The sequence below is a fragment of the Cupressus sempervirens genome, chromosome 5 (genome assembly GCF_028749045.1).
Source record: "Cupressus sempervirens isolate cs-2001-9-10 chromosome 5, ASM2874904v1, whole genome shotgun sequence".
Taxonomy (NCBI): domain Eukaryota; kingdom Viridiplantae; phylum Streptophyta; class Pinopsida; order Cupressales; family Cupressaceae; genus Cupressus; species Cupressus sempervirens.
In genome coordinates, this window is record NC_143122.1 from 698,351,592 (window position 1) to 698,495,770 (window position 144,179).

The window sequence follows — 144,179 nt, forward strand, 5'->3', positions numbered from 1 at the left end:
ATACAATGAGTTTCTACTGATATAGCTCCATCCCCAAAGTACTTTAGGATTGTAGTTCTTAAATCATTTGATATAGGATTTAGAAATCCATATATATCATAAAAATCCAATTCTCTATACCTCTCTAATGGAACAAGAGCCCTAAGATTTTGATTGAACCTATTATTGTGTTGTCTATTACTTCTTTGCATATTCTAATTATTGTTCATATTCCTTCCTCTAGGCTATCTATTATTTTGTGCATTATTTTTATTACCCACAAATGTATTGTTATTTCTAGAATTATTGTGATTATATGCATTATTATTATAATATGCATTGTTGTTATTTTGATTATTGGTAGGCTGCCTTACATTTCTATCAATATCTCTTCTTCTTTCAACCATATGTGGATATTGTGTATGTTTATCTACTCTATTATCCACATCATTTTCTATTCTTTGTTGAGGTTGATTGTTAGGAAATCTATGAATGCCATTCCTACCTATTCTAAGTCTTTCTTCTTCTCTCTTTGGTCTAGTTCTCACTGGTGATGGTGTAACACATTGATCCCTAGTTATTCCAATCAACTCTAGGATGTCACCAAGCTACCTTCTCAAAGCTCTTGTAGCTCTCTTAGTCCTCATAAAATTTGCAATTTCTTTAATCATTTCACCTACTCTAGCATAATCTTCTTCATCATCTTCAAATTCATCATTGATAGATAGATTAGCTTGGGGGTTTTAATGATTTCACTGAAAGAAATTATTCCCTCTCTAAAAAGGGATGTGCTCTTGAAATTGAGTTCCATTCTCAACATTGTTGTCTTCTTGGATATGAGTACCATTAACTCTATCATTAGGAGAAAGGTCTCTTAGTGTCTCAACCACCTTCTCATAGCTTCCCAATATCATATCAGACATGTTCACTACTCTTCTATTATAATATACTCTTGGTGTTCACTAGTATGTGTAGATCTCCTTCCCAACATAAACTTCAATGACACCCTTCTTTCTTACTAATAACAATTAATTTTTCATATACCCTTTAACTGTAGAGTTGCCACTTCTATTATAGAGGAAAAATTAAAATTTGATCTTTTGGGTTCTGCCTCTAGCAGTGCACAAAATCCTCGCTCTATATTTATGATCTTGTAAATCTAATAACTTCAAGGTTACTTCACAATCCATGATTGTCCAAAAAACACCCCAGTAGAGTCACCAATTTTTTGGTGCCCAAATTAATAGATTAGGTTTTCTATGGAATTATGATCCAATTATAGGAAATCCTAATACCAATTTTCCAATTGACAAGTTCCACTCCAAATGAATGCGAACCTCTACAATTTCAGCTTTGCAAGACCAAGGCAAGTAGGCCTATACCTCACACCCTAGAGGCTTTTTAGAGTAGATGACTTGGGGGACTTGGCTTTTTAGGAATTTAATTAAGAAGTTGATAAATATTTTTTGGTATGATATGTAAATGTATGATGGATTGATAAACTTTGTTACTTGGATATGTGTCCTTTCTACAATCAACATGAAAACTCAAAACAATAATAAAAAGATCAGTGCCTTAACCGATGGAGTCTTTACCATTATTTTATAAATCATTCAAAATGTTTAAAGTCATCCTCAAAGATAGATAATAAATCCCTTCAAAAAAAAATTCTATCACTTTAATGATGTATGAATTGTTTAGTACTTAAGTAAATTTCAATACTAAGTCTTATTGAATTTAACTCTCCTCAAGAGCTCAACAAGATATGAACATTCAATTAAAGAAGAATTAAATTTTTATTTGATGAAACAAAATGTATGAGACATAAATGATATAGCCAAAAGATCAATCAAGCACATGGAACCCTTGTATTGAACTTGAAATCTTTCACCATAAATACATGTGTTTCTAGTGCATACAAATAACACAATCAAAGTAAAAGAATTGGCGTTCTCTATATAATATATTTATAAAAATATGATGATTATGATTAATATATATCTCAAAATTTAGTCCTTATAAGTATAAACAATGAATTTGTTACAAAATGAAAAGGTGTGTCCCTTTGTTTGCAAAATTGATCATAATTGGCCAAGTAATAACTAATGTTATGTGTCAATTAATCAAAACAATCCTATATGAGAAAATGATTCATTAAGATGAATCTAATGTCAATTCCTCAATAAAATCATTAAATCTTCTTATATTCTTATGGTATTTATCATCCTCAAGTAGGCCTACATTGTTGATCACTTCACGAGCCTTAATCTCAATCTTGATCATCCACTTAATCTTCTCACTAGTTCTAGTAATTTCTAGATAGTCATTCCTCGATGCTCCTATGGCTTGTTCCTGCATCACATGGATAATCCCCATCCATGTTTCCCAATTGACAGTCTTTCCACTTGTATCATGCTAGGATAAAACTCCATTCTCTTTGACCAAATCTTCAAATATCTTGAAAGTAGTCTTTATTTCCTGTGTGTATACATTATGATCATGGATTAATTTATTGGCCTCTCGAATATCTTCCTCTTCTACAAGATAATCCTTTTCTTTGATGAGATTTTTGTACATCTCATTATACCAAAGTGCTAAGGGTTTCTATGCATTGTATAAATCCCAAAATTTCCTAGCTTGATCAACATCATCCTAAAATGATTTTTTAATACAGAGTCATATATTTCCCTTCTAATCAAGGATACATCCCATAGTCTTTTATTTTCTTCCCATAGTATCTTAAATTCATTCTTCAAAGCATCATCAAGTGATTGAATCATAGGCTAGGTCATTGGCCTTCCTATTTTCAAAAAGCTCTCATACATTTCTTTCCAATCGTCTCTCTCAAATGCCACTTGTTTCATTTATGACTAGTTAAATAGGGCCATGTCTACTTGCATAATTTTTGATTTATTAGGATTTTTTACCCCTACTTTTAATGTCATTAGGTGTCCAAAATTTTGATCAATATCAATAATCTATGGCATCTTATGTAGAGGATAGAGGGCCCATAATAGCACATACCTTTCATCTTCCACAAATATGGAACCAATGATCACATCCTTCACACCTTGGACATCCAATTTCAAATCCTTCTTTCCATATTTGATTAGGCTATCAAAGATATAGGATGGACTCAATTCCCATCTCGGTAAAACTATTACTCCTTCATTAAGAAATTGTCTCCCTCTAGCTGGAGTCATGTTCTTTACTTCTTTCTTGATATTCTCCTTCAAACTAGCCATCAACTCCTTTTCATTTTTTTGGGTGATGTGCTGAACACTCTACCTCAATATCTTAACTATGTAGTCGTATAACACATAAATAAATTCCTTTTCTTTCACAAAGTCATCATCACTCACAAAATTTCTATTCAAGGATTCTCTCATCCTTTTTACCATCTACCCTATTAAGAATTCGAACATCATATTCCAATGCTTGAAGTGTTGGCTTGTCTAAACTTATGGTCACTGGAACATGGGAATCTAGCAAATTTTGTATGTCATTTTTTAATTTCTCTAAATTCTTGCTATCTTTTATCTTCAAGCTCTTTGTTATGCTCCTCAAACTTCTAGTGAACTTCCAACCACTCCATATTCTTGAAATTCTCTTCATCTTCAATGCTCTAATGGACATAATCCCCTAATTTTTGTGACTTTTGATAGGTATGGATATATCCTTTAGGAACATAATGGGTCCATGGATCCATGGTGTACATATGATATTCATTTTATAATTTTCCCCCAATTTTATCATATGATGTGGTGGCACAAATTGTAAAATCCCCAAAGGACAAAGTGGCAGGGAGAAAGGTTTGTTTCCTTTGCTTTCCTCCAAAATATTGTTTTCTTGATTATTAAATTTGCCTTACAATATCCAAATAAGAAATTATGTTAGGTACTAAGATTGATAGTTTGTATGGTTTACCCTCAAATCCAAAAACTCTAAAACATGTTAAATAATCATATGCATACCAATCACCTGAATTGTGCTTAATCTTTTCTCCCAATTCATTATCCTTAGGTCTAAAAAACATTTTTATGTCAGGCTAATGGAAGGGAAAGCTTAAAACCCAAATAGAGTATACACGGGCTAGATAAAATGATCTTCAAAAGTAAGATAGCAAGAAATACTATATCTATAATTCCATATCGATGTCAACATTTGAATTGGTCTTTCATCACCATTTGTTTCCTGCACATTTAATTCAAACTTTCATGCCATAAACCTCTCAATTGACCATAATACAAAACCATATGTATGAGCAAAGAATAATGTCTAAAAGTAGGGCATTCAACATCATTAAAATTAAAAAAAGAGGAATGGATAATGTTAGAAACATACTCAAAAAAATCATAGGGCCTAAGCTTCAACATTTGAATATCAGATGCTAGCACCTTTGGGCAATCTTGATTAAGTCTAGAACTCACATTCCTCCTACCTACCCACATGACTGATATGTCATGTCAAGGTATGTCTTGAACATGTTAATATTAAATGGAGGCCCATCAACTACAATAAATGGCTCCCTAACAACCTTATGAAACATTAGCTTCCACTACATGTAGGATATATCTAACCTCTTGTATTCATTTTTCAACTCAGTAAATGACAATTTCTTTGTGACCATCTGTTAATTTAAAAAACTCATTTAAGGAGTTAATTAAAATCCCTATAAATTTCTCACCTATATTTTCATAGATACACTTATCATTAGCATTATAGTTACTGATAATAACCTTCAACAATTCAACATTCATGAATACATTGGAGACAGTCAATTTCCCTAAATTCATCTCCCATGGATGACAAATAGGTGCTTTGTGATTTCTCCTGACATAGTGGTACAGGAAGAGTTCATAACCCCTTGTTCTAGTCTAGAAATCTCCTACCCATTGTATTTGTCTTCTAATTCGTCTAGAGAATAAAAATTATTCCTTCTAGATTTAGGCCTAGAAAAATCCATCTATTCAATTAAGTCCTCACTTAGCTTTCTAGGCTGAATTTCTTCTTTCATTCTCTCTTTCTTCTCAGTGTTACCCTTCTTCACTTTCTCAACCCTTCTTTTCTTTGTTGTACTAGAACTCTCCATATTTTTCTGAAAATTCTTTCTGAATAAGATCATTGCAAACTCAGTCCACTAATAGAAAACCTTATAAATCTATGAAATTCTCTAAATTTGGAAGGTAGAATGATTATTATTTTTGTATTGTTGGGACTCAAAATTGAAGCCCCAATTTTGATTACCATTCTAAAAATTAAGCCCTATAAGCACATTGTAATGCAGAGTGTACTTGATTGTTCATTTGAGGCCTAAGAGGTGTTTAATGATTCTAACACCTTGCATTCAACACCATGCATCCCATGAAGATAAATTACCATTCTAAGTCATTCTGTGAAGTTTTGTTTTGAGCAATCTTCAAATCTACATTTTTGCCTAAGTGTCAAACAACAACAAGTAGCCTAGTTTGCATTTGAATATCTCACACTTAGTAATTTATTATGACTCATTGCTTTGGGAGTGTTTATTATGCCTATAAAAGAACCTATGTTTCATATTTCAAGTTGTTTTGAAATGTTTTGACTAGGTTTTGAATCCCTCAAAGTTGGTGGTTTACTGTTGTCATGTTGATGCTAATTGTTCAAAATTTTGGGAGGCCCTATTTGACCAATTATGATGTTTTACTTGTGTCAAGAAATGTATATTGATTAGTGCCCCTATTTGGGATGTCATAACTTTGAATCCATGATTGCCTAAATGAAATGGATTGTATCATTGTGTTCTACTCTAAAAATTCTTTAAGTGTGTTAGTTTGAGTGTCTTGAAGAATTCATCTTCACACTTTCCTAGGTCCATTCCATTTGTAAAAAATCATTTTTCTACTAGTGTTCCGTGTTCTACAAATCCAAGTAGCCCACTCCGACTGCTTGCTAAATTTGCCTATTTATTCATCATGAGCCAAATCATATATTTATACTCTCCTTGTGACAATGAACTAATGCCCTAGTTTTTGTTCCCCCAAGAGTCAGTTTGACCTATTTCCAAAGCCAAAAGAAAATATAATTTATAGTTTTCTGACATGTTTGCTTGTAGGCAGTTCTAAGACGAAAACTTTGATGGTCAATATATTTTGACCCTGAAGTTAAAATCTGATAGGGTAAGAGAATGTGGAGCAAAGAATCAATATGTTTCATTTTAAGTCTCAGATAGGTGTTTTGGTTAGTTTTTAAAGCTAGTTGGAAGACCCCTTGGAACAAAATTGATAAGTTGCAAAAAAGGTAGCAAAATGAGTTTTTAAAGGTGAAATGAGTTGTAAATGATGTTTTAGTGATCGAGTTCAATTTTGATCAATGTTGGATGTTCCTTAGATCATTTTGGAATGCCAATTGTTTGAAAATGAAATTCTTTTTATTCGGATCCACTTTGGGGCCTGACTACTCTCACCAGATTATTGAGGTATGGAGGGGGTTTTGAATAAGTTTTAGAGAAGAAGTCATGATGTTTCAAGTTATTATAAGGAAATCCCAGTATGCATAGGTTATTAGATTGTAATATCATCTAAAAATCTTGACCCATTTGTGGCTGGAAATAAATGACCTATAATTCCAAATCTCTAGGTTGAGTATTTTGATCTTTCCATTCATGAAGTTTTGTATCAAATAATCAAGTACTCTTGTGATGAGGTATGCACAATTATGAGGCAATGAGATAAGGTGATATAGGTTTGGAACACTTTTGTAGAACTTATGCTTGGTGTTCCTCCATGACCTCATGGGGCTCAAGATAGAGAGGGAGCAATCAAAATGAAAGACTTTGTTGCAAAGGGGAGGATAATCATGTGAAAGCTTACATAGAATGCATATGAAAGAAGGCTGTTATCTTTTATTACAAGAAAAATCATGATTTAGCTAAAACTGCATAGATACTCCTTGAGGGAGATCTTCTTGAAAGTGATGAAATGGTAATTTAGTATGGAGATGGAAGGAGGAGAGGGTAGGTTTTCCAGTCAAGTGATGATTAAATTTTTTTCCCAATGTGAGCCAATATGGGTTGAGAGCATCAAGTGAAAGACTTTCTCCCTTCTACAATTAGAAGATTTTTTGGGAGGAGTGTGTGCCATCAGAGTGTTAATTCATATTGCAAAGGCAAGGGGGCATATTGAAATTAAAAGAACAAAATTGTGAACATCCCTTTCAAATGCAAAGTGCATTAAATGGAAGCCATGTGACCATCTATTGAAGGGATTAGACACTTCAAGAAAGACAAAAAGTGTAGAGAGAAAGGCATTTTGTCCTTAACTAGGAACTGTTCGGAGTATTGGTAAGTTTGGTTAAGGAGGGATTTGCCTCATGAGAGATGTCAACTGCCAACTAGAGATTGAAGCCACCCATAGTCCAAGAATAAAAACACACAACATAATGGAAGACAATTTTGATGAGGGGAGTTAAGCATGTGGAAGACACTTTTCCTCCATAGAAAAAAGGCTAACTATTGAATAGTTTGAAGATGTTGTTGAGGGACTCACAAAGGGAGGATTGTGCTTGTTTTACAAGCCACTAGTAAAGTTACAAAACATGTTGACTCCTATTTTGCTTGCCATGAAATGTAGAGGATAAGAATTATTATTATTTAATTATCCCTTATCATACATTGCAAAATGAAGCCAATGTCTAGATTAAAAGAGGGAGTGATTAGGATGCTAATTGTCTTTCCACTAGAAAGGCTAGGCATGTGTCCATTAGTAGAGAGATGCTTAAAAATTTGCCAAACGTTAAGACAATAAGACAACAAATAACAAAGAGAAATGTCGGCACAAAGATGACTATAAATGAAGATATAATAGGAATTTTCTCCCACATTGATCCTATTTCAAGTTTTTTATCTTCTTAAGTATAGGATGATAGAATAAGACTAGTGTCTAATATACACTACCTTTTGAAAATACAAGGCTCGTGCTTGGGGTCCCAAATGGTTGGTTGGGGTAAATATGCTAAAATTTTGAATGTAGACACACAATGATATGGCATGATGACTGGACTTGTATGGATGAACTAGGAGGCAACAAGTGGTAGCTAGCTAGGCAAACCAAATGAGGACACCTGGCATAGATTTTGAGAAAGAAATGATATGGTAGGTGCAAGATGGACACTTCAAATTTTGTCACATGGTGAGATCTGATAGTTGGTGCTTCCCCACATTGTGAAGCTGCTCAACTATTAAGCAATGTGGGGAAGTTCCTAGTTGACACATGGTAGTAGGCCCCAGTCAATGATGACATTGAAGGTACAAATCCAAAAATTTAAATATACCATGTGGTGATCAGGTGGCAAGTACCCAACAGGAGCTAACATGGTGATGACTAAGTGGTAGAAGGTCCAGTGGGAGCTACTATGTGGTAACATGTCAGGTGACTAGTGGACCAATTAGACGGTTCCATGTGGCACTCAGGTGGTAGGTGATGTGGCAAACCCCGACCAATGGTGGGCTACCACATGGTAGAGGTAGTCAAACTTCAGTTGATTCAAAATGCAGGATTCAAATTTTATTATTATTTTTCTAGTTTCATGTACAAGTCTTTTAAATAAAGTTTGAATTACAACCTATAGTTTAAACCTTTAATAATATTTAAATGTTTTAAAAAAAGGGCGCAGACCTGTGAAGCTAGTCTAGGGGCATGATTTTCAAATAAGGATTTTGGGCATTTTCAATAAGAAAATATAGTACTATTATATACCATTAGAACTGAGAGAGAACGATTTTTCCTCTTTTGGATTTTTCTTTTACAGAGGAAGTTTTCTATTCAAGTTATGCAAGGTTTTGTCTTAGGTACTTAGTTTGCAACGACATTCAAGTACTGAAGTTCAGATTTGATTTCTAGCAAGATGATGGACTAAATGTGTGCTAGAGGTAGTAAGCGTAGACACCTAAATTTGATTACACTGCTTTGGTAATCTAATTTAGCCATCTCTAAAGGCATCATTAATTAAATTCTTATTTAATTAATCCTTTGCCATCCCTAGTTGATTAATTTAATTAATCATCTATAGTCCTAATTGATAAATCAAATAATCTATTATTTATCAATTAAATCCTTTTCTCCTATCTAATTCCAAAAATCCCCATTTATTAAATAAATCTATTTGATAAATGAAATCCTCAAATTCAAAAAACCCTAACCTATCTCTAATCCTCCATTTAGCCTAATCCACCCCATCCACCCATACTAACCAAGGTTAGCCACTAACTCACCCACCCTCATTAATGCCATCCACTTGCACATCTCTAACATCCCTAATCTAATCCTAAACCCAAGCCTAATCCACCCCCTAATGTTGTCACATTCCTTAAACAAGTTTAAGCCTTTCCTAATCCAAACCAAAGTCTCCACTCAAAAAACCCAACCACTAAGTCATGAGTGCTCTTACAAAACATTTTTACACGTAGAAAAAATAGCAAAAAAAAGTTAAAATTTTTTTTCCCATAGTTAAGCTCTCATTTTTGAAGATTTTGGCTAACTAACTAAATTGCTTTTTTTCTTGTCTCATTGCAGGTTGGAGCACATATGGAACCACTAACCATGTTTCTTGCAGGTTTTCATGTTGCTAAAAAATGAACTCGAATGTTTAACCATTTTTCTTTGAATGCATGTTGCTAAAAAAATGAACTTGAATGGTTAAACACATTTTCCATTGAATGAATGTTGCTCAAAACACACTCTTGAATGTCATGGATTAAAATCAACTTTCCTTGGAATGCATGCTTAAAACAACAAATCCAATCTTGAATGCCAAGGATCAATTAACCATTGCAATATCAAACACTTCATTTGGAGCTTCTAAAATTGAACAAAACAAATCTCTTTTTCACATGCAATCTAGGTAAAGTTTGATTTTTGGACATTTAAGAAACTTTGTTAAGTTAAAATACAAATTAAAAAAAATCAATTTGAGTAGTTCCTTGGACTCACCTCTTTTCTAATCACCCATAAAATATTAACCATTGGTTGCAATCTCAGCACCATTTATGGGGATGGGCCTACTTGAAAAAGGTGTTAAATGTTCCACAATCTAACTCACTCACTTGGTCTTTGAACGTTTGCTTTAACTTTATCAAAATTCTTAAATGGCCAAAAGTCTAGATTAAATCGATCACACTTCAAGTTTGGGCACTAAAATTGAACAAACAACTGACGTGGAGAGCCTCCGGGCGTGCGCTTGAAATCGAATCTCACACACTTTTGTTTTGGGCTTAAAAAAAACTCACACTCAATCTTGAATGCCTTAAAGAAAATTAATTGATACTTGATGTGGAGGGCCTCTGGGCACGCGAGTTTGCTTTTGTTGACCCTAACTCTTCTTATTGTTTGCATTCTTTGATCGATTTACTTTTTTTGGCGCTTCAAGTTGGAATTGAACATTGTCTCTTAAACATGAGTGCTTGCAAAGTCTAGATTAGCACACATAAGAGTCAGTTGGTAAAAGAACAAGCGTGTTTTTTAGCCCAAGGTCATCCAAGTCTTCTCTCCCCTTGTCATCTTTCGAGGCCATCTTGGGTGCATAAGATTAGGATCCAAAACCTTGTTTCTTTTTAGGAGGCCTGCTTGGGGATTTCATCACCCCTTGGACGACCTCAACTCCAGCGTTCTGGCAGAGTATAAGAATCGAGAGGTGAATCGAAAGACACCTCTCTTGGGATCAATATTTTGTCATTCGGGCTAAGCCTCAAGGAACTTTATACCCTTGAGAAGTGAAAGAGGAGAAGTGAGTTACCGCTCCTCTCGGCTGTGTGACATCCTTTTGGTCTCATCTACGGATTTGGGCCTCACGTACCTTGCATATATCGAGGACTCCCTAGCTAAACCAATTGTCAGCCTTGCAGAAAACCATCTAGGATGTTAATGTGTTCGGAGTGACTGATCGAAACATTTGTAGAACATACATACTCCTCGGCGCAAGTATCACATTCTGAGAACCACAAACTTCTATCTGGGTGTTCCTATCTATTGCTTGTTTTTATTTTACTTGTTGAATGAATGTTTGCCAAACTTGGTCAATCCTAGCTTAGGGCACACTTAGCGTAGTCACTGCCTATTTTGGAAGTTGAACAAGTTGAAGCAAAACAACTGAGATTTTTTCCCAAAGCCAAGCAAATTCAAGAATTTATGTCGGAACAACCCAAACCCAAACAGAAGTTTCACAAGGTCAAACTCAAGCCATCTCTAGCATACCAAGAACTTTTAGCCAAGAGAAAAGAAATAACACCAAGCCCACGAATTTCCAAACTCCACAAAGCAGAGGACAAAGCTACCGACGAAGCACTTCAAGAGGCCTGGTTAGAGCGCACCATCAAATTTAGCCAACATCCAGGAGTTAATCCTGCGTATGCCTTACCAACTAGGCATGATTTCTATGATTAGACACCCTTGTTTCTCCACATCTTCTTGGATAAGCTTCACTTTAGAGTAATCTTTGTAGAAAAGCCAGCCATCTTAGGTTATCCCCTTAAGCATTATTAGCTCATCCATCTCATTTAGAATCATACCATCTAGCCAGTAATAAAAAATTTGCACATCTAAGCTTTCAAAATTGTTGTCACCTTGCTAAAAGTTTGCCATTCGTAAAATCTTCCAAATCCACCAATCTCACCAAGGTTATCCCTTTGACAGAGATTTGTCTAGGGTAATCTAGCTTTGTCACTTGTTATCCCTCATCACCTTGAGCTAAAGGTTGGGATCCACAAGTGGTCAATCTCGTGTTCTTCCTAAAGGATCATCAGTCTATCCTTAAGTTGACACAATCACCACCAAGCTTGCACATAGGAAAGTAGACCTTTTGTGCTTTGACAACATATCTTTGAAGTTAGAATCCCCAACCCAATCCTCCTTAGGTTTTGTCATATAGCTTTGGCTCAACCTAGGAAATCATTTGCATAGAAAAGCCTTCCCCCTTTTGCATCCATCAGCATTATTGCATCTCATCCCTAGGAGCATTTTTCATGCCACCCGTCACTCACTTAGCCAAGAAGAAAGAAACAATGGAGCCCTATCATTTGGATTGAACAGCCTCACCCCCCTTGAGCACTCAGCCATCCTTCAGCCTAGAGCAAGCTATGCCATCGCCTATTGACATTGAAGCTTTCATGAACCAACCAGGAAATGCAGTATTGGTAAACACCATTATAGACAAAAACAAAGAGACAATCATGGCTAATTTTCGAAGGGACAATGTAGGAACCTTTGACTTTGGAAGACCCCCTCCATTATTAGATCCATCTCACCCATTGTTTGGGCAGCTGCCACTACCTATAGGCTCTTATGATCCAAATTATCCTCAATATATTCCAAAAGAAGAGCCTCCAGCCAATCCATATGACCCAACAGACCCAAACATACCATCATCCACCCAAGTTGAAATCTCCATGCCGCAAGCCAACCTAGCCACCACCACTCCATCCTTGGTTCATACCTCTCCGCTCCAAACCCCCTTTACCCAAAACACCTCACCGTTCACCCCCTTCACTATTGCTTCTGCTCCCCAACCCAGCCTTCCAAATCCACCCATCTCCCAAATCAGTGCTAGCATCTTTGGCCAACCTCAGCAATATACAACAAGGATGCCACCCATGGGGCCAAGTAATCAACCTTTCATCACCCCCAGCTTGTTCACCACAGCCCAAAGTACAATCCCATCATTTCCATTAAGTCTTGGGAGCTCAATACCACCAGCCACAAATCCACAAACTACTACCTTCACTCCACAAAGCTATCAAAACCCACAAGCTACTGCCAATCTTCTACCAAGCTCCCAAGTGACCCCAGCTCCCACCACCACTCTACCAAGCTTCCAAATCTAGCCACAAAGCTATCAAACCCCATTAGTTCCATTCCCAAGCTTTCAATTCCCACCACCTCCACCACCAACTAATCCATTACCTCCTATTACCAACTACTTTTCAATGCCACTTCTAGGAGGTAATCCACCACCCTAGCCAACCACCAATTATTTGTAGATACCATCCCAAATGGGGGCACAACCCACATATATTGGTCAAACCCCACAAGCCCCCCGATCCTTTCCTCAAGCCTCACAACTATCTTGTACCTTACCTCCACAAAGCAATCCATTTATCCCACAGCTAGCTTATGTTCCTCAATCCCAACCTCAAATCCCATATCAACAGCAAGCCTTGCAACACATGCAGCAATATGCGCCACCTCCCCCTCAACAACCTGTCATCCACCATGCAGCTGCCCAAACAATGTACAATCAATATCAGCAAATCCCTCATAACCATCCATATTCAATGGCCCCATCCAGCACATACCTACCTCAAGGCACTCCTACATTGGGGGCACCCCAACCATCACCTATCAATTCAGAATGGGAGCAAATGAAGATAGCTCTGAAAGCCATCCAAGAAGGGAATGATCCAAAGACATTCAAGTTTGAGAATGTGTGTCCTTACCAATTTGACAGAGCCATTACCACGACACCATTTCACAAACACTTTGAGGTACCTAAATTTGACAAATTCAGAGGAAAAGGAGACCCTGTCACACATATCAAAGAATTTTACATGCACTGCCAGGACGTGGCATACAATGATGTCTTCCTCTTGCACCTTTTTCCCAAAAGCTTGGCTGGACCAGCTCTTGAATGGTTTTATAGAATCCCCTATGGCACAATTAAAAACTTTGCTGAATTATCTGAGGCATTTGTAGCCCAATATGCCCATCTTGTTGAAACAGAGCTATCAATAGTTGATCTTGTCCACACCAAGCAAAAGATGGAGAAAGCCTTGCCAAATACCTACAAAGATGGAAAACCCTTACCACCCGCATATCCTGCACCTTGCCAGAATGCCATGTGGTGAAAATGTTTATTGATAATGCACATCCCAGCTTGGCTCACCACATGACCATGAACTGTTTGCAGACCTATAAGGATATCAAAGAGAAAGGAATGATCCTTGAGCAAGGACTCATCAAAGATGGTGTGGTAAAAATTTACAAAGAGGCCAACGAAAATCAATCACATTCCAATGAAAGGTCTAGGTATTGGAACAAAAACAAGCATGTTGCAACAGATGGGGTTACTGACACCAGACATGTGAATATTGTTGGTCCTTCTCAAAACCAGTCTAACCCACCATATCAAACAAACAACCAACAAGCTATCAATTACCAACAACAAAATAACCAAAGCTATCAAAACCACAATACAAGACCCAACTTTCAAGGGTCTAACAATCAAGCTAATGCCATCAATGTAGCTGCAGGGCAAAAGCCCAGATTCTGACCTGCACCTAGAAACTATACACCCCTTGGTGAGCCATTGGATGTTATTTTTGAGAAATTGGCTAAGGAAAACCTCATCAAATTTCCTCCTACCCAGCAAATTGATCCAAGCCAATCCAAAGCTGCATGGTACAAGGACAATGAGTATTGCAAGTTCCATAGGGTAAACGGTCACACCACCCTCAGATGCATGAAACTGAAAGACTATGTACAGGACCTTATTGATCGGAAGGAAATCACTATTGGTGCCCAAACCTCTCCCAATGCAAGCTTTCAGATTTATCAAAATGCCTTTCCTCCACACAACAACCAAAATCATGGAAAAGCACCTATCCAAAACAACACCAACAACCACCAGCCAAACCAACAGCATGGGAAGAACAATGACCACACTTCATCCTATATAGACTATGGTAGCCTTATATGTTGTATATCTGAGAAAGAGCCTTCTGTCAATGTTATCAATATCCGAGGACCAGACAATGAGTGTGTAATCACCACTCGAAGAGCGCAATTTAACATCGCAGGCCCACCAGTTTCATCAGCACCATTAGCTCCATCAAAAAGCCGGTACAATATCTTCAAACACCTTGGGAACATGCCAGCCCAAATCTCCATTTTAGACCTTCTCTGCACTAGTCCTGTGTACAAAGACATCCTTGACAGTGCTCTCATAGAATCCTATGTCCCTTCTGACATCAATACTACTGATTTTCATAATCTTGTTGGACACCTTTCATCCTCATGTGCCCTATCTTTCAAACCCACCGACATACCCGCGGTTGAGCCAGATCACACCCTTTCGCTTCGCATAGCCATCATGGTATCCAATTTTGCCATGAAAAGAGTAATGATAGATAATGGATCAGCCTTGAACATTTGCACCCTTAAATTCATAAAAAAAGCTGGGTATACTGAGGTAGATATGATCAGTGAAGTTATCACCATCAAAGCTTATGACAACTTGGAAAGAACCATAGAAGGGACTATTTTGCTACCAATCAAGGTTGGGCCAGTCATCCAAGAGACAGTTTTCAAGGTTGTTGATCTAAACCTACCATTTAACATCCTCCTCAGTTACCCATGGATTCATGCTATGAAGGCCGTTCCATCCACCTACCATCAGTGCATCAAATTTCTGCATCAGGGCAGTGAGGTAACCATCCATGCCGATCTAGAACCCTTTGCTTACTGCAATGCCGTTGAAGCTTCATTTACAAACCATTGCCCTGGAATAGACATCGGCACATCCATCGCCAGCTAATCCCACACTTGTAATGACGTAGAAACCATCCTCGCCTCCACCCTATCTACCATAAAGATCAACAACAAAGGTTGTGGAGAATATAGTCTGTCAGATGCATTTGCTGTCGGAGCAATCCCACTTGATCCACATACCCATGGACAACCGACATATCACAAAGCTAGGGAGATTCCACCTCCTCGATACAAATAGTTTGGCCCAACCACCTTTGTGTCCTCAAAAACCCCTCTTCATGAAGAGCTCACTCCAGATATCAACAATTGGTTACATAAGGATGCACCTCCAAAAAATCAAGCACGCCTTGATCACTTTAGCCAAAAGTATCCCCAGCAACATAAGCTCATCACTGAAAAATGGAACTATCAAGGAGGTGGACTAGGACCAGAAGAAAGGGGCATGCAATGTCCCATCAAAGCACATAATTGGGAAGCAAAGTCAGGACTTGGCTTTGGCATACCCACAACTGGGGGCACCAACGAGAACGGTCACGCTTTTTTGAACATCCACCGCAACCTTGTCGAAATCGAAGACATTCCTGAGGAAGTTGAAAAGAGAGCCTACGATGATATCCCAAACCAAATCTTCCTAGGAGACTCTATTCTCCGAGAACTATCCATCCATCTCATTGACCTACCACTTGCTCATCCACAACTCATAGATTGGGACCAACCAAGTGTCATACATATTGATGAGTTTGCATCAGAGGAAGCACTTCTAAGATTCATGGGAGCCAAAACTCCTCATAAGAAGACAAAGCCAGATTCTACCTACATCTACAAGATAGATCCCAAGGGGTATTTTGGAGAAAATCCCCAACCTAGTTTCGATACACCCAAAACTAGAACTAAGGTAAATCTGGGACTAGTTAAGGCAACAAAGAGAACCACTCATCAAGAAAATCTAGAGCCACAAGCAGAACATGAGGATTTAGTATTGCCTCCTCAAGATAATCGACCAGAGGTGTCTTCTATTCTAATAGAGGATACTAGAGAAGTCAACATTGGTTCTTCAGAGATCCCTAGAATTGTTCACATTGCTGCATCCCTATCATAAGACCAAGCTGACCTCCTCTTTGAGGTTTTATGAGAGAACATTGGCCGATTTGCATGGTCATATCAGGACATGCAAGGACTTGATCCAAAGCTTGTAGTTCATCATCTTGCAGTCGATCCAAAGATCAAGCCCGTAAGACAAAAGCTTAGAAAAATGCACCCCAAGGTGGCCTTACTAGTCAAAGCTGAACTAGAAAGAATGTTAGCTGCTAAGGTTATCCGACCTATCGACTACTCAGAATGGATCTCCAACATTGTCCCTATCACTAAGCCTTCCGGTGACATCAGAATCTGCACTGATTTTAGAGATCTTAACAAAGCTTGTCCAAAGGATGATTTTCCCTTGCCCAACATAGATATGATTGTAGATCTTACAGCTGGACATGAAATTCTATCCCTTATGGATGGATTTTCTGGGTATAATTAGATCAAGATTGCAGAAGAGGACCAGCATAAGACAACATTCACTACCCCTTGGGGAACCTTTTGCTACACCATCATGCCTTTTGGCCTAAAGAATGATGGGGCTACCTATCAAAGAGCTATGACAGCCATTTTCCATGATCTTATCCATAGCATTTTGGAAGATTATGTGGATGATATCCTAGTCAAATCTAACACCTTCATGGATCATCTTGCTGACCTGAAAAAAGTCTTTGATAGGTTGGCCCAATATCATCTCATGCTAAATCCCAAGAAGTGTGTCTTTGGGGTCACATCTGGCAAGCTTCTAGGCTTCATAGTTTCTAAACGAGGTATAGAGATTGACCCCAAAAAGGTCAAGGCTATCTTAGACATGCCTCCTCCCCAGAAACTGCGACAGCTTTGCTCTCTTCAGGGAAAACTTCAATCTGTCTAGCGCTTCATCTCCCAACTTGCAGATAAGTGTACACCATTTTCACACTTGCTAAAGAAGAATGAGAACTTCAAGTGGGATCTTTTATGTTAGCGCAGCTTCGATCAGCTCAAGCAGTATCTCACCAATCCCCCTATCTTGGTTCCACCAGTTCTTGGTCGTCCCTTGATCTTGTATATATCAGCAACACCTACTGCTCTAGGGGCACTTCTAGCACAACATGATGATTATAGCAGAGAGAGAGCCATCTACTATATCAATAGAACCCTAGTTGGTTATGAACTCAATTACACTCCTATGGAAAAAGCTTGTTTGGTAGTTGTTTTCTCAACTCAAAAGCTTCACCACTACATGCTAAGTCATACCATCCAACTAGTCTCTAAGGTTGATCCTCTCAAGTATATGCTCTCTAGAACAACACTCACAGGTTGGCTAGCAAAGTGGGTTATGCTACTAAGTGAGTTTGACATCCAGCATGTGGACAGAAAGGCAATCAAAGGGCAAGCTATAGCAGATCACCTAGCTGATACACCTCTAGTAGATGCATATCCTTTGCTCACAGAATTTCTAGATGAGCATATCTGCCTAATTGAAGAACAGGCCCCATGGAAGCTTTATTTTGATGGCTCATACACCTCTCATGGATTAGGGGCAGGAATATTATTAGTTACACCTCAAGGAGATTACATTCCAAAAGCCTTCAAGCTACAATTCCCTAGCACCAATAATATAGCAGAATATGAAGCTCTTGTAGCAGGATTAAAGATAGCTATAGAATGGAATATCACTGAGTTAGAAATGTTTTGCAATTCCCAGCTCATCATCAAACAAGTGTTAAATGAATATCAAACCAAAGATGAAAAGCTATTACCCTACAAAGAGCTAGTTGATTAGCTGACCCAGCATTTTACAAAGCTTCAGTTTACACAAGTGCCTCGAATGCAGAATAAGGCAGCAGATGCCATGGCCACTATCGGCTCGCTCTTGGAAATTCCCCAAGAAGCTATGCAGTATGAATTTTTAGTTGAGCAGCTCCTCACACCCGCTTATGCGAATGAGGATTCAAACCGTGTTTGTATCTTAGTTGGTCCCCAATCCCCTTGGTACCATGAAATTCATGCTTACCTTAACGATGGTATCATATCCCCTCACCTCACACGCACCCAACGCTAGAACCTTATTCAAAAATCATCCTGCTATGTTATCATAGCCAATACCCTATATCGTCAGGGTTATCATGATACCCTCTCTCGATGTTTAGATGAAAATAAGGCCGCGATGGCATTAAAAGAAGTACATTCCGGACTTTGCGGTGCCCACACGAGTGGTATTGTCCTAGCACGACAAATCCTTAGAGTAGGCTACTATTGGCCTACCATTGAAGAAGACTCTTGTGACTTTGTTAGAAAGTGTCTCCCATGTCAGCAGCATGCAAATCTTGTGCACGCTCCAACACAGGATCTACAACCTATTGCACCACCTTGGCCTTTTGCTTGTTGGGGCCTTGATCTAGTTGGAACTATCACACCTCTCTCATCTGATGGACATAAATGGATAATAACAGCTACAAACTATTTCACTAAGTGGGTGGAAGAAGTCCCCCTAGTCTCAGCTACATGAGTTCAAGTCTCCAAGTTCATCTTGTACCACATTGTTTGTCGCTTCGGCATCCCATCCACCATCTTCACTGACCACAGAGGTAACTTTGAAAATCTCAACATGGAAGAATTATGCACTTCCCTCCGCATCCATCACCGCTTTTCTATCCCATATTTCCCACAAGGTAATGGCCAAGCAGAGGCAACTAATAAAACCCTCCTCAAAATCCTAAAGAAAGTTGTCAATGATTTCGGCTGTGATTGGCACCTTCAAATAAATCCGGCTCTATGGGCCTATCGAACTTCCTTTCGTACATCCACAGGCACAACTCCATACTCCCTAGTCTATGGTGCCAAAGCGGTATTACCTATAGAAGTTGAACTTCCCTCACTACGCATATCTTTGCGAGGGCAAATCTCAGATGAAAAATACAGAGTAGCTCAACTCACCCAGCTAGATCTCTTAGATGAGAAGAGACAACAAGCCTATGACCATCTCATAGTCTATCAAACTCATCTCAAAAGGAATTTCAACAAGAAGGTGCTCCCACGACACATTCAGCCAGGTGACATGGTCCTCAAAGAAAATATGAAAGTCCAAGCAGATCGAGAAAAGAAAGGCAAGTTTGAACCTACATGGCTTGGTCCCTATGTGGTTACTGCCTCCTTTGGCTCCGGAGCCTATCAATTATCTACACCAGAAGGAGAAATCTTGAATGATCCCACTAACATCATTCATCTCAAGAAGTTCTATGCTTGAAGATCCTTGGTATACCCAGCTTTTGAAAAATACAAAAAAAAAATAGTAAAGAGAAATAAGCGTCCAATGGTGAAAACTTGGCAATTCAAGTGCCTTGGATAGGTACCTTGGTGGAAACCTGGTAATTCAAGTGCCTTGTGTGCTAAAGACTAATCCATTATCTATCACTATCCTATCCCTCATCCATCCACCCACCATCCCATAAAACACCTGCTTGTTCCCTTGGTGTTCCAATCAAATATCCAAAATCTGATGGAGCTTGTCAATACCTCCTGTACAGCTTGTAAATCTTGTACCAAAGCTTGTATTATACCTTGTAAATCTTGTACCATACCTTGTATATATCCGAATCTTGTCCAAAGCTTGTACCATATTCTAGCTTGTAAATAATCTTGTATCCTAGCTTGTATCCTATCACATGCACACACAGAATCCCATTTTCCTTAAGCTTTTCACAAACCATCTACCTATCCACCTATCAACTATTATAGACATCCCATCCTTCACAAACATTTCCATCTCACAAAAAATTAAAACATGAACAAACTTGTACATTTGTAACATATCTTGGTCTGTTAGCTTGTACATCCTCTTTAGCTTAGTATCATTGTATCTATCCAACTTTTGTGTTAGTTCATCCTTGGTCAACATCTTGCACACATCGCACACCTTGGTTAGATATTCCAATGCATCCTTTAGCTAGATCTCATGTCACCAAAGTGTTATCCTTCTTAGTTTAGCTTGCTAGATGCATCACTCATCCAGATCCATCAGCTTAGGTGCTCTCTGATAGATCCTTGCAGGATATAGCTTTCCTCATGTCTGATCTTGGTCTGTTAGTACCTCGTCCTACCCATCTCGTTGGCAAACAGTTCTCTTTTGGATTTTCTCTTTCTTTTGATTTGGGATCTTCCCTTTTGGGTCTTGAAATATCTTTTCCAAGCAATCTCCTTGTTCCCTCCTCAAGGTTGCCACAATCTTCCATATCATGGTATGCTGTGAATGGGGCAATTAGAGCATAAGGTCTTGATCAGGTCTTTTGCTTGTTTTCTTTTTTTGCTTGTGGGTTACCTAGTGTCGTTTCCACGCTGCTTCCTCTGGGATTCATGTGTGATACTGGGGCAATCCTTGTGTGTTTGTTTTGAGTCAGTTCGTCAGTCCTCTGGACAGTTGGTAAAAAGGCCTTGATGTTCTTGGTAACCCTGGCAATTAACCAATAGTCCTATAGCAAATCTAGTGCTCAACTACATGGTGGTACTTCTCTTTGAAGTATCCCCCCGCTCAAAAAGCTTCAATGGATTCCCTTCATCTCCATTATCCCCCATCCATATCCTACATCTATTGCTCCTACCCCAGCTTATGCATCAGTATCTCTTTGAATCACTCCTCACACTTAGCTTTAGGTATCCACAATCCTAGTCTTAAGGATCCACCAATCAAATCAATCCACCAAGCCTCATCTTTCGAGATCCACAATCCTAGTCCTAGGGATCTCTGAAACCCATCTTCTGCCAGTCTGACTCTTTGAAATCCTGTTGCATGAGCTTTATCATTCTATCATCCATCTCCCTACCATGGATTCCTTTTATAGCGCTCCGCTCCTCCATCTCCCCCCCCCAATCCTGGAAAGTCTTAAGCTTGCTTTACTATTGTGCCTCTGATTTCCCTTTATCATTCTCCCGTAGTGAGAGTTTGAGCTAATTCAGCCCCTTCTCTTTGCCAACCTGCGTCTCAACTCGTCTCAATTTCTTGTACTTTTCAAGAAGTCGTTGAGCCTCATTTCTCTCCCCATCGCCTTCTTGAGGGGGCATCATCTAAATCTAGTCTCTCCTCTTCTTATTTGAGACTGGGGCAACCTTGTTGCTAAAACATCTTCCTCGTGTCGTCTTCATTCGAACTTCTTTGAAATAGTGTTGTCTCAACACTATGTCAAAGAGGGGCAAAATGTAGACACCTAAATTTGATTACACTGCTTTGGTAATCTAATTTAGCCATCTCTAAAGGCATCATTAATTAAATTCTTATTTAATTAATCCTTTGCCATCCCTAGTTGATTAATTTAATTAATCATCTATAGTCCTAATTGATAAATCAAATAATCTATTATTTATCAATTAAATCCTTTTCTCCTATCTAATTCCAAAAATCCCCATTTATTAAATAAATATATTTGATAAATGAAATCCTCAAATTCAAAAACCCCTAACCTATCTCTAATCCTCCATTTAGCCTAATCCACCCCATCCACCCATACTAACCAAGGTTAGCCACTAACTCACCCACCCTCATTAATGCCATCAACTTGCACATCTCTAACATCCCTGATCTAATCCTAAACCCAAGCCTAATCCACCCCCTAATGTTGTCACATTCCTTAAACAAGTTTAAGACTTTCCTAATCCAAACCAAAGTCTCCCCTCAAAAAACCCAACCACTAAGTCATTAGTGCTCTTACAAAACATAAAAGATTCTTACAAGCCCACTCATGACTCTTACACCCATCTTCCACACTCTTCCCTCTTCCACACTCATTCCTCTTACATCCCTCTTACATACTCAACCCCACTCATCATGCCTTTAACCAACCCTTTACCCTACCCTCTCACACTCATCCTCCTTGTGACAAGTGTCACCTTCCCATTGGTGCTAAACAAGCACAATCCATGTGCTCTCCTTTGAGTGCATCCTAGCCCTCCTTAAGCCTTCATCCATCCTTGCATCTAAGCCCTCCATCCCTCTACCCCTTAGCCTATAAATTGAATCCCATCCCAAGCCATTTCATCAATAATCTTTGAGCTAAAGTTACCATGCTATTTTGAGAACCAAAGCCATCAATCTTACCCTTATAATGCCAAATTGAGAGCTCACAAAGCTACCAATTTGCCATTACCCATCTCCATTGAAGCAACTTTTGAGCATCTTGAGCATACATCCATAGCAAAAGGACACATCTACAGAATCAAGAAAGCATGGAGTGTTTTCTCTTGTGAGGTTTGCACTTTTTGTTTGCTTTCTTTGTCTAAGCATATATGTGAATTTATTTTTTGGTTTGTGAATGTTTACTTTATTTGTTAATGTTCTTTGCATACTAATTCTTGTTCTATAGTAAGAAAGTAGTAAGGAACAAATTTTATCAGCTCCAAGTCAGTTTGATGAAGGTATTATCATCATTTCAGATGCATTTCATATATTTTGGCAAGATAAGGGTTTTCATAATTAAGGAAGAGATATTTTATGTTTATTACACAACAATGATGAGAATCATATCAGATTTCAATTGTAGAAAGATGAGAGATGCATTTCAATAATAGGGAATGAAGATTCAAGTGGACACATGTCACATCTAGATAAAATCTAGGATCTCATTCCTTTCCTATACCTTTCTCTTTCTCATCCATTGTAATGGTTTTAGTTCTGGAGAAAAATTCTCATTGTTGTGATACCATGTTGGTAGTTTTCACTGTATGACCATAGGTTCCAGTATTGATATTTTTTCCCTACTGCAATACCATTTTTATTCAACATTTCTCTTGTAATGAGCATCAAGTAATAAGAATACAAATAGTTTTGATCTATTAAGCATTTTTATGTTTCAATTTCATGCATCTTATTGTATTTGTTTCAAAGAAATGAATAAAAATGTAGCAACTAGTTAATCTTCATTCTGATATCTTGTCTCCCATTCATGTTGTTTGTGATCTTTTTTTGTTTTGTAAATAAAGAGTATGGAACTCAGTTGAAATCTTTTCTATGTTGTATATGTTGATTTATTTTTCTTATGACCCAAGGAGTCATGTAAGTGCTTGGTTTATCATCATAGTATTGTAGATCTCATTAAGGGATAGGTTAAGTATGATATTTTAGAAAGATATAGATTTCTGATTCATAAGGTGAATGGATAGATTAGGAAGTCCTAATGTATGGGACATGTCAATGGCATTTAGGGATGCGTGTTAGGGGTTTGTGAGATTTCCTAATAGATAAGGAATTGATCAGCTATAGGATCAAAGTGTAATGTTGTTCATTTCTTGGTTTTATTGAAATCAACATCATTAATCAAATATCTTTTCTCTTTAATGTTGAAGGAACTAAAAAGCATGCCCTCACTTAGCTTATCAATTTCCTAGGTCATGTTATTAGCTATTTCATGTCTATGATCTTTGCATAAGTATAGAAGATATAAGGGTTATAATATGCTTTGTTTTAGATTTAGTTGTATGCTTTTTTTGAATACTAGTACCATATGAAGAATCTAATAGGTCCACCTACCTAGGTTTTGCAGAGCCTAAAGTAGAAGAAGGGTCTAGCCTTATAGTTGGCCCAATGTTTGAAAGGATATGTTGTAGATGGGAAGTAGCTTCCCCAGATGTATTTTTTTCTCATCGAGGTAATCTAAAATCGTAACATTTCAAAACACCAACAAAATGACAACTTGGCTAGGGAAATAAGATGGCAATAAGCCTTGTTATAAGGACAAGAATCTCTAGTGTGAATTGAATATCTTAGTCCTAGATTTTAGTATGGTTTTGCCCATCTGAGTCACCAACAAGATGTTCACTTTTTTGGGGATCCTATAAAGAAATTAATTGTTAAAAGTACTGGAATCTTTAGTATAAATTGTATTTTTAAAATGTGTATGATAGGCAAACCTTGAGAATTCAAAGAAAGATTCAATATAGGAGGAATAATTTTCTATAGCATCAAGGTTGTGAGGTGTTTTCCATTTCTTTGTTGAAGTTTCATGTCTCCCAATTATGCCTTATTCTTGATAGCAGTAGTTTTGAAAGAATTACAATAATTGTTACATTGATGTCATTTAAAAGTTTTGCAAAGTTGCTATCATAATTTAAAGTTGATGTTAAGTTTTCTTTCACTTTGTTAAGAGTGTAAAATTCCAAAGTTATTGTATAAAGTTTTTCAAATACATGTTGTAAATTTTGAAATAGCTTTTTATGTTTTGCAAGTTAGATTAATCTTTTCTCACTAAGTGAGTGACAACTCGAAGTTATATCTTTGTACTAGTTCATTGTGAATTTGAAGGTATTGTGAAGGATACAATAGTTGGGATTCAGATTTAAAAAAAGTGTTCTTAAGTTCTTGACAATGATTGGAAGGATTATGTGAGATGCAGTGCAAAAGTTACAAAATCAAGATAAGATCTGAATCTACTATTTTTTTTAGCGTTGAAGTGGTTTGCAAGCATCGACATTAAAAGGTATTTTTCACCTTCATGAGATTTCTTTTCCATGAAAGTAAGTTCTACAAATTTTTTTCTATCAAGTGGTATTTTAAGTATTAAGTAGATGGATTATTTAATGTGTCTTAACATACTTTATGAAAGATAGATTTAGTAGATGTGTTTACATTTTGAAGTATCCTTGGAGATTGAAATTGGTGGAAGAATTTTCAGATATTTTGCAAGTTACAAATTCTGAAAATGATATTGGTGAATGAGTTATAGGTTTGTAAGAAATGGCCAATTTCTTTTCACCTAGTATGTAGTTCATGAATAAAGATTGCACATCTATTTCTAGCAAGAGGTACATGCCATTAATTTTTGATGGTAGTCATGGTTTCTTGAACACTATGCCATATGACCATAGAAAACATTTGCCTAAGTTCAGTGGGAACCATTTAGATTTAGCCAGTCATCATGTTCAAATGTTAAGTGACTTGATTAGTGATTTTGAAATTTCTCATGAAGATGTGCATATGAAGTTGTTTGTTTAGAATTTAGAAGGTGATGCTAGAGATTGGTTTTCCTTTCTACTAACATGTTCTATTTCATCTTGGAATGAGTTACATTCAACCTTCATGAAGCAGTTTGAGGAAAGAATAAGCATCTCTGATTCTTTTAGAAATTTTTTGAAGATCCAAATTAGGAATGATGAATTAGTTCTTGAATTTAATATCAGATTTGCAAGATTTTTAAATGAGATTCCTAAAAATTGTAGGCTAGATGATCAAGTTTGTTTACTAGTTTATCTTGATGCATTTGGTAAAAAGATGAGTTATCTATTGAGAGTTAAAGAACTTGAGACTTTGCATCAAGCATACATGATAGTAATGGAGATTGAAAAAAATATAAAGTACATACTAACTAAGAGTCATTTATCTAGAGATGTTTGTCAACAAGGTGAAGTCAAAAGAAGAAATCAATGTCATGAAGAGTTTTCAATTTTAGATCAGAATGTAGGTACTAATGCTATTGTAAAAAATCTTTTTGAAAATTTAGAAGTAAAAACATGTGAAGATGAATTTCTTTTGTTGCAAAGAAGAGTTGATCCTTTTCTTGATGAACATAATGCACATGTTTGTAGTATTACAATAGTAGATAATAGAGTTAGTTCACTTGATCAATTATATGTGCAAGAAGAAATTTTAGTCATTCCTTCTCCTATTGATGGTTTGACTTACCTTGAGAGTGTTATTAATAATGAAGTTGAAGGACATGTATCATAGTATAAGGACAAAGAGGCTTAAAGTTATGTTTCAAGTGACGAAGGCAAAGTTTCTGATCCAATGTATTATGAAGAAGCACCATTCAAAGACAATGATGCGAATGGTTACTTGAGTCAAGAAGAGGATAGTGATAACACATGCTCATCTTCATATGAATCTAATGCAAATTAGGAAGAAGAAAGAAATGATATAAGTGAGTACTCTTATGTGAGTAAAGGTATGAGTTCTTATAAATCTAAAAACGAAGTTCCATCTTAGAATTTTATGAATTGACTTGAGTTTGAAACTTTTGAAGAAGAGTTGTCTACACAATATGAGGATAACGAGATTATCTAAAAGGACAAATTACTTAGTTGTGTAGATGAATGTCATAAGGTTGCATGTGGTAGTAATCAACAATATATAAGTAATTCTAATATTTGTGCATCAACACCTATTGATAAGTTAAGAGATGATTGGTTTTAAGGACATTTGAATCATCTTAGAGAAGATAATGCAAGTAACATTGATTTATATTCTACATGCTTTGTTGATGGAGTGGAGGGTGTGTCTTTGTGTAATGATTCTGATTTTTCTTCTTGATATGCTAAAAGTGTTCATAATAGTGACATTAGAAATGGTTTCAAGGTTTTCACTAATCACTTATATGGTGAAGAGTTTGATGTTGATTAGAACATCACTTGTTATAACATAGATACAAGGGAGCTTTTCATGGAGTTATCAACCTGCTTTTTCAAGAGCACATGGAATGTTCATATTTGGTTAGTATTGATCTTGATGATGATACACTATCCTACTATTGTAAGAGATCATATCATTCTTCTTCTTCTAGGTGTGAGAATGATTATGATGATGATGTTTCATCTCATGATGTTGATAACAAGATATTTGATGAAGTTCTTATTGAAGATCAACATGCACCTTGGAATTATAAGTTTTATGGTGAATAATCGACTATTATGGCTAATCTATTTTCTAATTGCAAAGAATCATTGGAGGACTCTGGATTACCTTTAGACATGGACATGGATGATATTTGTGAGTATAAATCTGATTGCTCATTCCAGTACCATCTGGTTATACATAAAGGTACATAATTTCAAGGAATGTGTAATATTCAAGATTGATAGCATGAATTATTCACTTGATTAAGAGGATTTTTGGTTTGAGTCTAATATGTTTGAGCATGCTGATCGGTACTTTTAGAATGAGAAAGTTGTAAAGAGTGATCATAGTTTTTATATGCATTATGAAAGTGAAGATGTATATTCCTTTTTGCCAAGTGAGTTGATTTAGAGTGCTAGCTAATCTGATTGGTGAAACTAATGGAAGTTATAATGTTAGCTTACCTCATGAAAATTCAGAGAAAATCAGATCTATGATAGAGGTAAAAGATTTTGTTGAAGTTTGGTGACATGGGGTCGTCGTTTGTACAGTTTAGGAGTAATTTTTTTTGCTTTCAATAAGTTGTTCGAGAGAAGTTTTTGATTTCAACTGTGTGGTCTACTTCTCCTAGTGATTCTGAATCCTTTCCATGCCTACAAGGGACATGCATCCCTAGAAAGAGCCACTCTTGGGACTCAAAATTGAAGCCCTGATTTTGAGTACCATTCTAAAAGTCAAGCCCTATACACGCATTTTAATGCAAAGTGTACTTGACTATCTTTTTGAGGCCTAAGAGGTGTTTAATGTTTCTAACACCTTGCATTTAGAATATCCATGTGTACCATAAAGATAAATTTCCATTCTAAGTCATTACATGAAGTTCCTTTTTGAGCAATCTTCAAATCTACATTTTTTTCCTAAGTGTTAAACAACAATAGGTAGCCTAGTTCGCATTTGAGTATCTCACACCCACTAATTTTTCATGACTCATCTCTTTTGGGAGTGTTTAGTATTCCTATCAAAGAACTTATGTTTCAGATTTCAAGTCATTTTGACATATTTTGACTTAGGTCTTGAATCCCTCAAAGTCGGTGGTTTACTGTTGTCATGCCGATGCTAATTGTTCAAAATTTTGGAAGGCCCTATTTGACTAGATATAACTTTGACCTAGTTGACCAAGATGAGTAAATTTCTTTTACATTACATTCTAAAGGTTAGATACTTGTTATGTTTCAATTTTAAACTTATGAAAAATCCATTTGATAAGTTTTTGAATGTGATTCCAAATGTAATTTATGATGTTTTACTCGTGTCAAGAAATGCCAAATGATCACTACCCCTGTTCAAGATGTCATAACTCTGAATCCATGATTTATTGAACCAAATGGATTTTACCATTATGTTCTAATATGAAAATTCTTTAAGTGTGATAGTTTTCAAGTCTTCATGAATTTGTTTGCATACTTTCCTAGGTCCATTCCATTTGAAAAAAACACTTTTCTACTAGTATTCCCAGTTCTGCAAATCCAATTAGTCCACTTTGACTGATTTCCAAATTTGCCCAGTTATTTTTCATGAGCCCAAATAAAAAATGCATACTTTCTTCATGATAGTGAACTAATGCCCCATTTTTGGTTCCCCCAAGTGTCAATTTGACCTATTTCCAAAGCCAAAATTGAATGTGATTTATAGTTTTCTGAGAAGGTAACTTTGATAGTCAATATCTTTTGACCTCGAAGTTGTCATGAGACAAAATATGATAGGGTAAGAGAATGTTGAGAAAATAATTATTATGTTTTATTTGAAGGCTTACTTAGGTGTTTTGGTCAGTTTTTAAAGCCAGTCAAAAGACTCCTTGGCACAAAATTGACAAGTTGCAAAAAAGGTGGCAAAATACGTTTTTAGAGGTGAAATGAGTTGTAAATGATGTTTTAGTGATTGAGTTCAATTTTGATCAATGTCAGATGTTCATTAAATCAGTTTGGAATATCATTTGTTTGAAAATGAATTTTTTTAGCCGAACCCACCTTGGGGCCCGATTAATCTCACTAGATTATTGAGGTATGGAGGGGGTTTTGAATAAGTTTTAGAGAAGAAGTCATGATGTTTCAAATCATTATAAGGAAATCCTAGTATTCATAGGTTATTAGATTGTAATATCATCTAAAACTCTCAACCCATTTGTGGCGAGAAATAAATGACCTATAATTCCAAATCTCTAGCTTGAGTATTTTGATCTTGCCATTCATAAAGTTTTGTATAAAATAATCAAGTACTCTTATGATTAGGTATGCATAGTTATGAGGAAATGGGATAAGATGATACAGATTTGGACTACTTTTTTAGAAATTATGCTTGGTGTTCCTCCACGACCTCATGGGGTGCAAGACAGAGAGGGAGTAGTCAAAATGAAAGACTTTGTTGTGAAGGTGAGGATAATCATGTGAAGGCTTACATACAAAGAATATAAAGAAGGTTGTTATCTTTTATAGAAAGGAAAATCATGATTTAACTAAAACTACATAGATACTCCTTGGGGGAGATCTTCTTTAAAATGATGAAATGGTGATTCGGTATGGAGATGGAAGGAGGAAAGGGCAGGTTTTCTAGTCAAGTCATGATTAAATTTTTTTTGCCAACATGAGCCAATATGGGTTAAGAGAATCAAGTGAAAGACTTCCTCCCTTCTATGGTTAGAATATTTTTTGGGAGGAGTATGTGCTATCAAAGGGTCAATTCATATTGCAAAGGCAAGGGGGGTGTATTGAAATGAAAAGAACAAAACCATGAAATGCCTTTCAAATGTGAAGTACATTAAATGGAAGCCATCTGACCATTGATTGAGGGGATTAGACACTCCAAGAAAGAAAAAAAACATAGAGAGAAAGGGGTTTTATCCTTAACCAGGTGCGGTAAAGGAGGGATCTTCCCCATGAGAGATGTTAATCATTGACTAGAGATTGAAGCCGCCCATAGTCCAGGAATAAAACCATGCAATAGAAGCAAAAACATTTTCAATGAGGGAATCTAAGAATGTGGGAGACACTTTTCCTCCATAGAAAAAAGGGGAACTATTGACCAGTTTGAAGACATTGTTGAGGGACTCACAAAGGGAGGATTGTGCCTATTTTACAAGTTGCCACTAAAGTTGCAAAATGTGTTGACTCTCAGTCTGCTTGCCATGAAATGTAGAGGATTAGAATTATTATTTTTTAACTATCCCTTATCATACATTGAAAAATGAAGCCAACATCTAGATTAAAAGAGGAAGCAATTAGGATGCTAATTGTCTTGCCACCAAAAAGGTTGGGCATGCATCCATTAGTAGAGAGATGCTTAGAAATTCAGTAGACATTAATACCATAAGAAAAAAAATAACATAGAGAAATGTTCGTGCAGAGATGATTGGAAATGAAGATGTAGTAGGACTTTTGTCCCACATTGATCTCGTTTCAAGTTTTCATGTTCTTATGTATGGGATGACACAATAAGACTAGTGTCTAATAGATACTACCTTTTGAAAACACAAGACTCATGCCTGGGGTCCCACATGGCTAGCAGGGGAAATATGTTGAAATTTTGAATGCACACATATAGTGACATGTCATGATGATTGGACTTCTATGGACTAGCCAGGAGGTGAGCATAATGATCAACCAATCTCATTGCTAATCACTAAAACCAAAACCTTATTTTATCAGTTCTGAATGATTGATAAAGGTCATAGCAATATATCTCTCTTTATCGCTCATCACTATGTTAATAATATGTCCTCTCTATACAACAATAAACTTGATCTCCATATGTTATAGCAATATATCACCCAAGTTTTCAAAATGACCCTATTTCCATCGCTACAACATACAATAATACATGATGTTTCATTGCTATTGTGTGCATAAAAGTGTCACACTTTTATAAACCATTATTCTTGAGAGAACCCATGGAAGAGGGAGTCTCAAGAGCCAGCTTATAGCTCTCTATTTATGACATGAAAAGGCTATAAGATGGTGGCTCTCAAATGAACCAAACTATGAAACCCTTGCAAGGTGCACCATAGAACAAGAGATTCAAAGAGTAGAGGCAAGAGAGCCAATATCCAAGAATCTTGAATAAAATGCAATGCAAATGTAAGCTATTCTAAATGAAATGCAAGATAACAAAGAGAACTAAGATAAAGCATAAATGAAAATAAGATAAAAAAGTATGCCGTAATGTAAGTAGAATGAGAGCTAAGGCAAAATGCAAAAATGAAAGAATGCTCCAAGTCTCCAAAATCACCAAGAAAACCTGCATCATAACAACAACACGAGAGACTAAGATCCATTGAATGAGGAGAGAGACCTCCCTTTTAAAGAAAAATAGATGGTAGAGATTAAGAGACAAGATGAATGTAATCAAGGGTGAAGATTGAAAGTGGGAGTGATCCATGTGTACAAGCATCTCAACCAATCACAATTAATGATTGAATTTTGAGAGGGTTTGAAATGTGTGGAGGAGAGTTAAAGTTATTTTAAAAATAGAAGATCTCTCTCACTAAGGAAATTGTACATTCATGTGTAGACAAAAATGCCTTTTCTTTTATTTCTAAAATAGGAATAATACTTTATGTGTGCACATTTAGGATAAGAGATGAGCGAGGAATTTTATTTATTAGAAGGGGGACATGTTCTTTTAATTAAATGTGAACTTAGGATAAAGTGGTCATACCATAGGTTATAGTCAAATAAATAGATTTTTGAGGATTTGATAAAAAAAATCATTAGATAAATTATGGAAAAATGTTAGAAAGGGGGCTCATAGTCTAGATGACCATTTTTGGGTGATTACAACTATAGCTATAGCTATATATGAAAAAATCACAAATCTCACAAAATTTCAAGAAAATCAAAATCAGGATCCATTAACAGGGATTACCATATGATTAGTAAGCCCTAGGAATACATTTTGGGACATGCACCTTTAGTTTAGATGGTATATTATGATTCCCTACAAACACAAAGAAATCCAGTAAGTGATTATTTTATTTGATCACAATCACCCAATCAACTTAGGCTATGAATATAATCCTTGAAATAATACATAATTTGCAACATGAAAATAAATCAATAAGATCAATTATAATCAAGGAAAATAAAAGGTGGAAAATATTTATAAAATATTGAGCTCCACCATGATGTTAGTTGTTGCATTGTTCAGATTGATCACATTTGCATCATGATGCTAGTGATGTGACATGATGAGCTATGATGATATTTGGTTATTTTGTATTTGGATATATATTTGTTTATGGATATATGATATACTTTCTTAGATTATGGTTGATGTGTTTGTGATATGGATATTTATAATTTTCTTGCAATAAAATTTTATTATGGTGAAAATGAATGATTTAAATTATATATTATTTTAATGAAATTAATGAAATGAATATTTACATGATTTCACTCACTGTTGTTTGAGCTATTAATGAAGTGTGCTGCTTTGAATACCATCAACACATAACACAAATAAAGAAATAAAAACAATTCGCAAGAACAAAATATGGGATTTTTATTGTCACCACAAATGTGGAATTACAAAATTCAAAATTACAAAATGCTAACCCACATGGGTGCCTTCATTATAATAATCTCCAAGACAAAGATACAAACTATCACCCAAAAGTGTCATAGGAAATGTACATACATTTCTTAAATAGGAAACTTTATACCACTCGAGAAGGTTCTATACACTCAAAATTAATACTTAGGGCTAATAGACCCTAACAATACATATAAAGTCAGTCAAATGTATTTTTGACATTTATTTTGGAATTTTTTGTCAGCCCAATTTCTGAAGGCCATAACTTTCAAACTGTTTCTCCAATTGGCTACTATAACCACTTTTAAGAATTCTTAGCTTCTAATATACAGGTTCAGATCCACTCAAGGACCCATATATTGAGTTTTTGGGCCTCATATAGGAATTTTTAGGCCTTTAAAAATGAGCCTAAAGTTTTTGTACCAAAATTACACACCAAAAATCCATAATAAATCCATGAATGCTCATGATTTGGCATTGAGCCTCAACTAGAATGTTGAAACATCCAAGATAAACATCCACCTCTTAAATTAGGACTTTCTAAGTTTGTATGATTGAATTACTAACTAGCAAGCCTCCAAAAACAAAAAATATGCATTAAGACAACCCTTATTTAAACAACTAAAATGAAATATTTTTGGGTGATGCAAGATTGCTCTTACACCCAGGATGCCCCTTCATTAGACGCGTAGGGTAATGTGAGAAGTGAACCCATCACATCTCAGTTATTCAGAGGAAAATCAAGATGATTAACCTTCTCCCTTGCTAGCCATAATGAATCTTCTACTAGCCTCTCTTTCCATTTGACCAAGTATTCATGATAAGTTCTATTCCTTGTAATTTTTTCAACATGACTATTCAGTATCTCCTCAATCTCCTTTTTAGCTAAACTAGCTACTGAAATACTCCACTGCACTTCTGCAACTTCATCTCCATCATCTTCTTTATAATACTCTGTCAAATTTGAAATGTTAAATTCTGGTGAAATATTCAATTCAATAGGAAACTCCACTTCATAGGAATTTTGAGGATCATGCATTTTCACTATCTTGCATGGTCCAAACTTCTTCATTTTCAACTTATTATATGTACCCATAGGAAAACACTCATTTCTCAAATGAACCATGACTTCATCTCCAATCTAAAATTACTTATACCTCATTTTCACATCTCCCTTAGCCTTGTAATATGTATTCATCTTTGTAATGTGCTTCCTAACCTCCTCATGGATGTTCTTCAAATGTTCAACAAATTATTTTACTTCAGCACTACTTATTTCTCCTTTATCTAGTTGCCTCAATTTAGAAGCTTTTTTAGGACTACTCCCATATACAATCTAGAATGGTGATTTACTAGTACTCCTATTGAAAGAATTATTGTATGTAAATTCTTCCTATGGTAAAATTAGATCCCATCTTTTTGGTTTATCTCCAACAAAACATCTCAACAAGTTTCCCAAATTGTGATTCACGACTTCTATCTATCCATTAGTCTATGGATGATGTGACGAATTGAACTTCAAATTTGTCTTCAATTTCTTCTACAATGTACACTAGAAATACCCAACATATTTGGTATCTTGATTTGATACTATACTCTTTCGTAGACCATGTAGTCTCACCACTTCTCTAAAAAATAACTTTGCTACATGAACAAGATTGCTAGTCTTCTTGTAGGGAATGAAATGTGTCATGTTTGAAAACCTATCAACCACCACAAAAATAGAATCATGCCCTTGTTGAGTCCTTGGTGATCCAAGAATGAAATCCATGATGAAATCCTCATATGTCTTCTCTAGTATAGGTAATGGCTGATACAACCCCGTATTCTGCTTCACTCCTTTCACCATTTGACATACTTTGCAACTCTTTACAAACTTCTTCACATCTTGCTGTAACTATGGCCATGGTTTTATCTCTACCAAAGTGTCCAACCAATTATCTAGTATGTTTCTCCTTAATGAAATTCTCTCTCATTGAAATTATTGGAATGCACACCTAGCTTTCTCTGAACAACATGCCATTTTGGATTACCAATTACAACCACTCTATCCTATCAAGTGTAATAGATTCTGTACAAGTCTTCCATGCTTCACAAAAATTAGGATCCTCTAGATACAAATTACTGAGTTACTTGAACCCAACAACCTCAATCTACATTTGAGCCAGCAAAATTTGTATTCTACTAAGAGAATCTACAACTCTATTGGATTTTCCACTCATGTGTTTCAGAACAAATGTATAACTCGTCAAAAACTCGACCCACTTCAAATGTCTTTGGTTTAATTTTTCTTAAGTATTCAAATATTGCAAGGCTTAATGCTTAGTATACAAAAATAAACTTCTTAGAAAGAAGATAGTGTATCCATTTCTTCAATGCCTAAACTATAGCATAAAATTCATGATCATAATTTTTTTTTTTCTTTTGGCATCAATTAACTTCTCACTAAAATAAGTAACATGTCTTCCTTCTTGGCTCAAAAATACTCCTATTGTAGTACCACTAGGATCTCAATATACTCTAAAAACCTTTTTAAAAATTGGAAGTGCTAAAGTAGGCTACTCTATAACTTTCTATTTCAACAGATTAAAACTCTTATCTTCTCCTACAACCCACTTAAATTTTTTCCTATCCCCTCTCATTGTTTCATTCAAGGGTCCACAAATACTGATAAAATCTCTTATGAACTTTTTGTAGTAGCTAGTCCATGTAAAGATCTTCCCTCTATAGCACTCTTTGGAGTAGGCCATTCAAGGATAGCCTTCACTTTCTCTAGGTCCATTTTCAGACCTTCTCTTGAAACTACAAATCCCAAGTACACCAAATCCTTTATAAAAAGTGCACTTCTTTGGTTTATTATCAAATTTTTTCCCCTCAAATTATCAAACACCTTTCAAATATGCATCAAATGCTCCTCTAAATTCTTACTAAAGATAAAAATATCATCTAGGTAAACAATGAAAAGCTTACCCAAAAAATCCTTTAGCACCTAATTCATGAGCCACATGAAATTGGTCAGTGCATTGACCCAAAAGGCATTACTAACCACTTGTACAATCCTTCCCTTGTCTTGAAATCATTCTTCCACTTATTTCCTTCTCTGATGCGAATCTAATGGTATCCACTCTCCAGTTCTGTTTTTGTGAAATACACAGCTCCACTCAAATAATCCATAAGATCATCCATCCTTGGTAATGGAAATCTATACTTGATTGTGATCTTGTTGATAGCATGAAAATATGTGCACATATTCCTTTCTCCATTCTTCTTAGGTTCTAATACTTCTAGTACAACACATGGACTCAGACTCTCTTGAATCAACCCCTTCTACAATAACTCATGAACTTGTCTATTCAACTCTTCACTTTCTACTAGTGTCATTCTGTGCACTGCCTTGTTTGAAAAACTTGCTCCTTCAATCAAACTCATTTGGTGACTAATCTTTCTTACTGGGGGTAATCCATTAGGGACATTATTTGACACAATACTAGAAAACTCTTCTAACAAATCTACAACTTCTGTAGGTACCTCCTCTACTTCTTCTTTAGCATCTTTTGGGATTAAAGAAAAAAACATATTTTCATGCTTCATACCTTGGAGGAACTCATTTCCATCAACAAAACATATTCTAACAATACTACATACCTTTTCTTCTTTCTCCTTCAATGACTTCAACTTATGTTTCATTCCATCCTTTGTCAAATTGTAAGTATTTGCATGCCCATCATGTACGTCATGCCTATCAAATTTCCATAACCTACCCAATAACATATGACATATGTCCATAGGTATGGTGTTGTTTAGTGTGGAGCTTGATTAGTCCCCAAGTGGGAGATTGTTAGTTTGTGGTGATTGATCATGAAAGTACTATACATCATAAATTCTTTGGGGCTCAGATTGCCCTAAAATTTTTTTTTGGGGCCCTATTTTATTGGGATTTTGGGCCAACATGTAATTATTAATTATAACCCTAAAGTAGAAAAAATACTTGTATAAAAAGGGCTTAGGGTTAGGGATTGTTTCATAAGGTGATGCAAAAATTGGTTCTTACGATGATATTGAGCTATAATGGATCACAGAATGTAATGAGGTTGTAATCACTGGATCCTAAAAATATTGAACTTGCTATTTGGCGGATGTAGCCTAGGGTTTGGGTGAACTACATTAAATCTTCATGTCTTGTGTTTTTTTTTTTTTTTTTTCTGTGATATATTATTTTCTAATATTGGTTATATTTCCATGTAATTGTTATTTCTATCTGTGGATTAATCCTAACAAGTGGTATTAGAGAAAGGTTGTTTTTTCAGTTATCCTTTGCAGGAAAGTTTCATGCTTGAGTGCGAGTCTCATAGTTGAGTGGGAGCAATGCCAGACAAGGGTAAGCTGAGGGTTGATAGGTTTAATGGGCAAAACTTTTAGCTATGGAAGATGCAAATGGAAGACTATCTGTATCAGAAGGTGTTGGTGTAAATAAGTATTTACTTATTACACTTACATAAGTTTACTTAGGTTAATGCATTATTTTATTTGTGAGACACTGAGGAGTTTGTGCACTCTTGTGAGTTGTCATGATGACATCACAAGGGGTCCATACCTCTTTTAAGCACATGTTGTCTACAACACAGGAATCTTCTTCACACACATGACACTTTTTTATTCTTATCCATTCATCTAGAATGTTGGATAAGGTGCTTAGTTGTCTTATCTTCTCATTGTTTCTAGAGACATTCTAGGTGCTTCCTGAGAGGCCTTTATAAATAGGCACTCCTAGTGTACTCTTAATTATGGCATATTGAATACATTGTCATTTTGATCATACTCTCTCTCTCTCTCTCTCTCTCTCTCTCCCTCTCTCTCTCTCTCTCTTTGGTCTACTGTATGCTTGTGTTTGAGTTCTTAGTTCTTGGGGAAATTTTTCCCTTAGCAAATTCTTACATCGTATTAGAGTGAGGAGATTTTCTCATCACATAGTTATTCGAGACTATGCTTGCTTCATCACCTCAGCCTGAATCTAGAGTGTTGCAAAAATTGGGAGCATCTAGAGCCAGATCTAACCTCATCGTCGCATCTGGAATGTTGAACCAGTAAAAATTGACTATAAACACGCCTACCTTGGCCCAAAGTCGACTGTGAGGCAATTTTTTTTTGAAAACCAGACCTGGGAGGCCCTAATTTACAGTATGGGTATGGTAATTTTTTGCAAATTTAATTAATTTATTTAAGATCTGCATTTATTTCTCTGTAATTTTTGTCAAAATTATTCAGATTTAATTTCCAACAGAGAATTTTTTTTTAGCAGACCCAGGTAGTGACACCTCGGATCTACCATTTGGAGGTATTTTATTGTCACAGGAGGTTTATTAAATCTGCGACCAAACAAGGGCCAAACCAGTAGGATTCCAGCAAGAACCTAATTTTTTTGGCAATAGGAGCCAAACCAGCGATCACATTTCTACCAACTGGTAGAACCGGCTCATTCACCGACCATACAAATTTGGTGAAATAGCGATACCCATGGCATCGTCCCCACTCATCGGTCGCTTGCCTCTACATTTTAAGTCGTGGCATCCCCTATTTGAAAATGGTGCAGGAGCACATTAAATATAAGAACATGAGAAAGTTAAGATTCATTATTTGTGATATTAAATATATTTGAGCCATTTATATTTTATTTGGGTCAAGTTGTAAAGGCTATGAAGCCATTTTTGTCAAAAATGTAAAAGTTGTAAAATGCAACATTGAGAAAGTTGCTAATAATAGAAAAATGATGTAAAAAGGTATATGGTTGGTCTTGGGGGTAGTTAGGAAGGTTTATAACTGTCAAATGGATATAAAAACCATTTTATGGTCGAAGCAAATCAAAAATTTGGAGAAGAGGAAATACTTTGATACATTTTTGGTGCATTTTATTGTTGTGGTTTTGATTGGTTTTTTTAATTTTAGAGTAGTTTCTAGGCCTTGTACGGCCATGTACAGCCTGGAAACCATGTAATATAGTAATGGATATATAGTATGATGAATCCTTATTCTCATGCTTTTGGTTTGGTTCAATTTTATGAAGAAATGAATAAGTTATGGGTATTTTGGTGAAAGTGGATGTTTGTAGATTTGAGATTCGCTGAATATAGTCATGTTGCAGCGTGTGGTGCGGACATATTTTGGAGACTCAGGATCTCTAATGATATTCATTGGAAATATATGTGAACTACCTTTCATTTTAAACTAGTTTGAATCATTTTCATTTAGATTTGGGAAAGTTATGAAGATTTGAGTGAAAACTGATTTTTAAACGCCTTCAATGGTGTTGCAGAAAAAGATTTGATATTATACAATGATTTATGAATGAGAAAAGAAAATAACTTATATATTTGGAAACTAGACTTAGAAATGGATACTGTAGAATTGGTTTGGTATTATTTAAATTTATTTTGAGAAAGTTATTTGATTCCCTAGGAAGGGTTAATGGTTTGGCTCCTGATTTATAATAGAAAATATGGGTCTTGGTTCAGAGTACATAATTTATAATCTACTTATTGGATTGGTCTCAAATTTGGGCATATTTTAGAATTACTAATTTGGAACAATTTTTCCACAGTATTTTTCAACAAGATATTTAGAACTAAAGTTATGAACAATGCAATCAGACATGGCAATCTGATTGTGTGAGTGAAGATGTTGTCTTTATTGGTGTATAATGTCAAGGTTCTTTGTTGTAATCTTTGAGATGTTCTTGGTTCCTTGAGGGTGTAACAGCCTATTGTGAATCCCTTGAGTTGAGCTAAGATTTATTGAAGATAAATATAGAGGACTCTGCATCAGATTGGTATTAGAGCTTGAAGATCTTGAGTGTGTGGATAGAGCGCCGAGGGAGGCAATCCACACCAGGACCTTGAAGAATTGGTATTTGTTTTATTGATGGGTTTTGGTTGCAGGTGCTTATCCATCTTGTTGCATATGAAGGTCAAGATGTATGGGTAGACAAGAGAAGGTCTATCATAACCATTATCCAATGTAGATAAAGCTGGGTAGAAGGTGCATGGCACAAAGAAGGTGAGGCATCTTCCAGGATCTACTATTGGGTAAGATGAATGGTCAAGAGCCAAGGATTGGTCTAGTTGATTGCCAAGAGACTAGCGAGAGAGGGAAAGAGGAGGACTCCTAGGTGAGGCATAGGGGAGAGTTTGAAGTAGCAATGGTAAAGATAGATTTCTTACTGATAAGGCACCGTGGAGTTGTAGCCATTGATGCTCCACTGATAGGAGTATTTTAGAATGTGATTTTGAGGACAGTCCTGTGTCCTTGAAGGGTAAGTTGATGAGAGAAAAAGGCTTGAAGAGGAAAAGGCAAATGAAGGTGAAGATGAAGATTTTTGTCATTATTGTTATTTTTTTTTGCAGGTTATGGCACACCATTCCAAGAGACTTGGAAACTTTTCAAGTTTGGGAGTATGGTGCAGGAGCACATTAAATACAAGAACATGAGAAAGTTAAGATTCATTATTGGTGATATTAAATAAATTTGAGTTATTTATATTGTATTTGGGTCAAGTTGTAAAGGCTATGAAGCCATTTTTGTCAAAAATGTAAAAGTTGCGTAAAAAGTTGTAAAATGCAACATTGAGAAAGTTGCTAATAATAGAAAAATGATGTAAAAAGGTATATGGATGGTCTTGAGGGTAGTTAGGAAGGTTTATAACTATCAAATGGATATAAAAACCATTTTATGGTCGAACCAAATCAAAAATTTAGAGAAGAGGAAATACTTTGATACATTTTTGGTGCATTTTATTGTTGTGGTTTTGATTGGTTTTTTTAGTTTTAGAGTAGTTTCCAGGCCTTGTACGGCCATTTACAGCCTAGAAACTATGTAATATAGCAATGGATATATAGTATGATGAATCCTTCTTCTCATTCTTTTGGTTTGGTTCAATTTTATGAAGAAATGAATAAGTTATGGGTATTTTGGTGAAAGTGGATGTTTGTAGATTTGAGATTTGCTGAATATAGTCATGTTGCAGCATGTGGTGCGGATATATTTTGGAGACTCAGGATCTATAATGATATTAATTGGAAAGATATGTGAACTAACTTTCATTTTCAACTAGTTTGAATCATTTTCATTTATATTAGGGAAAGTTATGAAGATTTGAGTGAAAATCGGTTTTTAAATGCCTTCAATGGTGTTGCAGAAAAAGATTTGATATTATACAATGATTTATGAATGAGAAAAGAAAATAAATTATATATTTGGAAACTAGACTTAGAAATGGATACTTTAGAATTGTTTTGGTATTATTTAAATTTATTTTGAGAAAATTATTTGATTCCCTAGGAAGGGTTAATGGTTTGGCTCCTAATTTATGATAGAAAATATGGGTCTTGGTTCAAAGTACATAATTTATAATCTACTAATTGGATTGGTCTTAGCTTTGGGTATGTTTTAGAATTAATAATTTGAAACAATTCCTCCAAAGGATTTTTCAACAAGATATTTAGAACTGAAGTTATGAACAATGCAATCAGACATAGCAATCTGATTGTGTGAGTGAAGATGTTGTCTTTATTTGTGTATAATGTCAGGGTTCTTTGTTGTAATCTTTGAGATGTTCTTGGTTCCTTGAGGGTGTACCAGCCTATTGTGAATCCATTAAGTTGAACTAAGATTCCTTGAAGATAAATACAGAGGGGTCTGCATAAAAAAAAAACAAATGCTCTCCCACACTACCAATGTGGGATTAATTCCCATACTTTTGACGAGGCTTTTATGTTTTTCGGCCTGAACAGAATGCGATCTGATCAACAATAGTCATAGTTAGAATTTTTGATGCAAACTCTGGCTCTCTTGGTTTTGTAACTGATAGTAGATGACTAAACTCTGGCTGAACAATGATCTTGGCGACCATGTTTCCAGCAATCAACAGTTAAAAAGTGTTTCCCGACCTCAACGATCGTGCCGTCTTTCTGGCACCCATCCACTCATTATCAACTCCCTCAATCCTATTATCTGGTGGTGCATTAGACATTTCTTGTAGACATTATACAACTAGTGGCAGTCTGCATCCTTTTTGTTGGTTTTCGACATCTACAATTTCAAAATTCCCACCTAGCGAATGAGAAACCCTCCACGTGAAGACCTATACACATCTGCCAAGATGACACGCCATTGCTTAGCTAGCCCATTTTCTTAGTCATTCGATACTACCACATAATCCTATGGAAACTGGTCCTGAGTAATTGCCACATCATCTATATGGATTTTTTCACGTGTACTTGTCTGTACGACCACATCATCAGACATGTCAGTAGGGCCTCAATATTTTGTTGATGTCATCAATTAACTATGATAAAATTGATGGCTATCTGACTGTCATAATAGGGAATTTTACAACTACAGAGACAGCCATTTGATTGTCAAATTTAGACTCACAGTTTTCCTTCTAGACCCCTCTCAATATTGTTTTTCAATTTGCTAGCCTGACTTTGTGAGCCCATAACTTGGACATTTGGACTTTGATTTAGGTGCAATTTTTTTTGAAATTGGGTAGAATTTCTTGAATTTTTTAGTGGTGGTGTTTTTTTCTAGTTTTCGTGCATAGATTTTGCAAAAAATGCATGTTTTGGTGACTATACCTGCATAATCTTACATTTTGCAACTTCAGAACCTCTGTACAGGCACATTTGGTCACTTTTTCAAGTTTTGTTTTTTTTGAAAGTGTATATTTTTTCATCTACTTTCTAGATCTGAAGTTAGATCTAGGGTTGTGTGGACCAATTTCTCACTTTTAGAATTAGGCCTTTTTTGACATAGTAAAGCTTTGATTCTTTTTCAAAATTATTGTAAAACTGAGCTACAGTGCTTAAGTGTCAGATTTGAGCCTCATAAGGCAATTGAAAAAGAAAAATAAGAAAGTCCACTTTGTTCATTTTGACAAGTGGCCCATTGTAAACGCACTACTTATAAATTGCCAACAACATCTTTTTTGGGGGGGGGTCTTTTGATTGAGTAAAAAGTGGGGGTGTGTACTGTGTTTTTGTGTCTCTCTTTTATGCTTTTTTCATTTATTTATCATGGGTTTTAAATGTCCTCCTTTAACTTCATGCAACTATTCTATATGGAAAGATATTGCATGGAGTAGATTAATGGAAAAAAGATATAGTCTGTATGTTGATGGTACAATTACCAAACCTACTAATGCTAAAGAGCTCATTGATTGGAAAATTCAAGACCAACAGGCTTTAGGAGTAATTATGAGTTGTGTACATGGGGATCTTCTCTTTCACATTAAAAATTGTTCAAACTCTAAAGAAGCTTGGGACAAACTTGAACAGTTGTACGGTAAAGTGGATGAAGAAAAGGGATTTAAAATTGAAGATGATCTACTTCTCTTAGATCCTAAGAATTATGACACAATTCAGGATTACATCATTAAAGTCAATGAGTATAGGGCACTTCTCAAAGATTTTGGAAATCCCATGAAGGATGACAAGTTGATTCATCATATCCTGAAAAGGCTACCTTCTAAGTATGCCAACTTTTTTTTGAGTTTTAATACTCATAGGTTGACCATGGGATCTGCTTATCAGAAGCCTTCCTTTGATGGATTTGCAGACATGTTGACTGTTGAACAATCTCACTTGGTGGATTTTGGACTTCTCAAGTCATCAAAGACCAAAGCCTTGGTGGCTAGTGATGATCACAAATCAAGTCAAGGGGGGAAAAGCAACAAGAAGAAGAAGTAGTGGAAGCAAATTACACAATCTAAGACACAATAATCCTCCTCTCAACAAGGCAATACTTCTTCAAACAAAAAGGGAAATAATAAAAAGAAGGACAAACTTTTTTGTGCATACTGTAAAAAGCCAAATCATGATGAGCATCATTACAAGAAAAAAAGAATTGATGAGCTAGAAAATCTACTCAAGAAGAATAAGATTCAAGTTCTAGGTACTACCAAGGATTCTACTCCAACCTCTTCAAAAGGTAAAGGTCAAGCACTTATGGAAAACACTAGTTCTTCTTTTGAATGGATACTTGACTCAGGTGCCTCTTACCACATGGGTTCTTCAAAGGACAACTTTTCTTCATTAAAGCAGTCAAAGGTGCTACACATCTTCGTGGGAGATGATACTAAGATGGAAGTTGAAGGGAAAGGACATGTGGAAATGGAAAATGGGGAATTCAAGGATGTTCTCTATGTTCCAAATGTAAGCTCCAATCTCCTACCAGTTTACCAAATCACTCACCTTGGAGATGGTCATAAGGTTGAGTACCTTCCAGATTCTGTGATGGTGCAAAGTCTCAAAGATGATTCATTGGTTGTAGTGGGGAAAGTCAATGATGGCAAGAGGTTATACTCCTCCCACTTTGTGCCTAAGAGTCCTTCCCAAGCCTTGTTAACGCACTTTACTTCACAAATCAACTTATGGCATGAGTAGTTTGGTCACCTTGACTTCCACTCTCTTCAACAACTTTTCTTCAAACACATGGTCAAAGGTCTACCTAATATTAGCTTTTCTAAGGGAGAGTGTTCATCTTCTTCAGTGGATATGAATCTCAAGGAGAATTATGATTAAAGGAAGTCTTCTCATGCTCCAGTTGTTCTTCAACTAGTTCACATGGTATTAGCAGGACCCCTTGCAGTGACTTTAGTCAGCAAAGGCCACTACATACTCACATTTGTTGATGACTTTTTGAGATTCACTTGGGTCTACTTCCTTCATCATAATAATGAATTGGTTCATAAGCTTCAAGACTTCAAGACTCATGTTGAACACTAGTTAAGGAAAGCCATCAAAGTACTAAGGTTGGACAATGACAACAGATATGTAGATAGATGACTTAAGAACTTTTACAAAATTGAGGGAATTGATCTTTAGAATTCACCAGCATTTAGTCCACACAACACAGATGTTGTAGCTATGAGGATTAGGACTCTCAAGACCATGGTAAGTTGCATGATAAAGGCCAAGTCTCTTGATCCTACACTTGAAGTTGAAGCTATTAGCAGTTCTACTCACATACTTAATAGGTCTCCTCATCCAGCCTTAGATGGCAAGACTCCTTTTGAGGCATGGTGTGGCAAAAAACTGGTTGTGAGTCACCTTAGAGTCTTTGGTTGTCCAGCATGGGCTAATCTATCTTCCCAGAGTTGCAAGACATCGGTACCTAGGCCTTGTACCTTCATCAAGTATGAAGATAATGCTAAAGCTTACAGACTGATGGATCTAGAGACTCATGAGATCTTTGTGGAGAAGGATGTTCATTTTGAGGAGAGTTCACCAATCTTATCCTCTAATCCTCTTCACACTTCATACACAGTGGAAACTGATAGTGACACTAGTGATAGTGCTTCAACAGGATCAAATACGTGGGGTTCTATCGACAATTGCAATGAGAGGTCACATCAATCTAGTCCACATGCTTACATTGCCATAGTGAAAGGTCCATCATAGCATGGTACATCTTGTCTTCCAGCTCTAGCTTTAGTTGACTTGGGAGATAGACTTCAGGACTTACATCTTCTCATTGATGAAGGTGATCCTTCTACAGTTGTTGCAAGGGCTCACTCTGACCCTCATGTCCATTCTCTACATGATCAATATCAATAGGTTGGCGTGATTGTGGATCCTTATGAAAAAAAATTAGTGGATGGCTCTTTGTCAGTTAAGCAGATAGATGGTTCAGTGGAACAGGTTCACTAGACATCCTTGACCAATCTACATTCGTTCTTTCCAGTATAGTTGGAAGGAGTGAACTTCAGCATTAGTAGATGGATACTTGAGCAGGTTTCAAGACCAGCATACATCTTTATGAGTGTACCTTTGCCATTGTTTCTTCCTAAGGGGAGGAACACCTTTTTGCATTCTTGGACTAGCTTCTTCATTGGAGCAGCTTTCACTTGTCGACATTTTTCTTTTGGGGGGGGAGCCTATTTTGTTTCTCTTCCTTCTCTCATTCTCTTATGTATATACTAGATGTATGTCATAATGGGGGAGTCTTGATTACTCCATCCATCAATGCATCCTTATTTATCTCTTTTTGGGGGAGGGTTTTTCCCATGAGGTTTTCCCTCTTTCTCCGCTTTATGGGAGATTTGCATTTTCATTATGTACATGGGTACCTAACATGGCCTAGTAGCCAAGACCTATTATGCATCTTCATCCTAGTTCGTAAGCTTAAGGACATTCCCCTAAGTTGCACTTAAGGCGGGGTGTTGGCATAAATAAGTATTTACTTATTACACTTACTTAAGTTTACTTAGGTTAATGCATTATTTTATTTATGAGACACTTAGGAGTTTGTGCACTCTTGTGAGTTGTCATGATGACATCACAAGGGGTCTATAGCTCTTTTAAGCACATGTTGTCTACAATATAAGAATCTTCTACACACATATGACACTTTGTCATTCTTATCCATTCATCTAGAATGTTGGATAATGTGGTTAGTTGTCTTATCTTCTAGTTATTTCTAGAGACATTCTAGGTGCTTCTTGAGAGGCCTTTATATACAGGCACTCCTAGTGTATTCTTAATTATGGCATATTGAATACATTGTCATTCTGATCATACTCTGTCTCTCTTTGGTCTACTATGTGCTTTTGTTTGAGTTCTTAGTTCATGGGTGAATTTTGCCCTTAGGCAAATTTTTACTGAAGGATTTATGGAAGCCATTGGAAGAAAAAATCAAGAATCAGGGATCCATGTCAAATGATCAATGGGATCTTTTAGACAAAAGTTCACTTGGAAGCATTTGATTATGCCTGGCACCATTAGTGGCATTTGATATTACAAAAGTGAAGACAACAGAAGAGTTGATGAAAACCCTAGTGACACTATATGAAAAGTCCTCCTATTCAAACAAGGTATTTCTAATGAAGCATTTATTTAATATAAAAATGGTAGGAGGTGGATCTATTGTGGATCATTTAAATGAGTTTAATACTATTACCAGTCAATTATCTTCTGTGGGAATTAATTTTGATGAAGAAATTAGGGCTCTCTTGATTTTGTGTTCTTTGCCTAAAAGCTGGAATGGCTTGGTAATGTCTGTGAGTAATTCTGTTCCTGGATCTAGTACCCTAAAATATGATGATGTGATCAGTGTTATTTTGAGTGAGGAAACTCATAGAAAAATTTTAGGTGGATCTACATTAGGAAGTGCTTTGAATGCACAAAGAAGAGGCATAGCGATTGAGAGAGGAAGTAATTACAAAAAATTGTGAGAAATCAAGAGGAAAGTTAAAAAGGGAGGAGTTCTCAATTGAGAGGACCAAATGACTACTAGTACTATGGGAAACCATGGCATAAAAAGAAAGATTGGTGGAATCAAAAGAAAAATGAAGGAGATAAACTAGATGGAGATAAGGCAAATGTGGTAACAAATTTGAAGAGGATGCTTTGCTTTCATCTTTAGAAAGTGTTGATGATTGATGGGTTTTAGATTATAGTGCTTCATTTCATGCTACACCTCATAGAGGTTATTTCATTGATTATGTCCAAGGGGATTTTGGACTTATTTATTTGGGGGATAATGAACCTTGTCAAATTGTTGGAAAGGAAAAAATTAAGATTAAGTTGCAGAATGGAAATCATTGGCTAGTACATGAGGTAAGACATGTTCCAAGGCTGAGTAGAAATTTAATTTCAGTAGGGCAACTCGGTGATGAGGGTTGTGTAGTTACTTTTAATGACAAAAATTGGAAGGTTTCAAAAAGTTACCTTGTAGTAGCAAAAAGTGTGAAAGTAGGCACCTTATATCTTTGTATAGGTCATATTATTTCTTCTATTTTAATTGTTTTAGAGAAAAATGAATGTTCATAAAGAATTGTTGCAGTTGAGAAGGGAGAACAAATAGCTGCTTTAGATTCTGATATAGCGCTATGGCAAAATAGACTTGGGCACATGAGTGAGAAAGGTATGAAAGTACTTCATTCAAAAAAAATTTTACTAGGTCTAAAATGTGTTAATATAGATTTATGTGAAAGTTTTGTGTATGAAAAACAAAAGAGAGTGAGCTTTTTGAGGACTAAGAAGGAAAATAAAAAGGAGAAATCAGAGCTTGTGCATATAGATGTATGGGGACCGACTCAAGTATCTTCCCTTGGTTGATCTCATTACTATGTTACATTCATTGATTGAAAATAGAAATAGAAATGTTTGGTTGAAAATGAGACTGGTAAAAAATTAAAATGTCTTACATCTGATAATGGTGATGAGTATTGCAGTCATGAATTTGAAGATTATTGCTCCACTAATGGTATTTGTAGAAAAATAACTGTTCAAAGGACTCCACAGGAAAATGGAGTGGTTGAACACATGAACAGGACTATAATGGAGCATGAGGTTGCATGTTGGGTTGGTCTTACACATGTGGGTGGAGGCTATTAATACTATTGTATATTTGATTATGTCATGTCCCCTTTTCAAATAATTAAAAAATAATAAACTTTGCTAAGGCAGGCAAGCTCTAAAAAGGTGAAGTTTCGGCAAAAGGGGCTAATCTTTGGAAACCAATGGACTAATAAATAAAAATTATTATTAAATTATATTTTCTTAACCCCTCTTGGACGTGAGTTAGGGTTATACCCTCTTTTAAGGGGGTTTGGAGGTATTTTGGGCTCATTCCAGAACTTGATTTTTGCTCATTTCTTTGTTGTTCTTCAGAGGCTGCCAAACCTGTGGAGAAGGAGACCCAAGAATGGGAGTTTGCAGGTTTCCAAGAAGGCTAAGGATGGGAGTTTGAAGCCATTTCATGTGCATGCTCATACAGAGTTTTCCTTTGTGCTGAACAGTGCAGATTTGTGGATTTTTGGGTGTGTTTTTTGTATGAGTTTGGTGTTTCCAGTTGAGTATTTCATATCAGTTTGGGTTGCTGCTATATTTCAGACTTTAAGATATTAAAATAGAGCTGAATATATGTATTGGGATGTGATTAAACTTTTGAGGTAGATTATTAGTGTTTTTGTAGTGTTTTTGGGCATTTTTGTGTTAATTTCAGGAGCCCGATGAGCATAGTTTTTGTCCTACATTTGTGAACTGTTGTGTAAAGGCTTTACAGATCTAGAAATTTCATTTTGTAGGCTGTTATGCTGCTGAAATTTCTGTAAAATTTTCCATTTTCAGATTTATTAATAATTTGTGAAGTTGTGAAGTTTTTGGCACTATTTTGGACATACCCGATTTGGGTTTTATTGAGAAATTGGTCGATCTTTGTAATATTGGATTGTTTGATTTTAAAGATCTGGTTTGAGGCTTGAAATATCGTACAAAATTAGTAAAGGGACATTTCAGTGTTATCAAAGCCATGATCTTGCCAGCCTGAGGGTTTGTAGAAGTTTGCATGTCAGTTTTAACAACTACCCAGATCTTGCATGTCAGTTTTGACAACTACCCAGATCTTGCATGTCAGTTTTGACAACTACCCAGATCTTGCATGTCATATTTTATGGTTGCATGTTGCTTCTAATCAGTTGCATGTCAAAATTTATGGTCGCATGCAACTAAGTGAAAGAGAAAAAAGATATTTGCAGCGAGAAAAGAATAAAGAATTTTTGATCAAACCTCCAGTTGAAGGTAAAAGTACAAAATCCAAGGAAGGAAAAAGTATGGCTGATCCAGATGAGATGGAAAAGAAATTCTTCCAAGAGATCCAAAATACTTAGAAGCAAACAACAGATAGTTTGGCAGAAACTAGAGAGGCTTTGCGAATATTGACAGAAAAACTACAAGGAGTTGCATCTATTAATGAGAAAGGGAGCACTTCAGAGGAGCCAAGAAATCTGAAATCCACACCATCTAAATCAACCAAAATTATTTTTTTGCCTGTAGATGAGCCACCAGTACCAAATCTAGCCATTAATCCCATGGAAGAGGTTACAGGTAACTTGATTGCATTAAGAGCTACTTATAATGGCTTAGATGATGACTTTCGTAGTTCGGTTCCTTTTAGAGAATATGTGGATATGATGAACACTTTGATGACAAAGAAAGAGAACAGGAGGGAGCATGACATAAGTGGAAGAGAGCTCAAAAATAAAATAAGCAAGTTTACAGCACCTACTTTTGATGGAACAAATAAAATTTCAGCTAGAGCATGGCTACAAAAATTACAAACTTTCTTCACACTTAACCTCATGAAGGAGAGTGATGCTGTTCAATTTGCAAGTCTACACTTGGAAGATGCAGCCTATGATTGGTGGTATCATGGAATGACTACTCAAGGTGATGATTAGGTAATTAAATTTGATGATTTCAGTCAAAGAGTGATAGATAGATTTGACCTCAAGGATGATGAAGAGTACTTTAAAGAATTGTCAAAGTTGAAGCAAACCAAATTAGTTAATGAGTATATAGAAGAGTTTCAAAAAGTGGCTATTATGGTACCTAATATGAGTGAAAAGAGGATTGTTTATCTTTTTCTTGATGGTTTAGAAGATTCTTTTAAGGGTTTGGTTAAGGCTTTCTCACCCTCAACCTTACAGGAAGCTATCAAAAGAAGCTTGCAACTTGAAACTTGCGTGCCTATGAAATCAATCACTAATCAAAAACCCCCAAATCTTTGGCAACATAAGGAAAATTTTTAGAAAAAGACTTTCCCAACACTACCACCAAAAGATGTGATAAATGTGGCAAAAAAGAAGGTAGATGAAGAGACTAGGAGTGAATTACGAAGAAAAAAGCTTTGTTTTACTTGTAGAGAACCATGGGTTCCAAGACACAGATGTTTAGGAAAAGGTCAAGTGCACTATATTGAAGTTGCTTCAGAATCTAATTCAGATGAGCATGAGAAATTTCATGATACTAAGGAGGACGTAGAAGAAGAGAAAGAAAAAGAAATAAGCAAGGATGACACTTTAGCAGCATTATCGGGAGTCCCAAGATACCATCCCTTTCGAATTCGAGGGGTACTAGCAGGGCAAAGGTTGATAGCTCTTCTTGATAGTGGGGCAACTCACAATTTTATTGATGAGGGATTTTTCATGAAAAAAAGGCTTAAAGCAGAAGATTTTGAGGGATTCAATGTTACAGTAGCTGATGGATTCACTATGCCTTGCACACGGGTGGTGAAACAACTCAAGATGACCTTAGGAGATTATGAGTTATGTGATGACTTCTATGTGGTTGGTATTGGGGAGATAGATCTTGTATTGGATGTTTAATGGTTGCACTCTATCAGAGGTTATTACATGAACCATCAAACTATGGAGTTTAAATTTCATTCCAATGGGAAAGAAGTCATATTGAGAGGTTTATCGAATGGAGCACCTAAGGCGGTCTCTGCAAAGAGGATGGAGAGGATTTTTCGAAGAGGACAAGTAACATGGGCAACAGGAGTCATAATCCATCCAACAAGCTCTCCAAAGAATCAAGGTAATTTCCATTTTGAAATTCAAAATATTCTTGATAAGCATAGTATAGTTTTCAATGATTTACCTCCAGGATTACCACCAGATAGAGGTTTTGAGCATGTTATAGAGTTAGAATAGGGTGCCAAACCAGTTATAACAACCCCATACCACCATACAAGAGGTTATAAGGAAGAAATTGAAAAAACTATTAAAGAACTCCTGGACATGGGATTCATAAGGCCTAGCTCTAGTCCATTTGCATCATCTGTGGTACTTGTCAAGAAAAAGGATGGTACAATGAGAATGTGTATAGACTATAGGGCTCTAAAGAAGAAGACCATAAAAAATAGGTATCCCATACCATGCATAGATGAACTCATTGATGAGTTACATGGTTTTGTATACTTCTTAAAAATTGACTTAAGATCAGGGTACCATTAAATTAGAATGAGGAGTGAAGATGTGGAAAAGACTGCTTTCAGATGTCACTATGGGCACTTTGAATTTCTTGTTATGCCATTTGGCCTCACTAATGCACCTAAAACATTCCAATCTTGTATGAATAAGGTATTCAGCTACCATCTTCAAAAAAATTTTTTTGGTATTTTTTGATGATATCTTGATTTATAGTAAAACATGGGAAGAGCATCTAAAGCACATAGACACTGTTTTGGGAATCTTGGAGCAGCAATCCTTCTATGCTAAGCTATCTAAATGTGAGTTTGGTTTGATAGAGATCTTATATTTGGGACATATTATAAGTTCTAAAGGAGTACAGGTTGATCAACAAAAAATCCAGGCAATTTTGGATTGGCCTCCACCCACTAATCTCACACAATTGAGAGGTTTTTTCGGGTTGTGTAGCTACTATAGGAGATTTTCTAAGGGATTTTCTCAGCTTGCTGCCCCCTTGACTAATTTGACAAAGAAAGGAGCTTTTTTTTGGATAGAAGAGGCACAAAAAACATTTCATAAGCTTAAGGAGGTAATGAGTTCATGCCTTGTGCTTGCAATTTCAGATTTCTCTTTACCTTTTGTTGTTGAATGTGATGCTTCTGGAGAAGGTATAGGGGCTGTCCTAACTCAAAGGGGACATCCAATAGCATTTGAGAGTAGAAAATTAAATCAATCAGAGAAAGGTTACTCCATCTATGATAAGGAAATGTTGGCAATCATGCATGCACTTCATAAGTTTAGACAATATTTGGTATGTGGGAGATTCATTGTTAAGACAGACCATAATAGCCTTAGGTTCTTCTTGAACCAAAGGGATTTGAATGACCATCAAAAATAATGGGTAAGCAAATTGCAAGCTTATGATTTTGATATTGAATAGATGAAAGGAAAGAATAATGTGGTTGCTGATGCTCTCTCAAGAAAGCCCACTTTGTGTTCCTTATCATCTATCTCTGCTGATTGGAAAGTCTCCATAATTTTAGAGTATGCTAAATATTCCTTTGCCACCAAAATTTTGGATAAGTTAGTGGATGATAACAGGTACAAGGTTGTTGATGAATTGATTTATTACAAGAACAGGATCTTCTTAGTGCCAGGGTCAAAAACTAAGGAGAGGATATTGAGGGCCTTTCATGACACACCTTTGGCTGGTCATCAGGGATACTTCAAGACATATAGGAAAATTTGAGAGTGGTTTTCATGGAAGGGTATGAAGGAGGATGTCCTTAAACACATTAAAGAATTTATGGTATGCCAACAAAGCAAGAGTGAGCAAAATTTTTCTGTAGGGTTGTTGCAGCCACTTCCTATTCCCGAACAAAAATGGGAAAGTATTTTCATGGACTTTATCACTGGGTTGCCCAATGTTCAAGGTAAGGATTGCATATATGTGGTGGTAGATAGACTAACTAAGTATGCACATTTCTTTCCTATCACATCTGATTTCAAGGCATCACAAGTGGCCGAATTGTTCTTCAAGGAAATTTTTAGATTACATGGTTTGCCTAGAAACATTGTTAGTGACTGAGACAGTAGATTCCTTAGCTCTTTTTGGAAGGAGCTCTTTCATTTGGCAGAAAGTGAACTCACTCCCAGTACTAGCTATCACCCTCAAACAGATGGACAAATAGAGATAGTTAATAAATGGATAGAGGGATATTTGAGGAACTATGTTTCAAATCAACAACATGCTTGGGTGAAATGGTTACACCTAAGGGAGTATTGTTACAATACATCTCATCACATGTCTATTGGTATGCCTCCTTTTTGTGCTCTTTATGGTTATGATGCCCTTTCCTTTATTGATCTAATACTTTTCGATAGCAGAGTACCCGCAGCAAGTGATTTCGTCAAGCAAAGCCAAGACATAATAAGGTCCCTCAAGGATAATCTACAACATGCACAGAATCAACAAAAGATATATGCTGACAGGAAAAGGATTGAAAGATCTTTTGAGGTGGGATATTTGGTATTTTTTAGGTTGCAGCCATATAAGACAAGCACCTTGAAGAGGAGTGGGGCAGAGAAACTCAAGCCAAGGTTCTATGCGCCTTATAAAATCATCAAGAAGGTACGAGAGGTAGCTTATGAATTGGAGCTCCCACCAAACAGTAAAATACATAATATTTTTCATGTATCTTTCCTAAAGAAGGTTCTAGGACAGAAAACCATAGTATCTACAGAATTACCACCTCTTGATGATGAAGAGAAATTAGTTTTGATACCAGAAGAGATTTTGGATACAAGAGAGAAAAGATTGAAAAACAGGAGCGTCATAGAGCATTTGGTCAAATGGAAAGGATTACCACTAGAGGATGCAACTTGGGAAGGAGAAAATATTCTTGAGAATTAAAACCTTAATTTCTTGAGGACAAGCAATATTTGGGAGGGGAGGACTTGTCATGTCCCCTTTTCAAATAATTAAAAAATAATAAACTTTGCTAAGGCAGGCAAGCTCCAAAAAGGTGAAGTTTTGGAAAAAGGGGCTAATCTTTGGAAACCAATGGACTAATAAATAAAAATTATTATTAATTTATATTTTATTAACCCCTCTTGGATGTGAGTTAGGGTTATGCCCTCTTTTAATGGGGTTTGGAGGCATTTTGGGCTCATTCCAGAACTTGATTTTTGCTCATTTCTTTGTTGTTCTTCAGAGGCTGCCAAACCTGTGGAGAAGGAGACCCAAGAATGGAAGTTTGAAAGTTTACAAGAAAGCTAAGGATGAGATTTTGAAGCCATTCCATGTGCATGCTCATACAGATTTTGCCTTTGTGCTGAACAATGCAGATTTGTGGGTTTTTGGGTGTGTTTTTTGTATGAGTTTGGTGTTTCTAGTTGAGTATTTCATATCAGTTTGGGTTGCTGCTATATTTTAGACTTTAAGATATTAAAATAGAGCTGAATATATGTATTGGGACGTGATTAAACTTCTGAGGTATATTATTAGTGTTTTTGTGGTGTTTTCGAGCATTTTTGTGTTAATTTCGGGAGCCCGATGAGCATAGTTTTTGTCCTACATTTGTGAACTGTTGTGTAAAGGCTTTAAAGATCTAGAAATGTCATTTTTTAGGCTATTATTCTGCTGACATTTTTTTAAAATTGTCCATTTTTAGATTTATTAATAATTTGTGAAGTTGTAAAGTTTTTGGCACTATTTTGGACATACCCGATTTGGGTTTTATTGAGAAATTGGTGGATCTTTGTAATATTGGATTGTTTGATTTTAAAGATCTGATTTGAGGCTTGAAATATCATACAAAATTAGTAAAGGGACATTTCAAATTAATAGAGGTCCCTCTACTCCTTTGGGTTGTGGTATTCTAGAGGAAGCATGGACTAGTAAGAAGGTGAACTATTCTTTTCTCAAAACCTTCGGTTGTGAAGCTTTTGCTCGCATAGATTTTGAAAATAGAACCAAGATAGAAGCTAAGTCAAAGAAATGTGTATTTTTTGGATATGGTATTAATGAATTTGGCTATAGGCTTTGGGATTTTGAAAATCATAAAAAATTTAGAAGCAGGGATGTCATATTCAATGAGAAAGTGTTGTACAAAGATCTATTGTAGGAACATGAGAAGAAAGAAGATGATTATGTAGTATTGGATGATACTCCAAAAGATGATGTTCCAACCATTCCTCATGATGTGCAACAACTACAACAACTAATACCACACACACCAATGGATGTTAGATGGTCAACAAGGAAAATTAGACCTCGAGAAAGATTTTCTCCCTCTTTGTATTCTATTTTACTAACAGATGCTAGTGAACTTGAATGTTATGATGAAGTAGTGTAGGTGGATACTAAGATTCAGTGGGAGTCTACAATGAAAGATGAAATGGACTCTTTGCTAAAGAATAAGACATGGGATTTATGCAAGTTGTTTGAAAGTAAAAGAGCTTTACAAAATAAGTGGGTTTTCAGGTTAAAAGAAGAGGAAAGAGGTAAGAAAAGATTTAAAGCCAGGTTAGTTGTAAAAGGATTTGCACAAAAAAAAAAAAATTGTTTTGATGAGATATTTTCTCCTATTATTAAAATGACTTCTATCCATACTTTTTTACATCTTGTGGCTACTAAAGATTTGCATTTGGAGTAGCTTGATGTTAAAACAACCTTCCTTCATGGTGATTTCGATGAAGAGATATAAATGGCTCAGCCATAGGGATTTTAGGTCAAAGGTAAGGAGAACTTAGTGTGCAAATTGAAGAAGTTTTTATATGGTTTGAAGCAAGCACCTCGGCAATGGTATCTAAAATTTGATAATTTTATGCATGAGCATGGATACAATAGGTTTCATTAAAATCATTGTATTTATTTTAAGAGGTTGGATGATGACAAAAAAATTATTTTATGTTTATATGTTGATGATATGCTTTTAGTTGGGTCTAACATGGATCATATTAAGGGGCTGAAATGCTAGTTAGCACTTGCATTTGCTATGAAGAATTTGTGGGCAGCAAAAAAAATCCTTGGTATGAAGATTTGTAGAGATAGGAAGAACAAAAAATTGACACTATCTCAGGCTAATTATGTTGAGAAGATGTTACAATGTTTCTCTATGGAGAATGCTAAAGCTGCCAGCACAACTTTACCTTGTCATTTGAAGTTGACTAAGGAGATGTGTCCCAAGACACAAGAAGAGGAGGATAAGATGTCCAAGGTACCTGTCATGTCCCCTTTTCAAATAATTAAAAAAGAAAATCTTTGCTAAGGCAGGCAGGCCCAAGAAAGTGAAGTTTCAGAAAAAGGGGGTTAATCTTTAGAAACCGTTGGACTAATAAATGAAAATTATTATTAAAATAAATTTCATTAACCTCTCTTAGACGTGAGTTACAGTTATGCCCTCTTTTAAGGGGTTTGGAGGCATTTTGGGGGGGATTCCAGACTTGATTTTCACTCATTCTTTGTTATTCTTCAGAGGCTGCCAAACCTGTGGAGAAGGAGACCCAAGAACGGGAGTTTGTAGGTTTCCAGGGAGATCCAAGAACGAGAGTTTGCAGGTTTCTAGGAAGGCTAAGGATGGGAGTTTGAAGCCATTCCATGTGCATGCTCATACAGAGTTTGCCTTTGTGCTAAATAGTGTAGATTTGTGAGTTTTTGGGTGTGTTTTTTGCATGAGTTTGGTGTTTTCAGTTGAGCATTTCATATCAGTTTTGGTTTCTGCTGTATTTTAGACTTTAAGCTATTAAAATAGAGCTGAATATATGTATTGGGATGTGATTAAACTTCTAAGATAGTTTATTAGTGTTTTTGTGGTGTTTCTAGGCAATTTTGTGTTAATTTCGGGAGCCCGATGAGCATAGTTTTTGTCCTACATTTGTGAGCTATTTTGTAAAGGCTATATAGATCTAGAAATGAAATTTTATAGGCTGTTATTCTGATCAAATTTCTGTAAAAATGTCTACTTTCAGATTTATTAATAACAGGTGAAGCTGTGAAGCTTTTTGGCACTATTTTTGACATACCCGATTTGGGGTTTCTTAAGAAATTTGGTGGATCTTTGTGATATCAGTTGTTTGATCTTAAAGATCTGATTAAAGGTTGGAAATATCATAAAAAATCAGAAAAGGAACATTTCAGTGGTATCAGAGCCATGATCTTGCCAGCTTGAGGGTTTGTAGAAGTTGCAGGTCAGTTTTGACAACTACCCAGATCTTGCATGTCAGTTTTGACAACTACCCAGATTTTGCATGTCATAATTTATGGTTGCATGTTTCTTCTAATCAGATGCATGTTAAAATTTATGGTTACATTCTACTTCTAATCATTTTCATGTTAGTTCTTGGTGAATTTGGTGGTTGTAGAAGTTTGCATTTCAGTTTTGACAAGTACCCAGATCTTGCATGTCAGTTTTGACAACTACCCAGATCTTGCATGTCATAATTTGGTGGTTGCATGTTGCTTCTAATCAGTTGCATGTCCAAATCTATGCTTTCATGCTACTTCTAATCATTTTCATGTTAGTTCTTGGTGAATTTGGTGGTTGTAGAAGTTTGCATGTCAGTCTTGACAACTACCCAGATCTTGCATGTCAGTTTTGACAACTACCCAGATCTTGCATGTCATAATTTGGTGGTTGCATGTTGCTTCTAATCAGTTGCATGTCCAAATCTATGGTTGCATGCTACTTCTAATCATTTTCATGTTAGTTCTTGGTGCTTGAATAAGTTATATCCTATTGGGGTTATACTCTACTTTATCCAGAATGGACAGGTATAGTACAGAGTCTCAGAGGGAATGATCTTGGACAATTGATAGCCAGAGTCAAAATAGTAGAAAGGATGGTTATTTAGACATTCAAGATAAACTTATGAAAATAAGCCATGACATGTCTAAACAGTTGGTTGAGCACCACCATATAAATGACATGTATTCTGACCCAGCTAAGGTGGATAAGTTGACTGGATTTCTATTTGGCAGATTTTCTCACAGGACAGATGACACAATTCCCAAGAACTTGCATGAGGAGTTTGAAAAACTAGCTGATAGCCAGGTAGAGGTCTCAGATTCTACTCTACCACAGGAGGTGGTGGGAAAGGATATCACACAGATTGATAGTAATAGTCAACTTGATACTCAAATTGAGACAATTGTTTACAGGTCGTCAAAGGGTGATGCCACAGGTATTCAAGATGGTATAGTTACAATAGGCAGTGACTACAGTGTAGTGGGTTCAGATGATGATTATGAGGATGTTGTTGTGTAGGATGGTGAGATACCTGGTAGAGATGAGTAGACATTGAGCATTCATGACTTTGCTGAGAAAGAGTACCAGGCACAGTTAGATGCTTCATCACATGAGGTTGAGGCTGGTAGTACTTCACATGATTTGTCTAGCCAGCTGAAGGTGAACCAAGATAGTATTGTGACTTCATTATCTCATCATGACAGGTATGTGGAGTTAGTTGGTATTGGTCATATTACTCAGGTGAGGAGTTTGCTTGAGTTACTAGTTGATTCTAGTTTACGGATAGGGACTCGAGATTGTTATATTGGCATTTGGGATTCAGTTGACTGGAGATCTTTAACACTTTTTGGTAGCAGTGTTTGTTTGGGTGCTATCATGGATTTGATTAGCAGATTACACGGTGTTCTGTTTTCTTGTGCCAGTATCTTGTTTGATGTTGGTATTAGTTTTTATACACCAATGTTGGGCTTTGTTCATATATCCAGTCGACCATACTTGCTGGAATGTGTTGATGATATTTCATATTTGGCAGTGTATATAGATGAGTCCCAAGATCATATTGGCATTGATGACATCCAGGAGGATGCAGTGGGCAGTTTTGAAGACTTAGTTTCCTTGGGTACAGAGGAGTTGGGCAGTAATGCTAATGTTTTTGATACTCCGTATGTTGATATGAGCTTTAGATTTGATTCACAGGATATGGATGGTAATACTCTAGAGACTAGTAACTTTGAGGACACTCCTTTAGACAGTGCATCAGAGGAGGTTTGTAGGAGACAGTCAAGCCAGTGCCATCATGTGTCTAATCAGTTGAGAGTTAGTGACCAAGACATTGCTATCACTTGCCAACATTTCGATGCTGCTCGTCAGTTGTTAGCAGTTTATGGATGGGGTTCTCCTACTAGTGATGAGCAGGGAGGAAGTTATCTTTCCTTGACAAAGATCCACTCTTTATGGGAGGCTATTCAGATTTTGAGACAAAATTATATGCAGTTGGTAGCCGACAGAGATTATCTTATGGAGTGGGGCAGTACAGCATATGATGCCTTGTTGGCCAAGGAAGATGAGGTGAGTGAGCTTACTGAGCAGCTTGAGGTGACTTCTGAGATTCTTGAGAGTACACAGTTGGCTCTCAAGGAGTCACAGTTTCATTTGGCTAAGGTGACCATGGAGTTAGAGCGACTATAGTCTTTACCTAATTCTATACAGTCACAAGCTGTGGTGTTTGGTGATCCGAGGATGTCCATGGCCGAGATTGTTAGAGACCGTGGAGATGGGGATGCATCCATCCTTGATACTAACATTGGCATATCAGGTTCATTCCCACTAGAGTCAGGTTCAATTGAGTTGGGTGCTGTAGCAAATTTTTGTGGTGTGCCTGACATGGTGGTGACCTCTAGTACTAATGGCATGAAGACTAGAGATGTTGTATCAAAGACCATGTGTGACGTTGGTGAGCTGATAGTTGGCATGGTTCCTACTAGTAATACTACTCCCTTCGCAATGTCTTCAGAGGTAGTAGTCAGTTCCAAATTGGTTAATGATCGATTGCAATTTGAGCCACTGACTGAGATTGGTGCATTCTATCGGCATTACACTTTGAGGTATGCTCATCTATCTACCTTTGATGACCATGTTGATGAGATGATGATACAGAGATGTACTTTGGTTCCTAGTGCTTATCATTAGTTATGGGATAGTTTGATGCCTCAGGATGAGAGTTGTGATGGGCATGACATGGTGATAGGTCCTGCAATTGACAGGTTGATAATACATGACTTAGAGTAGGAGTTTTGGAGTGATGCTTTAGCAGGTGTTGTTATTGATTCTACTCCTTTGGCTATGACATCTCTTGACTTAGCTGGTGATCAGTCACAGTGGGTTGTATCACTTCTTCATGGTGAGCTGTTGACTGAGGTTGGTTTTTTTTTATCAACATTATATTGTAGGGTATGTACATCAATTAGCATTTGATCCTTGTGTTGAGGAGTTGATGGCAGACAAATTTGGTTTGGATTCCATTTCTTACTCTTTATCTTGTAATGTCTTTTCACCATCAACAGTGTATGGGAGTTATGATTATGAGATAGTGGCCAATGATTTGCAGAGTTGTGTTGACTGCAGGAGTTGTACAGTGTGTGGATTCTCCATACTTGGTACAGTTTCATTCGAGAGGGTTCACCATTGTTGCAGAGTTGGATTGTACATTCCATATAGGCCAGTGGGATGCATTGATGGTATTTAATGTGTTGGTAGTTTGATTTGTCCACTTTACTTGGGTTCTGATGTTCTAAGAGTTTGTGCCTCATAGGTTTTTGATTGTGGTAGTGGTGATTTTGGAGTTTGGTTGAGCTATAATTGTCAATTTGAGTATGGATTCCTCTTGGTCATATTGCAGAGGATATTGCAGGAGCCTGTGTTAATTGGTAGTAGTATAGTTCACGACTACATTTGGGATCCAGGTGGATTGATTGGTTTATTGTTCAGCCATTTCTTGAGGACAAGCAATGATTGGGAGGGGAGGACTTGTCATGTCCCCTTTTCAAATAATTAAAAAAGAAAATCTTTGCTAAGGCAGGCAGGCCCAAGAAAGTGAAGTTTCGGAAAAAGGGGGTTAATCTTTGGAAACCGTTGGACTAATAAATGAAAATTATTATTAAAATAAGTTTCATTAACCTCTCTTGGACGTGAGTTACAGTTATGCCCTCTTTTAAGGGGTTTGGAGGCATTTTGGACTCATTCCAGAACTTGATTTTTGCTCATTCTTTGTTATTCTTCAGAGGCTGCCAAACCTGTGGTGAAGGAGACCCAAGAACGGGAGTTTGTAGGTTTCCAGGGAGACCCAAGAATGGGAGTTTGCAGGTTTCTAGGAAGGCTAAGGAAGGGAGTTTGAAGCCATTCCATGTGCATTCTCATACAGAGTTTGCCTTTGTGCTGAACAGTGTAGATTTGTGGGTTTTTGGGTGTGGTTTTTTGCATGAGTTTGGTGTTTTCAGTTGAGCATTTCATATCAGTTTTGGTTGCTGCTATATTTCAGACTTTAAGCTATTAAAATAGAGCTGAATATATGTATTGGGACATGATTAAACTTTTGAGATAGTTTATTAGTGTTTTTGTGGTGTTTCCGGGCATTTTTGTGTTAATTTCGGGAGCCCGATGAGCATAGTTTTTGTCCTACATTTGTGAGCTGTTTTGTAAAGGCTATATAGATCTGGAAATGAAATTTTATAGGCTGTTATTCTGCTCAAATTTTTGTAAAAATTTCTACTTTCAGATTTATTAATAACAGGTGAAGCTGTGAAGCTTTTTGGCACTATTTTCAACATACCCGATTTGGGGTTTCTTAAGAAATTTGGTGGATCTTTGTGATATCAGTTGTTTGATCTTAAAGATCTGATTAAAGGTTGAAAATATCATACAAAATCAGAAAAGGGACATTTTAGTACCCTATGCTTCAGCTATAGGAAGCTTGATGTATGCTATGGTATGTACCAAGCTAGATATTGCACATGCAATAGGAGTTGTTAGCAAGTATATGAGTCATCTAGGAATTGAGCATTGGAATGCAGTTAAATGGATTCTCAGATATTTGAGAGGAACATCCAATAAGTTTCTACACTTTGGGGGCTCTACTACTAATTTACAAGGATATGTTGACTTAGATTTGGCAAGGGATATTGATACTAGGTGGAGTACTATAGGTTATGTCTTTACTATTGGTGGGGCAGTTGTGAGCTAGGTTTCTAGATTACAGAAGGTTAATGCTTTATCCACTACAGAGACAGATTATGTAGCTACTACAAAGGCAACCAAGGAGATGATATGGCTTCAATTCTTCTTAGAAGAATTGGGACATCCTCAAAAGAATAATTATTTATTTACAGATAGTTAGAGTGCCATTTATCTTGCAAAGAATTCAACTCTGTATTCAAAGACCAAACACATACAGTTGCGGTACCATTTCATTTGATCAATTTTGGAGGATGGAAAATTAAAGTTGGAAAAGATACATACAAATGACAATCTAGCAGATATGTTTACAAAGGTAGTAATAAGGGAGAGGCTAAAATCCTCTTCAGCTTTGGTTTGTCTTCTAGACTGAACATGAATAGAAGAACAGTAGAGTCCAGGGTGGTTTGATCCACTGGGAGCCTCATGGAGTAGCAACATAGCTACAGGATCAGTCTCCAAGTGGGAGATTGATGTTTAATGTGGAGCCTGATCAGTCCCCAAGTGGGAGATTGTTAGTTTGTGGTGATTGATTAGGAAAGTACTGTACATACTTCATAAATTCTTTTGTCTTGGGGCATCACCTCAAAAATAATTTTGGGGCCCTATTTTATCAAGATTTTGGGCCAACATGTAATTATTAATTATAACCCTAAAGCAGTAAAATACTTGTATAAAAAGAGCTTAGCATTAGGGATTGTTTGATAAGGTGATGCAAAAATTGGTTCTTGCGACAGTATTGAGTTGTAAGGGATTACAGATTGTAATCAAGTTGTAATCACTGGATCATAAAAATATTGGACTTGCTATTTGGTGTACATAGCCCAAGGTTTGGGTGAACCACATTAAATCTTGGTGTCTTGTGTTCTTTTTTTCTATGTGATCTATTATTTTTTGATATTGGCTTTATTTGCATGTAATTGTTATTTCTGTCCATGGTTTAATCCTAATATATAATATCACACAACATGTCATTCTTGTAGCTTCCAATCTTTAATTCACTAAGCATTGCTCGCTCACCATGACCTTTTGGTCATCTTGCACCTAGGAAATACAGTACAGACATGGGTGCTTTAGCCTCTTTAGATTCAACTTTGTGACCATATTTTCTTAGAAAAAATTGTTCATACTTACACCATTAATGATCACATCACAACACTTATCTTCACATTTTCTCCTTGTACAAAAAGGCTCCTTATTTGATCAAGTTCATTTTTGCCACTCAACAGGACTCTTCTATTAACTAGGACTTCTCCTCTTTTAGCATCTTTAGAATATGATGATTTGACATCCTCATCAATATGCATGACTCTAGCTTAGCCTTCGATTCTTTGATCAATCCTTCCTTAGCACCGAGAACATTCAAATTCTATATGCCCTTCTTCTCTAGAGTGAAAATATTTTTCACGGAAACCTCCTCTTCTAGATCCTTGTCCTTTTCCTCTTCCTCTCCGATATCTATTGTTTTGATCATGAAAATTATTGGAATTAATTCTCCTATGGTTTTGAGAGCTACTTTTAGCCTCATCCTTGTTCTTCTAATCATCATTTCAGCCTTTGTAAGATCATCCACAAGATCTACCACCATGACCTCTTTCACTATTCTTATTATCAAACTTTTTTCTTAGCTTCTCCTCAACTATTAGGGAAAATTGATATGCCTACTCAATACTTTTCATTTGAACTAGACCCAACTCCTCCTAAATGCTTGGCCTTGAACTATTAAAATAATAAGAAAATTTCTCCTTATCAGCTTCTACATGGCTGGTTCTAATGAGAACTCGGTAGAACTCTTCGGTATACTCTTGAATAGATCTTCTTTCTTGCTTCAACCCTTTCATTTTCTTTAATAGATCAAGCTAATAATCCACAAGAATGAACTATCAATTCATTTTAGCCATCATTTGATCCCATCTAGTTCTTTTGTTCTTCCCTCTTCTATTTTGCTCCAACTATATCTTCTACCACTAGATCTTTGCATGACCTTTTAGTTTGGCCTTTGAAAACTTGACCCTATTTGGATCTTCAATATCTTTATATTTAAAGTACTATTCCAATTCATTGATCCAATCGATCAATTCCTCTAGGTTAAGGTTTCCCAACAAATGTGGAAACATCGAACTTAGGTCTATTTCTAATTTTGGAAATGGACTTAAAAAGATTTTCCTCCTCTAGGTTAAGAACTTCCTCTACTACCATTTGATCAACATTTCCTTCTTCTTCTATTTTGTCCTCACTTTCATCATCTCCTATGGAAATATTCATTCCTTTGTGCATTTTTTATTACAATGCTTGCATTTTCCTCTAGAGGAATCTAAGCCCCTTAGGTGTAAAACCTATGACTCATCCATCATGCTCTCTTCATGGAGGAATTTTTGTACTTTTTTTGAAACCCTAGTGCAAGCTTTCTCACAATTAGTGATCTATCTATATGTGTAGCCTAAACCATGGTCCTAGGGCAACTACCTCATAGTTGGCGATATGTTTACACACTCAACAACCCCAACTTTGATACCACTAGATGAAGGGTGTGGCTCTTAATACCATAAACACATAACAAAAACAAAGAAATAACAATAATTTGTGAGAACAAAGTATGGGCTTCTTATTATCACTACAAATGTAGAATTATAGAATTTAGAATCATAATACGACTACCCACATGGATGTATTTATTACAATAATCTACAAAACAAAGCTTCAAACTATCACCTAAAGCTATCCTAGGCAATGTACATGCATTTTGTAAATAGGTAACTTTATGCCACCCAGGAAGGTTCTAGACACTCAAACTTAATACCTAGGGCCGAAAGATCCTAATAATACATATAAAGTTGGCCAAATGCATTTTTGACATTTATTATGGAAGTTTTGGTCATCCCAAATTTGGAAGGCCATAACTTTCAAACTGTTACTTTGATTGGCTATTATAACCACTTTTAAGAATCCTTAGCTTCTGATCTATAGGCTTGGGTCCATGCAAATGCTAATATGTCAAGTTTTTGGGCCTCATTTGGGCATAGTTAGGCCTTCATAACTGAGCCCAAAGTTTTTGTACCAAAATTGCACACCAAAATTCCACAATAAATCCATTAATACTCATGATATTACATTGAACCTCAACTAGTAGGCTGATATATCCAAAATGAACATCCACCTTTGAAATTAGGACATTCTGAGCTTGTAGACTAACTTTCTATGAAGCAAGCCTCTAGAAACAACAACTTTACATTAAGACAACCCTTATTCAAACAACTAAAATGAAATATTTTTGGGTGATGCAAGATTTCTTTTACACCTAGGATGCTCCTACATTAGTTATATTATTATTGTGCATGTACACTTGATCAATTTTTTTCATTATGAAGCATTTATATCCCCAATAATGGAACATGGAGTTAATGATTCAACTATTCATACTAAGAAAATGCCATCCCTGTATGGGCAATATATTTTTGTTAGTTAAAATAATAAACCCTCTAGTTAATTGGTAAAATTTGAATTCAGTATACATTTGTGATTAGACCTATAAGCATGTATGTGTATTTAGGAATCCCTAATGATCGCATAATTTATTAAAATGTTGCAATTTAATTATTTAAGAGAATTTTATATTTGATTTAAACTAATTTCTAGTACTCACTAATTTTTTGTAGTTAAATCCTAAGAAATTAGGGCCACCAAATTTATTTGGGTTAAGGGAGCTAATTAGATTATTTAATTTAAATAATATAAGCTATATGTCCCTTTGTAAAAAGTGCATATATTAGCTAAACGTGAGTTTATTCTCACTTTTCACATTTTAAATTGTGGATTTCGGAGAAAATCCTCCAAAACCTCTTATGAGAATAGGCTCATTAGATTTGGAGCGAGAAAATCCTCCTTTGTTGAGCTTTTCATTAATGACACCTCTGTTATTTTTTGGCATCTATTTCTATTTCTTCCACTTTGGCTATGAGGTAGGTCTTTTCCATTTTCATAGTTTTGGACAATTTAAGCTGAGAACTAGTGTTCCCCTCCATTTTCACATGTTTATATGGCCCAATTGGGCATGTGTGAGCATTTGGGGGTTTACAACTTTGGAATTTGGAAGTTTTGAGCCGTTATGCTTGACTTTTTGTATACGAGCTTGGAACTCAATTTTTATTTGATTTTTGGGAGTTTGGTGCTTATTTGGATAATGGTTTTTAATTTTGTTGATTTTTGATAATCTTCATTTTTGAGTGATTTTTGCATCACCTCATTTTGCGTGCCATCCAAATTACTCAAGTATTTCTTGGCAGCAATCTTGGTCACAATTTGGAATGTATGCTAGGTTTCCAATTTGATCATGCTTTCACCTTATCTTTATTGTGATTCATGTTGAATCTATACTCCCAACCATATGCTTGGTTGAGTGTGTTTTTACACTAATTGTTTCTTGTTTACTCATCCAACCCTTGTTTAGCATTATTTTTGTGTGGATGGTTGTGCCCACAAATGAGCATGTGTGTGTGTGTATGATTGGTTCTTGCAAGATCCAAACTCTTATATTTAGGCTGGTTGGGATATTGTTCATTAGGGTTAGGTTGGGAAAATGCATTGCCTATAGACAATCATTATGTAATGAGCATGCTTATGCAAGGTAGACATGTGGAGTGGCTTATCTTGGTACCAAAAACTAGGGCCTCCAAGGTATCATGAAGTGGTTTAAATAAGCGATAACCAAATTTAATTAAGATAAGAGCACACCTGAAAGTTCTCTGATGCATCAATATGAGGGTGTGGTGTCTACAGTCTTCTGCAGAAGTTGTTGCGAGAGCACTTTCCCAAAGGATTCATTTCACACTAGATATAGCTTGGGCTTCTTGATGTCAAGCAACCTTAACTCCACTAGAGTTCCTACATAGTTATCTCATGGAGTGTTTGACTAGGACTTGTTGTATTGCATTGTCTCATGATCTTGATTTTGAGTCTCTTGTTTTGTTTTTTGTGAGTGTTAGCCTTAGATGACTATTCTTTGTATTTGGGATTGGACCACTATCTCCATTAGTATGCTAGGAGTGAGCCTATGGGTTGCACATGGTTGGGAGGCATAGCTACCTATACCACTATTAGGGACTGTTATATAGAATTGACCTTCTTCTTGTTTGATATGGAGCTTGATGCTTCACTGGGATTCTTTGTGGTTTCCATTGTATGTTTCCTTATGGTTTATGTTCTTTTGATATCATGTTTTTAGATAATATCTTATGGTTGCTCACTCCTTTTTACCATGATGTTACTTATGTTCATGTTTTTCTTATGATGATATGGTGTTAATGGATAGACAATATTGTTTCTACTTTCTAGTATGTTAGGGTTATTTGATCTTATTTTATGCATTTTGAATTATTAATCCTTGACTTTGGTGGTTCCACTACTCCCTGATGTGGAGGTTCTAACCCCACTTTTGTTCTAAGTTGGTTGAATTACCTTATGTTCTTAACCAAGGTGACAATGGGACAACATTATACAATACTAGGCAAGTATCATATTGCAGTGCTAGAGAGTATCATACAATACTATTCAAGTATCATTTCGATACTATATAGATTGCCATACGATATTGGATAATTAGTGTACCGCCCTTTTATAGTCTATCATACAACCTTGAAATCATCTATTGTCTAGCAGTATTGGGAAATATTGTCTAGTGTGTTTTGGAAGATCTATTTGGCCAAACAATGGGTACTTGTTGACTTGTCTAGTAGATTCTAGAAGGTGATTTGGATACCATTTTTGAAGTTCTTGCTCCCTATATCTTTACTATATGGTTACAAGATGTTTTAGGGTTTTTTTTTTGTTCTTGACCATTGTTGCACCATCTTAGAATGATATATTAACTTGTATGGATTGAGCACATAGGAATCTTGGATATTGGATATAAAATGAATATTGTAATTGAATATTAGTTATTTTTTGGGATGAACATTGTATGCTTAACTCATGTAGCTGGTTAAGGAATGTGTTGGTATGAAGTGACACTTCTTTGGTGGTTGGTTTCTATTAGTATTTCATTAAACTCTTGTGTAAGTTGTTTTTGTTGTTGCATATTACCTTTAAAAAGAAAAATTTTAGCCTTTATTTTTCCTTATTCTAAGGACCTCTGAGTAGGGCATTGCATTTGATATCAGAGCCGATGTTTCAACATTGGGATCTCTATGCTATGCTCCCACTATGATTGTGGATATTGAATTTCTTATGTATTGATATTATAATTAATGGTTTGTGGCTTGATATTCTTGTACACTTTCATAAGTATCTAACTCTTGTCTTTCTGGCCCTTTAAGGATGCTTTCTACATGTAGATCAGGTGGTCAAAGGAATAATTGATAGAATAGCCATAAAGAGGAATGAAATGAAGAACACCATAAGGAGGAACTCTAAGAAGAAGGGGAGAGACATAAAAATAATAAGGGTGGAATTGAGGCATTGTTGCCTTTTCTATAGGATCTCATCGCATGGTTGGGACCTTGAGTTGAGGGTTCTCAACAACATGGTGGAAAAGGATAGGGATTGCAGGGTGTAAACTTCCACTCATCTGAGCATGAGAGAATGAGAATGAGCATTCCTTCACACCACTTGGTGGAAGAGAATACAATAGGAGAATTTGAGACCGAGATGATGAGGATGCCACATGGGACATGATGAGAGACCTTCAATAGTCTAAACTAAAGGTTTTGAGCAATAATTCAACCCACAAAACCCAAAGAATATGTGCATGATGTAGGAGCATCTTGGGTTCACTTACAATCCTACATGTTTGAGAGGGATTTTGGTCAAAGGTTATGGAGCTTGGTGAATATTGGTGCTCAACATAGACTGGGAGCTCGCCATGGTCTTGGGAGCTTGGCATGGTCTAGGAGGTTGACATGGCCTTTGGTTTCTTGGCATCATCTTTGGAACTTGGCATGGTCTATGGAGCAAGACATGGTCTAGGGAGCTCGGCATGGTCTATGGAGCTTGGCATGCTCTAGGGAGCTCGACATGGTCTATGTAGCTTGACATGGTCTTGGAAGCTCGGCATGGTCTATGGAACTTGGCATTTTCTAGGGAACTCAGCATGGTCTATGGAGATTGGCATGGTTTGGAAGCTCAGTATGGTCTTTGGTTGCTCAACATGGTCTTCGGAACTCGGCATGGTCTATGGAGCTCAGCATGGTCTTTGGTTTCTCGGCATGGTCTGAGAATTTGGTGTCTATTTCGAGCTGTATAACTAATTTTCCACAATGAGTTAAAGGATGAACCTTTTAGAGATTGAAGAGGGCCTAGAATTATACCTATGGTTTGAAGCTCAAGTTCTAATACATTTTGAGCTAGGAGATATCACAATTTTACTAAGACATTAATTTTTAGAATTTAATTGTTGTAGGAGGCCAACTTGTGGCATTTAATTTATGTATTTTTATTTAATTTGTGTTATAGGATGACTTGTGGCTTAGATTGGTATAAGTAGGGGTTCGGGGGGGAGTCTTTAATCATTAATGATCCATTGGGGAGAAAAGGAGGAGCTTGGGAGAGTGAATTTTGAGAAGGGCTAGTAGCTGCAGCTTGGAAAACAAGGAGAATGCTTGGTGGGCTTGCAAGCTCAAGTTGAGATCTTCCTTGGAGGTTTCTACCAAAGTATGGATCTAGACTAGCTAGGGTTTGGATTAGATCTTGAGGGATCTGGTAGAACTATTACTTGCTTTGTATTTGGCCATAATCGGGAAGGCCTTACAGCCCGACACATTGCATGTAATAGTTATTTTAAAAATGAAGAGCTGTGATTTGGTATCAGATTTGGCATTGTTATTTCTTGTTGTTGTGTTTTTGCTACATGGTTATATCACACTGCACCATTGCATGCAAGAACCTATCATAGAGAAGAAAAAGAAAAGAAGAGGAAAGGATTTTTCTCTAAAAAATATGCAAATTATATTATCAAACTAAGAGAATGAGAGATATTTACAAAAGATCAATGCTTATAGAAGGAGATCAAAAACCTAAAAGGAAAACCCTAAGAGATAAATGACATTTAATAATTACTAATTAATTATTTTTTGGAAATGAAAGGCACAGAAAGGGAAATCTTTAGAAGGGATTAAAGGTAATTTAATAAATGAAATTGAATTAACCTTTGACTCTAATACCCTCTGCCCTTAAGATGAGAAAAAATGTAGCTAAAAACAATGCAAAAAAAACAAGGAAACTACAATGCATTGCTGAAAGCAAACTTGGGTCCTAGCAACAAGGACTAATGAGGTACCCAATCACAACCAAATCTCTATGAAATGGAGTAATAGGAAAAACCATGTGGGAAAAAACCTACTCCATAACTGGATAGCAAAGAAAAAAGCACAAATGATATGTCTCAAGAGACTCTGTCAAAATCATAAGTACAATGAAACCTCAAATGATAGAGGCTTGAGACTCCATAGCCCCCTGAGAATGGAAGAACTCATGTGTTGATGTACATACCAATGTGGCTCCAATATATAAGAAACAAAGGAAATGGACAAAGAGGGTGAAACCCCTAAATGTAAGGTGAAGTTGGAAGTCCTAGCTAATGCTTAAAAGAGAATGTATGAGAATCCTAAAATGAAATCTCCAATGGAGGTGGGATAATGGGTGTGTTGAATCTATCATTTGAGAGATGTGTGTCCTTTGATATATCTGCAACAACTATAGTAGGTGGCTCGATGACTGGACCTACAATGGTAGGAAATGCTGAAGAGTAATCCTATATAATAGATGGAATCTAAACATGAGGTGGAGGTGTAGAACTCACAATACTGGTCTCAGGAACAACACATAAGTTCAAGTGACTTGACTTCACCTCATTAATCTCTCATGAAGGGGAGTGATTCTTGATAGTGGATATGGTGGAGAAAAATTAGAGAAAGTGTATAGGTGGGAAGAGTGATCAGCAGTCCTTGTGCCGACAATATTGCCTATCTCACTATCTCTAATGTGCATTAAATCTCATGCAAACTCAACTGTCCTCCCTATCCAACTGTGTGTAATCTAATAGATAGAGAGAAGGTTAGAGGACAAAGATGGAACAAAAAGTACATCATGAAATTTATCATCTTCAATGGTAATAGAACCTTTCCTACATACACTCATAATAGTGTTGTTCTCCATCAAAATGTTCATAGTAGGAGAAGACTCAAAAGAGGAAAACAAATCCAGAGAAGATGCTATATGGTGTGAAGCACCTATATCTAATAACCATCTAGAATAGTGTGGAGTAGTAGTTTCACATAGTACATGACCCTTTCCTATATGTTTACCATCTGGCTGAAATGATGATGATGAAGATGATATGTGAGAAGTAGAAGGAATATCAATGTTGCTCTTCTAAAGGAGAGCTATCAAACCTGAAACCTATTTGGCATAGCAATCTAAGTTCTTCTCATGGAAATGTGACTCATCATGATTGGGCTTATTACAATAACAAAACTTCATTCTTTCCATATTTGGTTTATCTCCCTTAGGAGGAAGTGGCCGTGAAGAAATATGAGGGCTAGAATTAATCTACGACTCTATAGTATGTGACTTCTATTTCTTCTCCTTCATCCTAGAAGATGGTCAAGCTACCAATACACAAGTCTATGAGCATGTGAGAGAATCCAACTAGGAGAGCTTAGCTTGCTCTCAAGTCAAATGATCAAAAAAATTGTCAAAGGATGGCATGGTGAATCTATTACCCAAAGCATCTTTGGTGGAATAGAAGGTAGAACAAAAAATTTGAAAGTTTCCATGAAGCTTAGAAAGAATTAGGTAGATGAACTTAGTGTTAGTCTTAGTTTTACCACAACCCAACAATAAATATCTCTATTATTTGAACTTCATCAATAAGTCCTCAATGAAAAGAAAAGAATCTATTGCAAGAGAGGTAAGCTCTACCTCAATGTAAAGTGCTTTGAACTAGTTGATGGTACCAAACAAGTCATTGAACTTGTCCCACATTTCTTAAGGAGTGGAACAGTCATTAAGATGAATCTATAAGTTGTCTAAAATACTCAAAGAAATTAGAACCATGGCTTTATTAATCTTATTCTTGTGCTAGAAAGTCTGATATTGACTCTAAAATACTAGCTGCACTATATCTAAACAAGAACACAAACTCTTTGAATAAAGAAGTCATTGCATATGATATTTACATGTGTCATAGTTCTGTAGGATTAGAAGTACTAGATGAGAAGAGGACTTGACCATTTTTTTTAAGAAGGTGTTTTGAAGTTTTCTAATATACTGATATTGTAACAGAAAATAATAATAAAACACCCCCCATAATGCAAAAAATTGAACCCCAGCTTGCAAAAGGAATGCTTAAACAAGAAGAGAGAAAAAAAGATTCAGTTTGAGAATTACATGTATGTTTGAGAAATAATTATGAAAATAATAGAGAGTTTGGAAATTTCTCATTTTTCAGTGCTTCTTTGGGATCAAAAAATGGAGCTATAATGAGCAAATTACACTCCTGGAAGATAGAAGACATCATCTAACTTAGAGCCAAAAAACATGTACCAAATTGAAACCAAATCCAAGAAATACCTACACCATCATCTTTGTCTTTGAATCATCTTTTTGGTGTTTCTTTTGGATTGAAAAAATACCCCTGTATGCTCAAGTTAGAGAAAAATGATCACTAGGGCCTCCAGAAGGCAATAAAATAAAAATAAAAATAACACCATTGCTGGTGTTGTAGTGGAATGCTTAGGTGGTGTGTTGGCCGAGCATGGGTGGAGTGGAGGTGGGGTGGTAGGCTCTGGTGGCAGTGGCAGTGAGGCAACATGATAGTGGTGCAGTGGCAACATGATGGTAGCGGTGAGGGAGTTGCAGTAAAGCTTGACTGCAAGTGGTGACTGTGACTGCTAACTAGACCACAAGTGGTAACCATAGTGGTTAACTATGTTGTCCAAAAAATAGAGACCCCCCTATTTTCACAGAAAATACCCAAAAAATAGAGACCCCCCTATTTTCACAGAAAATACCCAAAAAATGCTAGATCTATCTTGTCAAACCCTCATTCTTCTTTTTCTTCAAATATTAAACAAGCTACAGTAGATATGACTCTAATACCATTAAGGATTTGAGCTATACAAATCCACAAAACTTGAAGAATACCTACATGCAAGATCCTGTCAAAGAGAAGAAAAAGAAAAGAAGAGGCAAGGCTTTTCCTCTAAAAATATTTAAATTATATTATAAGACTAAAAGAATGAGAGATATTTACAAAAGATCAATCCTTTTGAAGGAGATTAAAAAATCATAAAGGGAAACTCTAAGAGGTAAATGACATTTAATAATTACTATTTAATTATTAAATGGAAATGCAAGGTGCATAAAGGGAAATCTTGAGAAGGGAGTAAAGTTAACTTAATAAATTGAATTAAATTAACCTTTTACTCTAACAAGATTAAAATAGAGGTTAAATTGAAAGTCAATGGGCCCTTGGTCTACTTGTGAAGTTGAATGGCTTACAAAGAGCCCACAAGGGATCAAGCCTTGCCAAGTGCAAGGCTCCAAGACATCTTAAGGGATGAGGCTAGGATCGTGCCCTAGGTGATTTTGATAGTGTGGATGGCCCTTAGTCCTTGTTTGTTACGTTAGTTCTATTACTTTCTATGTTTGATGGAGTGAGTTATGTATTCAATATTTGATCCTATGCACTAAGCTATTATAGTAGCTAGATACCTATGCATTTTGGTTTCATGGATCATTTAGTATTTAGACATTCTTTCATTCCTATTTTTGGAGGCCATGAAGATACCTTCCATCTTAGATTGAACAACTCTTCATACTTAGTCTTTTGTATCTAGTCATGTTCTATACAATGTAGGTTCTTTAGATCAATAGTTTGGCACTATTTCTAGCTTTATGCTTCAGTGGTGTTCTTCATGATCATCTTTTGTTCCTATCTTCTAGGAAATTTCCTATTTCAGAGGCTTCTTCAGTCCTTCACTAGTTCTTTTCAACATTATTTATATCTCTTTTTGGAGTAGGGTTTTTTCAATGTGGTTTTCTCTCCCTAGTACATTTGGCCTCTATTTTCGATGAAAGTTTTCGATGAGAGGCCAAATTGGCTTGTGAACTCTTTTTTTTGTTTATGCTCCCAAAAATGTCAAAATAGTGATGAACAAGGGATGTAAAAATGATGCAGGAGCATCTAGAGGTATAAAGGCAATCTTGTGTCAACTAAAAAAATGTACTTAGACTTAGTTTCTATTTCATGTGTTTTCATTTTTGGATACCCATTTGGGTCAAATAAAGGTTCCAACTCTCACAGTTCCAATATCAGTGTTTTAGGATAGAGTATTTGAACACCTTGGGATACATGTAAATGCCAAAAAAATAGGAGTATGTCATTGAGCCATCATTTTGGTGAACTAGAAGGTGTAAATTGGTTAGATGATTTTAATTGTAATTTAGAGCATTCCAAAAAAAGAATTAGGTCAAAAGGCCCCACGATTTGAAAGTTATCATAGTTTTTCAATTTTTGGAGACCTCCTAAGAATGCTTCAAAGTCAAGTTAGGGGCATTAAATGACCTTGAACAAGGCTTAAAAATGGGGGACAAGAAAAGCTCCTCCATAGGGCTATAAAGCACTTTGAGAGCTTTCCAAAAATGTAAATAGTTTGTCAATCGGAGCTACAGTTCAAAGTTATGCCTCTCAAAAGTTTGATTACCATTTCTGGATTCTTCTAAATTTGTGCCAACTTCTAATGCGACTTCTAGAGCCTTCTATTTGGTCGGTGGATGCCAACTAGCACTTTCTAGAATGTATTCCTAATCCTTAACCCTCTGGGGTCTATTTAAGAACATTTTTGGCATTGTAAAAGGCAGTTCAAAGTGGAGTTTGAGAGAAGGTACTGGGAGAAGAATTTATCTCCAAATTTATGCTATTGTAAGCCCATGGGGCATGTTTTGGAGTTTCTTTCTCTGCACTAAGTGTACTAGCGTATTTTCACAGTTAATAAAATTTTCCCTTTCCTATTGTGTCCATTCTATGCTTGGGTCGTGTCCCCATCCAAAAATAGTGACGAAAGCCAAATTGGCTTGTGAACTTCTTTTTGTTTATGCTCCTGAAATCATCAAAATAGTGACGAACATGCGATGTCAAAATAGCGACAAACACAGGATTATATTAGAAAAAAAAATGAAAATAAAAATATAGTTTTCATTATTTCATTGTGCCAAAGTGCTTTTGGGTAGGAGGAGGTGGGTTCTCATATAGAACTTTTGGCATCACAAAGGTAGTAAGTTCTTTTCAAGTTAATGTGCTAATTGTGATGCATCAAATATGGGGCGCTCCTTGATTGTAGTGAATTTGGAAAGTGCACTAGAATAGTGATGCAAGATGAACAAATTAAGCTCCCATTTTCTCTTTTGTTTCAAATGCCCTTGAATACTACCTCCATCAGACTTACTTAGCCACTACTAAAACCATAGAGGCTTGTAAAATTATGGTAAATAGTTCAAATTCAAATCTCGACATTATCTTCACAATCCACATCCTGAGTTCAAATCTCAACATTATTTTCTGTAAAATATGGTTAAAAGTAGTAAATCCTTGCCAAAGCAGAATCCCCACAATACCTTACACCAGACTCAAAATTCCAAGGGGGTGAGAATGAGAAAATTGGGGAAATGGGTTTTGGAAGTGAGAATGCCCAATTCAAGAGTTACATAAACTAGGAGGAAAAACCAACCAAGCATGTTTCCCTATGATCATGTTTCCCTTATCATCACATGTTTCTTCCATTATTCATAGCCAATTCTTTTATTGTCACATAAGGATGGCATACCTCAATTTTCACTTTTGGCCATGGGAACCATCAAAGTTCTCTCTATGAATTTTGGATCTTAAACATATCTCCTAACTCTAGCATTTAACCAAAATTTAGAGCATTTTAATGTACAAACTCTAGCTTGTTAGGGTTTCAGACCTACATGCACTAATTTTCTTATAACTTCTACATATATGGAGAAAAAAAAATATTTCTTATTCATGTGCCAAATTTTAAAAAACTTGTGTGCCTCAATCAAAAAGAAACTTACATAACCTTCATACAATTGTTCTAACCAAAATCAATCACTTTTTGAACTTAGTGACCACTGGATCTCAAAATTGCAACTTTTTGCAACATTTGATAACTTTTGTCATTTATTAACAAGGTGACCTCCTAGATCCCTATAAATTTTCCAATATACCAAGCTAGGCTTACAAATATGGAAACCATATAAAACACTCCATTTCCACATTTTTGGAGCCTTTGGCCTTAGTTTGATCAACTATGTCCTAATTAGATATAAGAAGCAATTTGGATAGGAAGCCTTAAAAAGTGATTGAACAGTATTTGGAATGTTGGAATTACAAGAGGAAAGGTAAAATTTTGAGGGGGGGGGGGGGGGGGTGTGGGGGGGTGTGAATCAGTGGTTTAAGGTTGGACCCATAAAACTTTCACCATTCATTCATCATATGCATTAATAAGTAAGCTGAAATAATATGTAAATCATATGCATCTAAATCATATAACCATGTAAGCATTCACAGACATAACACCATATATTATTACCCAAAAACCCTCCAAGTGAGAAGGTAAATTGGGGTGGGGATGACACCGACAAATCTTCACTATTGTAGTAATAAAGTGTATCCAATGAAGGTTACAATGTTTTGACCATGAAACATGATCTACCCTATGAAAGGTTTGCCCCGTTAAAGTCTTACAAAGACTATTAGGTCTCACCTTGTTAGAGGATTTCAATACCCTATTAGAAGTCTGCCTTGTTAGAGGACTTCAACTTACAACTAAGTAAGCACCCTATTAAAAGATTTCATACAACATGTTAAGACTACTCTATTAAGAGATTTAACTGAAATCACCTGTTAAAATGTCTCAGCATAGATCTTGTGATTGGCACTTGCTTTCCTAAGAATAGATCACCTCTAAATAATGTCTTATTGATCCTTCATGATCAAGTGTCTCAATGTTGTATCCTTTTCTTTATCCTCTGTTCTTCTCTAACTGATTCTGCAATTCACTCTTTCTTTATAACTTCTAAGTCATCTTGAATGCTTTGCATGTGAATTATTTTCTTTTCTCCTTCAATTCTCATCCATCCATTATTCATAAAGAGTTTAGGGCTTCATTCTCCTTAAGAAGAATTAGGTGGCTTAGGGTTAGGTATGAATCTATGGCTAAGATTCATCCATTTTGCCACTTAATCCTTCCCATTTTCTAATTGGTTGCATGTAATTGCATAGGAAATCCAAATATATATTTTTCCTTAATTCAAAATATCACAATACAATCTTAAGTCAGCTCAAAAATGGTTTACATAGTTTTTTGTTCCATTACAAACAAATATGTCACAATTGTGTCACTCAGCATATGAAATCTTTGATGCTCAGCATGCACTCATCCTTATATTATGACTCAACACCTGCATTACTCAACATCCATTATTTACTTGGCTCCAGGATCACTCGACATGGTCTATCTAGTCAACACTTGAGGTACTCGGCACATGAGTGACTTGGCACTCATTGCAACTTAGCATGGTCTAATATTTACTTGTGCTTGGCATGTATTACTAGTTTAGTATGAACTAAGTAAATGGCTTAAGTGTGTTGACACTCACTTGTCAAAACCAATCTTAGATCAACATGGAAATGGTCCAAGGGACCTTATTACATCAAAAGACAAATCCTATGAATGCCTAAACCATTGTATTGAGTACTTTGTGGGTGCTCCTGCACCACCTTGAGACAATGTTTTATTTTCATTCTCAATGTTTTTTACCCAATTGTAAGCATTGGTGTACAAGGAGGAAGGTTCTACTTTCACCTTTCTACACAATGAGAGAATCAACCCTTGATCAACCAATGCTTCATTGGCTTAATGGATGGTTAGTTTTCAAACTTCATTGATATTTCTTTGAACCAATAATTTTGATATTATATGTTCTTGTGTTTTTCTTTATTAGTATTATTGATCTTTGGCACAATCTCATAGTCATCTCACAACAATTTGATTTCTACCTCATGCTTTCTTCAATGTGTCACAAGAGGTTGTTGTTTCTGCATTAAGTTTCATGAACTAGTGTACAGTTTAACCCTATGGCATTTCTAGAAATGCTCTTCTTGAAGCTCTAGGGACATCTTCTAGTCCCCAAGATATAACCTCTTGTAGTTGAGTTAATTTTTTGTTATGAATATTGTTAGAAAAGACTTTTTATTTTCTTAAAATGAAGTTTAGTTAAATAGATTTTTCTTGTAGTTGAATTGTTATGGTTTATCAGCATTAGGTAGTGATTTCATGTGCTCAATTGTTGATGGTTGTGTACACTATAACCAATAACCATAAGTTTTATCTTTGGGAAAGAAATTATGTGTTAGAGAATTTATGATGATATTAGCCTTCCTTGTATTGAAAAATTAAATAAATTATAATACCAACCTTTAAGAAAAGATACATTTATCAGTATTAACTATGTTCAGTTCCTATTATTATTTCTTTTTTTGTAATCTAGTAATGTAGAATCAAAAGAAAACTAATGCATACCTTGTTGTCTCATGATGTTTTTCAATGATAAGAATTATGTCACTTTGATATGGTTTATATATCAAAATGTTTCTGAACATATTTTAACATTTTAGTTGATTAGATAATAAAGTACATTGATCAACTGGATAGAATCTTCTCATTTAGTTTTGCACTTAAGTAACATTCCTAAGTTTCTCTTTAACCCAAAGAGTGCACAATTTTTTCTTCCATCATTCACAACCAATTCTATTATCTCAAAGCTGACATACTTATACGTAAGGTTCAATTGTTTCTATTATGGTTCTATTATACATATAAATTTTGCATGCTTCTTTAAACCTGCAACTTTTTTTTCTAATAGCTTAATCATTTTAACATGGCTTCTATGAATTTCCATAAGTTTATCTTAAAAAATGTTTGCCCTTCTTTTTGTCAAAATTCCCTCCATGATTCATAGTCTGGAAGGATTTGATCTTTGATACCATTTTAATAACATAGTTTGAATGTGGATAGACAACAACTTATAAATGTTCATGAACACTATATTTTGTATATTATGTATTGTTTTGATACATAACTCAAGAAAATTGAGATTCATTAAACTATTACAACTAATTAAAAAAAGGAATGAACATAATTATTATTCCAGATGTTAATCTAAATGGTGATCTTCTCTTAAGGGTGTGCCTTTTCAAAAAGTTTGATCTCTATGCAAAAAGGGATAATGTTCAACCCATGAATTTTTTCTTTTTTCTTTTCAGATTTCAAGTGAATTCCTTCTCTTCCTAGCATATTATATAAATCAAGCTCTCCTTTCTTGGAACATCTCAATCAAGGAAGACAACCCTCAAATGTTGATCATAACTAGGTAACTTAATTGACAAGTACAAGTGTAGCTTCTCAAATTGTGCTATGAAATGTAGCTTCTCAAATTGTGCTATGAACTAACAAATCAATACTTTAAAATTAAGGCCGATCCAAAATTCTTCTTATTCCAATTTAATTAACTATAAGCAATAGAGAAAATAAACTGCAAGCTTGATGGCCTCCTGCCATGCTCATAAAACATGTCAATATCCAAACTCAAACACTATACTCCTAAACATTTTGTATGAATTTTAAGGATTTTTAAATAATTTTTTTGTTGTTAAGAAGAAATTTATGGAACTCCACTTGTTTCTCGATTTCTCCATTTTGGCTAAGTGTAATGTCCCCCTATCCAATCTTTTGCATATATAAACTCCCATGCTTTCATTGCTACTATAATGAATGTGGAGAATGCTTCTTCAAGATTCTTAATATCCTTAACACAATACATATGCTTTCCTTCACCTATTTCTATGTTCTTTGACCTTTTGATATGGTGCTAGCATATGTCTGTTGTGATTTCTCAAATTATGATTTACAATTTTATTTTATAAGAATTTGATATATTGAGGATATCTAAAAGGGGCCTTGCAAAGTATATTAATATCTTTTGAGCTCAATATATAATATAGAGGTTATTATAACATAACTACCCCTTTGATTAACCTTTATGTCTATTTATGACATCACCAAAAATGATATGTGGCACTTTAGAATATACTAGTTTGAAGTCATGTGTTGTATCTATATATATGCAATTAAAGAGTGGGCTGACGTCACATCAAAATTACACTAGCTAGTGATTAATTCAATTTCATATTCGACATGTATTATTAATGAGAGTATTGGATTACATGTTGACCTAGATTATTCAATGAACATATTAATTGTATTTCTTCTACACCATAGAAATCCTATCATGTACTATGATAGCCATGTATAATGACTACTCCATTGTATAGCCACTCTTAGATTAAACTTGTATATGATAATTATTACTTTCGGTGTATGCTAGAAGTTATAGGATAATAATGGTCTCAGGAAGGGATATGCCATATAAGATATTTTGATGTTATATATATATGCAATCATTTATATTATAGGAATAATCTTTGATGTGTATCTGATATTATATGCTCTTCAATGGATGTTGTCTTTGATATACAATTGTATTGCTTGCACCAACAGTTGCTATTGCAACTTTCAATTCTCTATAATTGGGAGATTCCACAAAGGGAATATATAATTTATAAAATCAATTCTTCTTATCTACCTTTGAAGAGTCAATTAGCTTGTATAAATACGTGCTTTGGGATATGAAGAGATATGGTGGAAAGTCATCACCTTTCATAACCAGTTTATTTGTTCTTCATGATTACTATGAATAAATCATGGATAATTACCCAAACATTATGAGTCATTAAGGACAATCAATAATGTAAGCCCCATAATGTTGGATAGTATAACAACATAGTAATAATGTATAATCCAATACATGAATCAAAAGTGAGGCCTAGTCATGTTGATGCGTGGATATACTAGTAGTGATGGTATACATACTTATCAGCTTACTATCCGACAAAGGTGTTTATGAATGTGGTGCTCAATGCAATATGCCATGGGTGCCTCTAGTTAATTTATATACTAATCATCAATCTTCTTGATTTATAGATGTGTGCATGTCCTGCTCTTTCAGCAACCTCTATATAATCTTCCACTTTTTTTGGTAGAGATGATTATTATGTGAATTGAGATGCCTATACATTGGAGTATTTGTTGGCAAAGAAATTTATTTTTATCATCGATATTGCTATTTATTAATATTTTCCCTGTTCTCATTATAGATCTATTTGTTTCATGTATTGGTGATTGATACTAGTCTCTACCATAATCAATGATTATATTATTATTGGTGATGTAAAGATATTCCTAACTAGTCTTATAAAATAACCAAGGAAAAATAATGCAAGGCTAGATAATATATGATTAATTTATAATGTGAATATTAATGAGTGTTAAACACTAATATATTTATATATTATTTTCAATCCAACTATCATGCTACCAAAAGGCATCTTGATTATTAATGTTGGATATTCTTTTAATACACTTGATATAGAATCTGTAGTTTGCAAAAAAATCATCTTTCTTCCACCAATGAGTCATTCCTTTCAAGAAAGACCATGTCTGAGAATATCAATGCACAACAAAATAGGGCAACAATTGCTAGATTGTTGTCTAACTTAAAAAGAAAAGGTGATCGAAAATATTATTGTCCTTGCAAAATTTGTAAGGGCTTAAATACTCAAAGATATCTAATCAAAACAACTGAGGAACATTGGAGGCAACATGGTCACATTGAAGGGGGCAACAAATTTTGTCCATTGGTATGTATTTTAATAATTTATAAAATACATAAGACATGATTTGACAGAGACAATTTCAATTACATGCAATGCTTGTATGGATAATATATGATGCCCTAGGGATAACACATTTTTGTGGTATGTTATCTTCTTAACACCTCTTTTTTGGTATGTTATAGTGCTAACACAAAGTTAATGTATTTAATCCAATTATAAATGATCTTGTAGGTCTTCAAAAAAAGGGAAAATTTGCATGTCCTATTTGTGATCCAAAGATGAAATCTCATCATTAATTTTTTTTAGGAAAGTAGGTGTTCAATGAGAATGGACACTTTCTCCATAGAAATCATAAGTATCGAATTACTGAAAAACATCTTTTCAATGGGAAAGAAGATACTACATCAAAGCCATGGAGAATGACACCTCACCTATGGAAGTTGGAATACAATAAAATAAATCGTAGAGGTAATGTCATTCCATCTTATGGTTTTTTTTTTTGAAATTCATATTTTAATTTTGTGTACTAATGATGTTATTGATGCTCCTGAAGGTCATCTAGGCACTAATGACTAACTTCCAAAAGGAGTAAAAAGTTATCCTATGCAATTTAGTAGGTTGCCATACTACGAGAAACTCCCAATCATGCATTTGTTTGATCCTATGCATATTGGAAAGACTGTAATAGAGACATTATGGAAAATATTGGATGGAAGACATGAAAAAGACAAAATTGTCAAAATTTGTAGTGACATTGAAGAATCCAACCATGCAATGAAAAATTTCATTCAATCAAATGACAATCAAGACCAGATTGATACAAGTGCCCTTGGTTATTGTCAGAGCAGCAGAGAAATGCTATAAAAGAAGTCATAAAAAAAAAAAAAGATTTCTCACAGGATTTTTAATGAACATAAACAATCTCATATAAAAGAAAAGTGAATTTGGGTCAAGGATTAAAACACATGATTGGCATAAATTTATTAAGGTAATTCATGTGATTTTGTATTCACTATATATTTGTATACTGCATGTAGTTTTCATTGCATTATTTTATAAAATATTGATAATCTCATTTTACAAATATTGTAGTATGTTCCACCTCTATCTCTCCCACACTAGTTCAAGAATAGTGTCAAACAAGTTATATATGATCTTGAAAAATACATGAGGTGGTTGTCATCAAAAGAAATCAATAAAGAAGATATAAAATATTGGAAGAGAAAAATTCCTCATCTTATGCATGAAATGCAATAGTGTCTATCTCCAACTTTTTTCAATGCACAAGAGCACTACCTCATACATCAAGTTGAGGAGATTGAATTGTGTGGACCTGCACCAACTAGGTCAATGTAGATGGTTGAGAGGCACTTGAAATTTTTGAAAGGCTTGGTTCAACAAAGAGCATATCCTAAGGATTCTATGGTGGAGGGATATATGGTATACCAAACCATGGTGTACATTAGTGAATATCTTCCTAAGTTTGTAGCAAAGATCCATGTAGATCGTATTTGGGATCTAAACTCCATGTTCAAATTTGAAGGGGAGTACTTGATGGGCAAAGGTAGATTGAGGAAAATGAAAGGTAAATATAAGATGTTATTGTAGTTAATTATTTCTTATAAATCTTCAATATAAGTTATTTATAATTGGAGTATTTTTTTTAATACAATTGGCTGAGAGTGGGATGCAATACACTTGTATATTATGAATAATCTTGATTGGATGATGGTATAGACTGAATGATGTCAACAAAATGGTTGATCATTAACATGTGAAGGTTTGCTTCATTGGTTCTAAAAGCTCATCGTAATTGAGATTCGAATGTTACAATGATGGTAGTTGATCTAGTAAAGGGTTTAAGATGTGGACACGTATGTACAAATTTATTAATGATCATCACTCATATGTTTCATATCAACTCACAATGCGAATAATTGTCACATGCTTTAAAAATTGAAGGTCAAGCACTACAAATCTATGTACTATAATGGCCACAAATTTTGCATAAAAAAGCTGGATGACACTAAGAAAACTTGTGATTATGGGATAACTATTTTTTTTGAGGTCACTAATATATCATCTAGAAATGACATACATCCGCAAAATTCTCAAAATTGATACTATGGCATCTTGGATGATATAATTGAGTGCAACTTTAACTCCTTCAAACTAGTTCTACTCATCATCAAATGGTACAGGCTACAACTGAATCAAAATGATCCAAATAAAACTATTATTCCACATGATAATGGATTTAAAATGATTAATACAAGGTCATTTGAGCTAGTTGGAGATGAGCCCTATGTTCTTCCAAGCCAATGTGAGCAAGTGTTTTACCCAGAGGTTCCACAGAAATAGGGTTGGTCATTTGTTGTTAGCCATAAACCAAGAGGAAGGCTGATAAAGTATAATTTATGAAAGAAGAAGATGTTGAAGATGATGATGAAGAAGAAGATGATGGTGATGATGACAAAAATGTCGGTGATGATGATGATGATGATGGTGATGATGATGATGATGATGCTAATGGTGATGATGATGATGGTGTCGATGATGAAAATGATGATTGTGATGATGATGATGATGATAGTGGTGGTGATGATGATGATGATGATGATGATGATGTGGATGATGATGAGATAGATGATGAAGATGATCAATGACATGATTGAAATGTACAAGGTATGTGATCAATGAATCCTACTAAGCTTTGATCGCTAAGTACAACATAGAACAATTTTTTTTTCAAAACCATATGTGTAGATATAAACATTAAGTACAACATGTCCAAATTTTTAAAGATATACATGACTCTTAATAAGCTCTTATCATTAAGTACAACATGCACCAAATTTTTCTTTCAAAACCATATGTGTAGATATAAACATTAAGCATAACATGTAATTATTTTTAAAGATATACATCACTCCTAGTAAGCTCTAATAATTTCACATGCAGGTGTCCTAAAATAAATTAAATGAAATGTTCATGTTCTCTTCTAAGTTATTTGTAGCTAACTTAAGATAAATGATTATTATATGCAAGAAATTTAACCCATTTGGTGAGGATTGTGCACAATGACATGGATCAGCAGGTATAAGTCAATAAATAGACATAATTTTCTTATATTCTTTTTTTTAAATAGACACACTAATACATTTGGGGTGAAATTGCAACGAAGAATAAATGTTATGTGTTTTTGGCTGTTTTTTTTTCAATTATAACTCAACAACATCACAATTGTGATGCTAATAGGATATAAGAAAAAAAAAAAAGAACGTTGCTCATTTGGGTAATTTGTATGTTCAGAATCCATAGACATCTTTGCGGCGAAAGGGCCAAGGTAACATTTGGCAGAAACTCACGAGTTCAAGGCAGGAGAAAGAAAACCAGAAAAACCTTGCTCATAATATTGCCATTGTAGTTTTTATTTTTGTTTTTTTGTTCAAGAGGAGGCACATATAGACAAAGCATAGGCATCTGTAATTGTATTACACATTGAGATAGAGGGCAGGGGATCTTCATTTGCAGCGGCAAGGGAGGAATTCCTTAAAGTTGAGGCTACTAATCAAAAGTTTCCTTAAATCCTCCTCCTTTTCTTGCAAAAAGAAAACAATAGATAGCAATAAAAATGAAAATTTTCTTTTTTTCCATGCTCTCTCTCTTTCTCCTTGTTTTATTTTGTGGAACATACCTGTAGGTAATGCATATCTTAAGGTATCAGGGTTTTCATTTTATGTGAGGGAAACCATAGAGAAACACCCATAGGTTCTAAATAACTCCACCTTAGAGACCAATTTAGGGTTAAATTGATAGAGAATATCACCTATTATCCTCTCCATCCATAGAAATGTAGCATATTAACAATTCTAGAATTTCCTCTCATTATGCATTGTTCTTAATTCTTACTAAGTACACTGTAGTTTGTATGCCAAAATGCTATGTTTATGAATGAAAATAGACCAAAACTGATAGAAATTGAACTCTTGAAGCATATTCCCCCTAAAACTAAACTGAATGCTTTCTGGTAATGAAGTTATGGATGTATTGCTATGGCGCCTACGTTGGTGACAGCCTGCACTCTTGTTGGGTATACATATATTATATACTGTTGTCTAAATTTCGTAGAGTAGGAGACAGGGTCTATGTATAACGAAACCCCAAGAGTTGAGGACTCCATAGAAATTAAATCTGGCACAACTATTAACTATGGTTTGGGAAGATGGCACCTATTGTATACACCTAGATTGTAGTTACGTGTAGAGTGACTATATATATTTTTTTGCTGTGTTAAGGTCTGTTCAAAAGAGACTACTAGCTATATATAAACCATGCATGATGAACTAGGATTGTGATGAAATAAATTTCTACAAAAACTTGCTAGATTCTGTTGTTATAGTTCACTATGTTTTTAAGATCAAATCAAGCAAAATATCATCAAACTTGAATAGCAAGGAGAATTAGTGAAAATTACACAAATGTTAAGGATTTTACATGCTGGCTATAGGATGCTCAATACTAAGATTTATACAAATGATAATGAGTTGTATCATGTACTGCAGATCTTTTCTCTACTATGTTTGTACTCCTATACTTCTGTATGATGCTTAATTATATGTCTTTGTACATTTATTCCATGTTGTTGGTATGAAACTATGAAGTATTTCTTTTCATTTTTGGTTCCTTGTGTTGCTGACTTACTCTTACCTATGTTGTAAGTTCTAGTGTTATCACAATCAAATCTATATCTCGTTAGTTAACATTAAACTCAAGAAAGCATGCTAAGATTTAGTAGTAACATAGATTACATAGAAGACCCAACTAGAACTAGACAAGCATTACAAATGTTACAAATTAGTCCCTCAATTGACTGGAAATACCTGGCAAGACTTAGAGTAACGGAGACCTAAAATGTTGTTTGTATGCCAAACGCAAACAAATATAATCTGAATGACATAATAACTTATACTCATTTCATTTCATGTTGTGCTATCTATGAAAACATCTTAATGTTCTTTATGCTGCTTGTGATATGACTTGGGTGTGTATTACTCCTTACGACACAGGTGCAATGTGGCTTAAGGGAGGGTAGGGATAAAAATATTGTTATGAAATGGTGTTTCATGTGTTGGCCAAGGCTGGTTTGAAGGCCACCCACTTCAATGCCCTACTACCATTTATAGATACGGAGTTCTATAATATCATGAAAAAAATCAATATAAAAAAGCTCATTCTCTTTGTAACATTTTTGGCTTTCATTTTAATTTCATCTTTTCTTCTATTGTGAGAGGCAAGCTAGAGAGAAGTGCTATATTGAAGGCCATATGTGTAGGATTTAGAGAAACTATGGAACCTCTAATTTGTTTGATTGGAGGTAGATTCCTGACACCTTTTATATGTCTAGTCTCATAAGATATAGGTGTTTAGGATATATGTGTTTAGGCTTTCTTAATCCAATTCATGATAATTGAAAACCTCCAAATTGATTTCTTAAAAACTACTAATTTTTGTAAAAAGAATATAGTATATTGTTTTATTCCTTTTTTTGACTCAATTTATTTTATGCATTTATCTGGAATGCCATATTTTTACAAACTCTCAGCTGATGTAATCCATTTTTGCCATTTATAAATATAGATATAGAGACAAATGAATGCTTGATAAATAATGGTGGTTGCTAGCAACACACAAACACTACTATGAGTGCTTGCAAGGTATATACTTATGAATAAATATTACATCTTGATTTAAATGTATGAAAATTTTTTTCATTCCTATTAAGCTTCATTCATCTGGAGGTGCAATTCACAAACTCAAGAATAGTGGATTTTGTTCTTCAGGATACCTTTAGGGGAAGAGTATGTGAATGCCCCCTCATGTCTAGAGTCCAGTTTAAAGGAGATGGCTATTTACACTGTGAAGGTTTGTTGAATATAATTCTGAATAACATTGCTTGCTATTGTATCATGACAGAAATGAAAGCAAATGATTTAAGAGTTAAAAGAACAAAATGGGTTTTTTGAAAAGGCTTTAGAAACTTTCAAGCAAATACTATTGCTAATGATTTATTGCTGCTCTATTTTGGTATTTGATGATTGTCCATGCTTAAACATTTAATGTCATTATGGTCATATGAATGGATTCTTTGCCTTAGAACACTATCATCTTCAAAATCCTATATGAAATATATATGACCATTTCATTTCTTCAATATGCCCTATAGATGTCCCTATCTAACTATATATCTTTTAATTGCATATAATAACTAATTTATATGCTTTTTCATGACTATGTTTGACTCATATAATTGTGATCTCTCTAGCAGTATGATGTCGTTTAATATGTCTTGCTAAAGCTTGTAAATTTTGTTCCTTTTGCCATGTCATGTAATATGTCTTGCCTTGTAGCTTATATGTTTTGAAATTGCTGTTAGGCCTTGTAGCTTATATAATTTGATTACTGGAGAGCTTCTAGAGCTAAGCAAGAAGACCATTGCACGAGTTATAGCTGTGCACTCAGGTATGAAAATTGTATATTTTTAAATCTAATTTATATTTTAACTAGACTTTTAGCTTATATTTTTTGAAATTTCTTTTAGTGGCTTAATGTTGCAAGGTCTCTTGAAATAAGACCTTCATGTGGTTGGTCAAAGTTTTACAAATAATCTTATCCACAAATTTTCCTAGAGCAATTGATTGAATGTTATAAAAGGTGATTGGGTTAAATGTCTTAGGAATAAAGTCAAAGAAAGTATTTTTAAAATATTAAAGTATTTAACTAAGTCTAAGAAGATTTGTGTACTTTTGACAATTTTTTTAGTTTGTGAAAGCTGTAGACCAAAGTTTTCAGAGCCCAATTTTTGCTTCCTGCGAAGAACGATCATGTCAGATAATATAAGTGAAGAACAGAATAGAGAACAATCGCTAGATTGTGGTCTAACTTGAAAAGAAAAGGTGATGGAAAATATTATTGTCCTTGAAAATTTTTTAAAGGCTTAAACCGTAGAAGATTTCTAATCAAAATAGTTAAGAGACATTGTAGGGAGAATGGTCACATTGAAGGGGGGCATGACTATCATCCACTGGTAAGTTGTTCATTATATCATTTTAACAATTTACATACATATGAAATCACTTGATGATGAGTTGATGATCATGGTTTATTTATGTTAATCAATTTTATATAGGTTGATCTCACCAGGGAAGTACATGATATGAACCACAACAATATGAAGAATATGGTTTTTGAAGTGGAGGAACATGGAGGTGTGAATATCCAAGGTGAAGATAATGATCCCATGGAAGATGACTATCATGTGCTAGAAAAAAAAATTGAAGATGATGGTATAAATACATTGATCCATGGCACATTTATTCCGAGCATATCTAATCATGATGACTATGATAGCCTTGATGTACCTCTGCTTGAGAAGGCATACGAGCCACTATACAAAGACTCCCAAACAACTCTTCTCTCTGCTATATTTTTGTTGTTGAACTTGAAGGTTATGAATGGTTTATCCAAAATAACAATGTCACGTATGTTAAGGTATGTCATATATGTCTTTATAGTTAACAAAGGGTGAATAATGTACCATAATATTGTTTATGTTAACAACTTATATTTTTTTTCTGTAGATTGATAGGTGAGTTTTTGTTACCACCATCAAATATTCTACCTCGCTCATATCGAGAATTATCTACTATTATGAAAGATATTGGAATGGAGTATGAAGCAATACATGCTTATCCCAATGATCATATTATATATTATAAACAACATGAATTTGCAACACAATGCCCTGTATGTCATAGGAGTAGATATCGAAGAGATTGACTAACAAAAATGGTGCCTCAAAAGGTTCTTCATTACATCCCCATTATTCCATGGATGCGACAATTATTTATGTGTAGTAGCTTGGCTCAATTTATGGATTATCATGCACACAATAGAAGTTGAGATGACATTATTCGAATCCCTGTAGATGGTTTAGCATTTATGCACATAGAGGAAAAGTGGCAACATTTCAAAGAAGTACCTCATAATCTCAAGCTTTCATTGGCAGTGAATGGTGTCAATCCATTTGGAGAGATGAGATCTGTTTACTTGGTGTGGCCTATTATTGTTATCAATAATAACATTCCTCCGTGGATGTCAATAAAGAGGGAGCACATTATGTTGGCAATGATTGTTCCAGGTATCTTATCATTTGATAGTTATTAATTTACATGTACTTACAAATCTTGCAGTAAAATGGTCACAATAATTATGTAATGTTACTGTTCATTCAAGTAGGTAACTATCAAGTTAAAGATATGAATGTATATATTGATCCTCTTATCGATGAGTTGGTGGAGTTATGGAATGGTGTCACTATGTATGACGTGTCTAGATCAATAGGACAAAGACAATTTCAATTCCATGCAATATTTGCATGGACAATACATGATGCCCCAGGGCTAACACATTTTTGTGGTATGTTATAGTGAATTCAAGTTGCACATGATAATTCTAATTATAAAAATCAACATATTTAATAATCCAATTATATCATTATCTTGTAGATCTTCAAACAAAGGGAAAATTTGCATGTCTAGTTTGTGGTCCAAAGATGAAATCTCATCATTCAAAAAGTTTAGGAAAGTAGGTGTTTGATGAGTGTAGACACTTCCTCCACAGAAATCATAAGTATCGAAGTACGAAAAAACATCTTTTCAATGGGAAAGAAGAGACTACATCAAATCCATGAAGAATGACACATCGCCTATGGAAGTTGGAATATAATAGAATTAATCGTCGAGCTAATGTCATTCCACCTAATGGTTTATGTTTGTAATTTATATATTTCTATTGTAATTTTTGTTTACTAATTATGTAATTGATGATCATGAAGGTTGTCAAGGCAGTACTAACAAACATCCAAAGGGACTAAAAAGCTATCCTAGACAATTTAGTAGGTTGCCCTACTACAAGCACTTACAAATTGTGCATTTGTTTGATACTATGCATATTGGAAAGAATATAATAGAGACATTGTGGAAAATATTGGATGGAAGAAGTGAAAAAGAAAAAATTGTCAAAATTTGTAATGAAATTCATGAATCCAATCATGCATTGAAGAATTTCATTCACTCAAATAGCAATAGAGATTAGATTAATATAAGTGCCCTTCCTTGGGTATTAACGGAGCAGAAAAGTGATTCCATAAAAAAAGTCATACGAAAAATTTGATTTTCCATAGGATTTGTTGCGAACATAAACAATCTCATATAAAAAAAAGTGAATTTGGGCTAGGGCTCAAAACACGTGATTGGCATACTCTCATCAAGGTAAGTTATGTTCTTTTGTATTTACAATATATTGATAAACTACGTGTATTTTTTGTTATGGTATGTTAGAAAATAATGAAATGATTGGTTTATAGTTACAACAGTACATGCTTCCTCTATCTCTCCCAGAGCACTTCAACAATAACATCAAACAAGTGATATATGATATTGGAAAATACATGAGGTAAGCAGTAATATCTATTCAATTTTTTGTATATATTTATTATATTCACAATTTGTTTTTCTTTCTGTGTAATCTATTGTATATTATTTTGTAAAGTCTCGTATCTATATATTTTTTGTGACTTGAATCTCTTAATGTTGGTGGTTGTCATCTAAAGAAATCCATAAAGAAGATATAAACTATTGGAAGAGAAGAATACCTCATTTACTATGTGAAATGTAAAAGTGTCTACCTCCAACTTTTTTCAATGCACAGGAACACTACCTCATACACCTAGTTGAGAAGATTGAATTGTGTGGACCTATACACACTAGGTCAATGTGGATGGTTGAGAGGCACTTGAAATATTTGAAGGCTTTGGTTTGACAAAGAGCACATCCTAAGGGTTCTTTGGTAGAGGGATATATGGTATACCAGACTATGGTGTACATTACTGAATATCTTCCTAAGTTTGCATCAAATATCCATGTAGATCACATTTGGGATCTCAAGCCTTTTAAAAAATTAGAAGGGGAGTACTTGATGGGGAAAGGTACATTGAGGAAAGTGACAGGTAATAAATTATAAGATGTTATTGTAATAAATTATTTCTTAATCTTCAAAATAAATTGGTTGTAAGTTGTCTATTTTTTTTTGTACAGGTGCTCGAGAGTGGGATGCACTACATTTGTATATTGCAAACAATCTTGATTGGATGACGGTATGGATTGAATGATGTCAACATTCTAGTTGAAAATTAACATGGGAAGGTGTATCTTCATTGGTTAAAGAAGCTCATCGTAATGGAGATTCCAATGTTACGCAAAGGGAAATAGATTTAGCACATGGTTTAAGAGATTTTTAGGTATGTACAAATTTATTAATCACCCCTATGTTTATCAACTCATGATACAATAATTTTGACATGTTTCACATATTATTGCAGGTTAAACACCACAAGGCTATGTTCTATAATGGTCAAAAATTTTGCATCAAAGTGTTGGATGACACGAAGAAAACTTGTGATTCAGGAATAACTGCAATCTTTCAAGTGACTAATATTTCATCTAGAAATGACTTACATCCTCGAGAGTCTAAAAATTGATACTATGGCATTTTGGATGATATACTTGAGTGTGACTTTAGTTCCTTCAAATTAGTACTCTTCATTGTCAAATGGTACATGCTATGACTTAATCCAAATGATCCTAATAGAATTTTTATTGAAAATGATAATGGATTTTTACAATGGTTAATACAAGGTCTTTTGAGCTAGTTGGGGATGAGCCCTATGTTCTTCCAAGCTAGTGTGAGTAGGTATTTTACTTAGAGGTTCCACATAAACTAGGTTGGTCATTTGTTGTTAGACATGAACCAAGAGGAAGGCTGATAAAGTATAATGCGATGGTAGAAGAAGATATTGAAGAAGTAGAAGATGATGTAGATGGTGATCACGATCGATAGTTATTGGATGATGTTGCTGACACAAATTTTCATGAAGAAGAAGAAGATGATGATGACAATGATGCTACTACTAATGATGATGATGAAGATGATGTTGATGTTGATGATGATGATGTTGATGATGACAATGATAATGAAAATGATGATGATGATGATGATGATGATGATGATGATGATGATGATGATGATGATGATGATGATGATGGTGAGGATGATGATGATGATGACGATGATGATAATGATGATGATGATGATGATGATGATGATGACACAAACCAAGCATCTTCATAAGATCCCTCTCCTTGACCCAAGCCAACTCCATAACCTATTAGAGTGCACACCAAATCCTTATGACACCTTAGGTTCTACATCTTTGGAATAATCCCATGAATGTGCCTGAATCCATCCAATGGATTCATCCAAGCAATCTAATCAATAAACTATCAAATGCTCACAATGCCTCAATAGGCACCAAACTTGACTTCACCTTAACTAGGTGTTTCCTCCACCTCCACACACATCAAAAAAATTCAAATAGCATGTCCCCAAGGTGACTAAGTCCTCAACTCATCAGTTGATACAAAAACCCAATTTTAGCCCTTCACTAGGCCTACTTCCCTAGTAGGCTTATAATGTGAGCCTGATTTAAGTGTTATATTTTGTACCTTTTAATGTTTTTAATTTTTATGTGATGCTTATGATGGATGTGATTATGCTCACGATAATTGAATTACATTTGTAGGAAACTGAACCCCTTTCAGGACCATCCTACATAGTCTCATGGATCGACAGGTATAAGTCAATACTGCTTATAGACAATCTATTTAATACACTTATCAATAGTAAGATTAATGTCTTCTAATATCTCTCCTATTTTTAGGTACCAGCAAATAGGTATTTGTTAGAAGTGTCTTCCTTGAGTGAGGGAAATATAGGAATAGAAGAGGAAAGTGAGACATGCAGTTTATCTAGAACAGGGAGATTAACTAGAGGTCAAAGGACTAGAAGGAAATTCAATAAATGCATGAAATTTTTCCTTGCTCAAGGGGGGTAACGTTCTTATGATGATGAGACAAAAGGCGACATTGAGGTGCCCTTGAGGTACCAACATCTACAGAAACATTGGGTACCCAAGGAACTTCCTCCAATAAACACTGATTTTGGTGTTAACAAGAGGATATATCGCATAACACCATCATCATTACATGGTTTGGGCCTATTTTCTATGGATGACATAAAGGTGTCTTAAAAAAAATTTTGTGAATTGATGGAGTATGTTGGACCATGTTATGATTACAAAAGTTGGATGCATATTGTTCAATATAAAAAAAATATGCATAGGTATGGCAAATTATATACAACAACAAGATAATAATCAAAGTAAAAGTGTGGCTATATACATTGATGGAAGGTCAAAAGCAACAAGTAATATTGTGGGTTTTATAAATAGTACATGACCTGGGTCAACTATAAAGCAGCCCAATTGCATATTTGAGGTGCACGAGGGAAATCATGTATTCATCTGTGTGATAAAATCAATACGTGCAAGGGAAGAGCTACTTATTGATTACAATTTGAACCACATAGATACAAATGAGGCTACTATCATGGGGTTGGTACATACTATTAAACAAACTTCTAATCAATGACTTCAACATACCATTTAGTCAATAAATTTTTGGATAACATTTTTATACTTGATCTTTGACATAGGGGCACAATATGGAGCAACCACCCGGAGGGGATGCTGGCGATGTTCCTGGCTCGTCTACACATGAGCAGGTAAAACTCATTGTAATTATGCAAACTAGATAGAAGCAAAATGTTATTTTTTTAATGTTGTTTTCTTCATTTTTTTGGAGTAATTTTCATAATACTAATACTATTGTTGTCATAGAGGGTCAATGGTTGGAGGGAGGGAAAGGAACCCGTAGTCCCTCAACAGCCACCCCCTAAGGAGGACCCTTTCTATATTGATTTAGCAGAGACCATTAACCCGATCGGTTCAATTAAAAAGGTGCTAAAGAAAATTGGTAGAGAAATTATACATTTGGGACCCATAAAGCCTACTACTTAGGAAATAAAAGATAGGGGATCTGAATTGTTGCACACCTCTGAAACCTTAAAAGTAAGTATTAATGAAATTTTCAATTATAACAAGAGTTCAACAATGGTTTTTATGTTATGCTCTTTTATGGAATTACTTAAAATATGGATGTGTTGTCTTTACAGAGTTTTTTGCATGATTTCGAGCCCCATTCCCATGATGAGGGTGTTGCAGGTGGTTCAGGTAGATCGCATGTTCCATTCCCCACTTGTGTTTTCCACTGAATATATATAGGAATGATCATAATCATTGACAATACATGCTCGAACAATCCTTTTTTTTAATGCTCTAACAATCTTGTCCATGCTTTTCCACCCATTCTATATTTATGCATGCTCTAACAATTTTATCTTTAGCTTCAGATCAATTATATCCTATAGTGACACCACCTCCATCTAGGACAACCACAAATCTCTTTCCGACTGCTAAGTCAAAAAAACACAACTTACATGCATCAACTATTGCACCATATATTGGTACACAAATCCCTCTTTTTCTCTCTTTTGTTATGTGTTTAAGTGTTATGTGTTTATGATGTAGATTGTAATGACCCCCCTTTGGTAGTCTCTCAACATTTAAACTTTTTCACAATTTTATGATTCCAAACCATAAGAACTCAACTCCATTCATAGCTTGGATATACAAGGTTATGTTATAGCTCAAACTTCAATTAGCTATCTTTAGTTATGAAAGATTGTAATATTGAAGATCATCTTCTCTTGTAGTATATTATTGCATTTATATTCTGATGTAGATTCTAGCAACCACTTCTTCTACTAGCCTTCAGAAGGCTTTCACAATCCAAATTTTGGATCTAGTACTTGGTATAAGTCCCCTTACCCACACCGGGTATACACAACTGCTAAGCCCAAATGGGGCAATCCACTTCAAAAACTTCACTCACTGACAAAAGCAATGGTGACAACAACCAGGACCTTCAGTCCAACCACAATCCTCAATTTGTTTAGAATCTACCAAATCCACAACAATCCTTTGCACTTCTAGGCCTACAATCCTTGTAGCCTTTCCAATCCGTTTTCTTGTATTTTCACCAACTATCCCTCTATGTCATAGGGACTTCTCCACTATTTTAGGCACCTCTTAAGAAAATTGCTCTAGCAACCTCCAAACTACTGCTTGGTACCTAGGCCTAGTTGATCAAGTTAGGCTAGGGCTTCAAGGAAGGATGGACTAGGTGGGTTCCCAAGACCGCCTAGGTTAGGTGCCCTACACCATATTCATGTGCTTGATCATGCAATGAGATGTGCATAAATATTTCTTTTATTGATGAAATAATTGTCTAATATAATGTCCTTGATTTCATAGAATGGTTAATGTGATAATAAATCTACAGTGATGTAGTTGATATTTTAGATGAGCCTTATAAACTTAAATGGAGTTGTCTTGCTTTGATCTTCCTTAGTAGTAATCAACACTTAATCTCTATCTTCAAGGATTCTCCTAATCCTTTTAATGCCTCAATATCCTTCAAAAAACATAACTAAGGAGTTACAACCCCTACCAAGCATCAACTCTATACCCCTATCTTGCAAGCAAATTGCATTTTTCTTCCAAATTTCTCAAACACCATGGTAACTTCTCCACCTCTTCAAATATCCTTTAATGAGTTCTTAAACCCCTGCAAATATCAACCTTTCAACTTGTGACTGATGAACCCTTCTATGGCCATCTCTATAATCAATTAGGCCTAATTAGTCCTTGCCTAACAAAGCAGCTACCTTTTGTGCTTATTATCAACCTCCCAAACCTTTACACAACATTAATGCATCTAATAAATAGTAGGATTCCTCAATTTGTTTAACCCTCCATGCATTGCTAGATACTTTTCCATCAAACCCTCCCTTTAAGGGTTTCTAGGCTAGGGCTTCCTAGAAAAGACCCTAAATCAACTTATAAAATCTTTCTAATGGCTCAAACACTTTTAAACAAACCCTCTTAGATGTTTTCAAGCAGTATTTAGTCATTCCAACCCTCAGATCATCATATTCACCATGTGGTGCCTTGCAAATGCACCTTCACTGTTTGGTTTAATAGTCACCCTACCGTTCCTTTCTTTGTTCACTGTCACCTGCATCTAAATCATGTTAAAGTCATCATATTTACAAGACTTAGTACCTATCCCACAAGTTACATTTTAATCATGGAAAGTGGGAGATGCACATTTTCCCAAATTACTTCAAAACAGTGACAGGCTATCACGTTTCCTGTGACAGTAGAGATCTAAAAAGTAGTTTTTCTTGAGAATGACTTACAAAACCCTTGCAAAAAGTTAACCAAACATGAAAATCTCTTCAAGAATCAAAATAGTAACTTTTGAATGGCAAGAACCTTATTGAGTTAATAGTCTAAATCTTGCAAATTAGAAAACTATCCCTATGACAGTGAAGTGCATAATTCTTTTATTTATATCTTTTCTTTGTACACATACACCCCTTTTCTCGACTACAAAACTTGTGTCTTATAAAGACCTTTCTTTTCAAGCCTTTTTTCCATCTAATTGACTCATCAAATTGAACAAATACTCCTTGAATGCCAACTGCCCTTCATAACTATCTTATGACAGCAACAAACAATTTTTTTTTTACAACTTTTTAACATCAATTATCATTTGTTCTTTTATACTTCATGAGAAAGACTTATGAAACTTATGAAACTTTTTGCAATAGAAGTTGCAACATCATTTCCTGGATGGTCCTATGTTCCTAGTATGGGAATGGTGAAGGATGTCATATTGATCATTAGTGACGATGAAGGCATTCCATTAAAAGTAGCCAAAGTTCAAGGTACTTTAAAGTTATTATTATTCTATACTAATATAATAGTAATTTAGTTTTTGATCACTCTTCATCGACTAATGATCCCATGATTGTTTTGTAGGGAATGATGTTTTTTAGAGAAAATTTGGTGATGAGTGTTTGCGAACATTCGAGCCCACCCTGCGTACCTGGTGGAACATCATATCCTAACTAAAACCCCAAACCACTATTTTGATTTCATATCATTGCTAGAATAGTTTTCCTTTTCATCCATTTCTTGAACTATATTAAAGGTAGCTTCACTTCATTTATGAGTCTAACATTTTTTTTACTTAAAAGGTGGAATAACGAAAAAAAAAAGTTGAAGTATGATCTTATAGAGAGCATGACCCAACTTTTTGGACCTCATGCATTCGAGAGAAACAAGCTCCTTGAAAAATTTGGTTCATGTTTGAAGTATATTAGGGACCAGTACAGAAAAATTTTATAGGTTAACCCCAGGTATGAGCATCTGCCCTATGTTCTTGAGGCTGAGTGGTAGGCTCTGACTTTGGATGGAAAGTATAAAGCTGACATGAAAAAAGAAATTACACCAGTGGAGAGTAGAGCAAGGTATGTGATACTATTGAGAATGTAATTATGTACTAATTAACCTCTATATTTATGCTATCTAACATATTTCAAACTTTTCATAGATTGCCTGACACATCAAAGGCAACAAAGGCAAGACTAGAAAAGCATTGGACACACAAGCTTGGCTCTGGTGGTTTTTTGAAACTTCAAGCACGAGTTGTAAGTATTAGTAAATGAAAAATTGTATCAAATTTTTTATATATTGTGATGGGAAATGCTAGGATAGACTAGCTTTTCTATGCTCCTAATCCTCAACTTGGATCTCAGTGTTCCTCCATGCCAATATATGATGCAGAGTAACACGCTTTGGAAGCACCAAATCACTCCTAGCACCTTGGAACAACTAAGCAATTCAAGTTATCAACCCAATCCTCTTTTCTCCACAAGAACATTCAAGGCTTGATTCACCTTCAAACAAGGAACTAATCTGCTATTACAACTGCTCCTTTAATTCATGGACCCAAATCATCACATAAGGCTGCATACTAGTTACTTCTCCCTTGTACCATTCAAGGCCTCATACACCCAACCTTGACGCCAAGTGTTTTGGACAACTCCAACCCTCTAACATAAATGGAAACCAAAACAAACATCAACACAACCAAAAAAAATTAGTTCTAAGGAAAACTTGTTGTTACCAGTCATAGGGCAGATTGCAGTACTTGACCTTTATTCTACACACACAACCAAGAGTGCAATTGGATCCTCCAGGACTCCCAAACACCAAAGATAGTTTAGAACAACTCCAACATGACCAAAACAAGGTGTAACAAGGGTTGGAAACCCTGCTAACTATTTACCATGCAAACTGCTGCAACCAACCTAACAAGCACTTAGGTTTCTTAACACTGTTTTTCACCAACAACTCAAAATATTTACAAAGGACAAGGAAAACAAAAAGAAAATTCAAAAACCCTTTTCAAAGTGCCAAAAGACTCCAAATTTTCAAAATTCTACTCCACTCCAGCATACCCTAACCTCAATCATGCACTTAGGCCTAATTAGCAACTTTAGGCTTGGTCTACAATGAAAGGGTTAAAAATATGGGTGCATCGGTCAAATCTTCAACTTTAGTATGTCCTCCTAGCCAAATTTGAGATGCCTTGCCTCCACACCAAGTCCCAACTTCCCTTTTTCAATCTAACTCATCAAATTGCAACAAACAAGGTCTAATACATGGGTCTTATTAGAGCTAGGGCTTGCTCTTAAAATTACCTGCTACAACATCCTGCCTCCAAGCTTTTGACATATCATAAAAAATTTCCCTAGTTTGCTCCATACCAAATTAGAGAAAATTCCAATGGTGGGAATTCAAACTAGGGCCATTTCTTTGGCCACAACCCTTGTTTTGAGGGTTTCAGAGGCATCAAGAAAGAAAAATGGATAACTTGCAAATGCAAACATATCTTTCCTTGAAACCAATGCCAAAACTTCTTAAAATGCAAACTCTAACTTTTCAATGCAAAAAAGCCACCATACAACCTTCAAGAGTCCGTACAGTACGGAAAAAAGTCAAAATTGCCTAGAAACATCATATTTTATTGATTTTAAAGCAAGTACATAGATTGTTATTCATCCCATGGATGTTTAGAGCCTTTATAGGCTTGTACAAAGAAGGTAGAACCACCCCATATCAGTTGCAGCCGTTGGGAGTGGTTTCTATTAAGAGTTGTAACATTTTGTAAAAAGTTGCTAATGCAACTTTGCAACTTTTGTATTTCTTTTTGATATTTTAACTACCTTCCATTGGTTGATGAAACAGTGCAAGTAAAATTCACCATACCATGCAAAAATGTAGGGCTCAGAGTTTAAGAGATGCCTCATAGAAGAGGATAAGAGAATTGGCTTCCAACAAGGCTATAGAGCTGTGGCTGAACGACTATGAGCTGAAATCAGCGTGGAAGGTTCTAATAATGATGCATCTGAGCCATAGGTAAATAAGCTAAATGAAATTTATTTCAAATTGAATACTTTACCAATTAGTCTATTTAATGTTAAGTTCCAATATAAAGTGAGTATATCTGTTTTAAGAAAGCAATGATAACAATGCATAGGATGTTGGAATGTAGCCTGAGAATCCTTCTACACAATCTGTGGATGCTCAAGGTTCACATGATGTGCATCCCAGTGGCGGAGGTATACATTTTCTATTAAATTTTTTATATGTACTTGCAATTGGTGTTTGGATTAACGTAACATTTTGTATAGCAGTTGTAGAGGATCGAGGGGTCAATGTTCATGAGCATGTTGATGTTGAGTCCAGACAAAATGATGTGGTCAGATTAGGTAAAGAGTGCCATAGTTATGCTATTTAAAATAATTAAATACTTGTAACAATTATAATAAAGTATTTTTAATTTAACTCTTTTATTTGTTATTGCAAAGGACCCCCCTTTGCAACAGCATAGAAATTTGAGATCATCAAGAACAGAGAACAGAAAAACTAATGAGGGGGGAATTGATGATGACACTGATGCTCCTCTTATAGCTTACATAGAAAAAAGAAATAGAAAGAAGAAAAAGAAATGATTGTCATCTACATACCTTAATTGATAATGACTGAATTTTATGTCTCAATGAATTTAATTATGTTCTAATGAATGTTCATGAATTATGTGTTAATGCAGAATATTGATGAATGTTGTGTGTTAATGAATGTTATCATGTGATATTGATTGAATGTTATCATTTGATATTGATTGAATGTTACATTTTATTAATGGTTGAAATAATGAATGAATGTTAGATGTTAACAGGGAATGTAGAGTGATGTTAGGGGGAGGGGGGTGGGGCCAAATGAGCTTCCACCTTCACGTGGTTGGCCTTGTTTAGTAAAGAATATTAAAATATTCTCGAAACAAAGTGAAGCTCAATAAGATACTAAATATTTCTCTATTTCTCTTAAGTAGGTTTCATATCATATGTTTTTATTACTTTGCAGGTAAAGCCATTGATATGGGTTGAAGCTCAAGTAGAAAAGCAGTCAAGAAGCCGGGTTGAACAGTAGGAAAGTTAGATTGAAGAGATTGAAGATCAATCTTAACTATTAGATTCTTATAGGGTTTGATTAAAACTTTCTTTAATGAAAAGATGCAAATATATCCTTATTCAATTTATATACTCCACATTTTTAAAAAATTACAGATTCAATGTTTAATCTTTTTGATCCAACTATCTTCCCATTCAAGCCTATCCTAATTGGATTTGTATCCTCAGCATTCAACAAAGTTATGAATTGTATCCTCATTTTTTTTTCTAAATTTCACCACAACTTCCTAGTAGGGTTTTTTATATAAGTTTGTTCTTGCAACTTTTACTTAAAAGAGCTATTACTATTCATGGCTTTCGTAAACATTGCTTCTTGTTTATTTACCAAAGTTAGCTTGGGTTGTATCTCAATATGTTTTGTGTATTTATTTTAGTGAAAGTTTCAAAGAGCTAATATGAAATTACATTTTAAAAAAAGCACATGTAAGCCAACTTTCATGGAGCTCCCTAATCATTTGTTGTTATGAAATTTTTCTATTTCAAACTGTGATAATAAATTATAATATTTGAATTTTGTTTATTTTGTCATTCTGTCTATTTATGGTCTCAATGTTTCTTTCGAACACAAACTAGTTTCTTATTTTAGTTCTAAGGTGATAGGGAACAAATTACTTCCCAAGCATGCCCCTCTGGATTCAGGGGTGTTCATGAAATTTGTAAAACGGATCTTTGTTTTTTTGTTGTTGTGATTTAACTTCTGAAATGTGAAGTCAAAAGCTAAATAGTAAATTTTTTAAGTATGATCATGATAGTTTGATGGTTGGGCTTTGTTTTTAATAGGAATAATGTAGAAAGGTCTCAACAGAAGGGCAGCAGAAACAGTTGGAACTTTCAAATAAATTTCATGATGCAATTAAGGTTTGTTCTATATCTGAATTTGATTTCTGATATACAAATAAGACATCTATGCATTCTAATTCTCAGCATGATATTTATGTTTCATTTTCCCTAGGTTGATTGCTAAGTACAGGCCTACTATGCCAGTAATTTCTGTTATCATCCCAAGATTGACAACAAATCAACTGAGATGGGGCTTTACGGGTGCATTTTGGGTATGCTATACATATTAAAAAAGAAATTTGTTCTATTTTTCTTCTACCTAAGTGACATGGATTAAAAATCAAAGTAGCTTTATTATTCTATGTATGTTTTTTTTCAAATCATTCAAGTAACGTTAATTAAATAAAAAAATGATGAGATCAATACGTACATCTCAGAAAATTATGATGCTGCTTTACTGGCATTAATATCCAGAGATATTTTTGATCCAATTACATATATCAATGTATTCAATCTAATGCCACATCATTGCAATCTTTCTTCATAATATTTGTTTTCATTGAACCTTCCCAATTTTACTGGCTTTTGCTTCCATGGTTTTACTACTTCTATATTTGTATAATCGATTTCACTACATGATATTGTAGTGCACAAAATATATATTGCACATTTCTAGTCCACCATAGCTGAAAAAGTGTGTGCATGTTCAAGAGATTGTTTCTATCATAGTTTATCATTATAAGAAAGCTTCTGAAAAGAGAAATGTAAGGAATCAATTTTAGCAAAATTGTTAGTACTCAATAATTTAAGCAACATAAGTATGACATATTAAGGCCTAAGAAGGAGTGAGGCAAAGGGAGGAGACAAGGGATGTGAAGCTTCTAGCTATGTCATTCTCAACTACCTCCAACATCAAACCAAATCAAGACTCTTAAACCCTACGTAACTTCATTTGGTCACATCTTATATTTGAGTAGGATGGTGTCTTATTGGTGCTCCTTCCATTATTTCATGATATATTATTATCAAGCCATGGGTAAAAGCACAAACCTGTGTCACCTTTTATAAAGAAAAGTGATATCAAAATGTGACAGTTCAACATTAATGACAAAAAAAATGGTATTTGCATTTAAAATATGAAGATGATGTAAACTAATGAAATGTGTAGAATTATATGAATTTTATGCCTATAATTTTTATTATTTTTTTGACTAAGAATTTATTCATTTTATTTTATTTTTGAAGTCCCTTTTTTAACTGTAAAAAATATAGGATGTAGTTCCTGTCAAACAAGTATGTGCAAATCATCTTTTTTTGTTATGATTTGAAAATATTTTATAGATGACATGTATAGCTAGTGCACAAAAAAAGAAATAATTATTTTTGATGTATATTTTCTTTGTTATAAGTACTCAAGTTCGACCTTGTCAGAATCCAACAGTTTTTTTCTCCCGTGAAAACTTCCCTATCAAATCTATACCTTCTTGAAAAAAAATTACATATTCATGAAGAGGATTCTCTCCTCTAGTGATAAATATATATTTTTTATTTTTTTGATATGATTTACTATTTTTTTTCATTTTTTGAGAGATCATCTCCTGAAATGTTGAAATATCGACTTATAATATTTTTAGATTATAACATATTATAACTAATCAAAACACTCAAAAATTTATATAATGATGATATTGAATCTGAAATCTATAAAAGGGTATTTTTAGTTTTTTTTTAAAATTGAGTTTTGATAAAGAAATGAGATTTGACCAAAACAAGTTTTTGTATCACAAGCGCTGACATAGTTCTATGCTTTTACCCCAATCCAATCAGCTATAGGAAAAAGATGATTCCTGAACAATCAAATTAGCAATACGATCGATCTGCATTGCATTTGGACACTTAGTTTGAGGTTCATCTCATCGATTCCCATTCATCATAGGATCTTTATTTGATTAGACTTTGATAGAAAACATTGAGATTTCCTAAGCCCCAAGCCCAAATCATGCAGCCTTCAATCTCCACATATCATAAAGCTTATATATAGAGCTGAGCATTCTCATGCCATCTGAGAGCTGATGCAAGTGAAGCTTCCAGCTACATGATGCTCAACTATATATATAGGCTTTATGATATGTGGAGATTGAAGCATACATGATTTGGGCTTGGGGCTCAGGAAATCTCAATATTTTCTATCAAGGTCTAATCAGATAAATATCTTGTGATGAATGGGAATCGATGAGATGAACCTCAAACCAAGTGTCCAAATACAATGTAGATCGACCGTATTGCTAATTCAATTGTTTAGGAATCATCTTTGTCCTATAGCCAATTGGATGGCCTGATAATAATATATCATGAAATAATGGAAGAAGCACCAATAAGACACCATCTTGCTCAAATATAAGATGTGACCAAATGAAGTTACGCAAGGTTTAGGAGGTTTGATTTGGTTTGACGTAGCTGGAAGCCAAAATTTTTTAAATTTTAGTTTTACTTTGTATCTGTCGCTATTGCGATGTCAGCCACAAGAATTGTGATGGGGTTGTTGTAGCAGCGACGCCCAACTACCATCGCAATTGCTATGTCACCCACAAGAATTGTGACAGGGTCGTTGTAGCAGCGACGCCCCAACTACTATTGAAAGTTCCTAGATGTCCATCGCTATTGCGACGTTAGCCCCAAGAATTGCGATGGGGTTGATGTCACAATAAAGTGGCTACATAGTGATAGATATGCATCGTAATTGTGATGACAAAGATAGACATCATAATTTTTGACTAAAAAATAGTGACGTCTATTATTGTTGTAGTGGTGACACATTACTGTCGTAATTGTGACACATAGCCATCACAAATCGATGCCAAATGTATTAGTGACAAAGAAGAACCATATCAACATGTAATTATATAATCACTTCAACTTAGTACATTTTATATCTCTCAGGTATAGACAAAGAAGAACTGTATGCATGGGTGACAATTTGTTTATTCTATGCATATTATTTAATTATTATCAAAATTCTCTAGTAGTTGAAGTGGGGACGTGACAATATCTCATTTGATTGACTTTAGGGACCATCAAATAGGTACTTTTCAGATCTATCTACATGAAATGAGGGAAATGAGGGAATGGTAGATGAAAGTTCTACATGTACAACCGGTACAATGGGGAGATCAAATAGAGGTCTAAAGATTAGAAAAAAATTCAATAAATGCATGTTATTTTTCCTTGCTAAAGGGGGGTCATGTTCTTATGATGATGAGAGCACAGACAACATCAAGGTTCCCTTTTGGTACACACATATTGAGAAAGAATGGGTACCTAATGAGTTACCTCTAATTAACAATGATTTTTGTGTAAATGAGAGGATATATCACATAGTTCCATCCTCATTACATGGTTTGGGCCTATTTTCCATGGATGGGATAAAGGTATGTTACAACAAATTTGTTGAATTGATGAAGTATGTTGGTCCTTGTTATAATTACAATGATTAGATGTGGATTGTTCAATAATAAAAAAAATTTATGCCTAGGTATGAACTATTAGCAAATTATCAAAGTAAAAAAATTTCTACGTACATTGATGGGAGACCAAAAGTAATAGGTAATATTGTAGGTTTTATAAATAGTACATGACTTTCCTCAACTAATAAAAACCCAATTGTATTTTTGAGACATGTGAGGGGAATCAAGCTTTTTTATGTGCGATAAAATCAATAAGTGGAGGGGAAGAACTGCTAATAGATTAACATTTAAATCACATAGATATAAACAGAGTTACTATCATGAGGGTGGTCAGTACTAAATACCATTTTATTAATAAGTCTTTTTTGCTAAGATCAATTGGCTGAAGTTTTTATATGGATCAAACACAGGATATAGGCCACGAGGATGCTCCTCCTACCCATTCTTCGGCCATGGTAAACCTTATTGAAATTGTACAAATTAGATAGTTGAAGAATGTTATATTATTATCAAGATTGCATGGGTACATTGGGTACTTAGGGTACTAGTACTAGTATGACTATTTTTCATAATAGGAGATGGGGGTACTTGGTTATCATAATTATACTTTTATATTCATAGAAAATCTAAAATTATGAGTCATGAAAAGTTTTTTAAAAAAAAGAACAATGATAAAGTTTGCTAATGTAATGTAATGTTTTTAGTTTTAGATTGCTATATGTTTGTAATAATAATATATGATAACTATTTAGATGCATAATAGAGAAGATAGACATTAAACATGAACAAGAAGATCATAAATCATATGAAAATGATATATTACAAATGATAAACTTTTGACTTGAATAGTGATAAAGTTTAATGTTAATCAATATTGTATCAAAGCTTCAAACTGATTAGGAATTGAATTAAGCTTGATAAACAACAAGCTAATACAAAAACAAAAAATTGAAAAAATAATTAGAAATATTAATCAACGTCCTTAGCTATGATGCTCTCCATCGAGTACCTAGTACTTGGGTACGTGGGTGTGAGTACCAAGGGTGCGGGTATGAGTACCCGTGCAACCTTGATTATTATGATATTTTATTTAGGGTTTTGGAGTTTTTATGAGAGTTTTACCAATATTTCTATCACAATTTGATATTCAGGATCGAGGAAGAGGACCTGGAAGAATAGAAGCAACTACTACCCCTTCTGATGAGGATATTGTAGATGTCCCTAATTTAACATACAAGATGAAAAAAAAACTAAAAAATATCAATATAGAAATAATGAGCATTTTTTATGATCACTTCAGTTTTTATATTTAATCTTTGTCACTAGACAATATGAATCCCCCATAGGATAGAGGCCATGAGGATGCTCCAACTCCCACCCATTCCTCAACGATGTAAACCTTATTGAAATTGTACAAATTAGATAGTTGAAAAATGTTATTTTATTTAGGGTTTTGGAGTTTTTATGAAAGTTTTACTGATATTTCTATCACAATTTGATGTTCAAGATAGGGGAAAAGAACCTGCAAGAACAGAGGCACCTACCCCTTCTAATGATGATATCTTAGAGGTGCCTAATTTCACATATATGATGAGGCAAAAACTGAAAAAAATCAATTTAGAAATTATGAGAATTTTCAAAGACCCAAATCCAATGGAGGAGGTGCTGAAGAGGCAACAAAAATTGATGGCCACAACACATCATTTTTCCGTAAGCAATAATGAATCTTAATTATAAAAAAAGTATAATAAAGGTTAATTTTATGTTGTGAACTAAAATATGTATGTGTTCTTGTCACAAAAATTTTTACAAACTCAAGTGCCTGGTCTAGGACATCGCAGTGAGGTTGGTACTAGTGGAGCTCTGACTGCCTCAAGTAAAATAATCCTTAAGTTGACAAGTTACAAGGAATGTTTTCTTTGATCAAACATTCAAAAAATTCTTAAGTTAACTCTTACTTTTATTATATCAGAATGTCTTTTCTAACAATGTATTATTCATTAGGTCATCAAGTGCAGGAGACTCCTAGGAGGTCCACAAAGGTCCTTCAGAGATTGCTAGCTATGATGTCAGTAACAAGGGTAATGCAAACATCAATGCCTTCATGGTCTATGCTTGGTAAAATCTTGTTTTACTATATTTAGTCTTGTGTTAATTATGATTTGATAATTTGTACTTTAATCATTGGTGCATCTAGTAGCAGATACATTTTTGATGTCTACAATGCCAGATACAGATCATAGTACATGTATTGTTGATAATTCACCATCATTTCCTTGATCTACTCATGTTTCTAGCACAAGAGCTATGAAAACATCATTATTGATTAACAACAATGAATTGATGCCTTTGAAATGTCCTAAGCTTCCAGGTACTTTTAAATTATTATTTTTTATATTATAATATGAATTTATCTATTCATAACAAGTTTTGGATTGATGATCCCATGATTTTTTGCAAGAAATAATTTCTTTTATAAGACACTTTATGAGCATGCATTGAAGATATTTGGGCCCACCATATGTATAAGGTACACAAATTTTCTTTCAGTATATTCAAGGTAGACAACTTTATTTTATTTTTCTATCAAATAATTTTGTGTTTTTTCTTAAAAGGTGGAACTTGCAAGAAAATAAATTAAAAGATCAGTTCATTAAAGATTTAGAGCATGAGTTTGGTAATATTTTCAAGGAGAATAATTTTTTGGAAAAAGCTACAAAACATCTAAACATTTTGAGGGACTCCTATAGAAGGAGTCTCATCCACAATCCAAACTACGAGCGTCCTCCCTTTATTTTAGTGAGGGATTGTAATGATTTCATTTTGGACACAAAGGAAAAAAATGGATGTTAAAAGAGGAGTTACACTTGCAAATAAGAGAAGGTATGCAATAGTATTAACTACTACTACAATGTAATAATGCATTGATTAGGCATCTGTATATCCATATCATCTAACATATCTAAAAATTTTCTTAGGTTACAAGATACGTCAAAGACAACAAAGGCTAGGTTGCAAAAGATTGGGTAGCACAAACTTGGCTCTAGTGGATATTTGAAAATTAAAGCACAAATTGTAAGTAGGAGTAAATAAATTCCTAAAAAATTTATTTATAAAATGGAACTAATTTTTTTTAATCAAAAAATGTAGGGCTCTAAATTTAATTTAGAGGCCATGAGAGAACACCAACCTTCAAGGAAGGCTATCAAGTTGTGGCTAAACGCCTATGCAAAGCTTCCACTGGCCCAACCCAAGAGCCCCCTGCATCATGTGAATAGGTAAATATGAAATAAAATAAAATTATAAATTGAATACTTGATCAACAATCTGTTTGATAATAATGTGTGCATGACATTGCAATGCAACCTCCTAATTGTAACACATATCCTATGCCACATGATGAAGCCCCTGATGTGCATCATAGTGTCAATGGAGGTGTTCATTTTGTATTTAAAAATAATTATGTAATTATTAGTACAATTTAACATCTTAAATTGAACTTGGTGTAACCTTTTTTTGTATATTTTAGAGGATACAGAATGTCATGTTGAACGAGTGCCAGAGGATGTTCAAACTAATCACCATATAGATCATGTGGCACATTCAGGTAAAGAAAATATATTTTTTCTTCATTTAAATAATTTTAAAAAAAATATAGTTCTTTTACTTAATTAAATACATGTAATTCACTAATATAAATGGTTTGAATTTAACTCATGATGCAGTTGTTTTTGCAACAAACTCCCCTTTGGTGCAATGGCCACCTGTTCGTGAATAGATGAGGAGGAAACATGCATTGGCATTAGAATTAGTGGAGGAGGGGAATGATGAGGACATTGATATTCCTCTTACAAGATTCTTTAAAAAAAAGAACATTAAGAAACCCAAAAGGAAAGGATGTTAATGAATTATTCATGAATGTTGTGTGTGAATGAATGTTATATTTTGATTATAATGATTGAATGTTATATTTCAAAAATGGTTGAATGAATGAATGTTATTAGATGTTAATAGGGAATTTAGAGTGATGTTGGGCCTTGTTAAGAAAAGAATATTAAACTATTCTTGAAACCAAGTGAAGCTGAAACTAAAATAAACAAAAATCAAATTTATAAGGCCATCTATCCATGGCAAATATCTAGCACCAAAATCTATAACACATTAGAAATGGCTTACTTGTCCAAAATGGGCTAGGTGATAGTTACGTTAGCAAAAAGAATAGCTAGTCACAACATTCTTTTGAATATGGTTTCTGTTTGGTTTGGGATATCTCAAGACTTGCTATGTCCTCCCTCAAGTGTTGAATGTAGTGTTCTAACAATTGAAGGCCATGAGTTTGAAGAATATGTCGTTGATGACATTGAGGACTCATTGCTATGTCCTTCACATGTTTGGCCTTGTTAAGCAGAGAATATTAAACTATTCTTGAAACCAAGTGAAGCTCAAACTAAAATAAACAAAAATCAAATTCATAAGGCCATCTATCCATGGAAAATATCTAGCACCAAAATCTATAACACATCAGAAATGGCTTACTTGTCCAAAATGGGCTAGGTGATAGTTACTTTAGCAAAAAGAATAGCTAGTCACAACATTGTTTTGAATATGGTTGGTGTTTGGTTTGGGATATCTCAAGACTTTTTATGTCCTCCCCCAAGTGTTGAATGTAGTGTTCTCACAATTGAAGGCCACGAGTTTGAAGAATATGTCATTGATGATATTGAGGACTCATTTCCATGTACTATTAGATTGGTCATTCAAGGTCTAGCCATTGCCTTCCATGCCAATTAAAAATTCATAACATTTTCCAAGGACTAGAATATCTATCTCTCCCCTAGTTTTTAGTAGATTAGGGATGAGGAAGATGTAAAGTGTTGTAGTTACTTTTAGTTTTACTATTCTGATTTTATTAGACATCCTTTATATTAGGCTATTAGCCATTAGGGTTCCATGTGGTGATGAGGTTTTGTACTCATATGCATTCAAATAATTAAAACTTAGTACAAAATGAAAAAACCTATTTAATCATTTAAGGAATTTTTGAATACTTTTTGTCATCAAATTTTGTAGAGAAAAAAAGGTGTTTATAAAGATACTCAAGCAATTTTTTAAGTTACCCAATTATTTTCCAACTAAATTCTTTTAGGTTTACCAAGGTTTTGTTGAGATTGAGTTTCCCAACTATTATTGGACTACCTAGGATCCATGTCGCCTATCATGTATGTCTTATGTCTAAAGAATCCATGACTCTCGTCTTTTACTATTGGGAATTGTCTTCTTTTCAATGTTACATGGTTCTCATTTCCATACCCCTACAATGTGCACTTGGATATTTAGTGGGTACTCAATGGAGAGAATCATAGCTAAGGACCTTGATTAAGATTTCTTATTTTTGTTTGCATATTAGCTTGTTGTTTATCAAGCTTAATTCAATATGTAATAAGTTTGAAAATATGATAAAGTACTGATTAACAATTAACTTTATCACTATTTGAGTCAGAATTTTATTAGTTACAATATATCATTGTTATATGATTTATGATCTTCTTGTTCATGTTTAATTTTTAAAGTTTTCCTTCTCTGTTACACATCTAAACATTTAACATATATTATTAGTACAAACATATTGCAAATCTCAAATTGAAAATAAAACATTTCATCTGCAAATTTTATCATTGTTCTTGTTTTGAAAATTCATTTTCATGACACATATTCTCAAGTTTTCTATAAAATATTAAGTTATATAACCCATGTCCCCTATAGTGAAAATATTCTTAGGTGTACCCGTACTCTAAGTATCCAAGTACTCCCATCCCTGTGCAACCTTCCTCTTTTTACTTCCTTTCCATGCAACAATGTCCTTATATGCTAGAACAAAGGGTTCATGTACATGATTTGGTTTTCCTTATTGAATTTAGTTGGATCCATATTTTTGTTGTTCCCTAAATAATTAGATGCAAACTTTCTTTGAGACTAGTTATGTTGAAAATGTATGCCAACTCACCCATTATAAGAAAAAATCATTCAATAATTGACCAATTACTAAATTTATTTTGAATCTAGATGGTTTTTAAATAGGTTCTAAAGGTCAACCAAACAAGTTGGAGAAAACTTGGATTTCATAGGTGTAGTAAGCTATGGTGTTGACAAGGCCAACAAGAGGATGTGGTCATGCCATTTATAATGAAGTGGTTGAGAAGAAAGAGAAGTCATATCTACCTTGTCTTTAGGCATATTTATTTCATTTTATACACTTCAATTCCTTTTTGAGGTTTTCCAATACAATTGGACACAATCCTTCATGGGCAGAACTAGTTTTAGACAATAATTTCCTTTTTTGTTTGTTTTTATTAATTGGTGCTAATTAAATACTATATCACATTTTGTTGTTGTCTCAAGTTTTTTCTATGTTAGCTTCTATGTAGTTCCTTTAATTTGTGAGAATGCTTCCTGCACACATCCCTATCATTTATCATTTTTTTATTGTACCTTATGTGTGCCTTAAGTATATGAGTTGTCATACTTAACACTAAGAAGCTATCTTGAACTTCTATTTGAAATTAACAAGTATTGCAATCAGATGCAATCATGTTCTCTTTGCACATAGCATGTGGAGATCCTTAGTGTGCACCTGAAGATCCTTTTGGCCTGTAAATGTCTAAGGGGTACTTGTTTGTAATTCATGGTCAAATTTTGTGGTACTAAAAGAATTTTTTAGCTCAATATTAACTATCTTTTTTTCTTTTTCTTTTTTCTTTAACTTTAGAAAGAAAGATTTCCAGTTCAATTATTTGCATTCATGATAGTTTTTATACCTTCAATTTTTCTTCAAGAAGCTTTGAGATTATATGATCTTTCTTTTGATCCACTTAATTGAGAGGTTTGATTTAGTAGGTTTTCTTCAAGAAGCTTTGAAGTCATATGATCTTGTTTTTGATTTTTTTATACACCAAAAGTTACACGACTTCTATGAGAAGCAGAAGAGATAGGGGTCACTATTATAAGTGGATTGGAAATTTTCATAAGGTAGGCCATGGGAAAATTTGAACTCTTTACTAGCTATCCAAGTAAGGTTTCTCAATTTTACAACACAAGAAATTGTATGGGGTACATCTACTAAATCTATTTCTCTATTGGTTTTAATATGGTGTTTGAATTGATTGCAGCACCTGAGAAATTAATGAGGGAAATAGTTGTACAAATACTTGATCACATAATGGAGATTGTGAGCTGCTATTATATTCAACTCGTCTATCATGTTGTGTCATTTGGATAAGTTATATTAGATAATCTTTTTGGATTTTTCCATATTAACATTAAAATATCATATTATAAGAGAATGTTAATGTTATCAATTCTTTCATTAAGAATGTTGTGATTATAAAAGGAGTACAAGATCAAGATTAGATCTTATATGTAACATGTTGATATGGGGAGGATATAGCAATAGGCTATTGAAGTGGGTAGTTCTATTTGAAAGTATTCAAGCTTAGAGTGTTTGCTACTTTATAAAAATCAACAAATATTTCTAATTGAATGAAGATTTTTCAACTAAGTTTTTTTTTGAATATTTGAGTGTTATAACTCATTCTATTGACTTTGTTATAATGGTTATAATTATATCATGTAGGGAGTTTCCAATATGAAGCTTATCTTGAGACTGAAATAGCCAGTGCCTATGAACAATATTTTTTTTTTTAAAGATGCCAAGTAATTTTGTTTCATGTTCCAAGATATACATTTTCTTTTAGGAGCCGAGATCCTTAGTAGTTTTCATTGTGAGCTGAGCTTAGTCAATTTTTAGCTGTCGAGCTCTTCATACTACAGGTGCTGACTTATTCTACAGTACCGAGTGTACTGGATCTCTTTACGTGTCGAGTTGGCATTTTGATAACTGGTGTTGAGTTTTGTTTGAGATAAGTAAGTTATCTTCAGAAGCTAATAATAGTATTGTTTGAGATGAGAAAGTTTTCTTAAGATGCTAAGTAATTTTGTTTCATGAGCTAAGCTATGCATTTTCCTTCAGGGGCCGAGCTCCTTAGTAATTTTTAATCTGAGCTGAGCTTAGTCAAATTTTCAGCTGTCGAGCTCTTCATAGTTATAGGTGCTGAGTTATTCTATAGTACCAAGTGTATTGGATCTTTTTAGGTGCTGATTTGGCATTTTGATAATTGGTGCCAAGTTCTGTTTGAGAAAAACAAGTTATATTCAGAAGCTGAGTAATTTTGTTTAATGTGTCGAGCTATGCATCATTCTTTAGGTGCCAAGCTCCTTAGCATTTTTCATTGTGAGCTGATCTTGGTCAATTTTTTAGATGCCAAGCTCCTCATGCTATAGGTGCTGATTTATTCTATAGTGCCGAGAATATAGGATCCTTTAGGTGTCGAGTTGACATACTGATAAATAGTGCCTAGTTCTTCAGGCTTAAGGTGCTGAATTCTTCAAATAGAGTCGAGTATTCAGGATCCTTTCAGGGACCAAGTTGGCATATAAGTAATTAGTGCTGAATTACTAAGTCTTAATTTAGATGTCGAGTAATCGAGTATTTCTAATACCAAGTTATGCTTATCAGATGCTGAGTTACCCTATTTATAAGTTTGTGTCGTATGCAAATGAATTTAATGTCGCATGCTTTTATTTAGAGCATTTACACCAATATGACTTTCAAAGTACTTTTTCTAGGATCCAAATCTTTTATTATCTATTGATATTCAATTTTTAAGTCATGTTGGTCGATTGCCTCATGTGAAAAAATTTGAATATTTAAGGAGTAATATTTGTAGTACTATTTACAGGCAGGATTAGGATGGCACTAGCAAGATTAAATGACAAGTTGCAATTTGATTATTTAGTAAGACTCTTCACATCATCCTCAAAAATATTTGCAAAGGCATAATTAGGAAAATATAGTTTGTAATCTGAGATTGTGTTGAAAAATGAATTCTGGGTGGGATACTAATTTGGTTTGTGCAACATGTCATATGCAACATCGTTTAGCTATGCCAAAAAAAAATTTGGATTTGGCTACAGCCGGCATTAGATGAAGTTGTGCTTCCTAAGCATATAACAGATGAGGTGCTCTATCAAATGTTCATTTTGAACTCACACTCGATTAGTTTAGCCATTCGGTGCATCATTGGTGAAGAGCTTCTATGTCCCTAAGCACTTGTGTTTTTATATCCTTCCCAGGTCATATCTATTTTCCTTTCCAATGCTATGGACCTTCTACAATCTCTGGAGTTACTTCAAGGATTGGATCGTAAGGTAATTTTGCCACATTTCTTATTGGATTATAAGTTGGAGATGGCCATGCAGAAATATGATTTATGGAATGGTATGGCTTTGGTTGGTGGTCTGTTTTCATATTTTCAAATTTTGCAAAAGCATGAATTTTATATTATTTTTGAGGCAATGAAGAAAACCATAGATAATGACAATATCAATTATTTGAAACAACCTTTGCCCTTTGATCCACGGTTATTGGGTTAGAGGATGGTGGAAAGAATTATGTCTATTGGAATGGCCATGATTTACTTGCTATCAGATCATAATGCTTCATCCCCCACTTAGCTAAATGCATTGGCAGTAACTTCACAACCACTAGAATAGAATCTTTGGGATTCTATCAGAGTGCCAAATTCTGATTTAGATTGGCTAGTTCATAGTTTAGTTCTATGATTTGGCTACGAAATTTCCTTTTTTGGTCTCTGGTGCCTCTGTTTGTGTTCTTACAGATTGGGCAGATTTCCAAAGCATTATTTTAAGGGTTCATCTCAGAATTACTCTTTTTTCAATTGGGGGTATCTCTTATGTTGCTACTCTAAATCTCTTTGCCTCCAAACTTATTGTATCTATATTATGCAGAAGTTTAGAGTGAGTTATCTTTAGATGGGTGATAACCCTTTGTAATATTTTTGCTATTAATATACACATACATGTAAACTTTAGGGACAATGCTAGGTTTTCTTCACTAATTCTTTCCCAGTTGACTTTGTTGAATCAGATTAATAAATATTATAGTGGCTTGCCACTTTTTCTTTAAAAAAAAATATAGACTCTGTAAAGAGAAATAATTTACAAATATTTTCTTATATATTATTTACAGCACTGGAAGATTTGTGTAAACAAACAAAATGAGATACTTTTATCAATTTCTCATTATTTTTTGAATGGAAAATAGAACTTCCAAATCCTAAATGACACACATCATTCATGCCAAAAAGGAAAGTATAAAATCAATCTAGTCAATGTTAAGGTGATCATTCCATGGGAACAAATTTAGTGTTTAGATGAAATTGTTTATAATTTGAATCTTATTAATTCATTTTTGTGATACTAGGCCAAACTTAAATTAGGATTTTGACAAAAACATGGCATGCTAGTAGATTTAGAATATTGATATTTTGTTGATTTACTTGAATTTGGAATCTCTTCTTCGGGTCTCATGATTCTATCATTTCATTGTCATAGACATATGTAGTAGTTTTTGGACCACAAAGATACTGTGAGAACCAGATTTAGAGTTGACATTACAATGTAATAGTTTCTCTTGCAAATTAATTATGTGTAATGAATGGATACATGATTTGAAGACACTAGAATTGCTGCCATTATCAAGGTGAAAATATGTCTAAGTATTTCACATCATGAAGCCATGTAGAGCTAACATTATTGTTCAGTGAATTGTATCCCAGAATGAATATGTACATGGTCACAAAGCCAAGTTGAGAAAAGCACAAGGGTTGGATGAGATTGATGTTTATAAGATAATATGTATTAAGATTACTATCCAAATAAGGAAAACCATGATAATGTAAGAGCTATCAATGGATTATTTCTCAAATTTTCAACAATATTGCATGTATAGTATATCTTTTCTTTACAAGATTTTTATCAATTCATGTTTGATTTGTTTTTCATTGATTGTAGCAACACAAAAATTAAGATGAGAGATAGTTGCTAGATATATTTGAGCATGTAATGGAGATTGTTGTGCTACTATCATGTTCAACCTAGGTGTTATGTTGTAGTCAAGGAAGTTCTTGGTGGAATTCTTTTAGAATAATTGAGAGGGGGGGTGGGGGGGTGAATCAGTTATTCAAGGTCCAGATGTACAAATAAAATTTTTCACAATTTAGTGAACCCATAAAACATTATCAACCATGCATTTTCGTTGTATGTTAATCAAAATTGATATGTTACTATCAAATCAACATGCATAAATGTAAAGCATAAAACACAACATATCCATCAACACATTTGACACAATGATTTAACTTGGAAACATAATTTGGGAAAAACCACCAACAACATGCTAGTCCTGTTACACTCTTCTGAAGTGATGCCTTGTTAAAGGAAAATCCTATTAAAGGTTACAATACACACTATTAAATGTGACTTGGTTAAGGGATTTCAATCACCCTATTAAAAGTGAGCCTTGTTAGAGGACTTTAGGCCATTGAATTGGAATGCCACCCTATTAAAGGAATTTCCAATCATTGTTAAGTCAACCTTACTCCAAAAGATTTACCCTAGCATGATACAATTGTTAGAGAGTAATAGTAGAGCTTTGATCTGATACAACTTACAACCTTACTTATAGATTACAAATCACTATTGAGTCCTCAAGCTTCCAATCTTTGTAGCTCTAACAACTTGTTCAGCCTTTGAGAATTCATCATCTTTAAGCCTTCTTTCTTAGTATGCCATTGCAAACTTCTTCATTTGGGTCACTTGATGAAGCAAACCCCTTTCCTTCTCCTTGGTAGATTTTTGCATCCAAACTCTCTAAAAATTTTGTTTCATGACCAAACATCCCTACATATAGGAAATTAGAAATGTTTTCCTGCTCATTATCCATCACCAAAATTAGGGTTTTTGATGGATTAGGTAGGATACAATGTATCTACCCCATATCTTGTCTTTTCCAAAAACTTCTCCTAGAATCCATTTGAATTCACCTCCAAAATGGTTTACATAAGATTCTATGCCACCAGCTCATCAATCTTATCTTTCCCCTGATTCACAAGTTCCAAGAAAAAAAACTTGTTGCCTTTTATTTGGAAAATCTTTGATATTTTCATAATGTAGTAGCTCAACATTATCAATTTACTGATGCTTGGCACATACTATGTTAGTTGGCATCTACTGAATTTTATTGGTGCTCGCCATCAACTAAATTTTACTCGGCACCAACTAACTTGATCGACATCCACTAGAATTTTCTTTCACTCAGCTCCAACTAACCTTTTACTTGGCTTGCACTAACTTTTCTTAGCACCTTCTATCAACTTGGTCAAGCTTGGCAAATGAACTTTGTTCAACCTTATTCTTCTAAACTTTCTAAGTGTAGCCAGTCATTTTGTAACCTCAAGTAGATCACCAATACATTTATATGTTATCACTATCTTAACTAATTCTTGCACTTCAATACATAATCATAACTCAACCTTTTGATGCAGGAGCATCCAGAGGTATAAGGGCAATCCTGTGTCACCCAAAAAATATACTTAGACTTAGTTTATGTTTCATGTGTTTTCATTTTTGGATACACATTTGGGTCAAATAAAGGTTCCAACTCTCACAGTTCCACTATCAGTGTTCGTGTAAATCCCAAAAAAATAGGAGTATATAATTGAGCCATCATTTTGGTACACTAGGAGGTGTAATTTGGCTAGATGAATTTAATTGTAATTTAGAGCATTTCAGAAAAAGAATCAGGTCAAAAGGCCCCACAGTTTGAAAGTTATTGCAATTTTTTGAGTTTTGGAGACCTCCCAAGAATGCTTCAAAGTCAAGTTAGGGGCATTAAATGACCTCAAAAAGGGCTATAGAGCACTTTGAGAGCTTTCTAGAAATGTAAACAGTTCATCAATCGGAGCTACGGTTCAAAAGCTATGCCTCCCGAAAGTTTGGTTACCATTTCTGGATTCTTCTAGATTTGCGTCGACTTCTAATATAGCTTCTGGAACCTTCTATTTGGTTGATGGATGCCTACTAGCACTTTCTAGAATGTACTCCTAGTCCTTAACCCTCCGAGGTCTATTTAAGGAGATTTTTGGCATTGTAAAAGGCAGTTCGGAGTGGACTTTGAGAGGAGGTACTGAAAGGAGAAATTATCTCCAAATTTATGCTATTGTAAGCCCTTAGGGCATGTTTTAAAGTTTATTTTACCTGTACTATTGTACTAGCTTATTTTCTCAGTTAATATAATTTCCCCTTTTCTGTTGTGTCCATTTTGTGCTTGGGTTGTGTCCCCATCAAGTGGTATCAGAGCTGGTTTTCCTGAGTGTATAGATAGAGTGCCGACTGTGAGGTAGTTTGCACCAGGACTATGTGGTTGTGGGTTTGAGTTAAGAAGATGCCTCCATGAAGAGAGCATGGTGGAAGGGCCAGAGCTATTAATCTTGAGGAGGTTAGAGCCCTCCAAAGGCAAGTACAAGCATTGCAGGAGGAGCTCCGTAGAGGAACAATTGTGGTCGCAGGTGATGAAAGTGAAGATGACAATGAAGAAGACAAAATTGGACTAGAAGGGGAATTTGATGGGGAAGTTCTAAATCATGCAGAGGAAAGGCTTTTTAGGGCCATTACTAAGTTTGGGAAAAGACCTACAATTGAAGTGGGTGTATTTTCAAGAAATCTGAAACCAGATGAGTTGATCAATTGGATCAATGAACTGGAAGAATACTTTGAGTATGAGGATATCAGGGACCTAGATAGGGTTAAGTTTGCAAAGGCCAAACTGAAAGGCCATGCCAAAATCTAGTGGCAAGAGGTCCAATTGGAAAGAAACATAAGAGGAAAGGAGAAGATCACAAGGTGGGATTGCATGGTGGACAAATTGAAGAAGCAGTTCATTCCTATGGACTAAGAGCTTGATTTGTTTAAGAAGATGCATGGGTTAAAGCAAGTAGGAAGATCAGTCCAAGAATATACAGAGGAATTTTACTCGTTATATCAGTGGGTTGTGACCTAGCATCCAAGAGGAATTAAGTCTAGTAAGAATGACTAGTGTTGAAGAGGCATACTAGTTTTCCTTACGAGTTGAAGAGAAGCTGAATAAAAGGTTTGAAGGAAGACAAAGAGGGTGTAGTCAAGGAGGAAGGGAAAGCAGTAGATCATCTAGAGGCCGCAATGAAACCCAAAAGAAAAATGAAGATGTGGGTACTAGCAGGAACCAGAGGAATGAGGGTTTCAACAGCTCCCATGATCAAGACCTTGGAAATCAGAGAGGAAGAGGTAGAGGATGTGGACAAGGAAGAGGAGGCTTCCGTGGTACCTATTTCCATTGCAATGAAGAAGGTCCTCGTGCCTTTGAATACCCTCAATGACAAGGAAGGACAGATAGGAGAGCTGAGGCCCAAGCTAGGGTTGCTCATGTGGATGAAGATGCACAATCATCACATTTAGAGGATGCAGAAAGAGGAGAGACCTTCGTAAATGAAAGAGTCCTACTAAGTGGGGAGATTGAACCAGGACAACAGAGGAGTCTGTTCCATACCAGATGCAAGTGTGAGGATAAATGTTGTGACATGATCATCGATGGTGGTAGCACTGATAACTTGGTATCAGAAGAGATGGTCTCTAAGTTGAAGCTCAAGAGTGACAAACATCCCCACCTCTATCAGATTGCTTGGGTAAAAGATGATCATAAGGTCCTGGTAAGTGAACAATGTTTAGTGAAATTCAAAATTGGGAGTTACCATGATGAAGTTCTCTATGATTTTATTTCGATGGATGTTTGCCATCTATTATTGGGTAGACCATGGAAGTTTGATAGACATGCAGTACATGATGGACATGCAAATACATACTCTTTGACAAAGGATGGAGTTCACCACAAATTGAAGCCCATAAAAAAGGAAGGTGAAAAGGTATGTAGCAGTGCTAGGATTTTTCTTGTTGATAAAAGGAAGTTTTTAGATGGCATGAAACATCAACATATGTGTTATGCTTTGATTCCTAGGAAAGATAAAGAAGGTAGTAGTGAAATACCACTTGAAGTTTTAGATTTACTAGGGGAGTTTGGAGATATTATCTGTGATAATGTTCCAGATGGATTACCACCAGTAAGGCAAATCAATCATCAGATAGATCTGATTCTAGGAGCTAGTTTTCCTAACAAGGCTACTCATAGGATGACTCCTACTAAAATAGAGGAGCTAAATAGACAGGTTCAGGAGCTGTTGAGGAAGGGCTTGATTTGAGAGAGCCTGAGTCCATGTGCAGTACCTGCAGTACTCACACCAAAGAAGGATGGAGAGTGGAGGATGTGTACAGATTCTCAAGCTATAAATAGGATAACCATCAAGTACCAGTTTCCTTTGCCAAGGATGGATGATCTTATGGACTGCTTGAGTGGAGCTCAGTACTTCACAAAGATAGATCTCAAGAGTGGCTATCATTAGATACAGATTCAAGAAGGAGATGAGTGGAAAATAGCCTTCAAGACCAAGGAGGGTCTTTATGAGTGGTTAGTCATGCCCTTTGGATTGACGAATGCCCCGAGCACCTTCATGCGGCTCATGAATGAGGTACTTAAGAAGTTCTTGGGAAAATTTGTTATTGTTTATTTGGATGATATTTTAATTTTTAGAAAGACTTTGGAAAAAAATTTATTACATATTTGTAGTGTCCTTGAAAGGTTAAGGGAAGAGAAACTGTTAATTAATCTGAAGAAGTGTATCTTTGCAAAAAGGGATTTAGTCTATTTGGGGTTTGTTATATCACTTGAAGGTCTCAAAATGGATCTAGAGAAGGTAAAAGCCATCTTGGAAAGGCCTACTCCAAGGTCTGCTACTGAGGTAAGATTATTTCATGGTCTGGTTAGTTTTTACAGGAAGTTTATTAAGAATTTTAGTGCCATATGTGCACCCCTAATTGATACAATAAGAGGGGATAGAAAAGAGTTCAAATGGACTGTAGCAGCTGCGAGAAGTTTTGAATTGCTGAAGAAGAAGGTAACAGAACAACCTGTGTTGGCACTTCTAGATTTTAGAAAGGTTTTCTAGGTGGATTGTGATGCTAGTGGTAGCGCTATTGGGGCTGTATTAAGCCAAGAAGGTAAGCCTATTGCATATTTTAGTGAAAAATTGAATTATGCAAAGAAGAAGTATTTTGTTTATGATCAAGAGTTCTATGCAATAGTTTAGGCCTTAAAGAAATGGAGGCATTATTTATTGCCAAAAGAATTTGTTTTTTATACTAATCATTAGGCATTATAGTACCTAAATAGCCAAGGTAAATTGAATCAGAGGCATATGAAGTGGGTAGAGTTCTTGAATAATTATACATTTGTGTTGAAGCATAGAAGTGAAAAATCAAACAGGGTTGCAGATGCACTAAGTAGGAGACAGTTGTTGCTTACAATAATGCAGGTTGAAGTAGTTGGGTTTGATGAACTCAAGAATTTGTACCCTGAGGATCCTGATTTTGCTGAAGCATGGAAAGCTTGTAAAGAACCCATTGTTGTAGATAGAACCAAGTGGTTAGACTATTTGATTCAGGATGGCATGTTGTTCAAGGGTAGGCAATTGTGCATTCCAAGGAGTTCCAAGAGGGAAAATATGATTAAGGAGAAACATAGTGGAGGGATGGCAGGACATTTTGGTCAAGATAAGACCATTGCCATTCTAAGAGAACATTATTTTTGGCCTCAAATGTCACAAGATGTGAAAAGGTTTGTACAAAATTGTCAAGTTTGTCAAGTTGCTAAGGGATTTAGCCACAATGCTGGACTATATCAGCCATTTCCTATTTCATCAAAGCCATGGGAGGACATAAGTATGGATTTTGTTATTGGATTGCCGAGGACACAAAGGGGTAATGACTCAGTATTTGTGGTGGTTGATCGGTTCTCCAAAATGGCACATTTCCTTCCATGCCACAAAACTCATGATGTTGTCCATATTGCAGACTTGTTCTTCAGAGAGGTGGTGAGACTACATGGTCTCCCAAGGAGTATAGTTTTTGATAGAGATACTAAATTTGTGGGGTATTTCTGGAGGACATTGGGGAAGAAGTTGAGAACAGACCTAAAATTCAGATCCACGCATCACCCGCAGACTGACGGCCAAATAGAAGTGGTAAATAGAAGTCTGGGCAATTTGCTGAGATGTTTAGTTGGGGATAAGGCCAAGGGATGGGATTTGATTCTACCACAGGTAGAGTTTGCTTATAATAACTCTGTAAATAGGAGTACTAGAAAATTACCATTTCAAATTGTATATGGGAGTAGCCCAAGGACTGCCCCAGAGGTGAGGAAGATAGAACAAGGGGAGAGGACAAGTGCTAAAGTTGAGGAATTTACTGAACATATCAAGCATCTACATGAGGAGGTTCAAGAACACATTACCAAGATGAATCAAGAGTATAAAGCTAGGGCTGATCAAAGGAGAAGACATAAGGAATTTCAAGTAGGGGATCTAGTCATGGTGCACTTATGAAAAGAAAGATTTCCAGCCGGTACTTACAACAAGCTGAAAATGAAGAAATTTGGCCCCTACAAAATTTTGAAGAAACATGACTCAGGAAATGCATATAAAGTGGAGCTGCCAGATGGTATTCACATTTCTCCCATTTTCAACATTGCAGATTTAATAGAGTATCATGATAATGGTGCAGATGAGGAGCTGGTGTTAGAGCCATGTCCAATTCTTGCTTCTAAGAAGGAGGAGATAAAAGACATTCTAGATCATCGTGTGGGTAGGAGTACCAGAAATAGGCAGTATGAACAGTATTTGGTCAAATGGAAAGGATGACTGATTGAGGACTCAAATTGGATTTCAGCAGCTGAGGTTTCCCATTTGGGATTTCCTCTACCATTCATAAAGTGACAGGGTCACTTTTCAATCTACCCTGGGTGTCTGATGCAGGAGCATCTAGAGGTATAAGGGCAATCCTGTGTCACCCAAAAAAATACTTAGACTTAGTTTTTGTTTCATGTGTTTTTATTTTTGGATACCCATTTGGGTCAAATAAAGGTTACAACTCTCACAGTTCCACCATCAGTGTTCGTGTAAATCCCAAAAAAATAGGAGTATGTAATTGAGCCATCATTTTGGTGAACTAGGAGGTTTAAATTGGCTAGATGAATGTAATTGTAATTTAGAGCATTCCAAAAAAAGAATTAGGTCAAAAGGCCCCACGGTTTGAAAGTTATTGCAGTTTTTCGAGTTTTGGAGATCTCCTAAGAATGCTTCAAAGTCAAGTTAGGGGCATTAAATGACCTCAAAAAGGGCTAAAAAATGGGGGATGAGTGAATATGGTCTATAGGGCTATAGAGAACTTCAAGAGCTTTCCAGAAATGTAAACGGTTTGTCAATCAGAGCTACGGTTCAAAAGTTATGCCTCCCAAAAGTTCGGTTACCATTTCTGGATTCTTCTAGATTTGCGTCGACTTCTGACACAGCTTTTGGAACCTTCTATTTGGTCGGTGGATGCCTACTAGCACTTTCTAGAATGTACTCCTAGTCCTTAACCCTTCAAGGTCTATTTAAGGAGATTTTTGGCATTGTAAAAGGCAGTTCGGAGTGGACTTTGAGAGGAGGTACTAAAAGGAGAAATTATCTCCAGATTTATGCTATTGTAAGCCCTTAGGGCATGTTTTGAAGTTTATTTTACCTATACTATTGTACTAGCTTATTTTCTCAGTTAATATAATTTCCCCTTTTCTGTTGTGTCCATTATGTGCTTAGGTTGTGTCCCCATCACCTTTCCTCTAGGTACTTTTATTACATCTTGTTGATCAAATCCTCCTCAGCAATCAACTAAGTGATAGTGCTTGAAACATATAAGCAATTTTCTTACCAACATGTAGCAGGTTTGACATCAATGACAAAAAAATGATTGAAACACATAGTCTTCTTCAACAATCTTACTACTCAAATGATATTTTGAATCATATATTAACAATCTCCCTCTTTGGAATTTATGGCAAACCAAACTAATCAACCAGTCAAACAAATGATAAACATCTTGTTCCATCAAACTAAATAGGTTAAAATAGTAAGGCAATACCAGAAAAAAAGTTTGTGATTAAAATTTCTCCCTCTATCAACAACTCCTTCTTCTGATTAGGTTACAAAATAAAACTTCCTCCGAGTTCCTTCATTTCTAATTCTGTTATGTCATGGATCAATAGAATATCCGAATATCTCCCTCTTTTTTTTTTTATCCTTCCTTTGATTGCTTTCTACTTTCTCCCTCTTTCTTTCTTACCAAACTAATCAATAATGTACTTTCTCCCTTGATCAGTTTAATGTTCTTTTTCCCTCTTTGACAACAATTCCAAAGACATATACTCAACACATGGCATCTTTGATATATGCAAACATAGGCTTCTACAGGCTCTTTAATTTTCTCCCTCTATCACCTTACTTGTGATTGATTTGTAATTCTAGCTCTTTAATTACTTTAGGTAATTCCTAAAGTAAGATCCACTACATCAATTTGTATGAAATAAATGTAATCTTGTTTCATGTAGGGTACTCCCTCTATCTTTTACATAGCCTTTGATAGGGGTATCACCCCTAGTTTACCACTCAGATACTCATAAGCATCCTTAGGTAATGCTTTGGTGAAGATATCAACAATTTTCTCCTTTGTGTTAATATATTCCATCTTAACCTCTTTATCTTGAAGCAACTCCCTTACATAATGATACTTTATTGCAATGTGCTTTATCTTTGTATGCATTATAGGATTATTTGATATATTTATAGCACTTGTATTATCACAATATAGTGTCACTTGTTCTATGATCTCTTCCTTCATTCCCTTAAGTAGCTACTTGATCCATACAATGTTTGTGTAGTTAATAGCAGTAGCAACATACTTTACTTCAACAGTAGATTAGGAAGTACAACTATGCTTCTTGCTAGTCCATGTAACAAGTCTTCTTCTTAAGAAGAATGCTCCTCCATTGGTGCTCTTTTTTTCATCAATATTTCTAGCCCAATCAGCATTATTATAGGCTTTCTAGTTCAAATTTTTCGTTCTTCTTATAGTATAAACCATACTCTTATGTTCCTTTCAAGTATCTCATTATCCTTTTCATAGCCATCAAGTGGTTCTCTCTAGGATTAGCAAAGAATCTTGCAACTTTCCCCACAACTAATACAATATTAGGTCTACTATGTACTACATATTGCAATTTTCCAATCATTGATCTATATAATGTTTGATTGACCTCAGCTGAATCATCATTCTTTGATAGCTTGAGTGCTATCACCATAGGTGTACTTATAGGTTTTGAATCCTCTAGTCCAAATGTCTTCAATATCTCTTTGACATATTTTGATTGAGTGATATATACACCATATTTCATTTGATAGACTTGTAATCCCATAAAGAATTCGATCTCACCAAACATTGACATTTCAAACTCTTGCTTCACCTAATTTGCAAAATCTTTACACAAAGAATCTTGTCCTCCAAATATTATGTCATCAACAAATATTTTAGATAACAATATACATTTTCCTTTATCTTTCTTCATGTACAAATTGTTCTTATCATTTGTCCTTTCAAATCCAATCTTAACAAGATAAGTATGAAGTCTCTCATACCATGCTTTTGGTGCTTGTTTTAATCCATACAGGGATTTATGCAGCCTACATACCATGTTCTTATATTTTTTTCAACAAAACCTTCTGGTTGTTCTATGTATACTTCTTCTTCTAATATGCCATTCAGAAATGCAGACTTAACATCCATTTGATAAACTTTGATACTTTTATATGTAGCATAAGCAAGTAGAATTCTCACTCCTTTCATTATTACAATAGGGGAAAATCATCATAGTCATTTCCTTCTTCTTGTGCATACCCTTTACAAACTAGTCTTGCTTTGTTTCTTGTCACTTCACTATTCTCATCTAACTTGTTTCTAAATACCCATTTTGTGCCAATCACATTCTTGTCTTCTAGTCTAGGAACTAGACTCCAAGTCTTGTTCTTTTCTATCTACTAAATTTCCTCTTCCATGGCCTTTTACTATTCATCATCTTCCAATGCATCTCTCATTGTCTTAGGTTCCTTCATGTTTAATAAACATGATTCACTTCTCAACCTATTTTTTGTCATTGGGCTTACATCTTTGTCTCCAATGATTTGATCTGCAAGGTGGTGTCTTTTGACATATTTGGATAGTCTAGGCTCAGTTCTTGTAGTTGCATTTTGTCTCTTAGCTTTAGTATCACTATGTACATCTCTATCAAGTGTTTCAATATCTCTTTCATGTGTGCTAATCTCAAAGTCAGATTTTGCATTTTTCTCATTCTACAACTTAGCATCTGAATGCAACTCAACATTCACAGGATGTGACTCAATAGTTGTTGAGACTTGCTGTTGGTTTGTTGCATGATTTGTAGCATTTTCTTTAGCAGGCATTCCTTCATAATAGTTTACAAATGATTTGTATGCTTTTGGTTCCTTTGTAGGTTTAGCCTCATGTGCTTCTATAAACTTGTCAAAATTCACATTTGCACTTTCCACAATTTTGTTAATGTTAGTATTTAAACACTTCTAAGCTTTACATCTTGTGGAGTAACCAAGGAATATACCTTCTTAACTTTTTGCATCAAACTTTCCACTCCTAACATCTTTGAGAATATGGTATTTTCTTCCAAATATCTTAAAATAGTTCACATTGGGTGGATTACCATACCATAGCTCAAAAGGTGTTGAGTGAGTACCTTTCTTGACTTGCACATGGTTCAAGGTGTATATAGTAGTATTTATAGCTTTTCTCTAGTACTTTAGAGTAACATTCGTCTCCATCATGAGTGTTTTGGCATAGTACATTATAGACTTGTTTCTTCTTTCAGCAATTCTATTTTATGGAGGGTTCTTAGGTGCAGATGTTTATCTTTTGATTCCTCTATCATTACAGAACATCTCAAACTCATTTGAAATGAATTCTCCTCCTCTATCTGATCTCAAGCATTTTATACTTTTACCTGTTTCTTTTTCAACTCCTACCAAGTACCATTTAAACATTTGAAAAGAATATGATTTTTGTTTTAGAAACATGACTGTCATCATCCTAGAGTAATCATCAACAAACAACATTATATACTTATCCTTTGTAGCTTTTCACTTCAATAGGTCCACACAAGTTAGTATGAACAATTTCAAGTATTTCCTTAGAGGTATAAGCTTTATTTTTAAAGTTTGACTTTTTCATTTTGCCTAGCTAACATTGTTTGTACATTATTTTTTTTGGTTTCTTCAACTTAGGCAAACATCTAACTCTTTTCATGCTACTAATACTAATCAGATTATCAAAGTTAACATGACATAATCTCTTGTGCCAAAGCCATACATCATCAAATTTTTCAATAAGACAAGGAGCATCTTCAATATCCAAATAGAATAGATTACTTCTAGTTTGATCACCTTTTCCAATCAAGTTTCCATTTGTATCATATATCTTGGCTGATTTATTTTCAAACTCAACTTTGCATCCCAAATTATTTAGTTGTGACACACTTAACAAGTTATAATTGAATCGTTCAACATAATAAGCATTGTCACATGAAATCTTGTTTGTGAGTTTGATAGACCCTTTTCCTTTTATTAAACATGGTGTAGTATTACCAAATCTTACACTATTTCCATCATAACAAGTTAAGGTAATGAACTTACTTTTGTCTCCAATCATGTAATGTGAGCATCTACTATCAATGATCCATTTGTCTTTCTTGTTCACACAAGTCATAGGTGCAGTTGCCTCATCTTCATTAGATTCATCCTTCATTGCAACATATACCACTTCATCATCATTTTAATCAGAGTCATGTTCATCAGCAATGTAGCATGACTTCTTGCCTTTGTCTCTGTAGTCTCTTCCATCATCTTCTCTTCTATTTTTATGCTACAATATGACCAACTTCATTGCACTTAAAAAAAAGGATATGCAGCCTACCTTTGAATTTACCTTTTCCTCTGCAAAATATTCTTAATAGAAATGCTTCCAATTGTTCAATGTCTTCCTCATCTGTACTACTATCACTAGATGCATAGTTTATCTTTCTTTTCTTCTTCTTTTGCTTTACCTCCTCAAAATCCTTCAATAACATTTTTTCTTTGAAAGTTGATTCAATACTCTTTGGTCTATAGTTGTCAAAATTAGATAGCTCAAAAGAAATGAGTCTTCCTACTGGACCTTCAAGGGTTAGATCATTTCCTGGTATACATCTTAGCTCTTGGATTGTAGACACTCTAATGGAATACACAGTAAACAATATTCTCAAGACTTTACTTAGCACAGTATCATCATCTATTTTACCAGTAGCACCTTTTATTGTACTAACAACTTCTTTTATTCTAGAAACATACTGAGCAATATTCTCACCTTCTTCCATTCTCATGTCATCAAACTTACCTCTGAGGCTCCCTGACTTGGCTTTATGAACATTTTTGTCTTATCCATAGATAGTGTCTAGGACATCCCACATCTACTTTGCATTCTTAAGGCCTTTGATATCATCAAATTCAACATAGCTTAGGGTAGAGGCAATCTCCAACATTGCTTGATTGTGTTCTTTCTTTTTCTTTAGATCTTCAATAGTTAGGGCTCTTGCTAGATCAACATGTTCGGCTAAAATGCAAGATTGTACATAATCTCCAAATCCTCCATGGTGTAGCTTCACTAAACTTTTCCATGTAGGAAATTTATCTCTGTTGATCATGGGTACCTCTCTTTTTAACATCTTGTTCTTTGTGCTTTTAGTACCTTAAAACTAATCCTCTTAAGTAAATGGCTCTGATACCAATTGATGGAATTATTATAAAATAACTAAGAGGGGGGGTGAATCAATTATTCAAGGTCTAGATGTACAAATAAAACTTTACACAATTTAGTGAACCCATAAAACATTCTCAACCATGCATGTATTCATTGTGTGTTAACCAAAACTAATATGTTACTATCAAATCAACATGCAAAAATGTAAAGCATAAAACACAACATATCCATCAGCACATTTGACACAATGATTTAACTTGGAAACCCAGTTTGGGAAAAACCACCAGTAACATGCTACTCCTTTTTCACTCTTCTAAAGTGATGCCTTATTAAAGGCCAATCCTATTAAAGGTTACAATACACACTGTTAAATGTGACCCAGTTAAGGGATTTTAATCACCCTATTAAAAGTGAGCATTGTTAGAGGACTTTAGGCCATTCACTTGGAATGCCACCCTATCAAAGGATTTTCCAATAACTACTAAGTCAACCTTACTCCAAAGGATTTACCCTAGGTTAATTCAATTGTTAGAAAGTAATAGTAGAGCTTTGATTCAATACAACTTACAACCTTACTTGCAAATTACAAATCACTTTTTAGTCCTCAACTCTACTTTTCTTCCAATCTTTGTAGCTCTAATCGCTTGTTCACTCTTCAAGCATTCATCCTCTTTAAGCCTTCTTGCTTAGTACACCATTGCAAACTTTTTCACTTGGGTCATTTGATGAAGAAAACTCATTTCCTTCTCCTTATCAAATTTTTGCATCCAAACTCTCTAACTTTTTTGCTTCATGACTAGACATCCCTACATATAGGAAATTAGAAAAAAAAATTTCTCATTATCCATCACCAAAATTAGGGTTTCTAGTGGATTAGGTAGGATAGAATGTATCTACCCCATATCTTGTCTTTTCTAGAAACTTCTCCTAGAATCCACTTGAATTTTCCTCCAAAATGGTTTACATAAGATTTTGTGCCACCAGCTCATCAATTTTATCTTTTCCCTGATTCAAAAGTTCCAAGAAAACAAACTTGTAAACTTTTATTTGGTGAATCTTCAATCTTTTCATAATGCAACAACTTAGCATTATCAATTTACTAATGCTCAACACATACTTTATTACTCGACATCTACTAGATTTTATAGTGCTCAGCATCAACTGAATTTTACTCGATACTAACTAACTTGCTCTACATCTAGTAGAATTTTTTTTCACTCAGCTCCAACTAACTTTTTGCTCAGCTTGCACTAACTTTTCTTGGCACCTTCTATCAACTTGGTCAAGCATGGAAAATGAACTTTGTTCAACCTTATTCTTATGAACTTTCTAAGTGTAGCCAGTCATTTTGTAACCTCAAGTAGATCATCAATACATTATGTTATCATTGTCTTAACTAATTCTTGCACTTCAATACATAATCATAACTCAACCTTTCCTCTAGGTACTTTTGTTACATCTTGTTGATCAAATCCTCCTCATCAATCAACTAAGTGATAGTGCTTGGAACATATATGCAATTGTCCTACTAGCATGTAGAAGGTTTAACATCAATGATAAAACAATGATTGAAACACATAGTCTTCTTCAACAATCTTTCTACTCAAATGATCTTTTCAATCATATATCAAGAGTTCTTTGAAATTTTTCTTTTGAAAATTCTTTGAATCAATAAATTTATGTGCTACAAGGGGGCATACCACTTTGAACTCTCTATCCTTGCCTAGTAACATTCTTGGAATGTCAAAACAATAGATGTCCCCTCAATAAAGAAAATTTGTTAAATACACATGGGATACCATTCAAAAAGGGGAAATACCATTAGGGGAAAGCAGTGTCATCAAAGAGGTTTGGAGTAGGGCCAATGTTCATCAAGCTTTTGTAGACGCATATAATACCTTTCTTGATAGAATTGTTCAACACAACAATCCATGAATGGCAATACTCAAGAAATATACATGATAGAGAGACTATGGGTAATAGCATTAAGAAATTAACTTGCAATCACCCATGCAAGTCTAGATTCTAGACTCAATTTATCTAAGCTAAGAACTCATGAGTGTAATTATACATATTTTAATCAATAATATATTATTTTAAAAAATAGAACCAGACATCACAATTTCAACACAAAGGAGCATAGCATTTTGATGAGGATGGTATATGTGTGATGTGAGTTTTAACTAGTATTTATCACTATTTTGATGCAAAGAAGCACACCATTTCGACGAGGATTCTATACATGTGATGTGAGGTTCAACCATTATTTGTAGCAATTTTGATGCATAGACGCAAAGCATTTTGATGGGGTTTTCATTGCAATTTCGACAACCATTGGTTGTATAGGTGGAAAGTGTAGTACACAATGCTTCTAAGTTGAGGTGGCTATCTCAACAATAGTTCCGTCGATATATCTACCATAGTAACATTGCAATTTTGACAAATGTTTAGGGTGTTGTAAAATTATCAAAAAAAATTGATGGTAGTGTTCATCATTTTGTCGACATAGTAGTGTCAAAATTACAAAAAATCCTTTTCAAGGTCTAAATTTACTAGTTTCTATTTCTCCCCTTTTCATAGATTTGGTTGTGCTAGGGTACCTCATCAGGTCTTGTTGTTGGGACCCAAATTTATGCAGGATTTGATACTGAAAAAATCCACAAATCCCTAGATATCTTCCATGAAAATAACTCATTACAAGGATGTAAGAAAGGAAGAGAGAGAGAAGTATTTTCTCAATAAACAAGAAGATTGTATTTACTTGTGCAAAATAGAATGAATAAATTTACAACTGATCAATCCTTATGAAGGAGATTAAAAACCTAGAAGGGAAACCCTAAAAGGTAAATGACATTTAATAATTGCTAATTAATTATTAAATGGAAATGCAAGTACATAAAGGAAAATATTAAGAAGGAAGTAAAGGTAATTTGATAAATTAAATTAAATTAACAGTTTACTCTAACACGACCCCTTATGATGAGAAAAAATGTAGCTACAAAAAAAGAAAAAAAGAAAGGAAACTACAATGCAAAGCTCAAAGAAAACTTGGATCCTGGCAACAAGGCCTAATGAGGTACCCAATCACAACTAAATCTCTATGAAATAGAGAAATATAGAAAACCCAATGGGAAAAGCCCTACTCCAAAAAGAGATAGAAAATGATGCATAAATGAAATATCTCAAGAGACTCTCTCAAGACCATAAGTACAATGAAAGCCTCCATAATAGAAGCTTAAGACTCCATAGCCCCTCAAAATGTTAGAACTCCTATGTTGATGAACATACCAATGTGGCTTCAATCTGAAAGAAACAAAGGCAGTGGACAAGGAGGGTGAAACACTTAAATGTAAGGTGAAGCTATAAGTTCTAGCTAATGCTCAAATTAGAATGCATGAGAATCCTAAAATGAAATCTCCAATGGAGGTGGGATAACAAGTGTGTTGAATGTGTCATCTAAGAGGAGATGTGTGTCCTCTAATATATCCTCAATAACAATAGTATGTGGATCATTGACTAGAGAGACAATGGTAGGTAATGCTAAAGATTAATCCTATGTAATGAATGGAATCTAAATAGAAGGTGGAGGTGTAGAAGTCACAACATTAGTATCAAGAACAACATATAAGTTCAAGTGACCTAACTTCACCTCAATATGCTCTTGTGAAGAAGGAAAATGAGTCTCCGATAGTAGAGATGGTTGACCAAAATGAGAGGAGTATAGGAAAGAAGAATGACCAATAGTCCCTGTAGCAATAATATTTCCTATCTCACTATCTCTGATGTACACTGAATCTTGTACAGATTCAACTATCTTTCCTATTCCACTATGTGTAATATGATAAATACAGAGAATGTTAGAGGAAAAAGATGAAATAAAAAGTACATAATGAAATGTACCATCATCAATAATAATATAACCTTTCCCACATACAGTCATAACAATGTTGTTCCTCATAAAAATTTGTGGAGTAGGAGAAGCCTCAAAAGAAAAGAACAAATCCTGAGAAGATGTCATATGATGTGAAGCACCTAAACCCAATAATCATCTTGAAGAGGGTGGAGTAGTAGTTGCACATAGTGCATGACCATTTCCTATATCTTTACCATATGAATGAAATGATGATGATGAAGAAGATCTATGAGAAGTAGATAGTATATCAATTTTGCTCTTCTGAAGGAGAGCTATCAAATCTAAAACATGTTTAGCATAGCCATCTAACTTATTCTCATAGCAATGTGACTCATCATGATTGGGATTATTACAATAAGAACACTTCACTCTTTCTAGCTTTGGTTAATCTCCCTTAAGAGGAGGTGGACCTAATGTGATATGAGGTATAGAATCCATATGAGACTATTTAGGATGTGACTTATGTTTCTTCTCCTTCATCCTAGAGGATGGCTGAGCTACCAATACATAAGTTTGTGAGCCTATGAGAGAATCCAACTAAGAGAGATTTTCTTTCTCTTGAGTGAAACAAGGACAGAAAACCTCAAAGAATGGCATGGTAAATCTATTATTCAAAGCATCTTTGGTGGAATAGAAGGTAGAAGAAAAAATTTGAAAGTTTCAATTAAGCTTAGAAAGAGCTAGGTAAATGCACTCAGTGTCAGACTTGGGTTTCCCACAACCCTACAATAAAGATCTCTATTGTTTGAACTTCATTAAGAATTCTTCAATGGATGGAAAAGAATATAGTACAAGAGAGGTAAGCTCTTCCTCAATCTAAAGTACCTTGAATTCATTCATTGTACCAAACAAGCCATCAAGCTTGGTCCACATAGCTAGAGGGGTATTGCATCCATCAAGATAAAATTGTAGATTTTCAGATACCTGTAAAGTAATCAACTCCATTGCATCCTCCATCTTGTCCATATGTTCCATGGCCTTAAGATGCCACTATAAAACTAGTTGCATTGCATCTAAACAAGACCACAACCCTTTTGACCAAAGAAGTCATGTCATCAAGGACTTCCATGTGTGATAGTTGTGAGCGGTCAGAAGTTCTAGACAAGAAGAGGTCTAAGCCATTGTTTATAATGTTTTGAATTATTTTTTGAAAAATTTATAGTTTACTAATTTAAATAATAGAAACAAGAATACAAAATTCCCCCCAAAAAAACAAAAAATTAAACCCCAGGTGCTAGAAGAAATGTGTAAACAAGAAGAGAGAAGAAAAGGCTTTAGTTGAGTATTCCATGTACCTTTGAGAAATGCTAATAAGAAAAAATGGAGAGGTTGGATATGGCTCGAGAAGATCTTTTCAATGCTTCTTTGAGATCAAAAAATGGAACTAAAATGAGCAAGTTATGCCCCTTGGAAGATAGAAGACATCATCTGAGTTTGACCAAAAAACATGTACCAAACTACAATATATATATACCTACAACATCATCTCTATCTTTTAATCATACTTTGGATACTTCTTTTCGATTGAAAAATAACCTTATATGTTCAAGTTAGAGTGAAAAGACTCCTAGGGGCTCTGTAAAGCAAAAAAAATTGCAAACCCTTTAAAAAATAGAACAAGGTCTAAATGTTAAGCCCCTTGAGCCTCCATATTACTGTGAGATAGGCAGTAGAGGCTAGGTGGAGTGCTAGTGGTGCATGATAGTGACAACAAGATGGTGGCATGATAGTGAGATGACATCATTGTCCTGGCAAGTGGGTGACCGAAACAGTTGGTTGCTGGCGGTTTAGACTGACCATAGACAACTTATCTAGACTTTTAGCAGTTTTAGTAATCACAACAGTAAATTTAAAGCACCAATGGTTAAAAAAAAGACATTTTTAAATTTTTTTTGTGATTACGATGAATTTTTTTTGCCTCTGAGTGTGCGTCAGAGGCCGTACGGCCCTAGTATGCAATTTTTTGAACCTTCACAGTCAATGTTATCCAAAATTTAAAATATATATATGAAAATGGGGGCTTTGATGCCTTCTAAATTCAACCATGAGATCTATTTGGCCTCAAAGTGCTCCAAACATTAGAGACCCCCCACCCCATTTTCACAAAAAATACTTGAAAAATGCTAGATCTATTCTATCAAACCCTCACTCTTCTTTTGCTTCAAACAAAGACATGCAACCACATGCAAGGCTCTGATGGGCCTATCTATGATGGACCAAAAAAATTCATTTTAACCTCTGTTGGAATTTAGTACTATAGACACCTAAATCCTTTAGAAAATAAAGTATTTTTATTTTTTGAAAAAATTCTTGATGACATCATCATTTATTAATTAATTAATTATTTAATTAATTTATTTATTTTCATGCCATTGAATCCCTTTATCTTAATTAAAAATATTTAATTAAGGAATCCCTCCCAAAAATGTTTAAATCTTATTTAAACATTATTTTCTTATTTATTAATTATTTAATTAATAAATTGACCAAAAAAACCCAAAATAAAAAAAAATTTATTTTTTGCCCAAAACTTGGCCAATTTCCTTAAGATCACTAACCTCTTCCAAAATCTTCTAATCCTTCTTTAATTTTGATTAAAGGCTAATCCCATCATTTCCTACCCCTAATCCCAACTCAAAATATTTAATTAAGATTAAATATTAATTCTCATGTTTATTAAAAAAGTTTTAATAAATATCTCCTCAACCCAAACCCTTGAAATAAATAAAACTTTATTTATTTCTTAAAAATCTAATTTATCCTCATCCTAAAAAGTTCTAGACTCTTTCAGAAAGTCTTCATCCTCATCCTAGGAAGTTCTAGACTATTCTAGAAAGTCTTTATCCTCATCCAAAGTCTAGACTCTTCTAGAAGATGTCTTTAAACCTAATCCTAATCCCCTCCTAACCTTGTCACATTCCCTAAACATGGGTTAAGACTTACTAACCCAAGCCAAAGTTAACAAATATCTCCTCCTTCACCCACCCTCATTAAATGCCATCCACTTGCCTATCCCTAAGCTAATTCTAAACCATCCTAATCCATCCTCTAATCATTTGCACATTCCTAAGAAAGCTTAAAACCTTCCTAATCAAGCCAAAGTCAAAATTCCTCTCATCTCCCTCAAAATATCCCAACCATAAAACTTTATGAAGCCCACTAGGCCATAAATGACTCTTCCAAGCCCTTTCATTGCTCTTACAAGCCATTATGAGGGTCTTTATGAAGATTTTATCCCTTGAGCCTCTTCTATTGACTCACCCTTCCCCTTTCCTACATCCTCTCACCCTGTGACATGTGTCACTCCCTGATTGGCTATAAGAAAGCACAATCCATGTGCTCTCCTCTCATGCAATCCGAGCCCTCCATGAGCTTTTTCCCATCCTTGCATCTTAGCCCTTAATCCCTCAAGCCTCTTGCCTATAAATTGGATCCTTCCCCTTTGCAAAAAAATAAAATCCATGAAGTAAAGTCATAATGTCATTTTAAGAAGCCATTTTACATCAAAACCATACACTCACACCCAAATTCCAACTCCATTTGAAGCCCTTTTTGAAGCATAAGCTTGAGCATACATCCTATCTATTTAGACAAAGCCACTCAACAAGAGAGCTTCTCATTGAGAGAGCCCATTATTGGCCCATATTCTAAATTGAGAGCTCATCTTAGTCTATCTTGAAGTTTATGAATTTTGTTTAGTTTGTAGAAGCTTTATTTAAATTTGGTTTCTATTAGCATACTAACATTGCTCATATACATTTTGGCATGCCTGGTGGGACCTCGCATGGGTCATCTTTATTAGCTATTTTAGTCAAGTTTTGTATGTCATTTGCTAATTTTGGCTAATTTTTCTTATTTTTGTGATTGGTAGGATTGTATAAATTGGTTTTGTAGGTCCACATGAGCATGAAGAAGACAAAGGAACTCATAGTCCATCTCATAGTGTTTGCAGATTTTTCAAGCTTATAAGTGGACAAAGCACTTGGGATTCTTCTTCCTCTTCTTGTCTATATTCTTCTTATTCCATCTACTTCTTCTTCTTCTTCTTGTGGGAGATCTTGGCCATTTTTTTTTAAGGAAGCAAAATCATACACACTTCTTTTTAATGCTTAAAATGAACCCCCAAATCATACTTAAATCCATTAAAAACTAAAAATTTGAAAAGAAAAAAAATCTTTTAACATGTGAAACTAAACCAATCCAATCATTTGCATCCTTGCAACATCAAAGTTTTAGATGCATTCATGCAAAGTTAGGAACACTTCATTTTTGAGAATTTAAAAAGAACTTCAAGTTTCCATTTCAAAAGGTTCAAAATCAACACTAAGTGCACACTAAAATCTAAATGAAACTCAAAACATCAATCAAAGATAAAATGAACCTCATTTGCAAATATTTTAAAGTTCTTTTAAAAATTTCATGAAAAGTAAGAGTTCTAAATGGTTGCCAAAATTGTCCTAAAAGCTTTTGTTATTTGTTCCAAACAAATGTCTTGTTGCAAAATCTTGAATGTTTCTTAGGTTTTTCATGCATCAAAACAATCTAAGAATATCATTTTTGGGCTTAAAATTTGCAAACTAGAACACAAAATCTTGAATGAAAACCAAAGTTCAAAGATTCATTTTCACTTTTGAGTCCAAAACAATCTTGAATGATATAAGGTTAAAACAAAGCACTTCAAAGTTCTTAAAACAACACACAAAATCTCAATCTTGAATGCTCAAAGGAAAAAACTTGAATGTTTAATCACTTGTCTTTGAATGCATGTTGCTAAAATCACTCTTGAGTGCCATGGATTAAAATCAAGTTTTTTTTTTTTTTTTTTATGAATGCATGCTTAAACCAACAAATCCAATCTTGAATGCAAAAGGTCAATTAATCATTACAATATCTCATACTTCATCTTTTGGGGCATAAAAAGAATCTACATTTTAGAAACTTTCTAAGTTATAAAAACAAATAAAGATACTTTGAGTGAATTTGTTGTTGGACTCAACCTCTTTAATCAGCCATCATTCTAACCATTGGTTGCAATATCAGTGCCATATATGGGGATGGGTATACCTAAGAAGGTGTTAAGTGCTCCACAAAAATCAAATTCCACTCACTTGAGTTTTTATTGGTTTTTCTAAGATAGAAAATTTCTTGAATTCACATTAGTCTCGCTAACACTTCATTTGGGCATAAAAATTGAACAAATCTTGACGTGGAGGGCCTCTAGGCGCGTGCTTGAAATTGAGTTACACATCTTTATTTTGGGCTTCAAACAAACTCACACTCAATCGTGAATGCCTTAAAGAAAAATCAATCGATACTTGACGTGGAGGGCCTCCGAGCATGCTAGTTTACTTTTGTTGACCCTAAATCTTCTTGGTGTATTCATTCTTCAATCAATTTTACTTTTTTTAATGCTTCAACTTGATATTGAACATTTACATCCTAAACATGTTTGCTTGCAAGGTCTAGATCTAAAAAATCTAAAAAACTTAAGCGTTAGTTGGAAAAGAATTCTATCTTTTAGCCCAAGATCATCTAAGTCTTCTCTCCCCTTGTCGTCTTTTGAGGCCATCTTGGGTGCATAAGATTAGGATCCAAAATCTTGTTTAAATTTTAGGAGGCCTACTTGGGGATTTCATCACCCCTTGGGATGACCTCAACTCTAGCGTTCTTGTGGAGTATAAAGATTGGGAGGTGAATCCAAAGCTAAGGATTTCCTAAGCTCCTCTCAGCTGTGTGACATCTTTTTGTTTTCATCTATGGATTTGGGCCTCATGTACCTTGGGTATATCAAGGAATCCCTAGCTAAACCAACTGTCAGCCTTGCAGACAACCATCTAGGGTGTTAATGTGTTTGAAGTGACTGATCGAAACATTTCTAAAACATACACACTCCTTGGCGCAAGTATCACATTCTAAGAATCAAAAACTTCTATCTAGTTGTTCCTATCTATTGCTTGATTTTTTACTTGTTGAATGAATATTTTCCAAACTTGGTCAATCCTAGCTTAGGGCATACTTAGCATACTCACTGCCTATTCCAAAAGTTGAACAAGTTGAAGCAAAACAACCAAAATCTCTCTAAGCCAAGCAGATTCAAGAATTTATGTCAGAACAACCCAAACCCAAACAGAATTTTCACAAAGCCAAACTCAAGCCATCTCAAGAATAACAAGAAATTGTAGCTAAAAAAAAAGAAGTAACACCAAGCCCTCGAATTGCCAAACTCTACAAAGCAGAAGACAAAGCTGTCGACGAAGCCCTTCAAGATGGCTGGTTAGATCACACTATCAAATTTAGCAAGCATCTAGGAGTTAACCCTGCTTATGCCTTACCAACTAGGCATGATTTCTATGATTAGTCCCCCTTGTTCCTCCACATCTTCTTGCATAAGCTCCACTTTAGAGTCATCCTTCTAGGTAAGCCAGCCACCCTTAGTCATCCCCTTAATAATTTAAGCTCACCCATCTCATTTAGATCTTTGCCTTAGAACCAAACCAATCCCCTCAAACCTAGATAGCATCCCAAAAGCCTAAAGTTCACATCCAAGCCTTCAAAATTGTTGTCACCTTGCCAAAGTCTGCCATTCCTACCATCTTGCAAATCCACCAATCTCGCCAAGGTTATCCCTTTGATAGAGCTTTGTCTAGGGTAATCTAGCTTTGTCACTTGGTATCCCTCATCACCTTGAGCTAAAGGTTGGGATCCACAAGTGGTCAATCTCATGTTTTTCCTAAAGGATCATTAGTCTATCCTTAAGTTGAACACAATCACCACCAAGCTTTCACATAGGAAAGCAGACCTTTCATGCTTTGGCAACATATCTTTGAAGTTAGAATCCCCAACCGAATCCTCCTTAGGTTTTTCATATAGCTTTGCCTCAACCTAGGAAATCATTTGCATAGAAAAGCCTTCCCCCTTGGCATCCATCAACATTGTTGCATCTCATCCTTAGGAATATTTTCATGCCACCCGTCGCTTAACCAAGAAGAAGAAAGAAAAAATGGAACCCTATCATTTGAATCAAATAGCATTGCTCCTCTTGAGCACTCAACCATCCTTCAGCCCAAAGAACACTATACCATCACCTACTGACATTGAAGCTTTCATGAACCAACTAGGAAATGTAGTATTCGTGAACACCATTATAGACAAGAACAAAGAAACAATCATGGCTAACTTTCGAAGGGACAATATAGGAGCCTTCGACTTTGGAAGATCTCCTCCCTTATCAGATCCATCTCACCTGTTGTTTGGACAACTACCACTCCCAATAGGCTCTTATGATTCAGATTATCCTCAATATGTGCCAAAAGAAGAGCCTCAAGCCAATCCTTATGATCCAACAGACCCAAACATACCAGCCTCCACTCAAGTTGAAATCTCCCTTCCGCAAGCCAATCCAACAACCATCACTCCACCATTGGTCCATACCACTCCATCCCAAACCCCCTTCACCCAAAACACCTCATCATTCAATCCCTTCATTATTGCTGTTGTTGCTCTCCAACCTAGCCTTCCAATCCACCCATCTCCCAAATCAGTGCTAGCATCTTTGGCCAACCTCAACAATATACAACTGGGATGCCACCCATGGGGCCAAGAAATCAACCTTTCATCACCCCCAGCTTGTTTACCTCAGCTCAAAGCACAATTCCATCATTTCCACTAGGTCCTTAGAGCTCAATGCCATCAACCACAAATCCACAAGCTACTACCCTCACTCCACAAAGCTATCAAACCCCACAAGCTACAACCAATGTTCTACCAAGCTCTCAAGTGACCCAAGCTCCTGCCACCACTCTGCCAAGCTTTCAAATCTAGCCACCAAGCTACCAAACCCCATCAGTTCCATTCCCAAGCTTTCAATTCCCACCACCTCCACCACCAACTAATCCATTACCTCCTATTACTAACTATTTTTCTATGCCACATCTAGGAGGAAATCCACCACCACCAACCACCAATTAGTTGGCCTCCTTTGCCATGATACCCTCCGAAATGGGGGCACAACCCACATATATTGGTCCAACTCCTCAAATCCCAAGTCAAGTTCCACAAGCTCCCCGATCCTTTCTCCAAGCTTCACAACCATCTTATACCTTACCTCCACAAAGAAATCCATTTATCCTACAGCTAGCCTATGTCCCTAAATCCCTATCCCAAATCCCATATCAGTAGCAAGCCTCACAACACATGCAACAATATGTGCCTCCTCCACCTCAGCAACCCATCATCCACCATTCAGTTGCCCAAGCCATGTACAATCCCTACTAGCCCACACCTCAAAGCCATCCATGTTCCATTGCCCAATCTAGCACATACCTACCTCAGGGCACTCTTACATTGGGTGCACCCCAGCCATCACCCATTAATTTAGAATGGGAAACCATGAAGATAGCTTTGAAGAACATCCAGGAGGGAAATGATCCAAAAACCTTTAAGTTTGAAAATGTGTGTCCTTACCCATTTGATAGAGCCATTACCATGACACCATTTCCCAAACACTTTCAGATACCCAAGTTTGATAAATTCAGAGGAAAAGGAGACCCTGTCACACATATCAAAGAATTTTACATGCACTGGCAAGAAGTGGCATATAGTGACATCTTCCTCTTGCGTCTCTTTCCCAAAAGCTTGGCCGGACCAGCTCTTGAATGGTTTTATAGAATCCCATATGGCACAATTAAAAACTTTGCTGAATTGTCTAAGGCATTTGTGGCCCAATATGCCCATCTTGTTGAAATAGAGCTCTCAGTAGTTGATCTTGTCCACACTAAGCAAAAAGGTGGAGAAAGCCTTCCTGAATATCTGCAAAGATGGCAAACCCTTACCACCCGCATATCTTGCACCTTGCCAGTACACCATTTGGTGAAAATATTTATTGATAATGCCCATCCTAGCTTGGCTCACCATATGACCATGAACTTTTTACTAACCTACAAAGATATCAAAGAAAAAGGAATGATCCTTGAGAAAGGATTGAATAAAGATGGTGTGGTCAAGATTTACAAGGAAGCCAACCAAAATCAATCACATTCCAATGAAAAATCTAGATATTGGAACAAAAACAAGCACGTTGCAATAGACGGCCTCACTAACATCAAACATGTGAATATTGTTGGTCCTTCCCAAAATTAGTCCAACCCACCTTATCAACCAAACAGTCAACAAACTATCAACTACCAACACCAGAATCACCAAAGCTATCAAGGCCACAATCCAAGACCTAACTTTCAAGGGTCTAGCAATCAAGCTAATGCCATCAATGTAGCTATAGGACCAAAGCCCAAGTTCCAACCTGCACCTAGAAATTATACACCCCTTGGTGAGCCATTGGATGTCATTTTTGAGAAATTGACTAAGGAAACCCTCATGAAATTTCCTCCTACCCAGCAAATTGACCCAGGCCAATCCAAAGATGCATGGTACAAAGACAATGTGTACTACAAATTTCATAGGGTAAAAGGTCACACCACCCTTAGATGCATGAAACTAAAAGATTATGTGCAGGACCTCATTGATCGAAAAGAAATCACCGTTGGTGCCCAAACCTCTCCCAATGCAGGCTTACAGATCTATCAAAATGCTTTTCCCCCTCACAACAATCAAAATCCTAGAAAAGCACCTATCCAAACCAACAACAACAACACCAACAATTGCTAGCCAAACCAGCAACATGTGAAGAACAATGACCACACTTCATCATATATAGATTATTGTAGCCTCATAGGTTGTATATCCGAGAAAGAGCCTTCTGTCAATGTTATCAATATCCAAGGACCAAACAATGAGTGTGCAGTCACCACTTGAAGAGCATGATTTAATATTGTAGGCCCACCAGTTTCACCAGCACCATCAGCTCCATCAAAAAGCTAGTACAATATCTTGGAACACCTTGGGAACATGCCAGCCCAAATCTCCATTTTAGACCTTCTCTGCACTAGTCCTATGTACAAAAACATCCTTGACAAGGCTCTCATAGAATCTCGTACCCCTTCAGATATCAATGCTACCAATTTTTGTAATCTTGTTGGACACCTATCCTCCTCATGTGCCCTATCATTCAAACCCACCGACATACCCGTCGTCGAGCCAAATCACACCCTTTTGCTCCACATAGCCATTATGGTATCGAATTTTTTTGTAAAAAGAGTAATGATAGATAATGGATCAGCCTTGAATATTTGCACCCTAAAATTCATAAAACAAGCTAGGTATACTGAGGCAGATATCATCAATGAGGTTATCACCATCAAAGCTTATGATAACTTGGAAAGAACCACAGAAGGAACTATTTTGCTGCCAATCAAGGTTGGGCCAGTCATCCAAGAAACACTCTGCCATGTTATTGATCTAAACCTACCATTTAACATCCTCCTCAGTCACCCATGGATTCATGCCATGAAAGCCATTTCAACCACTTACCATCAGTATGTCAATTTTTTGCATCAGGCCACTGAGGTAACCATCCATGTTGATCCAGAACCCTTTGCTTACTGCAATGTGGTTGAAGCTCCATATGCAAACCATTTCCCTAGAATTGATATTGGCAAAGCCATCGCCAACTCATCCCACACTTGTAATGACCAAAAAACCATCCTCGCCTCCACCCTATCTATTGTGATGATCAATAACAAAGGCTGTGGAGAGTATAGTCTATCAAATGCATTTGTTGTCAGGGCACTCCCACTTGATCCACACGCCCATGGATGATAGACATATCACAAAGCTAAGGAGATTCCACCTCCTTGATACAAACAGTTTGGCCCAACAACCTTTGTATCCTCAAAAATCCCTCTTAATGAGGAGCTCACTCCAGATATCAACAATTGGTTATATAAGGATGCACCTCCAAGAAATCAAGCACACCTTGATCACTTCAACCAGAAGTATCCCCAAGAACATAAGATCATCACTGACAAATGGAACTATCAAGGTGGTGGTCTAGGACTAGAAGAAAGAGGCATGCAGTGCCCGATCGACACACACAAGTGGGAAT